We start from the raw sequence: 121896 nt of genomic DNA on the forward strand, positions 1-121896 counted from the left end.
GACATCCTCGAGAGTGAAGTCAAGTGGGCCTTAGGAAGCATTACTAACAACAAAGCTAGCGGAGATGACAGTATTCCAGCTGAGCTATTTAAAATCCTAAAGGTTGATGCTGTTAAAGTGCTGCACTCAATATGCCAACAAATTTGGAACACTCAACAATGGCCGCAAGACTGGAAAAGGTCAGTTTACATTCCAATTCCAAAGAAGGGCAACGCCAAAGAGTGTTCAAACTACCGCACAATTGCGCTCATTTCACATGCCAGCAAGGTGATGCTCAAAATCCTACAAGCTAGGCTTCAGCAGTATGCGAACCGAGAACTACCGGAAGTACAAGCTGGGTTTCGAAGAGGCAGAGGAACAAGAGATCAAATCGCCAACATTCGCTGGATCATGGAGAAAGCAAGAGAATTCCAGAAAAATGTCTATTTCTGCTTCATTGACTATGCTAAAGCCTTTGATTGTGTGGATCACAACAAACTGTGGCAAATTCTTAAAGTGATGGGAGTACCAGACCACTTTACCTGTCTCCTGAGAAACTTGTATGAGGGTCAAGAAGCAACAGTAAGAACCAGACATGGAGCAACCGATTGGTTCAAAATTGGGAAAGGAGTACGACAAGGCTGTAATATTGTCACCCTGTTTATTTAACTTATATGCAGAGTACATCATGAGAAATGCCGGGTTGGATGAATCACAGGTCGGAATTAAGATTGCCAGGAGAATTATCAACAACCTCCGATATGCAGATGATATCACCCTAATGGCAGAAAGCGAAGAGGATCTAAAGAGCCTCTTGTTGAGGGTGAAAGAGGAGAGTGCAAAAGCTGGTCTGAAACTCCACATTAAAAAAACGAAGATCATGGCATCTGGCCCCATCACTTCCTGGCATATAGAAGGGGAAGAAATGGAAGCAGTGACAGATTTATTTTCTTGGGCTCCAAGATCACCGCAGACGGTGACTGTAGCCATGAAATTAAAAGACGCTTGCTCCTTGGGAGGAAAGCTATGGCAAACCTAGACAGCATAGTAAGAAGCAGAGACATCACCTTGCCGACAAAGGTCCGTCTAATCAAAGCTATGGTTTTCCCAGTAGTAATGTATGGCTGTGAGAGCTGGACTATGAGGAAGGCTGAGCGCTGAAGAATTGATGCTTTCGAACTGTGGTGCTGGAGAAGACTCTTACGAGTCCCCTGGACTGCAAGGAGGTCAAATCAGTCCATCCTAAAGGAAATCAATCCTGAGTGCTCATTGGAAGGACAGATACTGAAGCTGAAGCTCAAATATTTTGGCCACCTAATGCGAAGAGAAAACTCTCTGGAAAAGACCCTGATGCTGGGAAAGATTGAAGGCAAAAGGAGAAGGGGACGGCAGAGGTTGAGATGGCTAGATAGCATCACGGATGCAATGAATATGAACTTGAGCACGCTCCAGGAGAGAGCGCAGGACAGGAAGGCCTGGCGTGCTATGGTCCATGGGGTCACGAAGAGTCGGACACGACTGAACGACTGAACAACTACTACTACTACTACTACGTGTGTGTGTGTGTGTGTGTATTTAATTGTGATTTGTATGTTTCATGTTTTTGTAATATTGTAAGCCACCTTGTGAGGGCAGTACAACCTGAAAGGCGGGTTAAAAAAACTTCTTAAAAATAATACATAAATATTCTGACTCAGTGTGAAGAAACTGTATTCACCTGAGATAAAGGTTTAATATGTTCAAGTGCATTGTTTTGAAATAACAAGTGTGTGAACAGGTTAATTCTGAAAGGAAAAATGTGTCTGGTGTGATCCAGAGGAGAGATCCAGTGTTTACCTGGTGTTCTGGTGGTTTGTCAGTTAACTGTTATTGTTGCCAGTAAAAGGAGATGTGAGGCCAGGTTCTGGTTTTTATAAGGTAAGATGGAATCCAAATTGGTACAATCTGATTGGTAATTATTTGAACATTCTAAATGTGTTTATTGGTCCTGGGTTTGAGAGAAGATGGAATAATGGAAAGTTGGCCACAACTAAGCTGATTGGCTGGAGAGTTTGTCTGGAACAAATATAAGGAGCTGTGGAGAGGAATGTGAAAGAATTTGTAAAAAGAGTATCGCTGAGGTGTCTTTGTGAGAGGCTGAGAACCTGAGGAAGACTTCAGCCAGGAAGAATATCAGCAACAGGACTGGGAAGCTGGGCAGACAGCACGTAAGACAGAAGCTGGAGAAGGTCTGTGAGTTAGGAGAGGAAGACTCTAGAAGTAGCCTTTGGGGAAAGAGCTGAGAGACATAAGAATCAGCTGCTGGTGGTGGTCTGAAGACAGGTCTGAAGTCCCAGTGAACAGCATCAAAGGTTCCAGTGGGTAGCAAAGTCCTACCAGAGAGAAGACTGCTATCAAGCTCTCATTGCCAGGCCTGTGAGTTAACAGGGGTGCAGCTTGATAATGGAATTGGCCTATGGTTGCTTAGCGAAAGGAATTTAAGCTTTCATAGCCAGTTTCTGGTGGTAACAGTAGCATCATTAACACTTCTAAAAGAAACAGTTAACTATAATTTATAAAGTTACCTTGTTTACGATTTCTTAATAGAATTTCACCATGCCACAGTTTTAAACTACATGAACCTCTGATTTGTTTTGTCCCGTGCCTATGCTCACCTATCTTGGGCATAAAAATATTTTATTAAATAAGAGGGTGGAAGTTTCATGGTGGCAGTGGAATTGGTTAAAGGACAGAAAGACATTTTGGGGTTTAGCAGTGGGATAATCCCTAGATTATCCCAGTGGGATAAACTCTAGAGTGGGGTTTGTTAGCTGACATTTTTGGTGGCAGCAGTGGACTGTGCTACCATTTCATGGGCTGAATCTACACATAGCATGTATACCGTTATCATACCATTATCATAACTATTGGTACACGTGACACCAACAGGCACCAAGAGTTATGAAAACAGCATGATAACAGTATAACTGCTATGTGTAGCCGTGGCCTTTCCTCCCCATGCCCCTTCTCTACTTCCTTTTTATTTATCTCTTTCAAGTCTGCAGACTCGTTCTCCGACATCTGAGTGCATATCTCCTCTAACGTATGTATTTTTAAGAAAGCCCTAAGCAGATTTTTCAACCACAGCAAGGTTGTCCCCCCCCCCATTTTGCTTTCCTCCATCAGACACATCGTCTTATATGAAAATACTAGAGCACTGATGCTGGATCAGGCCTTATGACAATAAAGTGCTAGAAAGAAATTCCAGGGAGAGTGGATGCCAGCTGGAAAGACCCATATTTCTCCGGATGTCTCTAGTTAAAATAACAAGAGTTATTTCCCTGGTCTTTAATGAGGTGAAAATTACTGAGGTCTAGCAACAACTATCCCAGAATATCTCTGTTCATGCTTCAGCTGCTAGTACTAAGTATATACTGCACCAACAAAATCCATCCATAAATGAGAGTCACTTTATCTGTGATAGTTTGTACTTGTGAACTGATATATCAAGAAAAAATACACTCAAATCGCATATGAAGAGTACTACATGTATAAGGGAGCAATCCTATGGCCGCTAGACAGTGGCTAGGCAGCCATAGGATATACGTGTTTCCGGGAACCGATCTCGAAGCCCGCACTCTGAGGTTGGTTCCCGGAAAACTGACCTTCCCCCACGTCTGCGCTGCCTTGGAGGCAGTGCAGAGAAGCCCCATCCTCCGCGCTCGGAAGAGAAGTACGGAGTGGCTGAAAAGGAGCGGGGCTGGGGGCGTTCCGGGGCAGGGAGAGCGGATCTGCCTGTATGACACATCCTATGTGTCATACAGCAGCCTCCTCTCCCGCTCGCCCCCCCCCCCCCGCGGCTAGACAGCCGAAAACGGCTGTCTATCAGAAAAAGCAGGGCAGGAGAGGTGCGGGGGGAACGATCCCTCCTGCCTTGCTTTGGATAGGCAGTCGCCTCCAAGTCTGGAGGTGGCTGTCTATCTAGATAGGATTGGGCCCTAAATCACACTTTTTGTTAGCAAAATAGTCACTGGGACTCAATACTTTCCAGCTTGCTTATATGCTGCAAGCAAAAGCCATAGTTTATGCACGAGCGCTTGTCACATATGATGCCATGTGCGTACATTGTATGAACTGTACTGTAAAACGTGACCCCAAGCACTTGGTTTGTAAAGTGCTTTACATTCTTACCTCACTGATTCTTAAAAGAATATAGGCAAAAGTTATTATATGCTTATGGCAGCGAAAACTCTAATGGCTCAATACTGAAAGAAAGCTGAGGTACCATAATCTCAACAATGGAAATTAAAATGCTGGTCATTAGTCAAATATTTCAAGCTCAAATATTTATTATAAATCAGAGAAGGCTGCTTGAAGTTTTTTGAGGATATGACAGTAACTGATTTTTTTTTCAATTGTAGAAGAAAATTAATGAATTAAAAGTTAGTAGCTTGGTCTATTTTATGATAGAATTTTAAGTTATGGATATATTATATCATAAAGAAAAAAGGAATTTGAATATACTATGGATTTTATTGTTGTGTGGTGTTTTTAGGAAGAGGAAATAAAGTAAAAGAATAATATTCACGATATGCACAAATACAGGAAGCATGAGTTAGTACACTTCCTGCATTTGCACATATAATTAACTCCCAAATGGGGAGATACATGTTCTCCTGAGGTGAATACAATACACACACCTGCTCATGAGGGAGGTGGTGAATTTGCACTTTGGACATTACTAGTATGTATGAATACAGGAAACACATACTCATACACATCTTGCATTTAAAAATATTCACATCCAAAACCATACTGAGTAAGAGTGACTTGCCCAAGATCAGCCACTGAGTCTATGGATGAGCTGGGAATTGAAACCCACGTCCTCCCTCTAAGCCCAACAGCACCCACTCAACGAGAGTTCATTTCCCCCCAAATTTCAAAATGTTCTTTATTGTCATTGTTAAATGTAACTCATATGTGCACAGTTCCAGTCTCAGACCAACTTATTAATATAAATTATACTCTGTATCTGGGAAAAAATGTTATCTGTTACTGTGCCAACATGCTCAGTAAATACCACTGGTTCCCAGTGAACTTCTTCTGACCTCCTGGTCTGAGGCTGTCAGTGTGTGATGTACATAATTCTCTCAACACTGATCCATTACTTCTGCTCAGCATTAGGGGTCAGACCTGTGGTGTAAAGTCAAAGATAATTAGCAGCCCTATCAATAACCAGCTGCAGGATGGCAGCCCAAGTGACAGCCTAGGAAATCTGAGGGAATAAAAAGAATTTAAAAGTGGAAAAAAGAATATGCGTTTATAGACTTCATAGTCTGAGCAGCTGCTGTGGACTATTGCAATAATCAGGAGACCTTGGTGATTAGCATGAATTCAGATGACAAATGCACACTGCTATTCAGAGACTCATTAATTTGCAATGGGCACAGCATTCGTGACATATTAGTGAAATATTTAAATGCCTTTGTGCAACATGAGCTTGGGTACAGGGCTTGCATTGCTAGAGTAAAAATGTGCTGCTGCTGCTGCTGTTATTATTATTATTGCAGTTTATTAAATTATGAAGCATGATAACCATCTCTACGCATCTTTTCCAGCAGATGAAGTCCAGCATGCTTCAGCACCAGAACACATGATTTGTACTGATAGTTTCCTGTCAGACAAATGTCAGGCCTCAAGAGAGAATACCAAACCTGCTGTTTCTTCTGCTACATGCAAGCTGACAGCGCCCCCTTCTGGGTTAATTGTGTTGCCACTTAGAAGCAGAAGAAAACCAGGCATGTTTTACTGGCCAAATTTAGCTGAATGCGGTCTTAGGTGCAGGTTTTGGTGCACAGCGGTTACAGAGTCGGCAAAAGAAAATGAAAAGAATGAAGCATGATTATAGATGGCTCGAGACGAGAGCTTCCTTTGGAATGCCATATTCATCCAGATCGGAGGAGAAGCTCATATAGCTCATATGCAGGATATAAAAAGCCTTAATTATGAGTACTTTGTTTAAGCAATTGCTTTGTTTACATATATATATATATATATATATATATATATGAACAAGAAGTTTAAATTGGAATAGCTTGGCCAAAGTGCTATGTTCTAAAATTGTGACTGAGCTTACAACTGTAAGACAGAGTTTAAATACAGAGTAGTATACACTATTCTAGCAAAACAGAACTGGAGCCTGCGACAGTGTCTCACTTGTCCAAATGGTGGGCTAACTTGGTCATTTTATGCTGCAAAATTCAATAATGTAGTAGTAGTAGTAGGTTTGGATCCAGATTTACACTAGATCAACTGCACTGGTGGAAGCGGACTTCCCCTCCCCCTCCTTCTCATGGCAGCTCCTCCGGTGGCCTGAAAATGCACCATAGAGAATTAAGAGTCCCTGCAGAATGGGGTGAACTGTGGCATGGTGGGAGGGGGGATCCCCCAAAATCAGGTGGAGGGATTTTTTTGTGTCTCAACAAAGGCAAATTCTGGATCCAACCTGTGGTCCATTTCATTTTGCTGATCGTGATGTGGACTGATCTTAGTTCATTTCTTTTGTACAGTTCTTTGTTATTACTGCAATTCATGTTTTTAACTATGTATATTTCTTAACTATCAGAAAACTGCCTTGAGAGTCCATTTTTAGACTATAAGGTGAGGAACAATAAATAAATGAAAATTAAAATAACCTGGTGGGCTGCTATCAAAGAGAAATGCAGGCCCACAATAGCCCTAGTTCAGGTAATAGCCCTACTCTCCACACCAGTAGGAGCATATGGAGAAAGGGTCGGGCTGAGTATGCTTCCCCCCACCCACATACTGTCACGTCCCCTGCCCCCATGTTTTCCACACATTGGGAGAAGGACTGAAAAAGGGAATCCTCTAAACAGATGTATGTTGCCTCTGCAAGCTGGAACTCTGAGTGCACAGTGTTGCAGCTCATGGGGACAGCTGTCATGTATTTGGCAGGCTTCCCCCTTCAGATTTTCCCCCAATACATGTGTGAGGGTGGGACCTGAAGGAGGTGCAGGGTTAGCATGCATGGCCCCACTTCCTTCCCATGTGATCTTACTTGCGTGAAGAGAAACATGCCTGAATAGGGCTCACACCCCATGTTACACCAGTGGTTTAAGATGCACCGTTGCTGCACCCCTGCTCCAGGCTGATAATTACCATCGGTGTAGGACATACACCCTTGGATCCAGGATCTGCCTTCCATGCAAGGAAGGGACCTTCCATGCGAGGAAGGGACCTTCCATGCGAGGAAGGGCTCTGCTTGTGGAAATTCCCACCATCTGATTTTTGGGGATCCCCCCTCACCCCCCACACCATAGCTCACCCCAAGAAGCAAGGTCTCCTGACTCTCTGTGAATCATGTTAAAGAGGCTGAGGGCAGGGGGCTGCCATGGAAATGAGGGGGCAGGGACATCCACTTCTGTCAGCTGATCCAGCGGAAATCTGGATCCAATCCCTTATACATTTTCAAATGTTATGTAAGTGATTGTACATGAATTATACAATCTGTGGAAGTTTGTAGGACATAAGAGTGCATTGTAGCTACCTGCACATCCCAAAAGTGCCCATGGGCTACAGTGTGGTGCGAGGTTCTCTTTTCTCTACAGTTGAGAAGCCACCTCTTTGAATGGGAATCAATTCTTTTCTAAACCACCCCAAGAAAGGATTGCATTTTGGGTGTGGGGGAATATTTGATGGCCTGCATTAGACAAAAAAAGCAACCTCTATTGATTTATGAGTTGACTGCATCCATTATCTCCTAAGAAAATTATAAATCATACCAAACGCTTCACAGCCAAGGGTAACCAATTCAGAGCCTGCACAGTCAATCCACATAAGCAAAATGTGCACCAAAATACTGACAGAAAAGGTAGCAATGTTTACAAGTCTATGATGTGAATTATGTTAATATTTTCCTAATGCAGGATATGTTTGTATTTCAAATGGGAAATTATTAGTTCCACTCACCACCAAGGGCAATTAATTCAGGGTTATAGATTTAGTATATTATTGGTATGAATAATTCAGTGCTAAGATGTTTAAGCATGATTTGTAAAATAAAGCTACCGTCTTCTGTTTCCATTTTTAAAAGGTGTGGGAAAGTTGATGCTTTGTTGCTCCCCCTGCAGTTGCTCCCTCTCCAGGAGGAAATAAATATTAGTTCCTCAGAGTTGGACAATGAATGGAAGGGAATGGCCCAAGCTTATGCCCTTTCTTTCCATTCATTGTCCACCAGCTCTGAGAAGATAGCACATGGAAGTCTGGAATACCCAGGAGTCATGTTTCTCCAAAGGGCCTTCCCAAGGAGGTACAAGCAGCTGCTATAGGAAACAACCTACAATCCTCCAGATGGACTATAGGCTCAGAACCAATGGTCCTGTTTGCACAATCACAGCTGGAGAAATAAACCATGGTGGCTTATTCCCCACCATCACGCTGCATGTACCAGTCACATCTGGGAGCATAACTACCCTTGGCAGTGCAGCTTGTTGTGTCATGTGAACCCAGCCACGGTGGTTTGTTGCTGTGGTTCACAAGCCACCCCAGAACCCTTCAGCAGCCCATGGGTTCTGAATGGCTTGTTAACCACAGCAATAGGCCCCTTCCAACCCTATGATTCTACTTCTACTTCTTCTGAAGCCACCCTGACCAGGTTCGCACAACACGACAAGCCATGCTGCTGAGGGTAATTATCCGAATCGTCCTGGCATGTGACTGGCACATGCAAGATGGTTAACAAGCTACTGTGGCTTATCAACCATCCTGCGATCGTGTGAACTGGGTCAGTCTATCCTGTTACCCCTTACTGCTGTCTCAGTGTGGTACATAAGGGAACTATGGTACCCGTGTAGACTTCCTACAACACCTCATGAGACTTTCTACTGCCTGCATCTTCTGAGCCTTTTTTTAAAAAAAAATTTATTGGATAGCTGGGTGCACTGGAAAGCGCTAGCCGAGGCTCAAGCAACCCACCATCTTCATTTCCTGCTATGGCACAGAAACACGGATCCAAGGCACAGATTGTTATGGAGCCCCGGGATTACATGGGATTCCCCCACTCCCAAGCAACTAGCAAATCACAGATCACTGCTCTGTTCACAGATGTATCCTGTGATCTGATGGTGGCTTTGCTGGCATCCCATGTAAAGATAATGAAAAATCATGAGGATCTGTGCCTTGAACCATATTTTTCTGCTATGGCAGCTCTGGCAAGCACCAGATCTGTGTAAGCTTTACTTTGATATTGGTTGGGCAGCACTCCATGTAAAAGTCATGCAAATTCAAGAGGATCCATTCTAATTCTAGTGGATGTGACTTTAAATCAACTCCCATGGAAAATAAAAGTGTGTGTGTGTATGTGCAGGGGGGGCTGATTTCTTTTTATCTGTGCGGGAAGCAACCCTGGACCAGCAGAGGGAGAGGAATGGCTCAGAGGTGGTGCCCACAGTACTTTCTCAAAATTCCAAATGAGTGGATGGCACCCAAAATGTTGGGGACCTCACTGTAATACAAGAGGATTTGAGGGATTTATCCTTCCCAACTTCATTAATTAACCAGAATTAAAAATACAAAGATAGGCTAGTTTGTTTAAAACACCTAAATATGATAAATAACCATCAAATTAGACTAGATACAGAAAGTTCAGAAAGCAAGCTAGAATACCATCTGGAGGAGTTCACTGTTGAGTTGATTGCCCTAAAGTAAGGCAATAAGGCAATGAACATTCTGTCCATAGCTAGAGAAGACTGAATGTTACACCTCTGTGGCTGGCTGTACTCTAGGGAGGCTTGCTTGGGAGCCAGTGAATCACAGAATTGAACATGCAATACTTCTCCCACCAAAGAAGGGTTTACATTGACTCATCACCAGCTTCACTGAGTAATTCAAAACTAAGGGCATCTCTACACCAGCCTAAAATCCTGCATTTAAAATGGGGCCTTCTGCTTCCATTTTAAATGCAGGATCACGATGGACTCCCATTATATGCACCTCCTTCCCCCCCCTTCCCCCTCCTTCTCCCTGTATCTGAGTCTTCCATTATCTTCCATTTATCTCACTCCTCTTCTTGCTGCTTTTCCTCTTTTCATGGAGGGAATTCAAGCAGAACACAATGGGGTAATTTGATAACTCATTACCTGCGATCTATTTAAAAACGGAAAAAAGGGCATTTAGTGCAGGAGATGCCTTGGAGGTTCACGGCATCATGTAAAAAGCCTGCAAATTTCCGTGAAGGAGCAATCTCCATCGCAGGGTAAAAGCTCCATGTAAAGAAAGCCTAAGAACACCTATAATGCAGACAGAGAGCCATGTGTAGTCTTACCCCCACCCAGGAGAGTGTGCATGGATTGCTTCCCAATACGAGTTCTATTCTATGGAAGTTCAATCCCACCTAGAAATGGGTGAAGCCCATCTAAGGGATTCTGCAAAATAAATGACTCAGCTGGTGTTTGCAGGCAGATTATTCCACAGGATTCTGAAGGTGTGTGTGTGTTGGGGGAGGGGGATGATTACAGAGTCTGGCAAAAAACATGAAACTTACCAGAATTCTTCAGGTCACCCATAATGCCAAAACTGTAGTAAGCATGACCAGAGCTTTCAGTGATATCACTGGTGAGCACCATGGCCTGGGGAAGATCCTAATGTAGCCAGATGTGACAGGAGACCTGATCTAGTAAGAATCCACTGTGAATATTGGAGAGAACTCCCCACCCAATTACAATTCTGTGGCAGGTTTTGACCTGCCAGACATCTGAAGCGTATCAGGGGTAATGGTGGGACAACCTTCCCTGAAAGACAGGTTGCCTACCATTATCAACGTTCTTTTCTAAATGCCCAGTTATTGGGGTGGGGTGGGGGTTGACTTATTCTTAGGACATACACCCTTTGAGAGAGAGAGAGAGAGAGAGAGAGAGAGAGAGAGAGAATCAGTCTCAATGAAAAGAGCCTTCTCATGAACTGTGTGCTCCCTAGCACTTCCCATAATTCCCTGCAACACTCAATGGTTCCTTCGTAGACACATCAATGTTGAAGGAGCTTCCTGGAGACAGGAACTTAAAAAAAAAATTGTTCTATTTATTTAGGATATATATCCTAAATAATTTAGGATATATGACGTCTTTGGCCTTTTTTCTTTTGCTTTTACCTGTTGGAATGATATGGCAGAAGACAGATGCAAATCTTCCACCAGTTTCTCCACTGGGAAAATTGTAAATGGGAAAGTCAATACTCCGTACTTGCAGTCAGCTGCATAGTATATATGTGTTCCCTGGGAGGTTAGTTTGATGGGAGGATATGATTTACAGGACAACAAAAATTATTGTCAGTGCTGTGACATTGTTTTTTAAGATACCTCCTAAATATATCATCTGGAAAATATATCTTTAATTTTTGCAACTCTACTAACCATCAGGGGCTTGATTTATTATTTGCCCTGGAGTTGTAGCACTCTAAACAAGATTTTAGGTGTTACATTGGGTGGCAACATTTAGCAGACGTTCCCTTGTTAGCCCTGAATCCCGTTTTTCTTTATTTGAGCTGCATGTAAGTGACTGTTAAGTGTGCCAACCAGAGCATACAATGTCACAGGGTCACTGGCTTAAGAAAGGATAGATCTTGTACAATGCAAGTGTGGGAAGGGAACAACTTGACCATCAGCCAATGGGAAATTGCGTGGAAGGCATTTTTATTGCCCGGTGTTTACAACTTGTACTTTCTCAGGTGTTGAAAAATCCATCATTTCGCCCTTGAGGCAGCTGGTTTTTACAGAGGATATGCTCAAAACCAGCAAATGCCATTGTACAGTAACTAAATTACCAGCTTTCCCAAGAAAAATATGGGCTGAAATTTAGACAAGTGAAGTCGACGTCAGAGCATTTTGGCAGAAAGAGTGATTTTGCTTGGTTGACTTTATGTTTTTCTAGCTGGAAGAAAGAGGGGGCTTTAACCAATTTTTTAAAACTTTTACTTTAGCTGATTAAAAAGACAATATTACTGTTATCTCAGTAAAGGTGATCTATTTCAGTTAAATGTATATTAAAAGCATTTTCTCTTAACCAAATAGCATACCACCCATGTATTATTTGTTGTTGTAAACAAGAGATGTATATAGACTGTGTACAACTAAAAGCAGACTAAATACCCTTTTAAAAAGAGACAGAAATGATTATAGGTTCCATCATGTCCCTGCGTGCATAGGGAGCCTAGGGAGTATGGGCGTCTCTACACATGCTATTTACTGAACGCTCGTGACCGGCCACTCACGGAAGTTTGTGGGTCAATTAGAAGATGTTGTCAGCATCCAGGGCCCCTCCCATCCTAACTCAGGCATAAGGCGTTGCAATTTAAACCTCCTTTAAATTGGGTTTGAATAAACCACGTGGTTTTGTTCGAATAATTTTTAAATAAATTTTTATTAAAATTTATGAAAACTTTATAAAATTATTTTTTTAACAAAAGTGTATAAAGATACCTCTATTTTCAGCCACTAGATGGCACTGTTTTTCATTCAACGATATGCGGGCTGCTGAGAAAGGACATTTGGTCATTTTCGCCATCTAAAGAGCCAATCATATCATTGCGCCACGGAAAGGGAAGAAAAAAGCTCCGTGACGCTTCCCATTTTTTCTTTAATGTAGAAGACGAGTCCTATGAGTGCAAAGCAGTAATTCAGCCCTATGGTATTTACAACCTATGCAAAAGGAAAGATCTCATGCTGGATGTGTGTGTCTGTGTGCGTGCATGTGTGCTGCAGTCGTTATGAGAGGCCAAAGTATGATGAACCTATTTCCCACACTCCCGTTCCCAGAGACCTTCATAGGGGACTGGCTGGCATCACCAGGTATCCTTGGCAGGAACACATCTGATATGGCTGTGAAGCATCTCGGGGGGAGGGTCCATGCATATGATACAGACATCGGACACTGTGTATATATGGCTTGTAATATAATTGCAAATGCAGGGAGTTCCCACACCTTGTTCTCTGCATGCCATTGGCAATGGCAGGAATGGATCCCAACTTTGTAACTATGAATTGTAACCAGTTAGCTCCTCTGGCCACTGGAATGGTTTCAGTCAGAGGAATGGGCAGGGGGCAGTTCCCCTTCCCCTTGCAGCCTCACATACATTCTCAAAATCTACTCTGGAGGGCTGGGGACCCTCCAGAGCAGATTTGGGGGTGCACAGGGGCTGCAGGGAGGAGGATGAGAGGAGAATGCCCCATTTTGTGAGCGGATGTCTGTTCGCGCAATGTTGGATTTCACCCAGTGACCTGATGAGTGGCTCCATTCAACGCTACAGCTCACACATAGGCTGCCTGTGAAGAGTGTTCAAAAACTGCTGCTGGGGCAAAATGCTGATGGGAACTTCTTACTTGGAGAATGTTACTCCATTGCTAGCTCAACTGCATTGACTCCCAAAGTGCTTCCACACCCAATTCAAAGCGCTGGTTATCAGCTTTAAAGCTCCAAATGCTTTCAGGCTGGGATATTTAAAGGATCACCTGCTCTCTCATAATCCCATCTACCTATTGAAGGATGCTCTGCTCTCTGCCCCACCACCACCTGACGTGTAGTTGGTGAGCAGACAAAACAGGGCCTTCTTGGTCGTAGTGCCCAGACCCATAGTGCTCAGGGAGTTCAAGTCCCTCCCTCTGGAGATGCACCTAACTTCTTTCTTCTTAACCTTGCGATGGTTATTAATGACCATCTTGTTTAGATAGGCCTTTAATTTATTTAATTTTAATTATACTTTTATTCCTACCTACAACATTTAAAATCATACACTGGTATTCATACAATTCAGTGTCCCAAGATAATTATAAAAATACTATCTACATATTAAGAATGGGTATATCTGTCAATTTCAGTTTCTCTGTTTCACATTTTTTCAGTCTTAACTTTGGTTCATCTCATACTTGGGGATTTTTTAAAGTTAGCTGGAAAATGCGTATGCATTTTTGTGCACATTTCTCTTATTATATGCATTTTTGTATGCAATACTGCCTAATATACACATATTTGTAAGCAAATATCCATTTTTGTGTGTGCCTTTCCCTAATATACACATATTTGTATCCACTGTTTGGCGAAATCCATTGCAAAATTCAGAGAAGTGTGAAGTTCGAAGGATAACTGAGTTACAGTCTGTGTATTAGTTCGAATGTCCAAACAAATTTCTTCCTCATCCCCACTATACAATTATAATACACCTCTTTTTACGTTTGCCTCAACTGCTGATAGGCCTTTAATTTAGACAGATTTGTTCCCCTGCATTGTTGGTTTTATCTGGCTCTCCTGCTGATTTTTACTGTCTTTGTGTTTTGCTGTGATATTGCTGCTCCATTTATTGTTTGTTGTTTTATCTCAAGATTGTATGCTACTTTGGGGGACCAGTGGGTGGAAAAGCAACATATAAATGTTAATATACATACTCAACTGATAGAGAGAGAGAGAGAGAGAGAGAGAATCAGTGGTGATCAATATCAGAGGCAGTGAGCCTATGTGCACCAGTTGCTGGGGAACATGGGTGGAAGGGTGCTGTTGCACTCATGTTCTGCTTGTGGGGTTCCCATGGACAGCTGGTTGGCCACTGTGTGAACAGAATGCTGGACTAGATGGACCCTTGGTCTGATCCAGCATGGTTCTTCTTATGTTCCTATGATTCCTAAACTAGCATTTCAGATGTGATCCTAGTTGGGCTACAAGCCTACAGCTGGCCTACCACACTCCTGAAGGCAATTATGTGGGGTACACTTATTGTACGAACCAACACTTGGATAAGCGTATTTTGGATACCACATTCCATGGGCTTGCAGCAACAATTTTTTGGTTGTAAGTTAGTAAACATAAACAAATAACTTACAGTCTTCTCATTTTCTCCCCGTACCATTACATTTAAACAGATAAAGATCCTTCTTCAAATTGTTAGCAAAATCATTCAGAGAGATTAATCTTCACAAATTATGCAGCACACACTAAATTATGTCTTTATAAGCCAGGCTAAATGTGAAAAAATACTACAACCTGGTACCAACAGAGAGTAGAGTCCCAATTCACTTACAAGAATATGCTGAACTGACACAAAAGCCCACCCTTTAATAACTCTTCAACTACCTTGATTGTGATAATAACAGGGTGGTTAAAAGATGTCACGTGGTAATTACTTGTTCGTGAGTGTTCACCTATGGACAATTTACAAACAAGGGTTTCTGATATTAGATATTATTTATTAGTTCTGCCCATACTCTTGACCTACCTGCCTAATGCATATTTACTGTCTGGCAATTCATATTTATCTTTCTTTATAATCACACAAATCATTCCTTTTTTCTCTGGATAGAGCCATCAACAGAAATATCACAGTATTTCAATATAAGTGATATGTTTTGGATATTTAATGACAGTAATAGTTTCTCTAAACTAAATAACAGACAAGTCATGTATTGTTTGCCTTGATTAATTCCTGTCTAATAACGCCATTAATTATCTTCAGCTTGTTCTTTTAGCAGTCTATTACTGTTTATAGATTCCTCTATGTTTTATAGCAGAAAGGGAAAGGAAAGGGAAAAGACGAATACAGCTTCATTATATATAAGCAAGCAAACAGGTGAGAAATGTGCTGAACATAATTTACAAGAAAACTTCTATTCAAAACTATTCATCACAAAATCAGAAATAGGTACTTAGCCAGGAGGGAGCACATCTCATGCCCATCCCAAATAGCAAATTCCCATGTGCATTGCTAATCAGGGTACATTCTGTAGTACCGGTATAGTTTTTCATGCTACATTTTATACTCAGCTACAGGGCGTCTCTACTAGGGATGTCAGAGAAATCCGCCACAGACCGGAAAGGATCCCTTACCTCCGCCTCCCTGAAGGGAAGGAAAGGGGCAGGAACCAGTGAGGAGCTGTCGCTACACCCCAAGCACGTGTAATGCTTTTTTGCGGAAAGGTGGCAATGCCTCTGAGCAACATCACCACCCCCATGAGAAGGAAAAAAACGAAAAATAACATGACAGGGACAGCCATCTAACGAGAACGAGCCAGTCCTACAGTGATACTGGATGGGGAAAGAAGTGGCTTTGATGTGGAATTCTCTGCCTGTGTGATGCAGCCCACAGATACTGAAGCATACTATCATGGCCCTATCCTTGAGCAGTGACTAAGAATAACTTGGAAGAAGAGGCACCAGAGAGCTCAGGTGGGTGGGAAGTGGCTGTGATCCTGCAGCTTGGGGTGAAGGGGAGGTAGTCAACCAGAAGCCAGGACCCCATGCATATAGGCTGCTGGAACTCCCTGGGCTAAAGCCCAGACAGAAACCTAGGTGGCAACCAACCCATCAGTGATGGCTCCAGGGGTGGCGATGGAGGCAAGTGTTTCCCTGGCAAATAGCTTTCCCCCTGTTCCCCCATTGCTGGACCCCTGAGGTTATTTGAGGGAAAGGTACTTGGAGAGCTTTTCTATATTATCATCTATAGCAGGGATAGGCAACGTGGCATCCGAGGGCACCAGTGCGCCTTCAGCCATCTTTCTTGGCACCCACCAAGCTGCCCTACTCATCCTACTTTTTATTTTTTTAAAACAACCAAATTTCTTACTGGCAACTGGGATCACTTGTATTAAAAAAAAAAATCATCACAAAATCAGAAAATTTGGCAAAGCAAGGGCCTCTAGCTGCTCCCATCTTCTTTTTTCATGAATGCCGTTGGGTCACATGTAGGGCTGAGTAACATTCTTAGGAAATGAAGATGGCAGTTAGCTGCAGGGTGATGCTTTCATCCGCAGTGTGCCCATTCCGTGGTCATACCCAGGACAGTTTTTTAAACTGCCAAATGTGTCCATAGGCAGAAAAAGGATGCCTACCTCTGATCTAGAGAGAGAATAGTGCCAGAAGGGCTCACTTCCCTCTGTCGGTGAGGGGACTGGGGTGGGAGAGAGAATGCTGGAGCTGGAAGGTAGTTGATGATACACTCCCTCCCAAGTCACTGACATTCAGCTTTCTTCCATAGTTCCAATGGGGCATACTCCCAAGTAAGCATGAATAGGATTGCAGCCTTATTTGCCTTATATTCATTAGCCTATGAATGTTTACTTAGAAGTAAATCCCACTGCGTTCAATGGAGCTTCTTCCTGTTAAGGAAGAGTGTATAGGGATTGCAGCCACTACACCATAATACAAAGGCATAATGCATAAATCCTAGAAATTAAGTGGTTTAATAGCAACACTAAAGTCCTTGGTAAACCCCATACAGTCCTGCATCACTCCCTTTCATAACAGAGGTCTTACACAACAAATCATTTACAGCAAGCGGGGGGGGGGGGGGGCAACTTTACTTGAAGTTCCTGGTGTTGTACACCAGGGTGCCCAAACTGTGGCCTAGGAGCTATATTTAGCTCTTTGAAAGTTCATCTGCAGCTCTTGAGCCAACAAAGTGTCCATGACTTTTTTCTGGGCTCCCAGCATCCTCTGGGAGCCCAAAAGACAGAACAAATCTCAAGCTGTAGGGAAATGAAGTTACTCCGAAGAATAAAACTTTCTTTTTCTGCATCCTGAGACTTGTTCTCTCTTTTCCCTCGGGTTGTTTTGAACGTCCTCCAGTTTTGTCTGACTCTCAGCATCCTCTCCAAGAAGCCAATGGACTGGGCAATCCCTGTCTTCTTCAGGAACTTGGGCTGCAGGTGCAAAGGGGAAGCATCTGGCATGCAGGAGAGAGGAGTAATTGAAGAGGCATGAGCAGCATGCAGGAGAGAGAAGAGTGAGGAGACTGCTGAAGAAGCATGGAGTGGGACGGGGAGAGAAACAGCTGCCTAAGAGGTGTGGACAGCATGGAAAGAAGGAAAGAGTTGCTTGCTGTTGAAGAGGCATGAAGATCATGGAGAGAACAGAGAGCACACTCAGCCCAAAACTCAGGACAGAGAGGAAAGAGAAGAGGCTACTAAGGCCTGGAGAAGGGAGACATTAGTCAGTATTGCCCCCTTTGGGGTATCCATGGCAACTGTCGAGGAGTTATGCCCAGGCTATGAGGCCTTCCCCCATTACTCCTCCACCCATGTTCTTCAGGACTTACCTCAGAAGAGGGGATCAATCTGCCCCTTCCAAGGCCTTTTCACTTTTCTCCGGGCATTACAGGAAGGGGGATTAAGGGGATGGAGGATCGTTCTCCTCTACCCATGCCCTGCAGGCCTTATTACAATTTTCCTTATTTGAGTTTCAATTTACTTGGTTAATACTTATTAAAATAAATTATATCAACTAAATTAACTTCATCAACGCCAATAGCACTTCGTTCAGGGTCTATGTGTTTAGGATAGGGGTATTAATGTGTATTAACTGCTCGTCCAGAAATCTAACATGTGGACACAGGTCATTCCCCCCATCCCTTGCAAAAAATGTCCTTTCTGCTTTCTCAGGAAACTCCCTGAGCCTCTGTGCCATCAACGCCCCCCCCCCCGCAATGTTTTGAACCCTATAACTGCCGTGGAGTTCCAGCAGCAGTGTCTCTGCCTTTCTGCCTGGTCATCTCTCACGCTTGTGGGTCTCAGTTCTAAGAATAACTGGGGTTTGGCTGGCTTCTCGTTATGTTCCTTGTGATCTTCTCCTATCACCATTCTTTACTCAGGCATCTATTCCACGTTTCCAGGACCAGAGCCCCTTGTCCATCCCCCCCCCCGCCCCACTTTCTTGTTGAACCACTTGTTGCCTTATTTGCCTAAGAGAGATCCATTTGCTTTGCATACAGCATAGGAATGGTTTTATAAAGAAATCTAGAGAACAATGGCTTCACAACGTACACCAGTGCACAAAGTCTCAGTGCTCAGTGCCACTCCCTAAGTGGCATACTGACCAGTTACAGATGACACACCACAGCTTGTCATGGGTTATTTAAATAACCCACAGTAGGCTGTCATGTTGTGCAAAGAGCCCCACTGTCTGGTTACTGGCAATCCCAAATCTGGAAAAAAAAAAGCAATAGTACTGACACACCTAGCAAGGCTTTTGAATTTAGCAGAGATTTCCCCTCATTGACGCTCAGTCCTAAAAATAATTGCCTCTAATGAAAATGAACATGGTACTTGATCTTCATAAAGAAATGTTTAAGACGAATGAAAGCTGGAATAATGTGATTTTTAAAAACTTAATCCATGCTATTTCTTTGGTGCCTCATGAGACATAACCCACTCAGTGCCATTTCACAAATTATCATGTAAGCCTACCTCAAATTTCACATCTTGTCAGCTTCCCTTAAGTTGTGGGGATCAAATCTGTTGATTAATAGGTAATTTAAGTTTACTTAGATGTCATGTAACATTGCTATCCACGTGAAAAGACATTCAATGTCCCAGTATGCTCCCAGGACTATGATGCTTAGAAGAGTGGGGTCGGGGGAGTGGAATCATCTCCCATGGGAAACCTCGGCTTGACAAATGCTTGAGGATTAGCCATGGTCAGCCATCGTTTTGTGATGCAAAATGACACTATCTTTGGCTTTTTCAAACACTACTACAGAGAGACACTTTTAAAATAAACAAGTACTGGCATTGTCAAGCATTTACTTATTTATTAAAAAACAGATCAAGTATTAGCATTGTCAAGTATTTTGCTTATTTATTAAAAACACACACCAAGTACCAGCATTGTCAAATATTTTACTTATTTATCTTTTTTAAAAAAAACAACCACTGACATCCACCTTTGAATCATTTGCACATTCAAGGAGGCTAACAGAATATAAACAACATTAAACTATCATAATTATGAAAATATAGTCTTAATAAACAACCAAGCCCTTAAAAAAAAAGTCCAACAGAGAGGTATTTTTTTTAAAAGTACAATCGAGGCATATTCAATTTACTATATCACAAACACTGTCTAAAATAACCATACTGGCAGAATAAGACCTTATAAATAAATAGTGCCTTGCTGTATCAGAAACACAGGCATAACATCATTGAATACATTAATTTCATTCATGGTAAGCCTTTCCCTTCCATCCAAGCTCATGCATTTCTCATAGACAAAATAATTCTAAGTTTTCTCACTGAATAAATGCTTCAGCCAATTGCCCATTCTTAGCAATTATGGCTATATCCTAAATGAAACTTCATACAATGCATGCAAATTAACTGTTTATTAATAGCATTTTGGTGCTTTATTGCAATTTTTTGTAATGGGAATTATTTACTCAAAAATAACAGTGTAATTCAGTGACTGCATTTGAAATAGTACTAAAAATCCATTTTCCATCCTTCTCCCTCAAACATCCTAGTGTACAAAACATATGGCAAAAATTGCCTCTAGGTACTGAAAGTTGTTGCCTTTATCACACTGTGCATCTAAATTCCCAAGAATGATTGATTTAACAAGATTTCTACATTTAAAGCTTTTTCATTGTTACAGTAAGAGGAAATCACAAGCAAGATTAATGCCCTCTGCATGGTGCCACCGCATAAAATGTCTTTCAAATGTCTTCACTCCAGGAACACTTGGCTACCCAGGCCAGTACTTAGTAAAGCTTTTCTCAGCATAAAGGATCTATTAGTCATGGATGAGGACGCTGGCATGGTGGAACACAAATACCTGGAATATGCATATGTTAGAACTTTAAAATAGTTAAAAATAACCATTCACTTTAGCTGATCAGCACAAGTAGATTCTGTATCTGAAAAACATATAAAGTTCTCAGCATCCTTACTTTACTAACATGCTGCAAAGTAATATGATGTGCCATCATAGTGAACTTTCTTACACTTTATGGCCATCCGCACTCATTCACGCACAATGTCTTTCGTATTAGGAATTTTTCCCCTCAAATATAATCCACTAATACAAGGATTGTCATTTATATGAATGTGGCAGGCACTGCATCAATTAAATAGTCCGATGTTGACTAACCAGAGGTGCTAGGCTCTCTGTAGGGTGTCCACAACCAGTTTGTGGTAGTAGCTCCTTCAACTGAGGATGAGATGGCTAGATAGCATCACCGATGCAATGAATATGGACTTGAGCACGCTCCGGGAGAGAGCGCAGGACAGGAAGGCCTGGCATGCTATGGTCCATGGGGTCACGAAGAGTCAGACATGACTGAACGACGGAACAACAACAACAACAACTCCTTCAACTTCACGTTTGGCCCATATTAGAATTGCCTGTAGTAAACCACTGTCCATGATGCTACAACTCACCTACACCAAACTGGTATGTAATTAATTATCACTTCCCACATGCTAGTTATCAAGCTCAAAATCGCTGACCATCCACAGCCATACTAATTCCAGTGCTTCTTGGAAGGAACAACCCATAGGAGGAGGAGCACACTAAGAATAAGCCACCACTCCCCCACCCCCCAGCATCTGCTACTTGAGACAGTCATCTAATGGCAGGGCAGGACCTGTTGACTACAAGAAAAGAATCAGCTTGCTAAACAGTCTGTTAAAAGTTCATAGAGGAGCCAATTCATTCTGGTGACTTGGTGACGAAGAATTCCCTCTGCATATGCTCAGAAACATTTATTTCTTCAGTCTAATTGAATGACTGCCATCTCTCATGTGCAATTTAAGACCTGTTTTGGGAGCCCTCCTCTGGGTACTTTCAGATGTGAGACAGGAGGCTACTGGAGAAGGCCTTTTCAGTGGTGGCTTTTTCATTTGCCCAGACTCAGGGGTGGGCAGCTTGTGGCCCTCCAGATGTTTTGGCCTACATTTCCCATCAGCCCTAGCCAGCATAGCCAATGGTGAGGAATGAGGCATTTTGTAGGCCAAAGCATCTGGAGGTCTACATGTTACCCAACCCTGTATGAGTAATTGTTGGCTGCTGCATTTATTGTTCTTTTACTACTCAGTCTTGCTGTTTTATGTAGATATATTTTATAGAAAACTGGTATGCAAATACCACTAGTAAGCGAAGGGTTAAACTTTCCCTCCTTGCACACAGTCCTCCTGATAATATCAACATACACCCTGCACTTAGTATTAAATAAATAAACGAGTAGGTGCAGAAAAAATACCAAGCCATTCTATCAAATTTGAAATAAGAAATATCTGTGTTCTAGAGCCCAAAACTGATTTGTGAAAGAGCAACTAGGACTTCATAGGGAAAACACTGGCTCAAGGTCTAACAACATGTTATGCTAAATGCAGTGTGCAGTGCTGCCTGCATTTTTCTTAACTGAATACTAATTAGTGCATGGGGAAGGGAGGTTTAACCCTTCCCTCCCTAGTCACAATCCTTACATAAGTCACCCTCTCTGCACATCCATATGTGGCAATTCATCTGTGGCGAGGAACTCACAGGATCCTTTCTTCAAAGGATAATTGCTGCATGGGAAATGATTTTTTATGACCTGGTTTGCATGATCAAAACAACTCATGGTGGCTTCTTTTAATCCCTGGTGTGTGCCAGCACATGCTGGGTGCCATTTGCCTAATTACCCGCCCGGGCACAGCTTGTCATGTCATTCAAAGCTAGGTGGCAATGGCATGGCTTATTTGAGGAGGAAACAACCCTCAAATAACCTGTGGACTGCTGGGTTGTTTCACTCTCAAACAAGCCATGCTGCCTGAGTTCGGATGATGCTACAAGCTGCACCCAGGCAGGTAATTAGGGAAATGGTGTCCAACATGCACCAGGGATTAAGACAACCCATCATGGCTTATTTAAGCCACAGTGGCTTGTTTGATCAAGTAAACTCACCCATTGTGATTGTAGCTGGGGAGGGAATGGTTAAACTTTGGGCCGGTTCACATGATCGCCCCAGTGGGTTATGGTGCATGCCAGCCAACCTTTTGAATATTCAAGCCACAGCAGGCAGTCACTGTGGCTTATTGTGTTGTGTGAACCCTGTGACAGTAGTTTATGCGAGGGTTAAACAACCCTCGCTTAACCCTAAAACAGCCCATGGGTTATGCGAGGGTTGTTTAACCTTCACATAAGCTGCCCTTGCTGGGTTCACATGACACGATAAGTCACAGAGACTGCTTGCAGGAGCTTGAATATTCAAAATGGCCACCAGGATGCACCACAACCCACCATTGCTTAAATAAGCCACAGTAGACTACAGTGATCATGTGATCTCAGTCTTCATCTCCCTGAATGCTGTGGTCCCAATGAAGATCATCCCCCTGTACTTTATATTAATTTTTAAAAAAACCCAAAACAGACAACACTGCATGCTACGCATTAAACATAAGATGCAGTTAAACAATGCAGAATGAAACTACTGGCCAATCTTTTAAAACTCCTTGTGAAGATTTTGGAACAGTAAATGTCAGCAGTATGAAACATGGGTCAGAGATAAAAATATACAGGATTTTTCTCCTTCTAAGTTCAGAAACGTTGGTTTTGGGCAGAAACAAATAACCTTTTTTCCCCTCCAAAGACTTTTTTTTAATTCACCCCTCCCTCTCCAGAATATATACTTCATACTAGCTCACACTTCAAAGACTTTTGCTTTAGTACCTTTCCCAATGTGTAGCATTATAATGACGTAACTTGCAATCCAGTAAATTATACATTAAGCGTCAGAAGCAAATGCTCTTAAAATACATTCAAAGGATACTAAATGTATCTTATGCATTCTTTGCTAACTGTATGCTATCAAGTAATTGATACACATCCCACAAAGTATCTAAAAATACCAAAGCATCTAAGAGATGACTGCAATTTCTTTTACTCCTTGTAGTTGATGACCACAAAAACCAATTTAAAGGTCCAACTATGGTACCATTCAGGAAGTTAGGATGTGAGACCACGTTCTATAATGCCAGTTTGCTTTGCTCTCTATTGGTTGCCAACAGCACATGGTGCCAAGAACTAGAATAAGCTCAAGAACAAAAAAAGCAGAATACCAACAATGAGTGTGTCAGTGTACTTTTCTAATGTAATCAAGCAGAAAAACAGAAATTGGCAAGTGACCGAAGTGTGAAGAAATGGAACATTAAATTCTGTTGTTGTTGTAATTGTTACAGCTATAGAGTTTAAAGCACAGTGGCCAATAAAATATTCTTTGTTGAACATCACATAACATATTAAAAATATATCATGCTCTTACTTTTTTAGTCATTGATCACTTCTTTTGAGTGCTTTGTTTAAAGTCTCTAATGTTACTTTAGTTGCAGAGGGTGGCTGCATCCTGCTGTGTTTTTCTGGTAAGATTGGAAGATCTTGCTCATGTGAAAAGAGCCCATAACAAGAGTCTTCGGGAGTGGTGGTGGGGAATACTACATAGCTATGCATATTGTACATGGCTTTTGATGTTGGCTATCAATAATCTGCATTAGTAGCATAGTTTTACAATGCACATTTTATTATACATTAATATTTTCACTTGCATTTCAATACATTTGGTCTGTTTGTATTATTTTTTGTGAGCTCCTGCTTCTTGTCTTGGTCCAATTTCCAATATGTCATGACTGAAGAACAAATGAAAGTGACATCTGGAGCAGCCCCTACATAATTTTCTTCTCAAGTACTCCTAAATGATGGTGTGTGTGTGTGTGTGTGTTTAAAAACAAAACAAAACATAGAGACAACTAGTGAGGAGAAGACTTGATTTAACTTATCACCTAAGGAAACTGATCCCATAGGCCATTCTGTCTCAGTTCAGCTCCCATTCTTTTATCTCCCAAGCACTCCTTTAGTTTATTCAGAAGGTCCAGGTTAGGAATCCACAGCTGTTGCCTATTAGACAACTGCCATTGGGATTAAACAGGCATGGGCAGCAGTCACAAGAGACAGCACTATGCTTGAGGAGCTGGCTTCACAGTTGACCCCACCCTGACTCCACTCATCATGCCAAGTGTGTCATCACCTCCCTAAGTGGAACTCAGGAAGAAGCCCAACCATTTGGGAATCATGTGGTGGTTTCATTACATTTGTGTCTCAAGAACTAGTTTCGTAGCAAAGGGTAGGATGAAACTCATTTGTTTTACAGAAAAGATAAGACAAGCACAGTGAGAAAAACAAAACATTTTAAAGACATCTGTTCACAACAGACACCTGAACCATATCTGCTCCAGCTCTTGAGGAGCAAGTATCCTGCTGCTCCTTGCAGCCAGGGTAGGTATAGTTGGGCACCTGCTGAGGGCCCACACCCCAAGAGGGGCCCACTGACAAGAGCTCCCTGGAGTTGCTTCTCCCCTTCACCATTGCAACCTGCTTGTTCACATGCCTCTTTCTCTGGCCCAGACAACAGTGGTGGTGAGGAGGAGGAACAGTAGATGCCATTGCCTGCTTGCTCACTGGCTCTCTGCCTGTCAAGCAAGCAAGTGGAAGCAATGATGAGAAAGAGGATGAGGAGCAATATTTATTTTATTTCATTTATTTAAAATTATTTTTAGGCCACTGTTAAGGGTAAAACCCTCTCAAGAACAGCTGGTGACAATGGTGATGAGAAGGTAGGACTCTCTGAGGGAGGGGGCCCATTGAGGTTGTCTTGGCCAAGGGCCTTCCAAAACCCGGAGCTGGCATTGCTTACAGCTCTAGTGATAAGTGGCTCAGTTAAACCCACACAGCTAAGATAAGACAAAGATTCTTCCCCTGGCCAAGGTAAGTCTGATCAAGCCATCTTTGCATCCATTCATTACAAACAAGCTAGAATCTTGGACCACATAGTGATACTACTGAGGAATTTCTCATGAAAAGTAGTGTTATTATTTGGCTCATGTCCAGACATAGAATTCAGAAGAGAACCTAGGTAATTGTATCCTGCTTCATTACTATGGTTGCTAGCTTTTTAGCATTGCTTCTAATAATAGCTGCTACAGAAGCAAAGATACACAATCCATTTCTTGTTTGCACCAGATGAGTTGCTGGGAACTTGGGTTTGTATGAGTGCTACATGGGTGATTTTGGTGGGTGAAATAAGCAAAAGCATTACTCACTGCCATCTGTGAGAAACGGTTACCAGATTTCGTCTAGTGTGAGCATATGTCCACAGTAAGCATGTACAGTATAAGTGGAGATGCATTATAATCTCAAAAGAGCTCACAAAAAAATGGCAAATAATGTAACTGTGAACCTCTTCAGCACACCCCATACATATATGCATATGTACGTACACACATATGTTTGAGATCAAAAATTAAACTTTAGTGTAACAAAACTCCGAAGAAATATAACAAGGTGGACTGTTTTATGCTATTTAAAATTCAGTATATTTTAAAGTAATATGGTGTAATCGGAACAATAAAAGCACCTACAAGCAGTTCATTCCACAGCATGAGGTACCCTCTGTGCAAAATTACAGTTAACGGCCTGTAGAGTTAGTCTGGGAGTTCTTGATTGGCTGAATGTCCTTAAGTATGTTACAGTCATAAGAGTATCTTTAAGTACATATATACATATGTAACCTAAATCATGTCCAAAGCAGACTTTGACACAATACATCTTAACAGCATTATACTATACTATTGTATATAGAAAAAATCTCTAACATCAGGAAAATATTCTATTTGCTGATTAGATGAATTTGATAAATACATAATGAAATAATTTAAAGAACATATGAGATGTTGTTACAAAAAAACAAGAGCAGCTAAATCCCTTTGTTTAAAAACCACAAAGAAGATATTCAGACACTCAATGTTAGACTTAAACAGAGGAATATCAGAAAATTCCAAGTGAAGGTGGTGAAATGTTATTAGTTTAAAAAAATACCTACACTGTAGTATGTGCTACACATAAATAAAAAGTAAAAAATGGGTGGGGGGGCCCTGCCCACAGGATCACAATCAAAATAAAAACATGAAAGAAAAGAAGCAGTCTCAGAGTGAAAAGGCACATGCAAAAGGGGAGGCACATTGATGAGAATTAGGTCCAATAATCAAAGCCACTTTGTTTATTGGCTTAAAAAAAGGACAGGTCACCACAAGGTGCCATTTTCTCCTCAACAGTCACAAGGTAAAATGGTTTGGTGAAAGTGCCCTCATCTGATATATACCCACATCCAAAAATCATTTTCAAGTATTTTTCAGGATATTGCAATTTGCAAACTTACCACATGGGGTGCTTTCACAACCTCGCAAGTATTAAGGAGGAAAATGAGGGCTCTTGTATCTCAAAACGATCATGTGAACCAACCCAGTATCTACCTGGCCTTCTAATTTCAATTCAAATGTCAAGAAATATGTATGTTTAAATTCAAGCTCTTAATCTTTTATCCATTAAGTAAGTTCTATTTCTGGTGACAGAGTTGGTTCTTTCCTGTCTGTCTATCAACCTACAAGAGAAGAACAAATACCTCGATTATGCACATTGCAACTGTGGTGCCATGTGCTGTGTTTATAAACACTCCGGTACCCACAGTGGTGAGACTAATGCAACCACTGCATTTCAACTTCATGCGCTGATTCAGTGACAGAATAAAGTACACTACAGTTTAGCTTAGTCTGCAGCACTTCAAGGTCAGGATTTATTGTAATGTAAATCACAAAGCAATTTTATCTTGACAGAGATTATATACTGTTAAAATATTTCTCGATGAATTTAGCGATGCATTTGCTTTTTCTTTGCGACTGCTGTGCGAGTTGGATTTTAGCCCAGAAAAGAATAAGAGATAGCAGCCTGCTTGGTTTACCAGCAACAACTTAAATCTCTCTCTCTCTCTCCAGATCTTTTCAGAGCTCAGAAACAGTAAAATACAAGAAAAAAAATACACAGTCTCTGAACCTAACCCTTGCACCAACTGTGAGTATGCACACATGCAATCCCACATACATGCATGTGTGCACTTCGACACACACCATGGACTGGATCCTACATTGTCTTTCTGCATGGAAAAGGTGTCGCCTGCTCAGAGAGGGCTGTTTTATACCTTATGTTAAGTGTTGCGAAAGAAACATGAAACTAAATCCAGCAATGTTCTTCTGCTTGTTCAAAAGCTTGTGCAACCTTTTGTGCAAGCGGAAGCATGAGAACTGCTGTAGGAACTGCTAAACACAACACTGCCTGAACTGTTGTGCAAAATTTTGTGCAAGACTTTGCAGAACAGCACTAGGTGTCATTTCTCTTTTGCTCGCCATCCTTTGGATGGAACCCTGTGTATTTTACAGAGTTGGGGTGCTTGCAGATGAACTGCTCCTAGCACTACCAGTCAAAAGGTCGTGTGCAGCTATTCTGTTCTATTCTATTCTAGTCTCTCCTTCTGACATTTTTTGTGGTAAGAACAAAGTTGGAGGAAGGGATGGGAAGGTTACAAATGAGAGACAACGGGCTTCGCCAATGAGGCTAAAACCGTGCATACTTACCAGGGCTTCTGCTTCTGGATTCTTTGCAGGATTAAGATCAGCTCCTTTACACAGGCTGACGCGTGCTGTTTTTATTTCTCGGCAAGTTCTATATGTTTCATTTTACAGCCACTAGATGCTGTTATAGCACAATTAGGGAAGTTCACAACAAGCAAAGTGCTTCATCATGCTTCCTAAAGAAAAACTGGACTTTCCCCGCATTTTACAAAGGTGGGATAAAAGTCATAAACAGCAGGAGGGGTCCTGGAGATTGACAACATTGTGTAAAAAACCCACAAGCCTCCATCAATAACCAATCTTGATCGCACAATATAAGCCCCATGTGGAGAAGCCCAACATCATCTGGATGTCCTGTAAAATTCCATGTTTGAGGCAGGGTGATTGCCTGATAAAATCCTCATATGGAAGTAGCCTTAGTGAGAATTATTTGGACAAAGGCATAGTGCGGTACAAGCTCTCTTAGTAAATATAAGCTGCACACCATTAATATCTGTGTCTTAAGAAGGTATTTGATGATGTAACATCAGAAAAAGATCAAGCTTGTGTGTGTATTTTAAATGTACACTTTTTGTCTGCAGTATTACAGAGACAACCAAGATTACTTAAATCTTTAGAAGTCCAAAATTTAATTAAAGATTACTACGGATGAAAAACTCTACACCTTTTAAGCTGTCAGTGCACTGACAGAGTTAAAAGACCATGCTATAAAATGTCAATCGGTGTTATTTCTCCTTCAAAAACTACTTTATAACAACAATAGGTCCCCCTAGTGGAGAAAAATTAAAGTACATGCTGTCCTACTTATACATTTATCGTTGCCCATCCACTATATAGCAACCTTGATTGTTACATTCAAAGTTCTCTCCCACTCGTAAAAATGAATGCTTGAAGAGATTTAATTAAGCTTTGCATGCTGCCTTAATAATATAATGCATGACATGCTACTTCTTCAGTACTGAATTGCCTCATTAAGCAATTACGTCAGAAGACCGACTAGTCCTGATACAAGTACAGAAATAAAATCTACCTACTAAGTATTGCATAACATTAACAGGATATTCAATCCCACAAAATAGTTTTGCCATTGATATGTATCAAGTTCCCCACATAATATAACATTTGTGCAAAATAAATGCAAAGTGATGACTATATATTATTACAAAAGCACTTTTGAGGACATAATAGAAAAATTAATGCGTGTACTGATGCTAAAAATGAGCTCTAGCATGGGAGCCTTGTACCTGGAAAGTTAAGAAGCCAGTTTTTTCTTGCTTTGTCTCATAAGCCTCATTGCATACTAATAGCCAGTGGGCACATTTGAAATTTGGAAAAAGTGCGATCGGTAGCATCACAAAATGGCTGCCACGGGGTGTGGCTATTAGCAAAATGGCTGCTGTAGTAAGTAGGTATAGCCAGTTACAAAACATCCATTTCACAGAAAGGCAACGTGATGGTGTGGCAAAAAGACAAGTAACATGCCCTAGAAGCTGAATATAAGGCAGAGGTGGGAGCTGAGCCCCCACACACAAACCCATTCCTTTGAATCCACAGTTCTCTAGCTCTCTGATTCAGGGTCATGCCCCCCCCACTCTCTCCTTCTCACCCCACACCCCCAGCACACAATATCCACTCACCCCAGTCACTCATTGTTCTTTCAGGATCACGGAGCTCACACACACACACACCATCCAAAACACATACACAGGCACAGACCCCTTCCCTGCTTTCTCCCCCACACACACACACACAATTGGGTCATCCTACAGGCCTCCCTAACCCCTCCCATGGCTCCCCACAGCTTTCCACAGACTCCCGGCTTCCCACTATATCGGGTCATCTCCAGCCCTTGCCCAGTTTTCTGCTGCCACCTTTTTGCCTTCCCCAATACCAGGCAGCAGCAATAGGGTCCATCCCTTCCCTCCTTTTGGGGGGGTGGGGGAAGTGGCAGGAGCATTTCAGAGTGAAGCACTGGCCGCCAGGCACTTGCCTTCTTTACTTTCTAAGAATGTCTGTGGGTCTGTATGGGGCCCAGAGGCATTATGGGAAATAAAGAGAGCATTATGGGAAATAAATGAAGAGAAAGTGGAGGCTAGCACTTTACCTTGAGGCACTCCTAGCCAGCCAAAAATTCTTATAATTAAATTTAAAAAGTTGTAATTAAATAAAAATATCACAGATATCAGAAAGGCACTTTGCTGAGTCAGGGGGAGGTACTGGGGGTGCAGTTGTACCCACAGGTATCACATTGCCTACCCCCAAATCAGGGTAATTTTTGGTTTTAAAGTACATCCTCGATACTGGGCATTTTTAACATGTATTCATTTATGTTATTTTCCATATGCAAATGACAGTGACAGTAATTTTTCTATGACAGGAGTAGCAAACCTAGCTTCAGATAACAAAGGAGGTTGTGTTTTTGCATGCCAATTGCTTTCTGTGAACTATGGAACATCTCTTCAGGCTTCTTTAAGTTATGCGAGAATGAAATGTTGGTCAAAAGGATGTGTTCAGGAGCATGGCTTCCCGCAGACCCAGGAATAGCAATGATCACAACAGAGCAAATGGAGTGACTGTGGCCACAACTTTATTTAAAGCAGGGGTGGCCGGCCTATGACCATATGCTTAATTTCATACATCTCATGGACTAATTTCAAAAGCTCTCTGCAAGTGATCAGTTCAGAACCTGGGTGACAGCAATCTGTCCATTTGCCAGCAGAAAGGAAAAAGGATGACCCCACCCCCCACTTCTGGCTCTGCCCCCCTCTAGCTTCAGCCCTACCAACATCTGGCCCCCACAGATTACCCCCAAGAGAATGCAGCCCTTGACAGAAATAAAATGGTTTCCCAGCCCTAATTTAAAGCATCTGCTATACAAACTGAAGTTGCAAATTTGGGGAGCAAAGCATAAAAGCAGACACAGGGCATCTCTACACCAGCCTAAAATCCTGCATTTAAAATGGGGCTTTCTGCTTCAGTTTTTATGTAGGAACACAACAACTCCCTTTTTCACATGCTTCCTTTCCCCCCTCCCCTTCCTTCTCCCCGTAACTGAGTCTCCCATTATCATTCATTGATCTCACTCCTCTTCTTGCCGCTTTTCCTCTTGTCACAGAGGAAGCTGAAGGAAGAAGAAAACTTCCGTGAAGGAGCAATCTCAATCACAGGATAAAAGCTCTGTGTGAAGGAAGCCACAGCGGCCAGAAAAAAAACAAAGGCCAATCGAAGTAAAAATGGTGGTGATGGGGATATCCTGTTTGAATCCAGAAAGGCAATCCATCTCAACCTAGGTTGAAAGATCAAGAGTGGGTGCCAAACTTTCTGAAAACTGCTCCAGACTTAGGGAAAGGACTGATGAGCAATAGTTCTGAGGATTCAAGCTAGAGTGGAACCCGCCTTCCCAGTCCTTCTTCCTTCCTTGAAAGGCTGTAAGCAAACATGTCTCTGCACATGCACTGAACATGAGCGTGCACATTTTGAGACTGGATATGCTACGATCTGTTTAGCACATAGGATTGCGCCCTATGTGTTGTGCCCTCATTGGAAGGAACCATCTGATCTTGGAGGCTCCTCAGGATCCAATGCCCTGCTGGGCTGCTGCTGGCAAGGCAGGAGGAGTGACAGGTGATTTTCACCTCTCCATCTTCCTTTGCTCCCCCAACCCCTAGATGGGCCTCTGAGCCTGTGTAGAGGAGGCATGCTGGGCAGGGCAGGGCAGGGCAGGGCAGGGCAGGGCTAGAGAGGCCATAGGATTCTTCATAATCTGGCTTACCCTCCCCTCCCTCCGCAACAGCCCCTTTCAGGCCTCCAAGGCCACTTTTGCGATCTTGCAGTGTGCAGTTCTTTCCATGGCAGCTGCGAGGAGGCGAGGGAGGGGCAAGGGATTGGATTTTAGAGTCCCTTTCTGAGGTCATAATACTGTCTACGGCCTCAGAGGGGGGACTCTGAAGAATCCTATGGCTCCTGGGATGCTCTCCAGGGACCATAGGATTGCTCTCCTCACGTTGCAGTTTTCTCTCAGGAGGAAATCTCTATCAGGGTTTTCTAGATTTTAGCAGAAAGTAGCACTTTCTCACTTTGCCTGTTCATGAAATACAGAAATCTGCTTTAAAATGTGTGTGTGTTGTTAAGAAACAGTAGTAGAATATCCTAGACAATGTGTGCCACTATATTTAAAGTGGATTAATAACCATATTTTAATACTTTTTAGGGTAAGAAAGTTGCTTTTTCTTCTCTGATTTTCTGTTATAAATAGCATGGTGTGCAATTGCAGGATTATGTAACACACAAATATTTAAGCCATAGTCATGGCATGCTTGGAACAGACTACGTGTATGGCATTAAAAAGCAATTTGATATATAAATTTATATTTGATAGATACTTTTAATAGTCCACAACTAATATATAATGTATGTAACCTGTTCTTGCTCAGATTAACCACTGGACAGAAAAGCAAGCAATTCTATCCTCTATATGGATTTTTGAGGCTTCTCCTGACCTCCTGTTCATCTTTGATATTGTAGCAAAACTACCCAATTGGATTTGTACAGATTTTCCCTTGATATAATGTGGGGATGAAGGAAGACGTTGAAACACTGACCTCTCTTTTTTCTCAGAGAGACCGTTTTCCTTAAGCAATGATGAAAACCTGAATGTCCCTGCAGACTTACTTCAGTGGCAATTAACTCCCAACGACTGTTACAGAAATGGTGTCTGCAAAGTTTTGCTGACGACAGCTACTGTCTAATAAAACTCTTGACCTAATGAAAAAGTACAATGAAAGAACTAGCTCTGGCTTCTGAACTGGCCAGTTCTAGTATGAGATAAATTGTGTTCACTTCTACATTGGTTGCTTCCTTATTTATTCATTAAAAAAAATTCAGCATCCCACGCAGTTAATGAAAGCTGTAAGTCTTTCTCTCTATTTCCAACATTCAGAGGCGAATGTGGATCCCTAGGTAACCAAAACAGTATCATCCATGCAAAAGGGGGAGATATCAGCAAGCTTGAAAGACTCCCAAGATTTGCAGAAGTACCAAACATATTTAGAAAAAGACTCCCTAAGGAGGAAGAAACCTCTAAAACAGCCCAATGAAGGCTGAGCATGTTCACTGGCAGTGGCCACTGAATACTGACTGTTGGGAAAAAAATGGAAAACCTGGTAGGAGGGAGATTGGAATGGATGACATGGATGACTGAACAGGGGCACTCCACACTGCAACATTTTGTTGTATGCCCCCCTTGTATTTTGTAAGGAAGACAAGGACTGGGTTTGCATGTAACAACAACCTAGAGTATGGGTTGTTGCCTTACCCAGAGTTTACCCATGATTTGTCTGCCAGATGATAGCACAAAACACAGGTTGTTCCTTCAAACACAGGTTGCTTCCCGCCTTCTTTGCCTGCTCCCTCCTTGTCTCCCAAATGCCTTTGCGGTGCTGTAGTACTGGTTCGTAGAGTGGCTGTTTTACCACTCTTGCCTTCCACCTCTGCAGCCTGGCAAAACAACCCATGAACTCCCCATGGTTCTGTGTTCACATGTAATGACAACCCATAGCTAAATCAACACAGAGATGACAACCCAACAAAACCATGGGTTCTCTTCCTGAGTTGTCCATGGTTAACAACCCATAGTTAATCCATAGTTCTGGTTTTGCATGTAATGACAACCCTTGGGTTCCTTGCAAGAGGAAAAAAGGCGGGATATAAATGCAATAAATAAATAAATAAATAAACCCCAGCTACAACAACCCATACTTTGGGTTGTTATGTGCAAACCAGGTCAATAACTAAACTTTGGTGTATCCTTTGAACATCAGCAATGCATAATGAAGTTAAAAACATATACTAGAGCTGTGCACAAGTGGCCTCTCAAAACTCTCCCCCCTATTTGTGGGCAGAGAAATGGGGAGAGGGGCAATTTCATTGAATTTCTCATTTGACACAGGTACAGTTCACCATCAGCAGAGGTTGTAGCACAGCTTCCTTTTTTTTCCCCCAAGTGTTTTTGGTTTCTTGCACTGCCACTGCAACCGTGTTGGCAGCCTGGCCCTCATTGTGGAAGGTGGCCACCACCACACACGCATACATACACAAAAAGGTGAAAAAAATGTGGAGAGAATTCTGCAAAGTGGCCTTTTATTTCAGGGGAGGGGAGGCAGTAAGAAAAGCAGCAGAACTTTTCTGAGAAAAAATGCCTTCTGAGAAATTTTGGCACAGCTCTAGTCAGCACCTTCCACAGGCTCTTCTGTGTTATATTTCTGAGAGATTATTGTGGATACATTCTGTTTCTAATGCAGATGCTTATAATACTGCTGCATCCCTGAAAGCCCTGTAGCAGGTGAGAGGGGCCAGTATTGTATCCAGCTCCAGGGAAGAGGTGGAGCTAGTGCCAAAATGTTCCTCAGTTTCTTGGAAGTGTTCTTCCCCCATTTTCCTGCCTCCTTCTCAAGGTGTTTTATAACTTGTTTTGAATTTCTTTTGGTGGTGTTTTTGAGCTTACCACAAGGTGCCAAGGGTGTTATTTTCCTTTCCATTACACATCTCCCCACTGCTCTACAACCTCCCAGGCTGCCTGTGCTTCCTGATCTGAAAAGGTCCTATGGACGGAATTACCTCATGATGTTTTCCCGGGGGGGGGGGGGGGGCTTTCATTGAACTGTAGGTAACAGAGGAAGCTACCAGCTGCCAGAGAGATGACTGTACAATGAAAGACAGGACACTCACACACGTACACACTCCTCGGCCACCTCCTAAGTAAGGTAACCATATGGACACAAAACACAACCCATGAAAACTCCAAATATTTTTTCTGGTTTGAATTTCTTTTCAAAAGCAATTTATTTTCTATCACATTGAATGACAATGGTTCTATAAAATATGGAAGAAATTTTCAGCACAGCACTAAAATAGTCAAATCTAGTCTCTTTTTAAACAGGGATTTTGCAGGAGTCTGACTGCAGAGACAAAAACAAGTCCAGGCAATAAAATAAATGCTCACAACTGTTAGTGTCCTTTAAGGGTTTGCTTTAAAGTGCATGTAAAAATGTACTGAAGTCCTCACACCTCCTTGCTACACACTTCAAACAGTAGATTTAAAGCACAAACCGACCATGGCAATAGTGCCAAATAGTTTCCACCACAGCAGACCAAATGTTATTAACCAAGAAGTTCAGTTTTCATCCATCTCATTTTCTACCTGCTGGACCTATTCCAACTACAAAAATAAGCTCCACAAAAAGCGGTGGAACTTGCAAATACAAAACCCCCAGATTTCTTTAGCATGTACTAAAGACTAAAATCCAGGTATGCCGCGCACCGGCTGCTGTGTTCAAAGATCTCCTCTCCACTGCTCTGCCAGGTCTGATCACGTGTGTGTGTGTGTGTGTGTGTGTGTAAATTAGGAGAAGGCATGTAGGTTCCCTACCCAAACACATACTTACTCACACAATTCAACAGATGATCTATGCTTAATCTTGGCTATTTAAGTCAGTGCAGTCTCCCAAAAAGATCTTGCAAGTTTGCAAAAGATGTTCATGCTTGGTCTTTGCCTAGCATGACCAAAATTTAGATTGCATATTCACCATGGTATGTAAATGAGTAATAGTGATGGGAAAGTGGACACAGTCAAGTACACCCTTCTATGTGCGGAATGCATATGATTATGATCCCAATTTAAAAAACAAAAACAAATTATAACTAACTGATGGCATATTTGAGAGGATACTATCACTTGTAAAAGATTGCACAGGAATATGAAGACAAGGCTGCCTTGTATGTAGCATAAAATCTATATTGCATGTTCAGTACATTTCTAAGGTATTAGACAACGGCTGTGGAGCTTCAGGTCAAAAGCTGAACATCAAAGATTCGTCAGGTTTTTCTGAAGATGTTCTGAGACTTTGCAAAAATGTTACATCTACACCAAACAACACTAGTGCTACCATTTATTTTAATTGTTCCATTAGAGTGAATTTACCTTATGTTTCATTTATATACATCTTCTCTGTATAGATAAACGCCACACTACCCAGAGACTGATTTGCACATTCCACAGAAGTAGGGAGACAGGAAAAAAGATTGGCACCCTTCTCCTCCACTGCCCCCACTCCAAGAGGTTAAGAGCATGTTAGATGCAAAGGCACTCTGACATCTTTTTCTTGCTTTAGAAAGGTAGTTTTGGGATGGTATGATTGGTAAAACAATGAGAAAGAGGGTGCTCAACTCTTTTCCTGCTTGCAGTTTTCCCTCTGGGCATGTTTAGGACGCACATTTGTATCCCCCTTAGAGGGAGCTATTTGGAGCAGGGAAATGAGCAGGATAATGGTTAAGCACACCATCTCAAAACTGTTGTTCTACAGGAGAAAAAAATGGTGCCTGGAGCTTAAAATACATATTTTTAAATAGCGCGTAGTTAGCCTCACTTCATAGGGTTGGATCCAACGCCGCTCTTGTGTGGGTGGCCCAGGCCTGCCAACAACAGTGCACGATTGTAGTGCTTCTGGGGACAAGCAGCAAAATGAAACAGCTGTTTCTGGAAGGAGCAGGTTGCACCCCTTCCAGAAATGAGCATTTCTACTTATTTCGGTATTTGCCCCCGGAAGTACTACAATGCAGCTGGCAAGGGTTGCGTGTGCACCTCCACTGGCAAGGCCATCCGCACGTGCCGCCACTAGCGGACCTGGACCGCCCATGCAAGGTTGTCATTGGATCCAACCTAATGTGCCCATTCTCCTCAGTATGAATGTGTATCCCCTTTTGCAGAGACCTAAAATGGGGTAAAGAGAAAGTGTTAGTCATTTGCTTCTTCCCTATTTGTATCGAACATGCAAAGCATTTTCTTCAGTACCAAGGCTGCTGTTAGCAAGGACATCTCTTATCCCTGCACGATGTTGTCAACTTCAATATAAATACAACAGCACCAAAGTAAGTATTGGTCCCACAAAGCAGAAGTATCTGAGCATCAAAAAGCTATAGGGCTGTTAACTATCTTCCAATAGCTGTAAAATGCATGAGAGGTTGCTCAAAGGTGCCCAGAACAATGACGAACCAGCAAACTGGAAGTTGAAAGAAAGAAAGAAAGAAAGAAAGAAAGAAAGAAAGAAAGAAAGAAAGAAATTTCCAACACAATGCATGCAAGCAGCACACAGAAAAAGGTATGAGTGCTTGAGAACAGATACTCAGATTATAGCAATCAGGAATACATTTCAGATAAAAGAATGTAACACACTCACCACTTGGTACAGAGTTATTACGTTTTCCTAATGAAATTCCATTACATTTCATCATAAAAAGGAAGTAATAGTAGGCAGTCAAATTACCATGACATCTCTTCTTCTACGGCTGTAAAGGACTTAGCAATTCCCATGAGGAGAAATATTTGTTGTATATATCAACAATGCTTACAATTGACTATGTAGCTATTATCATTGATGCACTCGGGTAAGAACTTTGAAATAAGGGCAAGTACTTATGAAACGTTCCTCTTTTAGTAAGTAGTGTTTTAGTGTCCCCCGTCCCCCCCCGGTCATCATTTTGGAGTCACTTTTAAATAGGTTGTTAAATTTCTTTGCAAAACAGGAAAGTTGTACAGATGTAATTAAAATATGAACTCTTTGTATAGTTTTATTAAAACTGAAGTTTTAAAAAGGAGCTATATAGGCACTGCAATAAAGATCCCAACAAATAGCTTACCCTAGGAACTTAAGCATTAAAACAGGAAGAGAGGGGAAAGTTCCCTCTCAGAAGAGTCACCAACTATCATGAGGGTTTAGAATGACAGTTGCTGGAGGAAGCTATATCACCCATATTGACCAGGCAAGTCTGTTTCACTAGCAACAATCAGCAGAGGGACTGGGATGATTCATTGCCCCCTCTTCTTGCAAAAACATCTGTCTGAGACGTCCTAAAAGCAAATGTGCTAGACACAGGTTTTTAGATTATTGTATTGTGTGTTATATTACATCTCCTGCTTTTACATTCAAAGTTCTTCCCTGGTTCCAAACTTCTTCATTAAGAGCTTACTCCTATGTACCTTTCTCTGGATAAATCCCACTGAGTTCTACTAGTCTTACGCCCAGGTTAAGTATGCACAGAATAACAACCTTAGTGGCATTGTAATAATACAATGTAGACACAAGCACATGCAAAATGACACTTCTGTCCTACAAAGCTAACTTTAACTAATAACTTTACTGAAGAAACTACGGAAATCAAATTTCTATAGATACGTTCTGCACACTATATATATCCCGTGTAGAATATATTACCAATACCCATGACATTTAAAAATATATATAATAAAATATATAGTCTTTGTTAGAACTAAATTTAAAGCACGTATCAGTTTTCCAGAAAAGAAACAAATACCTGGCAATTCCACGTGAGATAGGAGTAGGACCAGGTTCAAATACAAACACAGCCATGAAGCTCACTGAGTGACATCACACCAGTCACTAACTCTCAGCCCAACCAACCTCACAGGGTTGTTGTGAGGATAAAATGGGGGGGGGGGGGACAGAATATATGCTACCTTGAGCTCGTTGAAGGAAAAGTGGAATGTAAATGTAATGTAATAAATAATACTTTATAATTATCACACAACAGAAGCAAAATCTAAAATGCCAAATGCTATTTTTTGAAAAAGTAAGTAGTTTTACAATTAAATCCACAGTTCCATTTGGATTAAACACTCCAACAAGGTTTATAGAATATAAAAAGAAGACTTTATTAAAATGGATGTCTGTTAAACTCTTATATAAAAACTAAGGCCACAGCTAATGCTAAAATAATGTCAACTTCAAAAGGTTTTATACTATGATTTAATTTAAAACTCTTATACAAAGCTATTTTACAAATGAGTACTCAAACATAACAGTGCTTATTCTAAAATTTAATGATATAAAATATCAACTTCTTAGTACATATACTTTGTGTTTCTTTTGGTCCTTTGAGGAAAATTATTTTTTGCATGGCTCCTGCTACAGAAATTAATTGAAACAGAAAGGTGGCAGTTTCAATGCTGAAAGCCAATAATCCTTCCTTTTTGTGCCAAGTTCACTTCTTGTCTTGTAATGTTAAACATCTCCAGTCATGATAGAAATAAACTCTTCCTGGTTAACTGTAAAAAAGAAAAAAAAAAGTTATGTAGTATATATCTTCTTTAAAAGCTTTTATTAATCAAATTGCCTCCTTTGTGGCAGTTTCAGGGAGCCTTCATATTGAAACTCTCTCTCACAAACAGTTGTAAATTGGCAAATTCATTTGGAAAGCCTTGAGTACTGAACATTTTGAAGAACTGAGTAAAGTAGGTGCAAGCAATTATCATAGGATATTAAAATCCCTACTAAAACAACCCAATCTGTAATTGCTTAAAGGTAAAAATAAGAACTGATATAATCATTTCATTCATGCCTTATTACAAACACATATGACCACCACCATGACTAGATTCTCTGGGCCTTGTCTTCTACACTTGAAATGATACTTTGTTTACTAGTATTTATGATAATATATCATTCTTAATTTCTGAAGTACATTCCATGCTTACGTTTCAGTGACATATGGCAGGTTCAACAGCATTGCAGACAATAATTCATCGCTATAAAATGATAGAAGAGACCAATGCATTCACATCTTCCTGCTAATATATGCCAAAGAATTTCACATTTCAATAGGAAGGAATCAGATTTCATTTCCAGTTCCATGGGGAGTTTGTAGGATTCAGTTCTCTGGAGGACAAACTGGTCATTTGTCTGAGCAGGTCTCACCATGAAATCATCAAGGAAAGCTAATTCAGTGCACTACCTTTTTACCTCCAAGATTTAAGATTAGGACATAAACAACATTTTTAGGACTTACTTTCTCCATCACCATCTTTATCAAATTCTTCAATCATTGCTCGAAGTTCTTCATCACTCATGTTTTCCCCAAGTTCTCTAGCTACACGGCGCAGGTTTCTTAAGCTTATTTTACCTGAATCATCATCATCAAACAATTTAAATGCCTTGAGTATCTCTTCATGTGGATCTCTGTCAAGTATCCAATCTGTCACTAAAATGGAAAAATATGAGATAAAGACATTTTTGTTGTTCAAATTTTATTCTGCGTGGAAATGCCTCTTATTTTGTCCCAACCCTCAGCTTTCTGGCCAAGATAATCTAAAAGGTTCACCTTCACCATCTAACTAAACAGTGTGCGTATACAGCCTCAGGCGCATGGACTTTTACTTCACAAAAAGTGACTATATGTAACATCACATCACCATCTACAGACACAGTAGGGGAATAGCCAGTTTTTCAGAAAACTCATTCCATCTTCTGTTCATTCTATAGCAACAGAAAATATTGTACAAATCTTCTACATAGTGCTGCAAAAGTTTTAAGTACCAAAAGTGTCATTAAGGTACAATTACTTTTCCATATTCTAATTTTTAAAATTTTGAGGAAACAGAATACAAAACTTCTAAAAAGTATATACTGTAAAACAAAATTAGCAAGGCACGAAAAACTACAGTTTGCTAGTAAAGTTTGAATCTAATCCCCTTTGTTCAGTTTCAGTTTTACTGGTAGATGGGGTGAGGGAGAATAGCAGAATGTGTGCCATGCGTTCTAGAGGGTGGAAGTGAAAATCTGACAGTTCTGCTTGTTTTCAAAAGACAATACAAATGTGGCTTTAAACACACTAAGAAAGGCTTAGCTTTTGATAAGTTTGCACATATGTCTATCAAGAAAATAGACAAGCTAAACATCTAGTTACCAGTTCTTGCCAACTTTCTTGTCAATAACATGTTTAAAATCCAATACCCACCAACTTCATTAAAATCTTCAAAGGTGATTTTCCCAGTTCCTTCTCGATCATAATCTTTAAGAATCTTTAGCACATCTGCTTTTTTCACATCAAAACCTAAGGCTCTCATTGCCACCTTTTGGGAAACAACAGAAATACAACGTTTCAGATTCAATGCATAAAAAGAGCAATGTTCATTTTTATACAAATTATGTTCAAGTAAAGATTTCTTAGATTAGTGGGGAAAAATGCAACATGCAAACGTTGGGGCAGCATATCATAAAAAGATGTGATATAATCTAAGAAAAAAAATCAAGCATCACCAATTAAATTGTGATAACACAGTGTTAACTCATACGGGGCAGTATCCAATGGGGTGCTTACACTCCTACAGATTCACTTCTGCAAGCATTTAGTCCCACTGATTCTGTTGCACAAGCAGAACCTACCCCTTGCACAATAGCAATTTAGTGCTTCCGGGGGCAACGTGAAATGAGCGGAAACGCCAATTTCTGGAGCAGAGCAGGTCAGGGGAGCTCACATAAAGGAGTTCCACTAATCTGCCCCGATCCAGAAATGATTGTTTCTACTTGTATCAAGGCTTCCAGAAAGCGCTAAATCTCTGTTGCATAAGCAGTGGTTCCCAACTGAGCAACAGAATTGGCGGGACCCACCGCTTGCGGGACTCGTCAGGGTCGTAAGCGCCCCATTGGATACTGTCCCATGTTCCTACGACAAAAGCCATTTATACATGACCAAAAAAATGAGTATCAAAGCTACAGAATAGGAACCCTGATGCTCTACACCAGAGATAGCCACTGACTTCCGCCTCAGGAGGCAGATTCTCTCCAGTTGTTGCTCAGGAGCTGGAATTTCCCTAGCAAGGAACGCAGTAATCACCCAGTTTCCGAAGCTTGGCAACGTGGAGGCATCTATTGCCCACCTCAAAATGAGGAATCTGCCATTGGTAAGGCCATCATTTATTCAAAGCATTTTTACCCCAAATGTCAGCTGAAAAGGCTCCCAGAGCAGCTTACAGAGCAAAATAAATAAGTAAAAATGAAACAGTCTCTGCCCTCATACTTACAATCTAAAAGACATAACACAAAAGCAAAGGGTGATGAGGAGGAAAAAAGCAAACTCAGGCATTAGTTCTTCAAATTACAGGGCTGTTATAATGAGCAGCTGGGATAGAAACCATTCAGGAAGAAGAGCCAAAGACAGCTGGTCTCTCAGAAGAGCCGATGGAACAACCATGCTCCCCTTCTCTCTCTCTGCTCTGCAGCCTGATGGAATGGAGAAGTGTGGCTGGTAACTGAGACATCACCAAGCATCACTGCAAAGGCCTCTGCAACAATCTCCCATTTCAGTGAGAGGGGGGTACCAAGCAGCTGAGCAAAATACTTTACACACCACTTCTGGTCCACTTATTATTCTGGACCAGGGGTGAGGAACCTCTGACCCTCAAGATTTTGGCCTACAACTCCCATCAATCCCAGAATAGCAAATGCTGGGAATTATAGGGCAAAACATCTGGAGAGCCACAAGCTGCTCATCCCTGTTCTGGACCTTAAGTCAGGGAATGGGCTAACTCATCCAGAAGTAGCACCTAAAGTGTCATTTCAGGAACTGGGAGAACTGACACAGGAGCAACTGGGATTATTTCACATTTTTTAGCTGGAGGGTTGCCAGTGTAGGGAGCCAAGTATGACTCTCTTGTGCTCCCTGAGTGGAAGAGGCAGTGGGATGGCAACCAGATGGAACACATTTCCCATCTATGTGGCTTTTTGGCATGAACTTAACAAAACATCAGCTGGAGACTTGGCAGTATGACATCTTAAGAATTAGAATGCTTATTCTAATAAAGCTGCAGTCCCATGCACTTACATGTGAGTAAGCTAGAATGAAATCAGATGGCCTTACTTCAGAATTTAGGATAGCATTTCAGGAGAACCACTGACAGCAAGATACTTAGAAAGTTAATAAACTGAACAGAATGTCACACAGCAGCTTTCAGAAGTTTCTGACAACTTGCTATGGTCTTAGTATAGCATGCCACAAATGCTAGGTATTTTCCTTCCATACCTCTCCTCTCCTCTGATATGCATGTCTATCTATATAAATATGAGCACCAAGGGCTATATATATGTTCAGTATTTACTTTTTAAGTGCCTCTTCCTTAAGGAGAGCTTCGGCTATTGAGTGGTATAGAAATGAAATGAATGAATAAAAGTAGCTTCATACATTGTAGGAAGTAACGGCAAACATTAAAATCTCAAATTCAAGAACTCCTGTACTGTAGTACCTGAAGTGTGAGCTATAACCCAGTTCAAACATCACTTCACTACATACGAGCCACTTTTACCCAACCTCAGCCTCCTCCACAATAGCGGATAATACTGATCTATTTCACAGGGATTTTATAAAATTATGGAGATACTACATATCTCATACTGCATATAGCCAAGAGATTACCTCCAAGGGAACAAAGCCATAAAAAGAAAAATGTTGCCCATTCCTGCCTCATGAGGTAGAAGTGAGCATTTGCTGAGCTTTTAATGATTACTGATTTTCTCTGTAGAATGTGCTGAGGCCCTTAACCTCTTATTGCAAGTGCTCTTACATACTCCTTGGCTGTACTTATGCATGTTATAAATCAACAGCTTCATTTACATTCTTGTCACTTTTAAAACATCACAGAGCTATTGTCTAATACAAGAGCTATGACTAATGAAACATAGCCTAGTAATTGTGATAGTTTTAAAAAAAACATATTGCAAAGCAAACTATCAAACTTTTAAGAAAAAATTAATTGCCTTTAGTTCATGATAATCTATAGCTTTGTCTTTATCTGTATCAAACAACTCAAAAGCATCTTTAATTTCTTGCTTCTGTTCTTCAGTTAATTCTCTTCTTTTTTTTCTCTTGGTTTTTTCAAGAGAAAACTCAGCTCTAGAACATAAAGAAGAAAAAGACAAATGCACAAACCGTTATGAAAGCACCAGGGATTTTTTAATCATTAATTTGCAAACCATTTTTAGTTATAGAACATGTCTTAGTGGACAGGTATTATAATTTTGCTGATGAAGACAACTGAACAAGTAGTCTCAGCTAAGATTTGATTTCATGTAATACGCTCTGATACTGGAATTCTCTCCCGCTCTTTCTGTTCACTGTGTGTATGTTTCCCCCTTTTTCTTGTGTGTAATATCTCGCTTCCCACCCACGGCCAATATGTATCAGTAATGCTGATTGAGCTATTGTTGTAAGATGAAAAATTTGAAGAGGAATGATCTGCACATACAGACACTGTGAATACACCGATTCTTTTTGTAGTTGGGGGGGGGGGGTGTCTTAGCACAAAATTATGATTCTTGTTTAATGTATTTTGGATTTTTTTAATACCAAAATCCAACAAAAACAGGAAAAATATTATATTAAATAGATTTCTGCATTCCTAAGAGCTACTGTAGTTCCTGCACTCGTTTAATGAAGAAAATAATTCAGATAGGTCTAATGACACTGTTTGCACCTAAGTAAACATAGGAAAGCTGCCTTATACTTAAATAGACTCTTGTTCCATATAGCTTAATACTGCCTATGCTGACTTGCAGCAGCTCTCCAGGATTACAGGCAGGGGCCTTTCTAAGCCCTACCTGGCGATGACACCAGCTGAACCTAGGACCTTCTCTGCGTGTAAAACACATGTTCTACCACTGATCTATGGCCCTGGGTATTATAGTGGCATCCTACCGTTGACAACTCCCTCACCCATAACCATTTTCCAATGTTTGTGGGGGATGACCTGCAGACCATCAACAATATAGTTAAAAGGGTAAAAAGTAAATCACCCTGTGCGCGCGTGCGAGATGAGACACACATAAATTGCCTCCCCGTGTTCGCTCTACCACATACCTCAGTATGTCCCGTTCACTCAACCTTTGAAGGGGAAATGCCGAATTGACGTTCACCTATTTATTTGGTTTTAGGCTGCGTTATTTGAATTTGTTAGCTTATTTACCATGTTTTACTACTGGTACTTTATATTGTTTTAAATTACGTCTCCAAAACGCCTTGAGGGCCTAAGTGACACGAAGGCGGGATACCAATAATGCCCCCCGCTTTTAAAACCAAAAACTACCCCGACTTTCCCAAAAGTTCAAGACGGTTAACAACAAAAACAACCTTTTGGCTAAATAAATTACTAGAAATCCAGGGGCAAGTCTGAAAAAGAGGCTCAGAAAACCACCAGAGGCCCGGCGTGCCATCAGAAGGCAACAGGTGAAGTACGTGTACCGGGGGGGAAAACGCGCGCGAACATAGCGCGCGCCGAAGTAGATATCGCGACAAAGGACTCGCGAGGGGAAACGTTGCGTTACCATAGCAACAAGAAGCGAGCTCCTCGCTTCCCTCTCCGCCGGCCGCCCGCTCCTTCCCCCGTCCATACCAACCTCGACACTAAATTCATTCTCCTGTCCCCACCCCTTAAACCGGACACCAGGCAGGGTTGGCGGGGCAGCGTCTCTCTACTACTTTGACTACCGGCTCCCGGAATCAGAGATATAACAGCCTTCCCTCGAAAGCGGGACATAAAACCCGTCCCTCTGCCAACAACGCTGCTTCCCTCTTCAGATTTCAGCTATAATTGGCCGCTGAGAAGCATCCGTCCCACCTCTCCCTGTACAGCGTGTCGAGATAGGCTGAGCCGCTGGTCAATCAAACTGTTGACGGCTCTCCCAATCTCCCAGTGAAAATTGGTGCGCGCGCGCCAACGTTACCCAGAAGGCAGTACAGTACGAACGTCACAGTGAAGCGAGGGGCGGGGGAGCAGAGAACGCCGCCGCGCTGGTTGTTGACGTGCACGGCCCTCCCCCTCCCCTAATCTCGTTGGTTGAAGAGCTCGAATGTATCTGTCCCTAATATGGATCGAAATGACGTGCACTGTCCACAGCATTTGGGGTGGTTCTCTTTTCCGCCCCGCCCCCTTCAAGCGATAAGGGGACCCCGCGGTTCAGAAGGCAAAGATGTAGATCTATGGTATAATCCGTCAAAGGCCACTGTACACAATCAGCAAAATCTAGTGACCTTTTTTTAAAAAACTCTACCAGATAATGCTGATGATGGGGTTTATTTCATGTTTCAATGGCACCAGATAGATAACTCTCTGCACGTAGAAAACTAGAGCATCAAGGAGAACTGTTCAGAATGCTGTTTTTCTATGTGCAGGGAGTTTTTTTAAGGCGGAGGGGGTAGTCCCTTCAAACTCACAACTCAGCATGCCGTGATACTATCCAGGTAAAGCTTTACACTTTAGCTGTTTGTATAAACTGGCTCTTAGTTAATTGCGTGTCAGTGTTTTTGTAGAGCAGCTTTAATGGTATTATTTCCCCCCGGTCCTTTATGGAAAGAAGAGTGCTGCTTCTGACCCATACCCATGACTAACCTCTAACCTCTAGCAGTTTATCTTCAAATCAAATAGGTTCTGGCCACCTTTAGTTCAAAAAGTGCCTGCCACCGATGTTTTGGTGAATGTACTACTAACTAGAATTGCCAGATGTACAAGCTGGGTTTAGAAAAGGCAGAGGAACTAGAGACCAAATTGCCAGTAGCTGCTGAATAATGGAGAAAGCCAGGGAGTTTCAGAAAAACATCTATTTCTCTTTTACTGACTATTCTAAAGTCTTGGACTGTGTGGATCATCACAAATTGTGGCAAGTTCTTGGTGGTATGGGGATACCAAGTCATCTTGTCTGCCTCCTGAGGAATCTGTATAACGACCAAGTAGCAACAGTAAGAACAGACCATGGAACAACGGACTGGTTTAAGATTGGGAAAGGAGTACGGCAGGGTTGTATACTCTCACCCTACCTATTCAACCTGTACGCAGAACACATCATGCGATGTGCTGCGCTTGATGAAGCCAAGGCTGGAGTTAAAGAAACATTAACAATCTCAGATATGCAGATGATACCACTTTGATGGCTGAAAGCGAGGAGGAGCTGAGGAACCTCATGATGAAGGTGAAGGAAGAAAGTGCAAAAGCTGGGTTGCAGTTAAACCTCAAAAAAATCAAGATTATGGCAACCAGCTTGATTGATCACTGGCAAATAGAGGGAGAAAACATGGAGGCAGTGACAGACTTTGTCTTTCTAGGTGCAAAGATTACTGCAGATGCTGACTGCAGCCAGGAAATCAGAAGACGTTTTCTTCTTGGGAGGAAAGCAATGACAACTCTTGATAAAATAGCGAAGAGCAGAGACATCACACTGACAACAAAGGTCCGCATAGTTCAAGCAATGGTATTCCCCGTAGTAACCTATGGCTGCGAGAGCTGGACCATAAGGAAGGCTGAGCGAAGGAAGATAGATGCTTTTGAACTGTGGTGCTGGAGGAAAATTCTGAGAGTGCCTTGGACTGCAAGAAGATCAAACCAGTCCATAGTCCAGGAAATAAAGCCAAACTGCTCACTTGAGGGAAGGATCTTAAAGGCAAAACTGAAGTACTTTGGCCACATAATGAGAAGACAGGATACCCTGGAGAAGATGCTGATGCTAGGGAAAGCGGAAGGCAAAAGGAAGAGGGGCCGACCAAGGACAAGGTGGATGGATGTTATTCTGGAGGTGATGGACTCGACCTTGGGGGAGCTGGGGGTGGCGACGGCCGACAGGAAGCTCTGGCGTGGGCTGGTCCATGAAGTCACGAAGAGTTGGAAGCGACTGACCGAATAAACAACAAACTACTAACTGTAGCATGTAATGCAAACTAAGACCAAGATATGACAAGGGTTAAATAACATTGCTATCAAAAGATTAGATGGCTAATTTAGGGTGTTCCTAGATTAAGCAAAAAACCAGCAAAACCCCATATCCTTTCAGGAACTTCCTGCTTTGTTTCTTTGTGGGATTAGGAAGGGCTACTTTACATGGCAGGCATGAGGTTTGAACTGAGGGAGTGTCTCCCTCCCTCCCTGGCATGTGCACATGGGGGGGGGGGGTTCTTGTTTCCATACCTTAACTTCTGCTGTACTGTTTTCTCGCAGCTCCCAGGAAACCTCTGACTTACTTCTGAGTAGACATAAAATCTAAGATTGTGCTGTAAGTCTGCAACCCTTGGCACACTTACTTGGGAGAAAGCCCCACTGAACTTAATAGGGTGCTCTGAAACAACAGAGGACATTACTTCTGAGCGGGGTGGAGGATCAGATGTGTCTCCCTTCGTTGCAGGGAGACATTTACCCTCTTCTCCCTCCAGTTAAGAAATGCAGAGGCAAGAAATGCAGAGGCAAGAGATGCAATCGGCAGGCAATTCTTGCCCTCACTCCTGTCAAATATCATCCTGACCATGCCCCCAACAACTAAAAAGAAATGCCCACAGCAGGCAGACACAGCAGTTTCTTCCACTATTGGAGAATTTCACAGGGAGGTCATGGCACTCCTGTTCCGTGGGCTAGAAAAAATACCAGATTTTTTGTGTTTGGGGAAAATACGAGATAGGCTGGAGGAAATGGCGGGAGACACCCTGGAGGGTAACGGCGTCATCTAAAGAGCCTGCAAACTTTAGAGAGAAAGTCATCTCAATAGCAGGATAAAAGCTCCATGTGATGAACCCCTTAATCTGGAATGGTTAAATGACCCGAATGAGGGCTTGGGGGAGACCTACAAGACCCCAAACCCTGCTCCAAATTACAAGGCTGAAGGAGCAGGACTGCAGCTTGAGATCGATAGGCATATGGTCAAGGAACACCGAATTACTTTGAATTGAGTTCAAATCTCCAGGTCCAGATGAACTGCATCCTAGAGTAATAAAGGAACTGGCAGAAGAACTCCCAGAACCGCTATCTAATATCTTTGAGAAATCATGGAGGACGGGGGAAGTACCAGATGACTGGAGGAGGGCTAATGTTGTCCCTATCTTCAAAAAGGGTAAAAAGGAGGAAGCTGGGAACTAGAGACCAGTCAGTCTGACATCAATCCCAGGGAAAATTCTGGAGCAGCTGATAAAGCAACCCATCTGTAAGCACCTTGAAAACCATGGCGTGATTACTCGAAGCCAACATGGATTTGTCAAGAACAAATCCTGCCAGACGAATCTGATCTCATTTTTTGATCAAGTAACCTCCCTTGTGGACCGTGGGAATGCTGTAGACATCATATACCTCGACTTCAGCAAGCTTTCGATAGGGATGTACGAAAGTCACTTACCTTTCCGAGGATTATGTTGATGGTGGGGGGGAGGCGATCCGTTCCTCCCCCCTGGAATCCTCCACGGCTGGCTGTGCTCCGCGGCAGCTCCGCAGAGCAGCTGGCCAGGCCCAGCCAGGCCAGAGCTGTCCACAGCCAGATTTCCGGCCACAGAGGGCTCTGGGGGGAAAAAAAAACGCGTATGCAAATGGCGGCGGCTACAGCTGCCGCCATTTGCATTCCTTATTTTTGGCCGTCTTAGTCTATGTAAATATTTACGTAGACTATGACGGCAAAAATAAAGGGTAACGCAAATTCCTGCATTGAGCAGGGGGTTGGACTCGATGGCCTTGTAGACCCCTTCTAACCCTACTATTCTATGATTCTATGACCCCCTAAGGGAGTCCAGATTCATATTTAAGAAGACCTCATACTTATATTTCAGACCCCTGATCCATGGGCATGAAGACTTTGAAGTTTTGAATATATGCTAACTGATGTTGTGGCATTATAACACCTCTAACTATAATACTTCTAGCAGGACAGGCTTTGAAGAGGCAAAAAAATGCAGCTGCCTGTACAAGCAGCTTCATCAAAGCAAGCTCAAGGTCACAAAGGCAGACAAGGCAATGCGAGTGTATAAGCAAAATGAGAAGAACTAAACATGCTCAGAGGCCTGCTGGAGGAGGAAAATTACTGTTCCACATCTTGTGGTGCACACCTGCAGATAAGAAAATGTCCTTGTTGTTGTTGTTGTTGTTGTTGTTGTTGTTCAGTCATTCAGTCGTGTCCGACTCTTCGTGACCCCATGGACCATAGCACGCCAGGCCTTCCTGTCCTGCGCTCTCTCCCGGAGTGTGCTCAAGTTCATATTCATTGCATCGGTGATGCTATCTAGCCATCTAATCCTCTGCCGTCCCCTTCTCCTTTTGCCTTCAGTCTTTCCCAGCATCAGGGTCTTTTCCAGAGAGTTTTCTCTTCGCATTAGGTGGCCAAAATATTGGAGCTTCAGCTTCAGTATCTGTCCTTCCAATGAGCAGTCAGGGTTGATTTCCTTTAGGATGGACTGATTTGACCTCCTTACAGACCAGGGGACTCATAAGAGTCTTCTCCAGCACCACAGTTCGAAAGCATCAATTCTTTGGCGCTCAGCCTTCCTTATAGTCCAGCTCTCACAGCCATACATTACTACTGGGAAAACCATAGCTTTCATTAGACGGACCTTTGTCGGCAAGGTGATGTCTCTGCTTCTTACTATGCTGTCTAGGTTTGCCATAGCTTTCCTCCCAAGGAGCAAGCGTCTTTTAATTTCATGGCTACAGTCACCGTCTGCGGTGATCTTGGAGCCCAAGAAAGTAAAATCTGTCACTGCTTCCATTTCTTCCCCTTCTATATGCCAGGAAGTGATGGGGCCAGATGCCATGACCTTCGTTTTTTTAATGTTGAGTTTCAAACCAGCTTTCGCACTCTCCTCTTTCACCCTCAACAAGAGGCTCTTGAGATCCTCTTCGCTTTCTGCCATTAGGGTGGTATCGTCTGCATATCAGAGGTTGTTGATAATTCTCCCGGCAATCTTAATTCCGACCTGTGATTCATCCAACCTGGCGTTTCTCATGATGTACTCTGCATATAAGTTAAATAAGCAGGGTGACAATATGCAGCCTTGTCGTACTCCTTTCCCAATTTTGAACCAATCGGTTGTTCCATGTCCGGTTCTTACTGTTGCTTCTTGACCCTCGTACAGGTTTCTCAGGAGACAGGTAAGGTGGTCTCATACTCCCATCTCTTTAAGAATTTGCCACAGTTTGTTGTGCTCCACACAATCAAAGGCTTTAGCGTAGTCAATGAAGCAGAAATAGACGTTTTTCTGGAATTCTCTTGCTTTCTCCATGATCCAGCAAAAGTTGGTGATTTGATCTCTAGTTCCTCTGCCTCTTCAAAACCCAGCTTGTATTTCCGGTAGTTCTCGGTTCGCATACTGCTGAAGCCTAGCTTGTAGGATTTTGAGCATCACCTTGCTGGCATGTGAAATGAGCGCAATTGTGCGGTAGTTTGAACACTCTTTGGCGTTGCCCTTCTTTGGAATTGGAATGTAAACTGACCTTTTCCAGGCTTGTGGCCACTGTTGAGTGTTCCAGATTTGTTGGCATATTGAGTGCAGCACTTTAACAGCATCATCTTTTAGGATTTTAAATAGCTCAGCTGGAATGCTGTCATCTCCGCTAGCTTTGTTGTTACTAATGCTTCCTAAGGCCCACTTGACTTCACTCTCTAGGATGTCCGGCTCAAGTTCAGTGAGCGAACTATCATGGCTATTTCCCATTCTGTTGTTTTCCTCGATTTCCTTACATTGTTCATTTAAGAAGGCCTTCTTGTCTCTCCTTGCTATTCTCTGGAACTCTGCATTCAGTTGGATATATCTTCCCCTTTCTCCCTTGCTTTTCACTTCCCTTCTTTCTTCAGCTACTTGTAAAGCCTCATCAGACAGCCACTTGGCTTTCTTGCATTTCTTTTTCTTTGGGATGGATTGAGTTGCTGCCTCCTGAACAATGTTACGGACCTCCGTCCATAGTTCCTCAGGCACTCTATCAGGTCTAATCCCTTAAATCTATTCCTCACCTCCACTGTATATTCATCAGGGATATGATTTAGGTCATACCTGAATGGTTTAGTGGTTTTCCCTCCGTTCTTCAATTTAAGCTGAAATTTTGCAACAAGAAGCTCATGATCTGAGCCACAGTCAGCTCCAGGTCTTGTTTTGACTGACTGTATAGAGCTTCTCCATCTTTGGCTGCAAAGGACATAATCAATCTGATTTCGATATTGACCACCTGGTGATGTCCATGTGTAGAGTCGCCTCTTGTGCTGTTGGAAAAGAGTGTTTGCTATGATCAGCGTGTTCTCTTGGCAAAACTCTATTAGCTTTTGTCCTGCTTCATTTTGTACACCCAGGCCATGCCTGCCTGTTATCCCAGTGATTTCTTGACTTCCTACTTTAGCATTCCAATCCCCTATGATGAAGAGGACATCTTTTTTTGGTGTTAGTTCTAGAAGGTGTTGTAGGTCTTCATAGAACCGATCAACCTCAGCTTCTTCGGCCTCAGTGGTTGGGGCATAGACTTGAATTACTGTGATGTTGAATGGTTTGCCTTGGATTCGTACTGAGATCATTCTATCGTTTTTAAGATTGTACCCCAGTACTGCTTTTCCCACCCTTTTGTTGACTATGAGTGCTACTCCATTTCTTCTAAGGGATTCTTGCCCACAGTAGTAGATATGATGGTCACCTGAATTAAATTCGCCTATGCCTGTCCATTTTAGTTCGCTGATTCCCAAGATGTCGATGTTCAATCTTGCCATCTCATGTTTGACCACCTCCAGCTTATCTTGATTCATTGATCTGACATTCCAGGTTCCTAAACAACATTGTTCTTTACAGCATCGGATTTTCTTTTCACCACCAGACACATCCACAGCTGAGTGTCCTTTCGGCTTTGGCCCAGCCGCTTCGCTCTTTCTGGCGCTACTTGGAAATACCCTCTGCTCTTCCCCAGTAGTATATTGGACACCTTCCGACCTGAGGGTCTCATCTTCCGGCGTCATCTCTTTTAGCCTTGTGATACGTTCCATGGGGTTTTCTTGGCAAGAATACTGGAGTGGGTTGCCATTTCCTTCTCCAGTGGACCACATTTTGTCAGAACTCTCTGCCATGACCTGTCCGTCTTGGTTGGCCCTGCATGGCATAGCTTATGGCTTCACTGAGTTATGCAAGCCCCTTCGCCACAACAAGGCAGTGATCCATGAAGGGGAAGAAAATGTCCTTACCCGATGCTAGTTGGGCAAGGGAGGCTGTAGCCCTGAGCACATGAGACAATTGGGAGGAGGTGTTTGGGCAGATATGACCAAATATGACCAAGGATGAATGTGAGTTCAAAGAAGATGTACCAGGGAGAAATACATCAATCAAGATAACATGCCCAGATGGCAGACTTTTAGCCATGTTTTAGTAAACTTCATATTAACCCGTTAGTGGTAATGCCAGATATGTTCCCAAAATATGTGGGCATAAAACATGAGATGGTTGGGGATAGAGACACACCTGACTGGTGAATGGATAGTCTAATCACTCATTCACCCCGTTTCTGACTGGAAGGTGGTGGTTTCATCACTCATTGGGGCCCCCACCTTTGACTAGAACAAGTATAAAAGCACAGGTGGTGAAGGCTGCAGCTCACTTCGTTCCTTCGCCTCTGATCTTCTCTAGAACACCGGACCCAAGGGCTTGGGTAACTATGGACCTCTTTAGACACTTAAGACTTTGGAACTTAGAATATTTTCTGAAGTTAGGGCTTAGAGTATTTTCTGAAAACTGAATTTAGAATTATTTCTGAGGTTGGGTCTTAGAATTATTTCTGAGCTTAAGACTTGGAGTTATTTCTGAAGATGGGACTTAGAATTACTTCCAAGTCTTGGGTTTTTCCTTTCACTCTAACTTCTACCTTTATTCTTCACATGCCTAGAAGAACTCAATAATGCTTTAGCACAGTTTTTTATAATTCAAGTAATGTGCAGGAAGAGAATGAAGGAGAGTTAACAATTATGGTTTAGTTTAGGTTTGTTTTAGTTTAGCTTTAAACTTCAACAGGAGTTTAAACAGGAGTAAGTAGGAAAGAGGAGTCATAACAATATTAGAAGCTCTAGCTGTTATCACCAGATAATTTGTAGTACCAGTTTTGGCAATTGCAATTCTTTTAATTAATCTCCTATTTCTATTGCATTCTCTTTCCCTATAATCACAGAGTGAGTTTCTAATGCTTGCTCATATAACCATTATTTTGCCATTAATTTTGTAATTTTCCTAAAATAAATACATTTTGATTTATAATTTTGTCTATAGTGATGTTTGTCTGTTTAGATTAGCTTGGTTACCCACTGGGGTGCTTCGGACCCATTTAGTGCCGATTCTGAGATTAAACAGGACCAAATTTACACCTCTGTGCTTTACTTGCAATTTTTTTTATCATATTAATACTCCCTTGTAAATATGTTTAGGACTGCAGCCTGTATTATGTTCTTGTCCTGCCAGAGCATAGCTGTAAAAAACAACAACTTCAGCCTTACCTGTGAGGCAATACTTTAAGACAGAAGAACTACAAACATTCAACCTAGTCGTATTTGTATACATGGAACTAAACCAGTAGATGGCGACCCTTTAAAAAAGAAAGGAAGATCTTGTTCAGTATATATTGAAAGAACCAGGAAATGTTAATATCTGAATAAAATTTTGATATATTTAGGGTGCAATCCTACTCAGATAGGCGGCCGCCTCCAATCGTTCCCGCCACGCTTCTCCTGCCCTGCATTTTCGGCTAGACAGCCAATTGCGGCTGTCTAGCCACAGGAGGGCTGAGTGGGGGAGGAGGCTTTTGAACGGCACATTGGATGTGTCGTACAGACGTTACCACCCTACTGCCCCGGAATGCCCCTTTTCGGCCGTCTGCGCTCCCCTTGTGAGTGTGGAGGACAGGGCTGTTCTGTGCTGCCTCCAAAAGGGGAAGGCAGGTTTACACTATCACCATCCCCCCCTCCTGTCTCCCAAAAGGCAACAAATATGTGCTTTTTCTACCTTCGTTGGGTCAAATAGAAAATGAAAATTATCACTAGAGAGTTGTTGTGTCATAAATCTTTTATTATCAATATCTATGATAAAATACCCAATTTTCCTTGAAAACAGTGGCAAATACCATCAGTAAAGTTTCATCAGTAGACAGTACACTGCATTACATTTTACAAATGCCTTTAAACCTGATTTCACAGTACAATCCATGATCTAGTTAAGTAAAAAACAGCTGAAATGACAACATACACTTTGCTTGACTCCAAGAACTTGGCTGAGCTAGGTTATGGGCTGGGTTTTAAGCCATTAAAAGCAGCCAAAAATTGAATCCATAGGGGCTTCTAGATCTTTTACAAATAAATGAATAGTAAATGCCTCACACTCCATAATGTTTAAAATGAAAATATATAAGACACGTCAAATAACAATTAAGGTCAAGATCTTTAATAACTTCTTTCAGAAATGCTTATGGTTTTATAATAAAAATAATTAAGATTAAGATTAGATTATATAACATTCACACTCTGGGGTTGTACTTCACTAACCAACACTAATTCAAAGTTGACTTACTTCTACGTTAAAACTTGCACTAAGGCTGCAATCTTCAATGCACTTACCAGGAATGAAGTCTCACTGAGCTGAGTGGGACTTGCTTCTGAGCAAACATGCTTAGGAATGAGGCTGTGAATCTCCTTCCCATCCAACTACATTTCCCAAGATCTACACATAGTTATTGATTTTAGATCATCTGCCTTTGTGTGCACTAATTTAGAATGCTGTGGAACACAAATGCTGAATCTAAAAATCAGTGGGCTGCATCTAGTAGCTGCTCATTTGAGAAGCCGAAAGAACTGTTCTGACAGCAGAAACTCCGTTCTTCAGGATCACCTGGTCTCTGGCAATCACAGTATTCCATAGCTGAATTCTTCTCACAATGAGCAATCTACCAAATGCACTGTGTCACTAATCTAAGGCTTTTGGGAAAGAACTTTCATGACACTGGGGGCAGTGGGGGGGGGGGTAGAATGAGAGAGAGAGATATGAAGTTCAAAGTAGACTCTGCATCACCGCTGGGTAAAATCATATTTAGTGCCTCAGCAGTATTCCAGAACAAAATCACTTTGTAATGGTTCAACCCAAAAGGTCCACAACTCTGCAGAACAAACAAGGCACTAGCAGTTTTCAAAGTCCAGTCCCAAACTGGATGGAGATCTTGGTTAAGCAGGAAACAGATTACCTTAACTGTGCTTAATACTGCTGTGGACCCAATACTTAACTGTGGTGAACAAAGGAGGAATGAATTTATTTGAGAAGGGAAGGGATAGGGAAAGAATTGTCTGATCTGGCAACTCCCTCCTACTCTCTTGACCACAATTAAGGGCTCAATCCTATATAAGTTTAGACAGAAAAAAAGTCCAACAACTCCCAGCATCCCTCAGCCAGCATAGTTGCCTGAGGGATGATGGGAGTTGTAGGACTTTTTTCTGTCTAAATATGCATAAGATTGCACTCTATTACATTTGCTAATGTTTATACTAATATTCTGCAAGTTATTTGTTTTCAGGCTTACACTGTTCGGTGCCTGTTTTCTTAGTATTCAGTGGTACTAAATCAGTGGTTTTCATTATTATAAATAATACTTCCAAAGCTAACTGCCACAATGAAACAGTCTGCAGCATTAGATCTTTCTCCATTAGTTTGGTGCAAGCAACCTGTACTCAAGATTAGAGCTAAAAGGAATTGCTAACCGCATCTCTCAATGGCCATTCTCTGGCAGGTCTGATCTTCCTGCTTACTGTTCTGCTCCAGTCTACAGCAGGAAATAGGCACTCTTAACATTTAAGGAACTGAATACATCCATCTATCCACCCTCGAGACTACAGGGCTAAAGTGCTGAATACAGTGGGGGTCAAACTCCATATGTGCAATGATCTTTGATATAGGGGGAATATTGTGCAATCAAGATTCAAAAGGATGAAAAATAAATTTGTGTGATCGTGACAATCCTGAAACCATTCACTGTTTTCACAAGGGCTGCTGTTAGCATCCTTCCTATTGAGTTCCGAATGATCAAGATAGTTTCAGAAACACAGCTATAAGACACAAAACCCCGTTTCACACAAGAAAGTGGCAATGTTCCATTGGGTTACACAGGATTTTTATACTGAAAAAGAACAAACGATTGACAAGGGTTTATGTTAAGTTCCTTGAAAATAAACATTGTACAAAATGGAGAAACAAAGGAAAAGCAAAAGAGAAAGAATGTCATCTGGAGGTTGCAAAACTTTTACCTGAAGTCCCGCCCACACCTGTAATGTGAGAAGGATCCCAGCCAGGACACAAGAGGTATAGCTTTTGCCAGCCACCTCCCACAAAATGTTAATTTACACTCTCCTCAGACCATTGTACTCACACAACAGTCAACCAAATAATTTGCAACTCACTAGTGCAGAGGTATTTCTGTAGTTGCTCTACTGAAGAAACCAAGGGCGTTTGATCATGGGTGTAAGCATTAAATATAAAATTGTCAGACTCAACTTTTAACAGTTACACACTCACATTTACACCATTAGTCACATTTAAAGAGCAAGCAATATACTTCAAATATTCACTGACATTTCATTTGTTTTGGAAACAATAGCAAAGTGCAACACAATTCAAGAAGGGCAATATATGATATAGTGCTTTATATTAACATTTGGTAATAACTGCAGTTTACATTCACCCCATACAATAAAAATTAAATGACTTGAGTACTTTAACTTAGTGCATCTAATGAGACAGTGGAATGTTCTAACTCTCCCCTCCCCAAAAGTACAGCTCATAATAAATTTTGGTCATTCAAAATACACCTTCAACATAAATCCCTAACTCAAGTCTGACACAAGTGCAAAACTTTTCATGTTAGCATATCATGTTTCAAAATGCTTGAAAATACAAAATAACATATTTAGAACATCTGTCGAATAGCACTTAACTTATATGCAAACCTGACTTGAGAAAATAGAAGGAACAATGAGTAGCTTTGGCACAGCTACTAGCTTATATAGGACTTTTAAAAAAATAGGAATGAAGTAGATAAAAATAAGAATCTTTATGGCTTATCAGCCAGTTTTTCCTTTAAAGAAACTTACTACACCACTGGGTTTTATGATAGCACCTTCTTAGATGTGGTATACTATGAAGTTGTTCTAGAATTGGTTGCACGAAGTGCTAGACTTGCAATCGATCTCATAGCACAGGTAGAAACTTTGTGACAAACTCCAGCATTAGAAATGTAGTTGGAAGCCAAATGATACAGCCGTTCAGCTCCAAACGTATTAAAATGCCCCGGAAGGACTTTCTCCACAAGACCCCTATTTACTAATTCTATCAGTCGCTGGCAGGTTGCAACGTAGTCATTTATCCGGCTGTAGGGAAGCCAATCAATCATTGAGCCGTCATATACAACATCCCCACTGAACAGTATCTTCCGTTCTCTGTCATGCAAACAAATGCTTCCTCTTGAATGGCCAGGCATGTGCATGACAGTGAGCTGTCTGTCACCAAGGCTGATCACATCCCCTACAAACAAAAAACAAAAGAATGGGGGGGGGGGGGGGAATTGAATTTTTGAAGCATGATCTCCATAAGAAACTAACACCATATTACAAAGGTGTGACAAACCTAACCATTAGAAGCGTAACTGGAAGCCATCCACTTTCCAAACAACTTTTACACTCTAATACACAACCCAGATTGGAAGGTCAAAACTTCTGTGAGTGTAAATATTTAAACTGGTTCAGAGTTGAGTGGGGGGAGGGCAAAGTAACTGCATGGAGGAGCTATTAATTCAGGGGTGCTAAACCTCTTTCAGCCCAACTGGCTGATAAGCATTCCATTTTGGAGAAGCTCTTGGGGGCCCAGGCATGGGCAGAGTCAAGGGCAAATGGGGTGGGGCCAAAAAAACCTCAGAATGGCAGCAAACTGTAGTTTAAATCTCTTACTTCCAGTAACTAAGCCTTTCAGCATGGGGAAAAACTGCACAAAGGCTGGGAAAATACCAAACTATCAGTGGTTAGGGAAAGAGGGTGGGGCTATCTCAGGAACTCCAGGAGGGCTGGATTTGTCCCCTCGGTCTGAGGTTCTGCACCCCTCCATTAATTTGTCAGATGTCCTCCAACCATGTTTGCCAGATAAACAACCAGCTCTGAGCTACTGGAAGAGCAACAGCACAATCCTACACATGTCTTCCTTGAAGTAAGTCCCCCTGGGTTCAATGAGGCTTATTCCTAAGTGTGCTTAGGATTACACCCCACTCTCTCTTCCCTCAAGTAACCCTGTAGCCCAGTTCTCACAAGTCTTTTTGATATAAAATTATTTTACCACATCAGCTGTGCAAGGCAAGATATTAATTTGAGTAACTTTCGATAGCAAGCTGATATTGCTCACCAAACTTCAGTTGTTAGTGTTTTATTTTCCAAAGGAAATAACCTCATGGCAATTTTAACATGTCAAAAATTGATGTGAAATATCTGATCCTCTCCGATTTAAGAGCCAGAACAGTAGTACAGCTCCCCTCCCCATTCTATGTGAAAGGCTCCCACAGGAAAACACATGCTTGCCCAGCTGGAGGATTAGGGTCTATCTTGTCCTCAGAAATGTGGGATCTTGTTTCTTCATCCTTTCACAATAATGTACCCAGACTACAAGCTACCATGTTAGTTCCGATCTGACTAAATCAGGAACAGTTTTTTGCAATAAGTGTCCCAGCAGAAGATGTTGGAGGAGTCAGCATTTGGAAACTATGTCAAATATGGGTAACAAGAGACAAAGCTTTAAAAGCAATTGATAGGTTTTCTAGTAAGATTTATGTATTTTATTGCTGTGAGCTGCCTTGGGAGAGCTTCTGCTCTGAAAGGCAGCTAAGAATTTTTTAAAATAAATAAATAGTAACAAATTGACAAGCCAAATGGCATTGCCATAAAGAATTGATATGTTAAATGGCAGGCCTGTTAAGCAAAACCACTAATAATTTGGGAACTTGAAGGTGGCCAATAGTAACACTATGTTTTTTTAACAAAGGATTTAAGACATACAGGCCAGTGATTGTGTTCCTTCTGAAGTGAAGTGGCAGAAACTGTTATTAAGGTGACAACTCTTAACCATATATAGAAGAACAAGTGTCGCATATATAGAAGCAGCAGCCCGGAGAGCAAGGGCCACTGCCTCCCAGAAAATCATCGTATCAAGGAGAAAACATGACTCTATCCACCGACCAGAGAAGAAACAGCTGCAGGAAGACCCCCCGCCAAAAAATCCCACTCTGTTCCAGCTGCCTATTAACACTGGGACGGCAGAGCCAAAGGAAGGCACACTTTGGCCTCTGCCATCAGACAGGAGATGAACGGGGAACTGCACTCCTTGCTTCCCAGGTAGAATATAATGGCCTAACTGACCCAATCCATCAGCCAGTTAAGGTGCAGCTGCTCCAATGCTTTCTTTCCTCTTCCCTTCCAATCCATTTTGCCTTTTGTATCATGCCTATTGGATTATGAGAGTCATATATTTTGCTGTACGGCACATAGAAAATTATAGGCACTTTATATGTTGTTAATAGTAGTAATAGGAATAATAGTAATAACAATAATAACAACGGATAATAGTAGTAATAGGAATAGTAAAATATAATTAAAAAACATCGTCATCGCAAGGAAATTTAAAGTGATGCCCATTTGGATAACAAAAAAATCTAACCTTCGCTTATATGGTAATGGGGCTCAAATTACATGCAATCTCCCACAAAAGTGACCTTGGGATCATGGAAGAAAGGTCACTGAAAATGGCAGCTCAGTACTTCAGCAGTACAAAAGGCAAATTCAGTGACAGGGATGAGAATGAAAAATAATACACCAAGTAGCATAACCTCATTATAGGATTAAATACTGCATGTAAATGCGGCTGCTCTGTCTCAGAAAGGATACTGGGAGGGCTAGAGATGGTACAGAAAGGATATCTAAAGTGACTGCAGTGGGTGAGGTAGGAGGTGGACATTTTTTTAATAAAGCAAAAAAGAAGAAAAAGATGGGGACAGATAGAGGTTTACAAAATAATGACTGGGTACAGACATCACGATAACCCATAATGGGTTAAATAAGCCATGATAGGTTATTTAACCCATAATGGGTTATCGTGTTGTCTGTCGGGGGGATTTTTAACCCACGATGGCTTATTTGGCCATAATAACCCATGCGGATAACCCACAGTCTGCAGGAGGGTTTTCTTAATCATTGTGGATTATCATGTCATCTGGAGGTCACTGTGGGTTATTTCAGTTGCCTACAGAGTTGTGCAGCAAGAGCGGTCAAAACCGCTGCCACTCTACTCCTTGCCAGCTTTAGTGCTTTAAAGTGACCAAACTTGCAGTGTCAAGGGGGAGGGGGAATGCACAATTTCCCTATTGGAAAATGTTAAAGCAAGCCAGCCAGCAGTGGCAATGGGCAGAAATGCACATTTCCACTTTTGCGCAAAAGCAATATAGTGATATACTGGTACGGGGAACAAGTAAAAGCAAGTTCGCCAGCAGTGACAATGGGGGAAATGCACATTTTCGCTTTTGTGCAGAAGCGCTATAGCACTTGACCGGTATTAGGAGCCAATTAAAGTGACCAAGCCTACAGGGTCAAAGGGGGGGGGGGTGCGCCATTTCCATATTGGGAACAAATTAAAGCAACTAAGGCACCAGTGTATATTTTTCTGCACCATCTCGCTCCTTTCACAGTTAGTCGCAGGGTTTTGATGGTGCATCAGGCGCCTCCTTGTTAGAGGATTGTATTGCCCCTGTCGTAGGCCTCTTAATTTAGAGGTGCCAAGATAGTGATACATCAGATCCAGGTTTACTTACAAGGAGTACTTTATTGAGTACCATCAGCACACAGGCATACCCAATGGTTGGATCAGACAGCTTCTCTGAACCCAGAGCCATGGGGTAAAATGGGTTTTATACCATACATGTTAGCAGTGAGGCAGCATGACAACAGCAAGCGTTATTTAGCATTCATCTACAACTTTCTCAGCATAGGCTAACAGTGCTTGGTCAGAAGGGAAACAGTCAGAGCTTTCCCAGCACAGACACCTGCAGCTTTAAGGCAAACAAGCTTCACTTCCCAGGCACATCCTGATAAGACACTCCAGCTTAAGAAACGGCAGCCAACTGAACCAAAGTCAGAGAGCATTATTGATCATCTAAGCCACTCTAAAACTACTAATACCTTGGTTCAAGCCTGGGGCCTTACATTGATGCAGGGTGAGAGCTTTGGTCCTGATCCTGCAAACCCCCAAGGTGTTATAGCCACCACCCCTTTCTGGTGCACTTGGGATTTTTGCTCCTCTCAGTTACCATGCAGGTTGATGGTGCATTGGGTGCCTCCTGACTAGAGGAGGCTGTATGTGAAGTTTTGTCCCAATCCTGCAAACCTCCAACAGCCACCACCCCCCTTTTTGGTGCTCTTGGGATTTTCACTCCTCTGGAGTAAGTGTGCAGGGTTGGATCAGATGCCTCCTGATTAGGAGAGGCTGTGTGTGTTTTGTCCTGATCTTGCAAATCCCCAAGGTTTTATAGCCACCACCCCATTTTTGGTACACTTGATATTTTTGCTCCTTGTTGAAATAGTCGCATGGGGTTTTGATGTTGGATCGGGTGCCTGCCAGCTGTAAACTTCCAGCACTTTAGAGGTGAAATGGCACCAATGCTCGGGCAGGACTGCGGCAGGGCGAGTCAAATTACACAGAGTAGCTTAATAAACTACTCACAGTATCTTATTAGCCCATTCATGTGGCAGGGGATCATGGACTATTTTAAAAATAAGCTACTGTGAGTAGCTTATTAACCCATTATGGGTTATCGTGATGTCCGAACGTGTCCAATGACAAGTATGAAAGGAGTGAATAGAGACATTCATTTTCTCAAAAAATGCTAGTACTTGGGATCATTCAATGTAATTTATTGGCAGTAAGTTCAGGATAAGGACATAGTCGTATGTCAGACAACATGCATTACTGTTAAAAGAATTCATTGCTACAGGTAGTTGCCATAGCCATTGGCATAGATGTTTTCAGGAAGGGAGTCTGAGGAACTGAGGCAAATAACAGTGACAAAAGATGAAGTTCTCAACCTTATTAATAAATTGAAAGCAAATAAATCACCAGGCTCAACTGGTATCCATCCTAGAGTTCTCAAAGAACTCAAATATGAAATTGCTCAAAACATTAAAAAAAGAATATATATATATATATGAAATTGCTGATCTTCTAACCAAAATATGCAACATGTCCCTAAGATCAGCCTCTATACCAGAAGACTGGAGAATGGCCAATGTAACACCAACTTTAAGAAGGGATCCAGGGGGGATCCGGGAAATTACAGTCCGGTTAGCTTAACGTCTGTTCCAGGTAAATTGGTTGAAGACATTAGTAAAGATTACATTAGTAAGCATATAGAAGGACAAGCCTTGCTGAAAAAGAATCAACACGGCTTCTGCAAAGTTAAGTCCTGTCTCACTAACCATTTAGAGTTGAGAGTGTCAATAAACGTATAGTCAGTGTGAGCCAGTAGACATTGTCAAAAGCCTTTTGGAAGTCCAAGTAAACAAAGTCCCTCACCAAAGACTCCTGAGCAAACTTAGCAATCATGGAATAAGACGACAGGTCCTCTTATGGATCAGTACATGGTTAAAGGACAGAAAGCAGAGAGTAGGAATAAATGGAAAATTCCCCAATGGAGGGAAGTAAATAGTGGGGTCCCACAGGGATCTGTATGAGGACCAATGCTTTTCAACCTGTTCATGAATTATCTGGAATTAGGAGTGAAGTGGCCAAGTTTGTGGATGACACCAAATTATTTAGGGTGGGTAAAACAAAAAGGGATTGTGAAGCGCTCCGAAAGGATCTCTCCAAACTGGGAGAATGGACATCTAAATGGCAAATGCAATTCATTGTAAGCAAGTGTAAAGTGATGCACGTTGGGGTAAAAAATCCCAACTTCAAGTATAGCCTGATGGGGTCTGAGCTAGCAGTGACCGACCAGGAAAGAGATCTTGGGGCTGTGGTGGACAGTTGTCAACCCAGTGTGTGGCCGCTGTAAAAAAAGGCAAACTCTGTTAGGCATAATTAGAAAAGGTACTGAGAATAAAACTGCCAATATCATACTGCCACTATACAAATCTATGGTGTGCCACACTTGGAATACTGTGTACAGTTCTGGTCACCACACCTAAAAAAAGATACTGTAGAGCTGGGAAAAGGTGCAGAAAAGAGCAACTAAAATGATCAAGGAGCTGGGGCATCTCCCCTATGAGAGAAGGTTACAACAGCTGGGATTGTTTAGCTTGGAAAAAAGGAGGGTAAGGGGAGACATGATAGAGGTCTACAAAATTATGTATGATGTGAAGAATGTGGATAGGGAGACATTGTTCTCCCTCTCTCAAAATACTAGAACCCTATGGGGTCATCCTATGAAGCTGATTGGTGGGAGATTCAGGCCAGAACTTCTTCACACAGCACATAGTTAAACTATGGAATTCGCTATCACAGGATGTAGTGATGGTCACCAATTTGGATGGCTTTAAAAGGGGGTTGGACAAATAACTGGAGAAAAAGGCTATCAATGGCTGCTAGTCTTGATGGCTATGTGCTACCTCCAGTACCAGAGGCAGTAAGCCTATGCACACCAGTTGCTGGGGAACATGGGTGGGAGGGTGCTGTTGCACTCATGCCCTGCTTGTGGGTTCCTGGTCCAAAGCTGGTTGGCCACTATGTGAACAGAACGCTGGACTAGATGGAGCCTTGGTCTGATCCAGCATGGCTCTTCTTATGTTCTTAGTGTTCACTTGCACGTATTTTTATGGATGTGCACTAGAGTCCAAATGGATCCATTCCCGACTTAAATATCTTCTAGAGATGAGCCTTAAAAGAACAGGAACACTAGAAATCTTCACTAACAAAATTGTAACAAGGCCAAAGCAAAAAAACGGAAGTAATTTTCCAGGAACAGGGAGCAGAAAAGAGGGAGTGCCCCTGGAAAAGTGGAGCAAGTTAGAGCATGGGTCCCCAACCTTTTTGGACCAGTGGGCTTATTTGGGAATTTTAGAAACCACAAAATGCCTAATCAGTGGATGGCCATTTTGGCATCAACCTGTTGCATGGATCTACCCGTCGCTATCAATCTTACGTTGCGTCTTACTCAGCAAAAACATTTGTTTCGTGTCTATTGGACACTACAATGTCTCTTTAATAAGGGATTGTCTATTTCAGCTAACTGCTGGCAGTGCAATACAGCCAATGCTTCTTTTAAATGTATACTTTGGCAATGTCCAGCAGTTGCTTCTTTTGGGGGAGGAGGTTATTACACATATTATTATTATTCTTTGGGGGAGGAGGTTATTATTGTACTGGAACAGCCTTGAATATTTGCTGATGTACACTCTTTTAAATTATTCACCGGCTTCATAGAAATTTATTTATTTATTTATTTATTTATTTCATTTCTATACCGCCCAATAGCCGAAGCTCTCTGGGCGGTTCACAAAAACTAAAACCAAACAACACACCAAATTAACAAATGGTCAGTGTAAATGGACTCTCCATGCCCTTTTGAAAGCTAAAAGGCTGGTATTACAACATTAAAAGGACAAACACTTGCCTCAACTTTAATGTCAGTTAACTAACCCAAAATATTAAGCCAGAATCTGTTCTGACTTTGGCTTAATATCCTGGTTAGTTACCTAACATTAAACCAGAGTTCCCCATTTCAAATTCAAGAAGGAACTCTAGCTTAAAACAAACCAGAATCACAAGCTGAAGCCAGTGCACATTAGAAAGAGCAAGGAGAGAGTACCCAGTCCTAATGCTCATTCCCAGCTTTGTGAGCCATAGTTTATGAACCTAGGAATGTACGTCTGAAACAGGCAACTGTTCATTTAACTCTTGTAAGCTGTTCTCTGGGTAGTTATTTTTAAAAAGCTAACAAGAAACAATAGTAATTACTCAGAAGTAACCCCATTAATTTCAATGACACTTCAAAGTAAGCCTAAGTAAATTAATTTATGCTCCCAGGAAATAAAATGGTGACATGAAACTAATTTGGAAGAAGATTTTCAAGAGCCTTACATTAACAGAAATTGTGTGCTCCATCTGGAAATGTGAATACATGGGATTATGATCTCATATCTCATGCTGAAATCTTAGTCAAATGCTGTTGTTGGACCCTTGCTGTGTTCTTCTGGTAAGCAATGAGGCAAAGTGGCACCTGATGCCATTCCTGGAAAGCTTATCATCTCTGGGAATGCCACCTCCCCACAGATGAACAGAATACTAAGATTCCAATTTCAGCAAGCTTGATTAGAAAAAATATTACTATTTTTTCTTTTATTCTCTCTTTTTTTTTAAAGGATCTTGAAAAAAATCAAGATTTAATTAACAAAATTATAACCAATAGCTTGTTCTAATATACCCTCAAACTTCATCCCCCTTGCATTTAATATTGAATTAGCAAGAATGGCCAACAGATCCATCAATATGACACTGTATATACCTATATCCCCCTCACAGACACTGTTGTTCAATCCTTATGCAGGCCGGCATTCAACTGCGCACATGAGGGAAATAGGAAACACACTTACCAGGGAGTAAGCTCTACTGGACATAGAAGGGCATACATCTGAGTAAACATACATAGTATTGCACTGTTAAGACTGTTAACACGGAATATTATTTTTGGATGGTATTTAAAGAATTTGTTTTACATGTATTATCTTTACTGATTTTTTATCCAAAATAATCTAAATAACAAATTGTAGAATGGACTCACACATGCCAACCTAGAGTAAATGTCCCATAAAACTAAGGTTGGGCTGTTTGCTCTCAAACAAGAGTGAACATTGGTTATTGATTGATTAGAAATGTAATAAATAAAAATAAAATAAACAGTGCCACACAAACCCCACAATGATGTCTCCAGTGTACATGACTATTATTCCATATATCTGGTGGCTAGGCTTGTATTTGTTACTGATGGATTGAACAAACTTATTTTGTACACTAACAATACCTCTTGGCAAAATTGAGTTGTCAAGTCATTTGAGGGGAAACTGTTTTACTATTTATTCAGTGCACAAAATTTCTTAACTATATGTTGTATTTCACACATACATGCCAGCCTAAGACTTCACTTCCTACAATCCATTCTTCAGGAGCCACCGGAAACATCTCCACCCTTGCTCTCTCATTCACAGACACTCACACTGCATATCCATGTTGGCATGCCCTTTAAGAGAGAGATACATTCAACTTGGAAGCAGTATACATTGGTTTTGCAAGATTCCCTCCTCCAAACCCTGGATACGGGTGTTAAAACTCTAAAAGAAAATATGCCATACCCCATGTTACACACACAACATACACAGAGTTGGACTGCAAGATCCTTGACAAAAGATGCATTTGTCTCTTACATTTTCTTTTTCTCTTGAAGATACACACACACACACACACACACACACACGGCATACAGAGCTCTGCTCCTGTGCTCACTTCTATTATCTTGCTTTTAAAAAATTGTATACCACTGCAAGAACAGTGTAAGATGCCCACTTTCTACTCCCTTCTCCACTTCCACTTTCTTGCTCCTCCCCATTTACATATTTCCTAAAAAGTCTCAAAGCCCTATAAAAATATTATTCGCTTTCACAGTTTGCAGAAATCTCAGTTCTCAAATGTTGGAGAACTGCCCCACCCCTTTATGTTCAGGAGTTGCTGAAGCCATCCAAGGAACATCACTGACTCTGTTCTCTCCCTATCGCACAGGATCATCAGAGCATTCAAAATCCCCTTCCCTTTACAGATTCTCTTGTAAACTGGAGCAATAAAGCCCTGCAGCTGGCCCACTATAGCGAGTAACAGGTTATGAATTTTGTAGTCTAGTAGTGCCCTAAGAAACACTGGAGCCCAAACACAAAGCTACCACCAGCACCGAATACTTACGAAGCAGCTATATTAATATTAATAATATTTATAATGCATTCTATTAGATTATACTAAATACTGGTATTTGTGAAGTATACTAACAAGAAACAAAAAATATGAAACCTTGGCATTTTGTTAAGTGAATAATATGTATATTATATATTATATAAACATTCGTCTACCACACAAATTGCTTTCCTTGCAATAATAGGAAACCTTTTACTGAGTTGGGGGCTCTAGCAGCCCACCCTTTCCATGTCATAATACACAACGGGAACACCCTAAGAGATGGTCTCCAGATGTGCTCGACATGCCTGCTGGCTGGGGATGATGGGAGTTGTTGTCTGTCCAACACATCTGTAGGGCGCCAGGTTAAGCAAGACTACTTAGGGTAAAGTCTGATCAGTGCATTTGCGCAGTACGGACACAGAAAGCGTTCCTGGTACTCAAAACGGCCTGCAAGCCCCAGTTCTCGAAGACCCATCAGGCCTTTGAGAAAGTCACTCTGCGCATGGCCAGAAGCACTCTTTAGTACTACTTCAACCGGTGTCGTGCACTGTCATTGAAAGGTGGCTCCAGTACAGAGCCCGGGGGATGCCTGGGCGGCCTCAGCGCCTCTCCCGGCACTTACCCTCCTGCAAGATGTGGGTCGGCTGGACGGGCCGCACTCGGAACTGCCTGGCGCTCCAGCCGGGGCTGGGCTGCCGCACCACCTCCCTGTCCGAGAGCCAGGTGACGGCCTCGTAGTTGTCGCCGCGGCGCAGGGCTGCGGCCTCGGCGCTGTGCACGGCCACCTCCTCGAACTGGTGCAGCCCGCCCGAGTGGTCGAAGTGCACATGGGTGGCCACGGCGAGCAACGGCCGCGGCCCGCCGCCCGCCGGCTCCTTCCCCTCCTCGCTGCCACGCTGCCCCTCGGCGTCGCCCGGGGCCGGCCCGGGGCCCAGAAGCCCAGCCAAGTGGAGGTAGTCGGGGAGGCTGCGCAGCCCCAGCCCCGTGTCGATCACCACGTCCCGCTGCGAGCCGCGCACCAGCCAGATGTTGGCCCGGTTTTCAGACTCGTAGAAGCGCTCCTGGATCCAGTAGATGCCTCCGCCCAGGGACTTGTGCGCGAACCACTCCAGCGCCGACATCGCCGCCGCCGGCCACAAACCGCAAGCCGCGCAGGATCCTACGTCCGGCAACTGGACGCGGGTGCAGCCTGTCCCTCTGCGCACAGAGAGCGCGGACGCGCAGCTACGGCAGACCGACGGAGGGCGGGGAAGAGCCGGAGCCGAGGAGGGGGACGGAGCCGCTGAAGCAGGACGCGCTCGGCCTAGCGAGGGATCTCCGCCCCGTCCCTGCCCACTGCGGTAGCGCGTCACAGGGAACGAAAGGAGCGGGCTTGGCTTAAGTTGGAAATGCGGCTGCACGTGGAGAGTTCGGGCTTGAGCTGATAGGGGTGAGGCTGCAGCTACGGCACGGAGGAAGCTGCAAAGGGCTCGTGGTCGTGCGTGTTTCGTTTTTCAAGACGCGATTTTTCTGTTTGATATGCGGCTGAATCTATTATTTCCCCATGCGTGTTTGGGAAGCACGGAAAGGGGGTCGTGTGCAAGTATAGATGTTTCTTCGGGGGGCGAGTTCGGTTAAGGCTGCAATCTTGGCCTGCACGCTTCTTATGAACGGAGTCCTATCTGCTTCCCAGCTGTCCCTCGCTTGGTTTGGCGCCCTATGAAGCAGCACTGTCGCTATTTTGCCAGTTTGGCTTTCTAGAAGTTTTAAAGGGGCGAGGAGCAGCCGCATTTTGACTCGTAAATGTACCCGCATGCACACAAATGCCTGTGCACGATTTCCTTACGCCCATAACCGCCTGCGCTATGCAGATAGTAAATGTTGCTGAATGAGTTGCAGCTGTTGTTAATCTGATGGGTTGTCAGATAAAACGTTAAGTGTTTCCTCTAGAAAACGGTTACGGCCAGTTTAATGTACAGCAAGCAGAAAAGAGGCCTCCGTGATGTGTAAAGAAGGTGGGAGGGAATCCTTGCTATGAGAAGATTATACTCAAGAATCTCTCTCTCTCTGTTTTCATCTGTGGCATATTGGAGAATATGAAGCCCTGTAGAATAAATGGGATTTATGCTGAGTAACAGTGCAGTCCAGTACATGTATACTCAGAAGGAAATCCCATTGAGTTCAATGGGGTAAGTGGGTATAGGATTGCAGCCTTGGTGTGCATAGATCTCTCAATCTGATGTTATGCATTTCCCCCCCAAACCCAATTCTATGTGGTTCAATGGGGCTTAGGGTGCTTCTACTTTAAGTGATTAGTGTGGAGTTTCACCTATTCACTACTTAAGAGAGAATCATCCATCCACATGACACTATCATCCATTCACTATCCTCTTTCTGTGGTCTAAAAAGTCTGACTTTTTTTTTTTTTTTAGAAGAACAGAAGAGTAGCTCAATTTCTGCAGGTGTAGATTGCCTTAGTGCTGCTCTTCCATCTTTTAAAAGGGGTGTGGTTTCAACTTCTGGAGTGACATATCAAGCAGGTGAACCCTATTGTCCACTAATACGTTTTCAGTCACCCCTGTTCATTTTATTTTTTGTATCAGTTTTTTAGTTAGCACTAAAATACTTTTCTGGCTATGTAACCTTTAAAATACAAAGATGTTTATGCAATAAAACTAAAATAAAGTAGCACAGTGGTAATTAAGAAAAACCTTAAAAATTGGTCTCTCCTAATTTCTGTATAAGGATGTCGGAGAAATTTGCAACAGAATCAAATGAGTTCAGATTTCTCAGATCAGGGGAGTTGTAGTGGTAGAAGAGACAAAGGAGAAAGAGGCTAAGAGGTAAGTGGGCTGCAGGAAGCCCAGGGGGCTTCCCTTTATCCTTCTGAGTGGCTGTGAGCTCACCAGGTGCTTCTGAGAGCTCCAACTGAATGGGGGGGGGGGTGGCCTGAGTACTCCCAGCAGCTGAGCAGGCGGGAAGCTTCAGTCTGTTTCCCGCCTCCCAGCTGAGCAGAGCAGAGCAAGCTGCTCCAGCTGGTCCAGGGACTACAGGAGCGAGCGACCAGAGAGCGAGCGACCAGAGCGAGCAAACAGGTGGAGCAAACAGGAGTTGGCCAGGGGAGTTTGGCAGGAGAGGTCAAGGGGGAGGCCCCTAACATTTTTTCATTTTTTTATTTCATTTCATTTTTAACTAACTTTTTTCATTTATTTGTCTTGTAACACACACTTCCACACCAGTGGGACTCTGCTTTTAACCTCTACTGAGTAGAGGAGCAGGCACAGGCTAGTCTAGAACAATCACAAAGCTAGACACAAAAAGGGAAAAGAGGCAATGGAAGGACAGGACTCTCCAGTGGTGGTGACCTGCAAGGTGTGTGCAATGTTTATTTCTTGCCTGAGAACAACATGGCCTACAGGTGAAACAAGTGCAAGTTGATCACGCTGCTGGAAGAAAAAGTAAGTGGACTGGAGCAGCGACTGTCAACCCTCCGGGGAATAAGAGAACAGCAAGCGTTCTTGGACAGAATGGGGGAACTGCAGCAGCAAAGGGAAGACCAGAAGCTTAAAGGGCAACAGCAAGATGAGGCAGAAGTGCGAAATGCTGAGGTGAAGAAAAATGGAGGAGAGGATACTCTGTGGAAAAGGGTGACAGGAGAAGAAGAACTAGATGCCACTCTGCACCAGTGGAAGCAGTGGAGCTGTGGAACCAATTCCAGGTACTTGAGGATGAGACTGGAGGACAGCCTGCAGAGGAAGAATCACAGGGGAACCTACATGAGAGTGAGCAAGAGGCTGAAGGTCATTCAAAGAGAGGCGATGAAACCCAGGCCTACAACAAGAAGAAAAGAGTGGTAGTAGTGGGAGACTCCTTGCTGCGTGGGATTGAGACCCAAGTGTGTCGCGAAGACCCATGGACTCGCCAGGTATGTTGTCTCCCAGGAGGATGGATTAGAGACGTGACTGAAAGGTTGCCTGCGCTCATTAAGCCCACTGACAGGTATCCCTTTCTTCTCATCCATGTGGGAACAAATGATACCGCCAAGCGGAGCTATGAAGAGATCATGTCAGACTTTGAAGCTTTGGGAAGGAAACTCAAGAACTTTGGGGCCCAGATAGTTTTCTCATCCATCCTTCCAGTAGTTAGAAGAGGGATAGAAAGGGAACGAAAAATACTCCGGGTGAATGACTGGCTACGAAGGTGGTGCCAACGAGAGAGATTTGGATTCTGGGACCGTGGGCTATACTTCCTGGAAGATGGGCTGTTGGCAAGGGACGGGTTGCACCTCACAAAGGATGGGAAGAACATGTTTGGCCACAGCATGAAGAACTTCATCAGGAGGGCTTTAAACTGAATCCTACGGGGAAGGGAGATGTAATGTTGGGGGTAACAATGGACGTAGGTGCATGCACTGCAATGGAGAGAACAGCTTTGATAGTGCCCAGTAATACTCTTCAGACACATGTAGGAAGAAAGCCAGACCATGAAGCACATGGTCTTCGATGTCTATATACTAATGCCCAGAGTATGAGAAACAAACAGAACGAACTTCAACTCTTGATACAGGAGGGAAATTATGACTTGATAGGTGTAACTGAGACTTGGTGGGATGACTCACATGACTGTAATACAGCAACTGAAGGATATAACTTGTTCAAAAAGAACAGGAGGAAGAGAAAGGGGGGTGGGGTTGCACTGTATGTGAAAAATACATATCTCTGCACAGAAATACAGGAGATGAGCTTGGTAGCCCCATCGAGAGCATCTGGATCAAAATAAATGGAGCAAAGAATACAAGGAACCTGGTGGTCGGAGTCTACTACCAGCCACCCAATCAAGGAGAAGACGAGGATGAAACTTTTGAAAAGCAAATAGCCAATGTTTTAAGGAAGCATGATGTAGTAGTAATGGGGGACTTCAATTTCCCCGATATTTGTTGGGAGACAAATTCTGCAAAACATGGCCCCTCCAAGAAATTCCTGACTTGTGTGGTGGATAACTTCCTCCTACAGGAAGTAGAGGAAGGAACTAGAGGATCGGCTATTCTTGACTTGATCCTAACCAACAGAGATGACTTAGTGGATAAAGTAGCAGTTACAGGAACTCTGCGGGAAAGCGACCATGTTATACTTGAGTTCTCAGTTCTAAGGGAAGCAAAAACCGAATGTAGCCAAACGCGTACCCTGGATTTTAGGAAAGCTGATTTTAATAAACTCAGAACAATGATCAGTAAGGTCCCATGGCAAGGGACGCTAACAAGAAAAGGAGTCCAAGATGGGTGGGAGCTATTAAAAAAGGAAATTCTCATGGCACAATTACAAACAACTCCAACAAGAAGGAAAGGTGGAAGACTTAGACAACAGAAGAAGCCAATGTGGCTTCACAAAAAGCTTAGGGATGATCTGAAAACAAAAAAGGACACATATAGGAAGTGGAAAGAAGGCCAAGTAACAAAGGAAGAGTACAGGCAGGTAGCACAGAATTGCAGGGATGGTGTCAGGAAGGCTAAAGCTGAGAATGAGCTGAGGTTAGCGAGGGATGCTAAAAACAACAAAAAGGCTTTCTTCAGCTACGTACATAGTAAAAGGCAGAGGAAATAAATGGTTGTTCAGCTATTAAATAAGGATGGCAAAACAATAACAGATGACAAAGAAAAGGCAGAGGTGCTCAATTCCTACTTTGGCTCAGTCTTCTCCCAAAAGAGGGTCTATGACCCCCCTGGCAAAGGCAAAGTACAGGCTGAAGGGGCAGGATTGCAGCTTGAGATCGATAGGCATACGGTCAAAGAACACCTAATTACTTTGAGTGAGTTCAAATCTCCAGAGCCAGATGAACTGCATCCTAGAGTAATTAAGGAACTGCCAGAAGAAATCTCAGAACCACTGTCTATTCTCTCTGAGAAATCAAGGAGGACGGGGGAAGTGCCAGATGACTGGAGGAGGGCTAATGTTGTCCCTGTCTTCAAAAAGGGCAAAAAGGAGGAAGCTGGGAACTACAGACCAGTCAGTCTGACATCAATCCCTGGGAAAATTCTGGAGCAGATGATAAAGCAATCCATCTGTAAGCACCTTGAAAACAATGCAGTGATTACTCGAAGCCAACATGGATTTGTCAAAAACAAGTCCTGCCAGATGAATCTGATCTCATTTTTTGATCAAGTAATCTCCCTTGTGGACTGTGGGAATGCTGTAGACATCATATACCTCGACTTCAGCAAAGCTTTCAACAAAGTGCCCCATGATATCCTGATGAGCAAACTAGCTCAAAGTGGGTAGATGAAACAACGATCCGGTGGATCCACAGTTGGCTACAAAATCGGACTCAAAGAGTGCTTATCAATGGGACCTTCTCAAACTGGGGAGAGGTAATGAGTGGGGAACTGCAGGGCTCAGTCCTGGGCCCAGTGCTCTTCAACATTTGTATTAATGACTTGGAGGAGGATGTGCAGGGAATGCTGATCAAATTTGCAGATGACACAAAATTGGGCGGGATAGCTAATACTTTGGAAGACAGAAACAAAATTCAAAGTGATCTGGATAGACTGGAGCGCTGGGCAGAAAACAACAGAATGACATTTAATAGGGATAAATGCCAAGTTCTGCACCTAGGAAAAAGAAACCAAATGCACAGTTACAAGATGGGGGATACGTGGCTCAACAACACAACAAGCAAGAAGGATCTTGGAATTGTTGTCGATCACAAGCTGAATATGAGCCAACAATGTGATGTGGCTGCAAAAAAGGCAAATGCTATTTTGGGCTGCATTAATAGAAGCATAGCTTCCAAGTCCCGGGAAGTACTAGTTCCCCTACTCAGCACTGGTTAGGCCTCATCTGGAGTATTGTGTCCAGTTCTGGGCACCACACTTTAAGAAGGATGCAGACAAACTGGAGAGGGTTCAGAGGAGGGCAACAAAGATGATCAGGGGACTGGAAACAAAGCCCTATGAAGAGAGACTGAAAGAACTGGGCATGTTTAGCCTTGAGAAGAGAAGACTGAGGGGAGATATAGCGCGCTTCAAGTACTTGAAAGGTTGTCACAGAGAAGAAGGCCAGGATCTCTTCTTGATCATCCCAGAGTGCAGGACACGGAATAATGGGCTCAAGTGACAGGAAGCCAGATTCCGGCTGAACATCAGGAAAAACTTCCTGACTGTTAGAGCAATACGACAATGGAACCAATTACCTAGGGAGGTGGTAGGCTCTCCCACACTGGAGGCGTTCAAGACGAGGCTGGACAGCCATCTGTCAGGGATGCTCTGACTTGGATTCCTGCATTACGCAGGGGGTTGTACTCGATGGCCTTGTAGGCCCCTTCCAACCCTACTATTATATGATTCTATGAATCCAACGTGCTGATTTCACAGTGGACTGTCTTTTTCTGAGTCATGAGGATTCGGTGGACTTGTGGACCAGTTTTTCACTTTGGGGGAGGATTTGTGCTAAGCTGCATTAGCACAATCCGCATTAATTTGCATTAGCGCAAACAGAACAAAATTCTGGTTTAAAAAATCAAATTCCATCAATGCGTGGATAACGGAATGAAAGACGTCTGATAATCCATGAAATACAGACAGGACAGATTTAACCAAATCCATATATCCCTATTTGTATTGGGGGGAGAAAGGTTGCACCCTGAAAACAGATGGTGAGGAGCAGCTGTCCCACCTCCTGGCAGGGTTCTTGTTCTCTTAAGGGACTTTGGTGGGAGGTGTGCTTCCCCCCCACACACACACAATTTTTGTGGCAACAGCCTTACCCCCTTATGCTAATCAATGGGTACATCTCTGTTTCCATTAACCTGTATTGGAGTGTGACAAACCAAACCTCCCCTGCTCATCTTTCTAGAAATAGCTTTGAACAAAGGACATGGCCAGCCTAGACACCACATTTAATCTCTATACATACCAGGCTGACTCAGACTCTCCCACTTCACTTCCCTGTCCCACATAACACAGGCTATGTAAAAGCAGCACTATAGAGACCACCTGGAGGATGCATGACTAGGTCCTCCCAGGCTATGGTTTGGTTAGTTTGAATTTCCTTCCCTGGGAAATGCCCAGCCCCATAGAAATACTTTGGCCCTTTGAGATTTTCCTTGGACCGCTTTCTGAAAGCAAAGGCAGCATTAGCTTAGTTATCCCAGGAAGTCCCAGGTGTGGGTCCCATTCCTCTCCACACATGTAAGCTGCTTTGGTGAGTTACTCTTAGGAGCTTGATAAGTGAGGTTTAGTGAGTTAGGTTTTATTTTTTAAAAGCAGCAGATTATTTCTCAACTTCTGCCTGCTTGGCTCTTAAATGTATTGGCTTGAAAATGAGTTGATTTGATTCTCTTGCCTAACCTGGAGTTGGCCGTACTCATGAGCCAGACTGCTTGGTAAATACACTAACCTGATTGTTAAGGTGTTTAAAGAACGCTCTGAAAAAAGGATCTGTTCTCCATGTATAAAAAAGCCATAAGCCTGTCTTCTCCTGTGGGAAGGATAAAGCCTATTAAAAAGGCATGGGATTGGTGGTGGTACTACCTTTGAGGAATATAGGCAAACAGGTGATTTGCAGCCTGTCCTACCTCACAGGGTGGAGGTGCAGACATGAGTTTGTCACAAGACAGAAAAGTCCACCCCGAAAAGGGCTGTTAAACAGCAAAATTCCTGCCCCAGCAAGGACACTCTTGGGCCTTGAACCAACAAGAGGCAATTGCCTACCCTCCCAGGAGGGACCCTGTTCTCCTAAGGTGGTTGCCCCCATCAGCTCTTTTCAGGGGTGGAGCCCCCTTATTCCATGCAAATCAACAGAAACTGGAAACATTGGTTCACATTTGGGGGGATGCAGCCATTCTCCCATGCAGACCAGTGGAGATAATTAAACTCTTCCTTTTTCCTTTTAATCCTCTTTTAAATCATATTTTATTGTGCTAAATGTACATCCCTAGGCTCTGCAGCTGCAATAGGTGATAGTAGAAATTCTAATTCTAAAAGGATTAGTAAACAAAAAAGAGAGGAAGGCAAGAAAGTAATACCTGGACCTACGCTGAGACATTTAAGATGTGGGGTGGGGGTGCTAATTGACTAAGGATGTAGTCCTAGGCATATTTAGACAGTAAAAAAATCCTACAAATGGCTAGGGTATGTTGGAAGTTGTAGGACTTTTTTCTGTCTAAATGGGCATAGGATTGCACCCTAACTCAGTTTTCCTGACCAATGTTGCCCAATATTTGCAAGCAGGGGAGTAAGGGAGTAAGTGCTAAGTCCTGAAACATTGCCAAATGAAACAATATGATTAACCATGCACAGAGCTGTAACTGTATACTATAATCAATGTAGTTTAGGACGCAGTGACAATCTTAATTAATTAATCATATTTGATTGGTAAAGGTCAGCAAACTTAAATTTATTTTCCAGTTGTAAACATATTCACTGGTCAGAAATTCAGTACCAGTTGCCTTCAAGTCAGTCTGCTTCATTTCCTTGATCTTCAATATGTAGCATGGAAGAATACTCTTTTGATGAAATCACTGAGATTTACCTCCCTGTCCTGCCCCAAGAACATGTATAAGAACGGGATGTTGGGAAGTTTGCCGCTCTGAGAGAACATGGTGTCCTCGTGTGGTGTGTAATGGTTTGCATTAAAAACAAACGGGTGCCACATAGTGATAGAATCAATGGGTTTGTAAGAATAACAGTGAAAGAAACCAGCATGCAAATTCTTGGTTCTTAACTGTTCCTATTTGGGGCTTTTTGTTCATAAAGCAAGCTTGATAATTAGTAGTAAGTGTGCATGTATGTTTCTCAGAGCAACTTGTTATAGTATCTTACCTGCTTTTAAAAACAACCTTCCAGGCTAAGTTTATATTTTCCATATATTGTGTGTAGTACCACAAGAAATATTAAATGAAAGCTGTTCTTTTCAGTAATTCAAAATGGCCGGCTCAGGCCGAGGAAGAGGTCGTGCTTCCATGACCTTCAACATTGAAGCTATTGGCTTTGTTAGAGGTGAAGCACTACCTGAAGCAGTATTCCAGCCTCCTCCACTGTATCCTGTAAGTATATAGCAAATGGCCACAGTTCCAAACCATGCAGTGCCATTTGGGTCAAGCGTTGCGTGTGCTTGCCATATGCAAAGAATGAGAAATATGAAGAGCATGGTAAATCCTGTCAGTGCTAAACTCATTTTGGAAAACAATAGGCCAGGACCACAGCCAGCTGATTTGTGGAGGTGGTAGGGGAGCTTAAGGATACTCGGTGGAGCTAGTGCAAGTCAGCGCAAAGCTGACCCAAACCTAGATGGAGGTAGTCGGGTATGTTTCGAGTTGTTTGATGTCATGGAACAACTTTTAATGCAATGAAAACAGTATCAAGGTCTTGTCGGATGCCTTTGCATTAATTACTCAGAATTCTGAAACCCAGGGGCAAAATAATTTCTTGATGCGAATTGAGTAGAAAAGTGGCTGCACGTTTTTCCTTGTATCTTGCTATAAGTAAAAGGACTAGAGGTTTACCCACCATCATGCCTTGATGATAAAAGCTGGACGTTCCAGGAAAGAATCTGAACTACCTTGCATAGAGGGGGAGACTTTAGAATAGCCTTCCCCAGCCAGGCATCCTCTAGAACTGTTGGACTACCACTCCCATCACCCTCAGGCTGGAGATGATGGGTGTTGTAGTCCAAAGCCTAGGGAGAGGGCCTCGTTGGAGAAGGCTGTCTTAGAACGTGAAAGTTTCATTCTTTTCCAGGAATCTTGATCCTAGAAAGGCAGGAATAATTCTCTCTCCCACTTCTCTTTCTAAATACAGTATGCAGGGAATTCCTACACAACGGGTCGGTTTGCACAACACGACAGCCCGCTGTGGGTTATTTAACCCACGGTGAGGCTGCAGTGCATGCAGAGTGCATGCAGCCACTATTTTGCATATCCAACTCCCACTTGGGGGTTGTTGTGTCATGTGAACCTGGCGAGTATGTGCAGGTTAATCAACCCAAACATAACCCTAGAACAGACCATGGGTTATGCAAGGATCGTTTAACCTTTGCACAACCCATGCCTGCCAGATTCACAAGACATAACTTTGCAAAGTGGTGCCTTGGGTGCTGCAGGTCATCATGGGTTAAATGACCCACAATGAGCCACACCATGTCATGTGAAACAGGTCACTGTAATACTGATTCTCCTTCTCTCCATCTGCTTAGTGTAATGAGGGTAGAGATTCTTGGTATACCAGGTTAATATGAAACAGAGGTGACGTTCCTATTATACAAGTTGGCTGAGAGAGCAAGGCCCCTTGCCTGCTGCCTGGTGTGTGTGAAGATACATGTAGTACATAGAAACACATCAGTCTGTGCAATCTCTGCTTCTATGAAAGGAGTCTTCTGGCCTTTTTCCAATTTCCTGTGCAGGGCACATAGAATAGAGATTGTGTCTTTTTCAGGTTGATCTCCCCACCCCAGCCCACTCCCTCAAAGAAGGCAAGGAGTATCTCTCCCACCCACCCACATCAGACATGATCGCTAGCATTTATAATTTGATGTATTTATTCAAAGCATTTTTATCCGGCTCTTCATCAAAAGGCTTCCAGAGGGGCTTACAAGAATCAACAGACAGTCCCTGCCCTCAGGCTTACAATTTAAAAAGCCCCGAGATGCAGGGCTGGTTTGCATGTTCGATGTCAGGGTGAAAACTGAGCCCATAGAGTCCCAGAGCAGTTCTGATTCTGAGGAAGAACAGCAATCCATGGGAGAGGAGCTCGCTCATCTCTCACAAGCACAGCAGCTGGCAGAGATTCCTCCTGCCAGCATTCCTGGGAGAGATAGTGACCCTGGCAGTGAGAGAGCGCTGGAGGGGGGCTTGCTGAATGCTCAGTGCGGACGCAGGGAGCGAATACAGATGGAGGGCGCCGAAAGGAGGCGCTCCGCTCATTTGGCGCTCAAACCATGGTCCCAAGGACCCAAGGGAAAGAGGGAGGATCTCTCCATAGCCCATAAGTTCAGAGTCTTCCCGCGGTTCTCCTTCAAACGGGGACCAACTGCCTTACCTGGAGCTTAGGCTACTCTGCTATCTATCGCCAGTGCAGTTCCTTGCTTAGTCGCTAGTGATTAGTATCTGAAAGAGTCATAAAGGAATAAAGCCTTGGAAAGAATCCTCGTCAACTGTGTCCTGAGTTGGCTATTGGAGGGGACTGCAAGAGGCAGCTAGGGTGCTCCTGACAGTCAAGTAGCTCACCATGGCTTATTTAAGTTACCGTGGCTGCAGTGCGGGTGGGCAGCCTTTTTGGATATTCAAGCTGCAACTGCAGCTTGTGATGCCCGAACCTGGAGATGTTGGGTTGTTGGTATGGTTAACAAACCACCCAGAATCGATGGGCTGTTTTAGGGTTGCAATTGAGTTGTTAACCACACCAACAACCAGTCCTCGCCACGTTCATATAGTATGACCAGCTGCGATTGTGGCTTGAATATTCAAAAGTCACCCAGCATGTGCTACATCCCATCGCACTTAAATAAGCCACAGTAGCCTGCGGTGATCATGTGAACCGGGTCACAAGGAAAGGGATTGTGAAGAGAAGGGAAAAAAGCATGGTAATGATGGTTGATTCAGTTTGACAGTGACTCCCAATCAGCGCAGTAATGCAGATGTGAGCATCAAGGAAAAGTGTGCAGCCACGTTATGGCAATGAACATTGGTGGCATTCTATACATGCTACAGTTTGGACAGAAAGAGAGGGCTAGAAGCATGAGTCCATCTAGCCCTATAGCAGAATAATTATATCTACAGGGCTACAGTTTCTGTTGGGCTAGAAACATGAGTCCATCTAGCCCTGTAGAATAATTTCTGTCACTGGTGAAGGCTTTTGAGGATCCAAGTCAGAAACCTTTCACAACCCTTCTTCAAACTGTAAACATGCTGGGGCTTGAACCTGGAACATGTACTCTACCACTGAGGTATGGACATTGCCTACTTTAACCCTTCCTGCAATTTTCTTAAACGACTGGCTCTTCTTCTTTTTTAATAAAACGTAACAAAGATGGATATGCATACTACATATTATCCATTGATGGGGTTTTTTTTAATCAGTTTCCTGTTACCAGGATGGAACAAATCCCTGCAGTATAGCCAAATTAGTCTATAATATGGTAGTGCTTTGGCACCTTCAGGAGTAAAAGATTTATTATGGCATGAAGTTTCACAGGATGTTTCTACTTTATCATATGCATGGGAGGTCAGTGTTGGGCACAAAATTAAAGCTTCTGCCACAGTAAACCACTAACAGAGCAATTCTACTGTTCGGTGCGGAGAACTCCAACATCAGTGCCTTAGAAGAATCCAGAGTTCTACCAGCATGAGCTGGGCAGGGTGGAAGCAAGCAGCATTTCTGCTGTTTTGTTTAATTTTCTTGCCCAGCGCGGGCCATTAAAAAAAGAGTATACCCTTCCATTGTTTTTAATGCGAGGGAATTGATCCATACCAGGTAAAGGACTGATGAAGATCAGCAGCTGGTTTGGTGGGGCAGCAGGAGAGGAGGACTGCTGTGGATTTGCAAGATCCTGTGGACCCATATAATCTCCCAGCATGCCCCCTGACCCACCTCCCAGCATGCCTCCTTTTCTCATTTCTGACATTGGAATAGGGATGTCAGAGAATTCCGCGACGGATCTCGGTGAGGCCGAATGCCAGTGCATTCAGCCCCCCGAAATCCATCGCGGAACGAAGCCCCTGCCCCCCACCCCACGAAAGGCATGTGGGACAAAGTCCCTGCCGCCCCCACCCCACGAAAGGCGCACGAAACGGAGCAGTTACCTGCTCCCGTCCGCGCTGCTTTGCGAATGGCGACCGTCCTGGCCGGCATTTGCTTCCTCCTCTTCGTAGCCGTGATAGGCTACGTTTTTACGTAGCCTAGGAGGCCGTGATAGTCTACGTAAGTATTTACATAGCCTATCACAGCGGGGGGGGGGGGAACCCAGCATACGCAAATGGTGGCAGCTACTGCCATTTGCGTATGCTGGGTTTTTTCCCCCTGCCATGATAGGCTACGTAAATATCTACGTAGCCTATCACGGCTCAATACAGGGACGCAAATGGCAGCTGCTATGACAGCTGCCATTTGCGTCCCTGCAGGGCTGCCCAGTGGCTGGATGTCCGGCTGCAAGCGGCCAGAGATGGCTGGCGGCTCTGTGGCTTGGCCGCAGAGCGGAGCCGGCCAGGCAGGATTCCGGGGAGAGTGACAGAGCACCTCCCCCCCGTCAAGAATTCCGGGGGGAGGGACGGAGCGCCTCCCCGCCACTGCGGATGCCCCTGCATGGAGCCAGGTAAGGGATTCATACATCCCTACATTGGAACCAGCTGCAGAGGTAATCTGTGGCAGCTGGGAGGGGTTATCTGAGGGTGAACCATTCATTTCACCCTCAGAGGAGGAGAAAAAAATCCTGTGGCAACTGGGATACTCTCCCGGAAACCACAGGATTGTAGCCTTACAGTACAATCCTATGCATGGTAACTTGGAAGTCCCACTGTGTTCAGTAGGGCTTGCTCTCAGGTAAGCATATATAGGTTTGCAGTCTGAGTATACATGGTGTTGGAGCACTTGTGTGTGTGTGTTTCCTGAACTGTTTCACTCAGATCACTGAACCAGCTTGCAGTTGGGCTTCTAGTATCAAGAGGGCCTAAGGTTCTTTGCTGCTGTTCTTGGACAATGATTAAAGATGTTATAGCACTTTCTGTGCTTTAGCCTCTGGTGTTCCTGTCATTGTTAGAGAAGCATCTTTTGCAGATTCACAAACACACACACAGAAGATTATAAAGAGGGGAATTTCTAAAAGTTGGGGCCTGCAGTGTAAAACTATATTTTGCAATTAAAGGAGTGAGGTTGTTCTAGCAAACTATGGGTCTAATCCCATTCATATTTATTTAGTAGTAAATCACTGGGCCTATTCACACGCACATGGGAGGAGGGTGGTTAGGGGAACTACAGAGTGGGGGGGGGGTTAGCAAAACCACTACGCATGGGCTGGTCCGATGACCAGGAACCATGCGGCGCGCATGGCTCCCCTACCCACCTACCCTCACCCCGTATTTAGTTGGCAAACTTACTGGAGTGGTTTGCTCGCATCCTGATGTCCTCCAGGGTGCGATCAGGCTCCCAGCAGCTCCTCTGTCATCCCAAATGGCTGTGTAATCACAGAGAAAGTCTGTGGCGGCCACAGTAGCAGATGCTCTAGCCGGCAGACTCTGTGGTCGCAGCCTGGAAGTCCTCCAGAGCCCATTTTAACCACCAGGGCGCCTGACAGATGACACAGTAAGCCTCCCTGGGGTCCCTTAACCCTTTTCCACAGGGTGGTGACCCGGGGTGGCTTAGTAATGACTCAGCACGTGGTTTTCTCCCCCCATACGACACACTAAGCCACCGTGGTTACTGGAAATTCCCCAACTACCATGACTTGGTGTTACATGTGAACAAGGACTGAGTCTTTCTTCCAAATAAATGTGCATTTGATTGGGCTGCTGTAACACTGCAGTTCTAATCATACTTCCCTATATGCGAGTGCTATTTCAAGCAATAGATTTTACTTTCCAAATAAATATGGTTACGATCAAGTTGGTGATCCCTTTGTGATGGGAGCAGGATTGCTTCTTTTCCCCATCTCATTGCCTTGACCTGAGTTCCGTTGTTTATTGGGCATGGGTATGTACACCCTGTCAAAAAGCTGATGGCTGAAACCCAACACCATTCTTTGTGTATGAGCCCTACTGTATTTTGACAGGACGCCTGGTAGGAGTAGAAAGACTAGGCCTTCTACCTACTATAAAGCTCAGAAGGAAATCTCTCGTTCTTTGAGTGAAGGAACTCTGCAAGTCAACTAACTTCCACAGAGCAGCAGTCAAGAGATATAATCTGCATAGGACAGAGATAATTTGGCTTTCTGCTACTGCCTTACCTTGCAGAGCTTATACAGTCCTCTTTAAATGCCTATGAGATGTACCCAATGCCAGCCATCTGCAGGCAGAATGGAAACCACTGGTAGAATAGATATACCCTCCCTCTTGCAGCTGCCTGCACAACCCCAGCTCTGCTCTAGAGGATAGAAGGGCCCTCTGGAGCAGATTTGGTAGGCGTGTGGGAAGCTGCTGTGGGGAGGAGAGCAAGCAAGGGGAAGTCCGCTCGTAGGATGTTAGATTTAACCCTACGTGGTTAATCTTAACTCTGGCCCACACCATTTTGAGCATAGTTTGGGTATTTATAAAGACATCTTCTCCTGAACTGGTTATAAAATTAGTTTCTCTAGGAGCCGAGTTACTTATAGTATGGAGGTGCTGTAAATTCTGTGTGGAAATGGCTATCCCTTTTGCAGAACTAGTTTCTAGAATGGGTGCTGGGTAGGGGCGAACCAATAGTCAAATTGGTTCAATTCTACAGTGTTTTATTGACAGCTACAGCTTTATTTTCCATTTTCTATTTAAGGCTTTATTTTTCTGCACAATCCCTGCTCTCCCTTTTTTTAAATAAACCTTTAGGTTATACTAGTATACCCTTGGTGGCTATCTTTCCACCTCTGGTGAGAGAGGGTCTTCTATTCCCACCCTCAGAACTGGCAAAAGAGTTGGCTGGGGGACAGTAGTAATAGAAATTCCCTGTGGATGGCCATCCCACTTGCTTTATAGCAATCTTCTCCAATATGGGTCAGATGGGAGTTGTAGTCCAAAATATCTGGAGGCCACCAGAGTGAGAAAGGTTGCTCTATAGGTGGGCTTGCTCTGCTTCCTATGTGAAAGGGAGGGCAGGATGAAACTTTGCTTTTCTCTTTTCCTGCATATCTTTATTTGTTAAATGGATTTAACCCACTATATTGGCAATATGTGTGCTTTTCATAGAAAACAGATTTCAAACCAATCCCACTGAAAACAGGAGAGGGCGAAGATTATGTTTTGGCTTTAAAACAAGAACTGAGAGGAGCCATGAGAAAGACACCTTATTTTATGTCCAAAAATGAGGAAGATCAAGGTTAGTTTCATTCTGTGAAGTACTGCTTATGGAAATTTTTGCCATAATATAATTATTTAACTATAATACCGTGTAACTGGGGCACAATCCATAGTTCCTTAAAAAGAGCAGTACTAGGCTCTTGGGTGAGCCTAAAAGTTATACTCTCTGCCGTTTAAATCCAGAATTTGGGCAAGGTGATTATAAGCACTTAGGAATATGAAAGAGTGATACTCGAGTCCATTTTTGCTTCCTGTATTCTAAACCTTTCATTACAGCTTCAGAAAAGTGTATTTAATACAACTGGAAAATATATTTTTAAAATTGGAAGCACAGTTTTTTTCCTCATTTATTTATAAAAGTTGATATGGCTGCTGGATGACTATCCTTGGTTAAGCTGATTGCTTACTAATAGTCAGGGATGATCAGTTGGTGTTCCCTGTATGGGAGCTAACTGGACTGGACAAATTATCCAGTCCAATGACTGGATAATTATCTTGAAGGAGCAATTTACTTGCATGATAAGGTCTAAACCAATCTTCTGCAAAGTGAGGGCATGAGAGTAAAGAAGTCAGTTTGAATGGAGTAGCGACCCTGAAGTCAAAATGCTTGGGGTGTATTTGCTTTCTTCGAGAATCTAGTGCAGGATTGGCAGTTGTGCTGCCTGCTATAGGAGTCTATTTGCTCTGCTTGGACTATTAGTTTTATTTACAAAGATACCACTAGACTCCAGGGTATGCTCTAATCCAAAGCAAACGAAACCCTGTAGCACTACTTGTGGTCTTCTCACTGCGTGAGGAAGCGAGGAATGCATAACAAATGCATATTTTCTCAACCACTTGCTGGAACTAAGAGCAGACATCCTTTTTGCAACTGCAAGATACCGCAGTTAGTATTTCCTTCCAGTGTTTGAGTCTCTCCCTTTCCAAGTCGGTCAGAGCTCCGGGATGGGATTGTGCTTCCTAGGCAATGGTGATCCTTCTTGGATTCCCCCGTGCCTGTCAGCTGCAGTACACGTTCCACTGGGAACTCCAGTACATCCTTACTCTCACACTTGGGTGCTATCCCTATGCATATATTGCCAGAGAGGAAGGGGGTGGGGGAGGTTTCCTCAACACACAATGTGGGGAATTGCCCGCTTGTAGAGAGAAAATTGAGTGCTTGATATAAGAAAGGTTGCAGGAAAATGTACCATTTTGCATCCCACTTTATACTTTTTAACTTCTCTCCTAATTCTGTTTGTTATATAGTTCTAATCTTACAGAAAAGAAAAGAAACACCCATGTGATTACTCCCATAATATCAATGTTTTGTTCAGGAGCCTTGAATCAAGCATTTGCCATCAATAAGTGGAAAGTTGTCTTTCTGAAAAGAATCCCTATTGCATCTTGCAAAATAAATAAATATTTTGTTTCTGTATTGGTTTTGCCTGGATCTGTGTCCAGTTAATCCAACAATTCTAGGTTTTTGTCTCCAGGTTTTGTACCTGTTGAAAGATACAGCAAAAGATACTTGCAGATAAATGACCAGGACCAAGAATGGACTCCAGGTAAGAGAATGTAAATTCCAGTTGAATTTTTTTTCTCCTAGAATTTTGGATTCTTTTCCATTTTTTAGATTTAGAACTCGGGGGTGGGTTACGTAGTTCTCCTTTTGAGCCATTTGGCACCATTTAAAATGTCTTTGAGTAGGTTTACATTTGCCTGACTTTATTTAGGTTTATAGCTCACCCAGTCCCCAAGTGATAATATTATAAAATTAAATGTATTTATTTATTGCATTTATATCCCACAAGGAACCCAAGGAGGTGTACATAATCGTCCTCTTCTCTATTTTATCCTTACAACAACAACCGTGAGGTAGGTTGGGGTGAGAGTCTGTGACTGGCCTAAAGTCACCCAGTAAGCTTTCATGGCAGAGTGGGGACTAGAACCTGGATCTCCTGGCTCCCACTCTTACACTGTGGTGGTGGACAGCTCAATGAAGATGTCAAGCCAGTGTGCGGCCGCTGTAAAAAAGGCAAACTCCATGTTAGGCATAATTAGAAAGGGGCTTGAGAATAAAACTGTGAACATCATACTACCACTATACAAATCTGTGGGTGACCACATTTGGCATACTGTGTACAGTTCTGGTCACCACACCTAAAAAAAAGATATTGTAGAGCTGGAAAAGGTGCAGAAAAGGGCAACTCGAATGATCAAGGGGCTGGAGCATCTCCCTTATGAGAGAAGGTTACAACAGCTGGGATTGTTTGTTGTTGTTCAGTCGTTCAGTCGTGTCCGACTCTTCGTGACCCCATGGACCATAGCACGCCAGGCCTTCCTGTCCTGCGCTGTCTCCCGGAGCGTGCTCAAGTTCATATTCATTGCATCCGAGATGCTATCTAGCCATCTCATCCTCTGCCGTCCCCTTCTCCTTTTGCCTTCAGTCTTTCCCAGCATCAGGGTCTTTTCCAGGGAGTTTTCTCTTCGCATTAGGTGGCCAAAATATTGGAGCTTCAGCTTCATTATCTGTCCTTCCAATGAGCACTCAGGGTTGATTTCCTTTAGGATGGACTGATTTGACCTCCTTGCAGTCCAGGGGACTCGTAAGAGTCTTCTCCAGCACCACAGTTCGAAAGCATCAATTCTTCGGCGCTCAGCCTTCCTTATAGTCCAGCTCTCACAGCCATACATTACTACTGGGAAAACCATAGCTTTGATTAGACAGACCTTTGTCGGCAAGGTGATGTCTCTGCTTCTTACTATGCTGTCTAGGTTTGCCATAGCTTTCCTCCCAAGGAGCAAGCGTCTTTTAATTTCATGGCTACAGTCACCGTCTGCGGTGATCTTGGAGCCCAAGAAAGTAAAATCTGTCACTGCTTCCATTTCTTCCCCTTCTATATGCCAGGAAGTGATAGGGCCAGATGACATGATCTTAGTTTTTTTAATGTTGAGTTTCAAACCAGCTATTGCACTCTCCTCTTTCACCCTCAACAAGAGGCTCTTGAGATCCTCTTCGCTTTCTGCCATTAGGGTGGTATCGTCTGCATATCGGAGGTTGTTGATAATTCTCCCGGCAATCTTAATTCCGACCTGTGATTCATCCAACCCGGCATTTCTCATGATGTACTCTGCATATAAGTTAAATAAGCAGGGTGACAATATGCAGCCTTGTCGTACTCCTTTCCCAATTTTGAACCACTCGGTTGTTCCATGTCTGGTTCTTACTGTTGCTTCTTGACCCTCGTACAGGTTTCTCAGGAGACGGGTAAGGTGGTCTGGTATTCCCATCACTTTCAGAATTTGCCACAGTTTGTTGTGATCCACACAATCAAAGGCTTTAGCGTAGTCAATGAAGCAGAAATAGACGTTTTTCTGGAATTCTCTTGCTTTCTCCATGATGCAGCGAATGTTGGCGATTTGATCTCTAGTTCCTCTGCCTCTTCTAAACCCAGCTTGTACTTCCGGTAGTTCTCGGTTCGCATACTGCTGAAGCCTAGCTTGTAGGATTTTGAGCATCACCTTGCTGGCATGTGAAATGAGCGCAATTGTGCGGTAGTTTGAACACTCTTTGGCGTTGCCCTTCTTTGGAATTGGAATGTAAACTGACCTTTTCCAGTCTTGTGGCCACTGTTGAGTGTTCCAGATTTGTTGGCATATTGAATGCAGCACTTTAACAGCATCATCTTTTAGGATTTTAAATAGCTCAGCTGGAATACTGTCATCTCCGCTAGCTTTGTTGTTAGTAATGCTTCCTAAGGCCCACTTGACTTCACTCTCTAGGATGTCCGGCTCAAGTTCAGTGACCGCACTATCATGGCTATCAGGGACATTCAGATCTTTCCTGTATAGTTCTTCTGTGTATTCTTGCCACCTCTTCTTAATCTCATCTGCTTCTGTTAGGTCCCTGCCTTCTTTGTCCTTTATCATGCCCGTCTTTGCACAAAACGTTCCCTTGAGATCTCCAATTTTCTTGAAGAGATCTCTAGTCTTCCCCATTCTGTTGTTTTCCTCGATTTCTTTGCATTGTTCATTGAAGAAGGCCTTCTTGTCTCTCCTTGCTATTCTCTGGAACTCTGCATTCAGTTGGGTATATCTTCCCCTTTCTCCCTTGCTTTTCGCTTCCCTTCTTTTGTGAGCTACTTGTAAAGCCTCATCAGACAGCCACTTGGCTTTCTTGCATTTCTTTTTCTTTGGGACGGATTTCGTTGCTGCCTCCTGAACAATGTTACGGACCTCCGTCCATAGTTCCTCAGGCACTCTGTCTATCAGGTCTAATCCCTGAAATCTATTCCTCACCTCCACTGTATATTCAGAAGGGATATGACTGAGGTCATACCTGAACGGTTTAGTGGTTTTCCCGACGTTCTTCAATTTAAGCCGAAATTTTGCAAGAAGCAGCTCATGATCTGAGCCACAGTCAGCTCCAGGTCTTGTTTTTACTGACTGTATAGAGCATCTTTGGCTGCAAAGGACATAATCAATCTGATTTCGATATTGACCATCTGGTGATGTCCATGTGTAGAGTCGCCTCTTCTGCTGTTGGAAAAGAGTGTTTGCTATGATCAGCATGTTCTCTTGGCAAAACTCTATTAGCTTTTGTCCTGCTTCATTTTGTACACCAAGGCCATGCCTGCCTGTTATCCCGGTGATTTCTTGACTTCCTACTTTAGCATTCCAATCCCCTATGATGAAGAGGACATCTTTTTTTGGTGTTAGTTCTAGAAGGTGTTGTAGGTCTTCATAGAACCGATCAACCTCAGCTTCTTCGGCCTCAGTGGTTGGGGCATAGACTTGAATTACTGTGATGTTGAATGGTTTGCCTTGGATTCGTACTGAGATCATTCTATCATTTTTCAGATTGTACCCCAGTACTGCTTTTCCCACCCTTTTGTTGACTATGAGTGCTACTCCATTTCTTCTAAGGGATTCTTGCCCACAATAGTAGATATGATGGTCACCTGAATTAAATTCGCCCATGCCTGTCCATTTTAGTTCACTGATTCCCAAGATGTCGATGTTCAATCTTGCCATCTCATGTTTGACCACCTCCAGCTTACCTTGATTCATTGATCTGACATTCCAGGTTCCTAAACAATATTGTTCTTTACAGCATCGGATTTTCTTTTCACCGCCAGACACATCCACAGCTGAGTGTCCTTTCGGGTTTGGCCCAGCCGCTTCACTCTTTCTGGCGCTACTTGGAAATACCCTCTGCTCTTCCCCAGTAGCATATTGGACACCTTCCGACCTGAGGGGCTCATCTTCCGGCGTCATATCTTTTAGCCTTGTGATACGTTCCATGGGGTTTTCTTGGCAAGAATACTGGAGTGGGTTGCCATTTCCTTCTCCAGTGGACCACATTTTGTCAGAACCCTCTGCCATGACCTGTCCGTCTTGGGTGGCCCTGCACGGCATAGCTTATGGCTTCACTGAGTTACGCAAGCCCCTTCGCCACAACAAGGCAGTGATCCATGAAGGGGTGGGATTGTTTAGCTTGGGAAAAAAGGAGGGTAAGGGGAGACATGATAAATGTCTACAAAAAAATGTATGGTGTGGGTAACGTGGATGGGGAGACATTGTTCTCCCTCTCTCAAAATACTAAAACTTGGGGTCATCCTATGAAGCTGATTGGTGGGAGATTCAGGCCAGATAAAAGGAAGTACTTCTTCACACAGCACATAGTTAAACTATGGAATTCACTACCACAGGAAGTAGAGATGGCCACCAGTTTGGATGGCTTTAAAAGAGGGTTGGACAAATTCCTGGAGGAAAAGGCTATCAATGGCTACTAGTCCTGATGGCTATGTGCTACCTCCAGTACCAGAGGCAGTGAGCTTATGTACACCAGTTGCTGGGAACATGGGTGGGAGGGTGCTGTTGCACTCATGCCCTGTTTGTGGGTTCCTTGTTGACAGCTGGTTGGCCGCTCTGTGAGCAGAATGCTGGACTAGATGGACCCTTGGTCTGATCCAGCATGGCTGGACTACCCCTGGTTAAGGTCAAGCTTGTACTGTCCAGTGCCCTGCCGGGTTGCTGCCAGCAGGCAGGAAGAGCAACGGAGGCTGTTTTCAGCTCTCTGTCATCCTTTTAGTTGTTTTTCCTCTGGATGGACCTTTGAGGCCTTCTAGCACAGGCACACTGGCAGGGGTGAGGCCAGAGCTGGCGAGGCTATACAATTTCTCATATCATGGCCTTTCCTCTCCCCTCCCACCACAACACCTCCTTTTCCTTTCCTCTGAGGCCACATTTGTGACCCGAAGAAGCAGCTAGTGTGGATCTTTCCATGGCAGCTCCAAGGGGGTGGGGGCAGGGGGGGGTGGAACTCAGAGTCCCCCTCCTGAGATCATAGCAGTGTCTACGGCCTCAGGAGGCAGACTCCGAACAATCTCCCAACAATGCTCTCCCAGGGATCATAGGATTGCTCTCTGGGGGGCTGTGATTATGATGTGACATTTGTGAATCGCCACTCAAATTCATTTGGTGTGGTATAGATCAAAATCAGCACCTTTTATTGTGCCGAAAGAGGCTATAAGTTCCTAAACCTCAACAAGCAGCCTGCCGGCCAAGCCTTTGCCACTCTCCCTTCTGTTGCTGTTGCCTCACAAGAGGCTGCTCAGAATGTTGTTGATGTTCAAGTGATGATACTATGTATGTGTATCCACATTCAGTAATTTAGGAAACATGACGACCAGAACTGGTGCACCAGCAGCCATTATGGGCAGCAGATGCACTGATGATCACCTGCATGGCTGGTCAGCGGGTGGGCCTCACAAGTGAATTGAGTGACGCTGTTAGAGGATCCATTGAGTTCAGCAGGACTGTTCTTATGTGCTTAGATTGTTTGAAGAATCAGGGTTTGTGCATGCACTGAACCAAATGCCTTTGGACATCATTTCAGTTCCTTTATATTAAAGGTATTTCTATCAAAAAGTAATAATTAGCACTTTAATGTATTTTTGTAAAGATTGGAGAAGATTACCAAGGGAGCTGAAACCAAAGGAAAAGTTTAAAAAAGGTAACATGTATATTAAATAGTATTCAGTATCTGTATATTCAGATTCAGAATATTTTGTTGGCGGTTTGACCACCTCTTACATTGTCTGAGTAATATTAATTCATGGGTTCTTTTTTCCTTTTTGGTACTTAAATTTTCCAGGGAGAGGGATGATAAAATGTTGAGTGGTGGAAAAGCAATTCATATTTTTTTTTAACCTAAAGTGTTTTTAAGATTCCTTTTAAATTCTAGCATTTTTAAACTTTGGTGACAGTTTTATAAGTGATCTGTAATTTTGAAATAACTTATTTGATGGTAATGACCTTTTTTTTAAAAATACTTTTTATTTTATTTTTATCTTTATAAATGAAATAAACAACACCAACAACCTAACTGGTAACTACGGTTTCCCAACAATACAATATTCTTAGGAGGACACAGCAATAACGAAAAGGTGAAGAAAAGAAAATATTTTTCTTTTTTTCTCTCCCTTCCTTTTTTTTTAAAGGATAAAATTTAAACTCCAATACACACAGGCTTCAAATCCCATTCTACTAGAAATTATACCTATAACACTGGCAATATTACAATTCAACACAGCATAAATAATCAACCTTACATTTCAATATCATATCATCAGTCTTATAGCAAGGAAGCAGGCCTACAATTCATTTCCAGTAACCATATATTGCCCTTTTACCAGCCAAAAATCTTACTAACCAGTCTTATAGTGGTGGTGGTGATGATGACGATGATGATAATAATAAAAAAAAATAAAAAAGGAGATTAAAAAGAATAAATAATAACAAATCACTAATAAATTTTATAATGTTATATAATAATAAAGCTTAGAAGCAACCTCACAACACTCAGTAATATATTTTATACTAGATACATACATGAGTGTGCACATTTCTATACACCCTCAAACAATATATTTAAGTACAGTATATCACATCCATTTTAAAGAGAAAGGATTAAAAAAGAAAGAAAAAAAGAAAGATGAAAGAAAACAAACAGATATATGTATAAGCAATTATCTCTGACCCAGCCTGAAAGTTAACAAAACATGTTTGTAGATTCCAGTTCATGGGGCTGGAGCAGAAATCTCACACGTTTTTGCGTTTAGCCACGCCTCCACCATTTCATGATTTAGGAACTACTTCATTTGACCTTCAGAAACAATGCAAAATGTAGCAGGATAGTTTAAGTTATATTGTAAGTTCATTTGTTTTGCCAGATTTTTCTCCTTGATGAATTGCCTTCTTTTATCAGCCACTTCTTTGATGTAATGCGGAAATAACATAACTTTATTTTGTTGCAAAAATAGATTTCCGCCTCCTCTTGCCAGACGCAGGATATAATTTTTGGTGGAGATTCTTGCAAATTGGACTATAATCGTATAACCAGTCCCTTTGGCATTTGGCACATGGAATGCCTGCTCAATATCAAGTAAATTATCAGATGGCACAGGGAGTATCTCATGCAAAAGCTTATCTACAAAAGTAGACAAATTTACATCACTAGGAAGACCTTTATTCCCAATGATACGTACATTTGTTCTGCATGTAAAGGCCTCCAGTTGGGAAATTCTGACAGAATTTTTTTTAAAAAAAACTTGTGACGCACTTTCGTTCACTGCCACCCTATCTTGCAGCTCATTAACCTTTGCCTCCATTTTTTGCCAAGAAGTGTTAATTAAATCCACAGCCCCTTGCAGGGCAGTGATGGAATTTTGAATTGTATCCAATCTCTTAGCCTGCTCAGCAAATTGCGAAGACAAAGTTTTTATCAGAGTAAGTAATTCCCCATCTTGGGTCCTCGGAGCCCTTGCCAAAGGAGGTACGGGGGGAGTGGGTAGAGATCCAGTTGCTTTTTTTTCTCCTTGGTGTAGTCATGTTTCTTTTCAAACAGATCTATCTTGCAGTTCCTCAAATATCCTCAAATATTGTTAATATTTCTTAAACCATCCCTCAAATATTGTTGGTATTTCTTAATTCATATATTACAATGGAGCACGTCAACCCTGCTTTCTCCTATTAGGAGTTTCAAAACAGCTTTTTGTGATGATTAAGCTCTGGGAGGCTGGTCTTGGAATCCAGCCCCCCTGCTGCTTCGCCGAGAGGACTTTTCTTCCAAGACGTCATCCAGATGCTGCCTTGACTTCCCTTTTAATTCCAGGGGAGAGATGAAAAGGTTTTTCAATCTTTTAAAAAGCTATTTGAGGTAGCATCCCGCGGAGACTCTGCGGAATGCTGCCAGAGCAACATTAGATCCTCCCGGAAGTGCCTCGATGGTAACAACCTTGAGGAAGAATCAGTTAACTAAGAAGAGCTGTAAGCTTTCATAGCTTTTTTTTTTCATTCTTAAGGATGGTTTTACTCAAGGAATCTGCTAGAACAAAAGTAGATACAGGCTTTCTCACAGGTTTTCCGCATAATGATTTTGTTATTACTATACTAAACTCTTCCTGCATCACTGGTTTCCACATAAGGAACTATGTCACTAATATGATGAGTAAAGAACATATTATGTCTGTTTGAATTCTGGAGAGTACAGGGGTAAGAGGTTTTTACTTTAGCAGGTGGAAAACCAAAAAAGGCAAAAACTGCAGCAACTGAAACTAATGTGGACATATTGAAAAAGATAGAGGTAAGGTCTCTTCTATACAATGCATTTCCCCCTACTTGGCTTTCATTATGCAGTATTCGTCTTTGTTGGGAATAACACCTGCATTGTCAACAGAGATGTAAAAAAATAGATTTAGGGTGCAATCCTGTGCATGTTTAGACAGAAAAACAGGCCAACAGCTCCCAGCATTCCTCAGCTAGCATAGCTGGCTGGGGAATGCTGTGAGTTGGAGGACTTTGTTCTGTCTAAACATGCATAGGATTGCACCCCTAGGCTGTTTTGCAGGGCAGGGGGATGATGACAGAAGGACTTGAGGGTCTCATGTAGTGATTTAGGGCGCTAGGAGCTCTTGTTTGGCTTGACTGGTAGTTTCTTTGCAGGTGATTTTATGTTATGGTGTGACAGGATGGCAATACACAGAACAAATGGCATGAAGAAATACTGTGCATAAGATTAAAAAGAAAGAAAATTTGGTCACAAGACAGTATAGTTAAACCAGGGATGCAGAATGTGTGGCCCTCCAAAATTTGGTGGACTGCAACTCCCTTTGGGGGTAAGATAATCTGTTGAAGATAGAAATGCTAAGCCTCACTTTTTCTTATCTCAATAGTAAGATTTCTTTTTTCTTCCCATTGTGTACGTGCTGTTTTTCTAATCCATGACTAAGAGACATTAAGGAGTGATACCACAAATCATTCCCATTTGGAAAACGACTAGCATTTTATTTCATATGGTGAGATCAAACTAAATGTCAGAACTGTCTAACAATTGTGCCAGGCAGCCTGCCAGAAATATCTTAACTGCTTAAGTTCTTTGCTTAGTTTGTTTGTAAAGCAAAACCATAAGTCTCAGCTGGAAGTTCAAATGATGTGGCAATGCGCTGTTGATCTTTAATAGGAGTTGGAAAAGAAAGGAGATGAAGGAAAGTCAGATGAGGAGGAAAAGGGAAAAGAGAAGGGCAAGGACAAAGAGGAAGATGAGGAAGAAGGAGATGAGCCAGAGGAATATGATGAAGAGGAGCATGAAGAGGTATTATCTTTCTTATCAAACAGAATATTTTTGAGACCTATGCAGTGGCAAGTTTTAATAACCTCTCCTGACATCGCACATGGTTAGGGCAAGTACAGCAAACGTGGTATGCTCTGTGGGTGTTTCTGCAAATGATGCTTCAATTTTCTACCACATCAATCGGTTTTAAAACGTCTCTTTTCGCTTTTATATTTCATTGACAATATTCAGAAGTGATACACTAGAGGTTAAAAGTGCTTCCTTGTGTCACTTCTCAAAATGTTCCATTGGCTGTAGTCCTAAGCATACCTGCTTGGAAATAACTTGTATTGAAATCAGTACAGTTGACTATCAAGCAAAATATGTTCAGGAATGGGGAAGGTGGGGTGATGTTTGGCCAAAGAATGCTAGAATTGTGTTGAGGATAATGTTGAAGAATCTTTCTTAGAGCCGTTAGGATCTTCAAAATGTGGCTGGAGATGGGTAGTTTTAATGGAGCGCAGAATTATTTAGTCAGTAGAAATTAGTAGCACAATCGTTTGTGTTTATACTTCGCTTGCATCCCTTCTTTATGGAGAAAATATCCTTAACTTTAAACCCTCATACTACTGATGGATGATGTTACTTCTTATGTACTCTCAAACTGTTTTAGTTAACAGACCTACCATTTTTAAAATGTTGCCTTTCAAATGCAAAGTCATATGTTTGGTTCAGGTTAAAAAATATAGTTTTGTGATATGTTGAGATGCCATAGAGCTAGAGGAACAAAATCAGCATCTTGCTTTTTCTCCATTAATTTTATCTGTCAGGAAAGAAGCAAACTAGTAATTCCTTAACTATGGACACAGACTTTTAAAGTATTTGGGGATATATCCAATTAGGCCCACCTGCCAAAGGAATGGCTTCTGTTAACAGAATGGGAAGCAAGGGCAACTCCCTCCCATGTGACCTCAAAATGCGGGGGGGGGGGGCGGTGCTGTAGTGGGGAAGAGAGATGGGGAAAGTCCCATTACATGAGTGGAAGATTGTTTTTAATCACTATTTAAATGTAAGGTAACAGTTACAAAAATGTCCCCTATCTTTTGCTTTGCAACTCATAAGAGGGCGGGATATGTTTCTCTTATGGAAATGATATAATCAATTGGCTTTCAAGAGTAGTCTTCCGCTACCACCACTGATTTTTCAAGTAAATGTGCTATATATTTATTTCCCGTGGGTATAATGTTGATCAATGTGAATTGGCCAGTTACTTCCTCGGGCTTGGATTGTAGTTTATCTAACTTCAACTGTGTGTCTCTGTTTGTCCATGTGTCTATGTCAATAGTGTTTTACAGTACCTTGAACTAATACCGTTTCCTTTAGGAGAATGACTACATTGCTTCATATTTTGAAGATGGAGATGACTATGGAGCTGGCAGTGATGATAACATGGATGAAGCAACTTACTGAAATTATGGTTGTTTCAACGTTTGGAACATATAATCTAGAGAGGGCCTGAGTGCACCCTTCTGTTACCTCAAGTTATGAAAGAATATAGTCTTAAAAGATTAACAAAGATGTTTAAAACTCATCTTGCTGCTACATGAGTGTGTGATAACCCCAAATTCAAAGTGGCCTGAGAGTTCAGTCCCTATTGATGGAATAGGAGATTGTGTTGGCAGCCTACTGAAGTGCTCAGATGTTCCCCCTGTACCATGCTTTGTTTGCTTCCCTGAACTGATTTACAGGGCTGTTATGTGCCTCTTGACATAACACTGGGCCAACGAAATGACTTTGCATTGCTTAAGGAATTATGATGTGGGGAGGGGAAGAGAAATGTATGCGCTAAAGTATAAAATCTGGCCTTAAAGTAATAAAGCATTTACTGAAACAGGATCTGATGTAGTACCATGACAGAGCTGGGGAACTACCAGCCTCCAGAACCAGCTTGAGGCCTCCCCTCCTTGCTCCCCCCCCCCCGAGTCAATGGGAGGCTTTTTTAGGGATGTACGAAAGTCACTTACCTGGTCTCGCAGCTTGCTTCGCGGTGGGGGGGAGGCGCTTCGCTTCTCCCCCCGAAGTTTGGGTGAGGGGGGGGAGCCGTCCCGCCTCGCCCGGCCGAAATTCAGGCCGGGGAGAAGCGCCCCGTCTCCCCGGCCGTGAACTACAAAAGTAAAAAAAAAAAGACCCCGTGATAGGCTACGTAACGATTTATGCAGCCTATCACGGCTAGATTTGCAGTCAGCCATGATAGGCTACGTTAATCGTTACGTAGCCTATCACGGCTGACTTTGAAAAAAAAAAAGCGCGTACGCAAATGGCGGCCCCCATGGGGCCCGCCATTTGCGTTCCTTATTTGGTCCCGGTAGTTAACGTAAAGATTTACGTAGACTACGGCGAAAATAAGGGCAACGCAAATAGCGTTGCCCTTATTTTTGCCGTAGTCTACGTAAATCGTTACGTAGACTACCGGGACCAAATAAGGAATGCAAATGGCGGTGCCCCATGGGGGCCGCCATTTGCGTACGCGCTTTTTTTTTTTCCAAAGTCACCCATGATAGGCTACGTAACGATTAACGTAGCCTATCACGGCTGACTTTGGAGATCTAGCCATGATAGGCTACGTTAATTGTTACGTAGCCTATCATGGGGTTGTTGTTTTTTACTTCAGCTGTAATGGCGGCGGCGGCAGCCGGTCAAAAGACCGGCTGCCGCCCCCGCCGAAAGCCTGCCAACCGCCGCCAGGACCCGCCGCCGGGAGGGACATTCGGCTATGGTAAGTCCCATCCCGGGCGGGGGGGCGGAGAATTTCACCGCCGATTTCGGGGGGCCGAATGCGTTGGCGCTCGGCCCCCCGAAGATTCGGGGAGAAATTCTCTGCCATCTCTAGGCTTTTTGCAAGACAAACTGCAGCAGGGGACTGGGAATTGTTTGAGGGGGAAAGCAAGGAAGGGAAGGAAGGGGGAAAGCCTCCCATTTGAGTCATGTAACAGACTATTCCAAGCTAGCAGCTTTTTTTCTGAGACGTGTTGTTTGTTAAAAAAACACACCTGTATTTTAGTTATTTTGACTGCCCTTAGATCTTACCCAACCAACAGAGCTTTGGTCAAACACCACTGGTTAAAACAGTACCTAGTAAAGCAAGCAGGATATTCACTGAACTTCCAGTTTAGTTACAGGACATTAGGTCAGAACTCAATTTACCAGAACTGATTTCATTCCTGTCCAATAAAAGCCATTTCAACAATGAGTAAGTCTTACAATGCTTCCAGGAAACACCACTTGGCAGTCTCCAAGGAAATGGAGGCATTGTAGTGCAACAGCTTTGATGTAGTTAAGTAGGTGTAGCCTCCTTTTTGCATTTAATGGTCTTCACTCTTCCTTGGTGACTCTTGAGATCTCAATGAAACAGGTAGCCTGTAAGTCCCAAAGGATTTTAACTCAAAACTAACACCTTAACTTCTGCTCAAAAGTTTGTAGGGTGCCACTAGAGATGTTGTTTAAAAAATAAAGTCGATTGTATTGTAACAAGTGCCCCAGTTCTTCAAGTGGTGATAGGGAAATCACTTGATCCAGATGGGTTTCCAGTTGAATGGTATAAAACATTTTCCAGCCTGTTTCAAAACTTCATCATCTTTATAATCATATCTTTGAATCAAGCTCCCTTTCTTCTTTGTTAAATGATGCTTATATTACTGTGATTTCTAAGCCTGGCAAGAATCATACTTATTGTACTAACTTTCAGCCTATCTTGTGAATTAACATAGATATTAAAATATTAACTGTTGTTTTGACTAATAGACTGCAAGAAATTACAACATTGGTTCGAGCAGATCCCTTTATTAAACATAGAGATGAGACTGATAATCTTAGATGTTGATCTGATAGCTTTAAACACTGACAGAATGGACCAGGCTACCATTGTTTCCTTGCACACTGAAAAGGCTGTCAATAAAATGCATTGGAAATGTATTTTTGGTATGTTGAATAAATTTGGTTTTCCTGTAGAATTTTTGAAACAGGTCAGAACTTTATACTCAACCCCACGAGTTAGATTTCTGACTAATGGGGTGGGGGTGGGGGCTTTCTTTTCACTTAAGAGAGGTTCCAGACAGGGATTCCCACTTTTTCCTTTGATATTTGATTCATGTGTGGAACCTCTGGCCGCTGCCATTAGACAGAATAGTAGGATTCACAGCTTTGTGCATGATAGTTTAGAATTAAAAATTATTCTTTAAGCTGATGATCTTTTATTGTTTATCTTGGAACTCCAGTTGTCTGTTATGTCTTTGATGCAGTTGATTGCAAAACTACTTTTGGTAGTTGTCTGGCTATTCAATTAATGTGTCAAAATCTGAACTGATGCTGATTGGAGATACTATATCTCATAGTGTATCAGCTGATGGGCAACTTTGATGGTGCCCAGATATTACCTAGTTGGGAATACTTATTTGCAGAGACATATCTCAAATGTTCAAGCTTAATCTGAATGAACTGATTAATGAGATATCTCAGGGTTTAAATAGATTGTTGTTGTTGTTCAGTCGTTCAGTCGTGTCCGACTCTTCGTGACCCCATGGACCATAGCACGCCAGGCCTTCCTGTCCTCCGCTCTCTCCCGGAGCGTGCTCAAGTTCATATTCATTGCATCCGTGATGCTATCTAGCCATCTCATCCTCTGCCGTCCCCTTCTCCTTTTGCCTTCAGTCTTTCCCAGCATCAGGGTCTTTTCCAGGGAGTTTTCTCTTCGCATTAGGTGGCCAAAATATTGGAGCTTCAGCTTCATTATCTGTCCTTCCAATGAGCACTCAGGGTTGATTTCCTTTAGGATTGACTGATTTGACCTCCTTGCAATCCAGGGGACTCGTAAGAGTCTTCTCCAGCACCACAGTTCGAAAGCATCAATTCTTCGGCGCTCAGGCTTCCTTATAGTCCAGCTGTCACAGCCATACATTACTACTGGGAAAACCATAGCTTTGATTAGACGGACCTTTGTCGGCAAGGTGATGTCTCTGCTTCTTACTATGCTGTCTAGGTTGGCCATAGCTTTCCTCCCAAGGAGCAAGCGTCGTTTAATTTCATGGCTACAGTCACCATCTGCGGTGATCTTGGAGCCCAAGAAAGTAAAATCTGTCACTGCTTCCATTTCTTCCCCTTCTATATGCCAGGAAGTGATGGGGCCAGATGCCATGATCTTAGTTGTTTTAATGTTGAGTTTCAAACCAGCTTTTGCACTCTCCTCTTTCACCCTCAACAAGAGGCTCTTGAGATCCTCTTCGCTTTCTGCCATTAGGGTGGTATCGTCTGCATATCGGAGGTTGTTGATAATTCTCCCAGCAATCTTAATTCCGACCTCTGATTCATCCAACCTGGCGTTTCTCATGATGTACTCTGCATATAAGTTAAATAAGCAGGGTGACAATATGCAGCCTTGTCGTACTCCTTTCCCTATTTTGAACCAATCAGTTGTTCCATGTCTGGTTCTTACTGTTGCTTCTTGACCCTCGTACAGGTTTCTCAGGAGACAGGTAAGGTGGTCTGGTACTCCCATCACTTTAAGAATTTGCCACAGTTTGTTGTGATCCACACAATCAAAGTCTTTAGCGTAGTCAATGAAGCAGAAATAGATGTTTTTCTGGAATTCTCTTGCTTTCTCCATGATGCAGCGAATGTTGGCGATTTGATCTCTAGTTCCTCTGCCTCTTCTAAACCCAGCTTGTACTTCCGGTAGTTGTCGGTACGCATACTGCGGAAGCCTAGCTTGTAGGATTTTGAGCATCACCTTGCTGGCATGTGAAATGAGCACAATTGTGCGGTAGTTTGAACACTCTTTGGCATTGCCCTTCTTTGGAATTGGAATGTAAACTGACCTTTTCCAGTCTTGTGGCCACTGTTGAGTGTTCCAGATTTGTTGGCATATTGAATGCAGCACTTTAACAGCATCATCTTTTAGGATTTTAAATAGCTTGGCTGGAATACTGTCATCTCCGCTAGCTTTGTTGTTACTAATGCTTCCTAAGGCCCACTTGACTTCACTCTCGAGGATGTCCGGCTCAAGTTCAGTGACCGCACTATCATGGCTATCAGGGACATTCAGATCTTTCCTGTATAGTTCTTCTGTGTATTCTTGCCACCTCTTCTTAATCTCATCTGCTTCTGTTAGGTCCCTGCCTTCTTTGTCCTTTATCATGCCCGTCTTTGCACAAAACATTCCCTTGAGACCTCCGATTTTCTTGAAGAGATCGCTAGTCTTTCCCATTCTGTTGTTTTCCTCGATTTCTTTGCATTGTTCATTTAAGAAGGCCTTCTTGTCTCTCCTTGCTATTCTCTGGAACTCTGCATTCAGTTGGGTATATCTTCCCCTTTCTCCCTTGCTTTTCACTTCCCTTCTTTCCTCAGCTACTTGTAAAGCCTCATCATACAGCCACTTGGCTTTCTTGCATTTCTTTTTCTTTGGGATGGATTGAGTTGCTGCCTCCTGAACAATGTTACGGACCTCCGTCCATAGTTCTTCAGGCACTCTGTCTATCAGGTCTAATCCCTGAAATCTATTCCTCACTTCCACTGTATATTCATCAGGGATATGATTTAGGTCATACCTGAACGGTTTAGTGGTTTTCCCGACGTTCTTCAATTTAAGCCGAAATTTTGCAAGAAGCAGCTCATGATCTGAGCCACAGTCAGCTCCAGGTCTTGTTTTTACTGACTGTATGGAGCTTCTCCATCTTTGGCTGCAAAGGACATAATCAATCTGATTTCGATATTGACCACCTGGTGACGTCCATGTGTAGAGTCGCCTCTTGTGCCGTTGGAAAAGAGTGTTTGCTATGATCAGCATGTTCTCTTGGCAAAACTCTATTAGCTTTTGTCCTGCTTCATTTTGTACACCAAGGCCATGCCTGCCTGTTATCCCGGTGATTTCTTGACTTCCTACTTTAGCATTCCAATCCCCTATGATGAAGAGGACATCTTTTTTTGGTGTTAGTTCTAGAAGGTGTTGTAGGTCTTCATAGAACCGATCAACCTCAGCTTCTTCGGCCTCAGTGGTTGGGGCATAGACTTGAATTACTGTGATGTTGAATGGTTTGCCTTGGATTCGTACTGAGATCATTCTATCATTTTTCAGATTGTACCCCAGTACTGCTTTTCCCACCCTTTTGTTGACTATGAGTGCTACTCCATTTCTTCTAAGGGATTCTTGCCCACAATAGTAGATATGATGGTCACCTGAATTAAATTCGCCCATGCCTGTCCATTTTAGCTCGCTGATTCCCAAGATGTCGATGTTTAATCTTGCCATCTCATGTTTGACCACCTCCAGCTTACCTTGATTCATTGATCTGACATTCCAGGTTCCTAAACAATATTGTTCTTTACAGCATCGGATTTTCTTTTCACCATCAGACACATCCACAGCTGAGTGTCCTTTCGGGTTTGGCCCAGCCGCTTCACTCTTTCTGGCGCTACTTGGAAATACCCTCTGCTCTTCCCCAGTAGCATATTGGACACCTTCCGACCTGAGGGGCTCATCTTCCGGCGTCATCTCTTTTAGCCTTGTGATACGTTCCATGGGGTTTTCTTGGCAAGAATACTGGAGTGGGTTGCCATTTCCTTCTCCAGTGGACCACATTTTGTCAGAACTCTCTGCCATGACCTGTCCGTCTTGGGTGGCCCTGCATGGCATAGCTTATGGCTTCACTGAGTTACGCAAGCCCCTTCGCCACAACAAGGCAGTGATCCATGAAGTGGAGGGTTTAAATAGATGGGGATCTTTAAAGCTGAGTTTGTGGGGCAAGATGAATACTATACCTCGAATCATTTATGTCATATGTGGGATTCCATTCTCTATACCTGGAAAATATTTTCAAAAAATCAATGCTTCATTTCATAAATTTTGTGGGAGTTCCTCTCTGCCATGCTTACATTTGAAAAAGATGCAACTTCCAATTAAAGAAGTTGGGTTTTATTTTCCAGAACTACCTTTATATCACCAGGCCTATTTGTTGACCTGTACTAAATTTTGGTCCTTTCCATTTAGATTAGATTTTTCACCTTGGTCAGTTTTGGAATCTTCTTCTCTGAACCCCCTCTCTCTATGGATGGCATTAGGTTCTAGGCATGTTATGGGGTTCCTCCTACAGTTACGGCTGTTAGAAAGGTGTGGCGTATAATGTTACATCGAGTATATTTTGATCCATTTTCTTATGTGAAATTGACACTATGGGGAAACCCAGATTTAAAAATTGGTAAGAAAATGTTTTTGTGGTGGAAATGGACGGATGTGATTTTTACTTTGGATCAACTGGTGGGTGCTGATGATGAGTATTTCTCATTCTCTATTTTGCAGGGTAAATATGATTATCCAGCTATGGCTGAACAGCAATATTTGCAACTCCAGCATTTGTTAGTATCTATGTTTGGTCCTGCTCCTTTTACAGCTTCGACGTCTCCCTCGCTATTAGAAGCACTTATTGAGACCGATCGAGCAATTGACCTACGATCCATGTCTATAAATATGTATTATTGGTGAATAACTATGATATACATACAGGGTATTGAGCAGGAATGGAATAGGAAACTGGATTGTCCAATTTTCCCTAATCAATAGATCACTGCCTTGGCATCTCTGTCTGATGCGTCTATGGATCTCAGGTTGCATCTTATTCCGCAAAAACCTTTGTTTCGTGTCTACTGGACACTGAAACATCTCTTTAATAAGGATTTGTCTAAGTCAGCTAATTCTTGGAGGTGTAGCACAGCTTATGCTTCTTTTAAGCATATGTTCTGGCAATACCCAGTAGTTGCCCTTATTGGGAGGAGGCAAATAAAGATAATTTCTGTATTGGAACACTCCCTAATATTTACTGATGTACATGTGCTTTTAAATTATCTATCTGCTTCCTGGAAATTAATGCATGGTCGGCGCAAATGGATTCTCCACACCCTTCGGATAGCTAAAAGACAGATATTACAACATTGGAAAGATAAACACTCACCTCCTATAATGCAATGGATTGAAGACCTTACAACACTTAGATCATTTGAACAGTCAGTGTATAGTCGCCACCTGCAAATGGATACTTATTCAGATACTTGGTCTGCTTTTGTTGAAGTTCATGTATATTACTTAGAAACCTATATTTTCATATATATATATTACACATAATCTATGTAGCTATATTTTTTCTTTTTTTTCTTTTGTCGAAATTTTATAATAAAAAAATAAGTTAAGAAACAAAAAGGAAAAAGAAACATTTGACACTGTCTGTTCATGGAATGTGCCCTTTCCCAAGACCTTTCTGATGTTTCAGTGTGGCCCTTGGGCTGAAAAAGGTTTCCTGCCTCTGAAAAGGAAGTGTACTGTGTCTGTTCCATGTAGCACTTTAGCGTTTAGTTTATGTTATGTAAACAGTTCCACATGGACAGAAGTTCGCAAAATTATTCAGGAGGTGGCAACAAAAAACATCCCAAAGAAAAAGAAAACCAAGAAGGCAAGGTGGCTGTCGGCTGAGACACTGGAAGCATCACAAGAAAGAAGGAAAGCAAAAGGCAACAGTGATAGGGGGAGATATGCCCAATTAAATGCAGAATTCCAGAGGTTAGCCAGAAGAGATCAGGAATTATTTTTAAACATGCAATGCATGGAAGCGGAAGAAGATAATAGAATAGGAAGGACAAGAGACCTCTTCCAGAAAATTAGAAACATCAGAGGTAAATTCCAGGCAAAAATGGGTATGATCAAAAACAAAGATGGCAAGGACCTAACAGAAGCAGAAGAGATCAAGAAAAGGCGGCAAGAATATACGGAAGATCTGTATAGGAAGGATAATAATATTGGGGATAGATTTGACGGTGTGGTCAGTGAGCTAGAGCCAGACATCCTGAAGAGTGAGGTTGAATGGGCCTTAAGAAGCATTGCTAATAACAATGCGGTATCCCAGTTGAACTGTTTAAAATCTTGCAAGATGATGCTGTCAAGGTGATGCATGCCATATGCCAGCAAATTTGGAAAACACAACAATGGCCAACAGATTGGAAAACATCAACTTATATCCCCATACCAAAAAAGGGAAGCACCAAAGAATGTTCAAACTATCGAACAGTGGCACTTATTTCACATGCCAGTAAGATAATGCTCAAGAACTTGCAAGGTAGACTCCAGCAATTCATGGAATGAGAATTGCCAGATGTACAAGCTGGGTTTAGAAAAGGCAGAGGAACTAGAGACCAAATTGCCAATATCTGCTAGATAATGGAGAAAGCCAGGGAGTTTCAGAAAAACATCTATTTCTCTTTTATTGACTATTCTAAAGTCTTGGACTGTGTGGATCATCACAAATTGTGGCAAGTTCTTGGTGGTATGGGGATACCAAGTCATCTTGTCTGCCTCCTGAGGAATCTGTATAACGACCAAGTAGCAACGGTAAGAACAGACCACAGAACAACGGACTGGTTTAAGATTGGGAAAGGAGTACGGCAGGGTTGTATACTCTCACCGTACCTATTCAACCTGTATGCAGAACACATCATGCGACGTGCTGGGCTTGATGAAGCCAAGGCTGGAGTTAAAATCGCTGGAAGAAACATTAACAATCTCAGATATGCAGATGATACCACTTGATGGCTGAAAGCGAGGAGGAGCTGAGGAACCTCATGACGAAGGTAAAAGAAGAAAGTGCAAAAGCGGGGTTGCAGTTAAAGCTCAAAAAAACCAAGATTATGGCAACCTGCTTGGTTGATAACTGGCAAATAGAGGGAGAAAACATGGAGGCAGTGACAGACTTTGTCTTTCTAGGCACAAAGATTACTGCAGACGCTGACTGCAGCCAGGAAATCAGAAGACGTTTACTTCTTGGGAGGACAGCAATGACAAATGTTGATAAAATAGTGAAGAGCAGAGACATCACACTGACAACAAAGATCCACATAGTTAAAGCAATGGTATTCCCCGTAGTAACCTATGGCTGCGAGAGCTGGACCATAAGGAAGGCTGAGCGAAGGAAGATAGATTCTTTTGAACTGTGGTGCTGGAGGAGAATTCTGAGAGTGCCTTGGACTGCAAGAAGATCAAACCAGTCCATACTCCAGGAAATAAAGCCAGACTGCTCACTTGAGGGAATGATCTTAAAGGCAAAACTGAAGTACTTTGGCCACATAATGAGAAGACAGGATACCCTGGAGAAGATGCTGATGCTAGGGAAAGGGGAAGGCAAAAGGAAGAGGGGCCGACCAAGGGCAAGATGGATGGATGATATTCTGGAGGTGATGGACTCGACCTTGGGGGAGCTGGGGATGGCGACGGCCGACAGGAAGCTCTGGCATGGGCTGGTCCATGAAGTCAAGAAGAGTCGGAAGCGACTGACTGAGTAAACAACACAAAAACAGTTCCACCAGCAGAAGTAAGACAATCTTGTACTGTAGATTTGGCTTTTATGTAGAAATAATTCCTGAAGACAGGCCATTAGGAAGGCTAACATGGGAAGGTACCCAGTAGCATGTGATGCACCATCATTACTTTTCCACTGAAAGCTACAAGCACAGTTGCAATTCACCAGCCATACTTCAGGGGGTGTAGTGCTCATTACACTGTGACCTATCCACTCAGGGATACAACATAGCCAACTGGGCATTGTTGTCTCCTGACTTTTCCCCATCCCCTCATAGCTGCCACACCTCCTGAAACTTTGAAATGGGTGCTTCTCAGTGCCATTTTGTCACCTTGTGGTGTTTGCATTTATGTTTTTGAAGCAGCGCAATTGCAAGAATTTACAAAGTTTTTAAAAAGAGCACTTTTAGCACAGGGCAAGAGGATTTGCTTACTTCAGAGTAAAAACAATGAGCTCTTCCCCACTGCCTTAATTTAACATTTTCCTATCCACATGGCAAGAGAGGTGGTCCTCATGGATAGGTAACTGGTTAAAGAATAGAAAGCAGCGAGTAGAAATAAATGGTGAATCCTTGCAATGGAGGAATATAAAGAGTGGGATCTTTATTTTGGCCAGTGATTTTTAACTTCATAAATGATCTGGAATTAGGAGGATTGTGAGTTCCAAAAGAATATCTCCAAACTTGGAGAATATGCATTAAAATGGCAAATGCAGTTAAATGTGAGCAAGTGTGAAGTGTTGCAAGTTGGGGCAAAACATTAGGGCTGATGGGACACCAAGCTGGTGGTGACCCAAGAAAGAGAGGTTGTGCTTATGGTGGATAGCTTGATGAAAATGTCAAGCCAATGTGCAGTGAAAAGGACAAATTCCTTGTTGGGCTCTTAAACAAATCTATGGTGCAGCCACATGGGGAATACTATGTTTAGTTCTGGTCACCACACTGAAAAAAGGGTATTGTAATTAGAAGAAGGCAACCAAAATGATCAAGAGGCTGGAGCACCTCCTCTGAGGAAAAGCAGCAATGTTTGGAACTGTTTAGCTTTTTAAAAATGGTGAGTAAAGGAAGACATGATAGAAATGTACAAAATTATGCATGTTGTAAAGAAAGTGGATAGGGAGAAAAACTTCTCATACTTGAACCCAGGGTCATCCCATGAAGCTGATTGGTGGGAGATTCAGGATAAAAGGAAGTCCTTCACACAGTTCATAGTTAAACTATGGAATATGCTACCACAAGCTGTAGTAACAGCCACCAACTTTGATGGCTTTAAAAGGGGCTTAGACAAATTCATGGAGAATATGGGATCACTGCCTTGTTGTGGCAAAGGGGCTTGCGTAACTCAGTGAAGCCATAAGCTATGTCGTGCAGGGCCATCCAAGACAGACAGATCATGGCAGAGAGTTCTGACAAAATGTGGTCCACTGGAGAAGGAAATGGCAACCCACTCCAGTATTCTTGCCAAGAAAACCCCATGGAATGTATCACAAGGCTAAAAGATATGATGCCGGAAGATGAGCCCCTCAGGTTGGACGTTGTCCAATATACTACTGGGGAAGAGCAGAGGGTATTTCCAAGTAGCACCAGAAAGAGTGAAACGGCTGGGCCAAAGCCGAAAGGACACTCAGCTGTGGATGTGTCTGGTGGTGAAAAGAAAGTCCGATGCTGTAAAGAACAATATTGTTTAGGAACCTGGAATGTCAGATCAATGAATCAAGGTAAGCTGGAGGTGGTCAAACATGAGATGGCAAGATTGAACATCAACATCTTGGGAATCAGCGAACTAAAATGGACAAGCATGGGTGAATTTAATTCAGGTGGCCATCATATCTACTACTGTGGGCAAGAATCCCTTAGAAGAAATGGAGTAGCACTCATAGTGAACAAAAGGGTGGGAAAAGCAGTACTGGGGTACAATCTCAAGAATGACAGAATGATCTCAGGACGAATCCAAGGCAAACCATTCAACATCACAGTAATTCAAATCTATGCCCCAACCAATGAGTCCAAAGAAGCTGAGGTTGATTGGTTCTATGAAGACCTACATCACCTTCTAGAAATAACACCAAAAAAAGATGTCCTTTTCATCATAGGGGATTGGAATGCTAAAGTAGGAAGTCAAGAAATACCCGGGATAACAGGCAAGCATGGCCTTGGTGTACAAAATGAAGCAGGACAATGGCTAATAGAGTTTTGCCAAGAGAACACGCTGATCATAGCAAACACTCTTTTCCAACAGCACAAGAGGTGACTCTACACATGGACGTCACCAGATGGTCAATATCGAAATCAGATTGATTATGTCCTTTGCAGCCAAAGATGCTCTATACAGTCAGTAAAAACAAGACCTGGAGCTGACTGTGGCTCAGATCATGAGCTGCTTCTTGCAAAATTTCGGCTGAAATTGAAGAACCTAGGGAAAACCACTAAATCATTCGGTATGACCTAAATCATATCCCTTATGAATATACAGTGGAGGTGAGGAATAGATTTCAGGGATTAGACCTGATAGACAGAGTGCCTGAGGAACTATGGACGGAGGTCCGTAACATTGTTCAGGAGGCAGCAACTCCATCCATCCCAAAGAAAAAGAAATGCAAGAAAGCAAAGTGGCTGTCTGAGGAGGCTTTACAAGTAGCTGAGGAAAGAAGGGAAGCGAAAAGCAAGGGAGAAAGGGGAAGATATATCCAACTGAATGCAGAGTTCCAGAGAATAGCAAGGAGAGACAAGAAGGCCTTCTTAAATGAACAATGCAAAGAAATCGAGGAAAACAAGAGAATGGGAAAGACTAGCGATCTCTTCAAGAAAATCGGAGGTCTCAAGGGAATGTTTTGTGCAAAGACGGGCATGATAAAGGACAAAGAAGGCAGGGACCTAACAGAAGCAGATGAGATTAAGAAGAGGTGGCAAGAATACACAGAAGAACTATACAGGAAAGATCTTGATGTTCCTGATAGCCATGATAGTGCGGTCACTGAACTTGAGCCGGACATCCTCGAGAGTGAAGTCAAGTGGGCCTTAGGAAGCATTACTAACAACAAAGCTAGCGGAGCTGACACTATTCCAGCTGAGCTATTTAAAATCCTAAAAGACGATGCTGTTAAAGTGCTGCACTCAATATGCCAACAAATTTGGAACACTCAGCAGTGGCCACAAGACTGGGAAAGGTCAGTTTACATTCCAATTCCAAAGAAGGGCAACGCCAAAGTGTGTTCAAACTACCGCACAATTACGCTCATTTCACATGCCAGCAAGGTGATGCTTAAAATCCTACAAGCTGGGCTTCAGCCGTATGCGATCCAAGAACTACCGGAAGTACAAGCTGGGTTCTGAAGAGGCAGAGGAACTAGAGATCAAATCGCCAACATTCGCTGGATCATGGAGAAAGCAAGAGAATTCCAGAAAAACATCTATTTCTGCTTCATTGACTATGCTAAAGCCTTTGATTGTGTGGATCACAACAACTGTAGCAAATTCTGAAAGAGATGGGAGTACCAGACCACCTTACCTGTCTCCTGAGAAACCTGTATGAGGGTCAAGAAGCAACAGTAAGAACCGGACATGGAACAACCGAGTGGTTCCAAATTGGGAAAGGAGTACAACAAGGCTTCATATTGTCGCCCTGCTTATTTAACTTATATGCAGAGTAGATCATGAGAAATGCCGGGTTGGATGAATCAGTGGTCGGAATTGTCTGGAGAATTATCAACAACCTCAGATATGCAGATGATACCACCCTAATGGCAGAAAGTGAAGAGGATCTCAAGAGCCTCTTGTTGAGGGTGAAAGAGGAGAGTGCAAAAGCTGGTTTGAAACTCAGCATTAAAAAAACTAAGATCATGACATCTGGCCCCATCACTTCCTGGCATATAGAAGGGGAAGAAATGGAAGCAATGACAGATTTTATTTTCTTGGGCTCCGAGATCACCGCAGACAGTGACTGTAGCCATGAAATTAAAAGACGCTTACTCCTTGGGAGGAAAGCTATGGCAAACCTAGACAGCATAGTAAGAAGCAGAGACATCACCTTGCCGACAAAGGTCCGTCTAATGAAAGCTATGGTTTTCCCTCTAGTAACGTATGGTTGTGAGAGCTGGACTATAAGGAAGGCTGAATGCCGAAGAATTGATGCTTTCGAACTGTGGTGCTGGAGAAGACTCTTACAAGTCCCCTGGACTGCAAGGAGGTCAAATCAGTCCATCCTAAAGGAAATCAACCCTGAGTGCTCATTGGAAGGACAGATACTGAAGCTGAAGCTCCAATATTTTGGCCACCTAATGCGAAGAGAAAACTCCCTGGAAAAGACCCTGATGCTGGGAAAGACTGAAGGCAAAAGGAGAAGGGGACGGCAGAGGATGAGATGGCTAGATAGCATCACTGATGCAATGAGTATGGACTTGAGCACGCTCCGGGAGAGAGCGCCGGACAGGAAGGCCTGGCGTGCTATGGTCCATGGGGTCACGAAGAGTCGGACACGACTGAATGACTGAACAACAACAGTGGCTATTAATCATGATGGCTACAGTGCCTTGCATATATTCACCCCCTTTGACTTTTTCACATTTTGTTGTATTACAACCTGAAATTAAAGTGGATTTAATTGGCATTTTTACCATTTGATTTACACAACATACTTAACACTCTGAAGGTGCAAAATATTTGTATTGTGGCACAAAAATTAAAAACAAACTGGCATTTGTTGATTATATAAGTATCCCCCCCCCCCGAGTCACTCCTTGAAAGAAGCACCTTTGGCACCAATTACAGCTGTGAGTCTTTTGGGGTAAGTCTTTGCCAGCTTTGCGCAGCTGGATCCTGCAGTTTTGCCCATTTTTTCTTGGCAAAATTGCTCAAGCTCTGTCAGGTTGGATGGAGACCATTGGTGAACAGCAGCTTTCACATCTTGTCACAGATTCTCAGTCAGATTGAAGTCTGGGCTTTGAGTGGGCCATTCCAAGATATTCGGGTTCTTGTTTTTAAACCAATCAAGTGTAACTTTGGCTGTGTGTTTAGGGTTATTCTCCTGCTGGAAGGTGAACCTCTGCTCCAGTCCCCTTGCAGACTGAAACAGGTTTTCCTCTAGAATTGCCGTGTATTTGGCTCCATCCATCTTGCCCTCAATCCTGACCAGTTTCTCTCAGCCAATGAAAAGTATTCCCACAACTTGATGCTTCCACCACCAGGCTTCACCGTGGGGATGGTGTTCTCAGGGCGATGAGCACTGTTGGATTTGTGCCACACATAGTGATTGCACTAAGGCCAAGAAGTTCAGTTTTGGGCTCATCAGACCAGAGAACCTTTTCCACATGTTTGCTGTGTCTCCCACATCACTTTTGGCAAAATCCAAACAGGTTTTGATATGGGTTGTTGTTTTTTTCAGCAATGGCTTTCTTCTTGCCACTCTTCCATAAAGTCCAGCTTTGTGGAGCGTCCAGGTGATAGTTGTCTCATGGATGGTTTCTCCCACCTCAGTTGTGGATCTCTCCACTCCAGTTCCTTATCATTGGCTTCTTTGTTGCTTTTCTGACTTATGCCCTCCTTACCCTGCGTTTTCATGGACAGCCTTCTCTAGGCAGAGTTGTGGTTGTGCCATATTCTTTCCATTTTGTAATAACGGACTTAACAGTGCTCTGGGGGATTTTCAGTTTGGGATATTTTTTTATAACCAAACCCTGACTGATGTTTCTCCAGAACTTTATCCAGAATTTGTTTTGCTAGCTCCTTGGTTTTCATGATGCTGTTTAAATATGCTCTCCAACAAACTCTGAGGCCGTCCAGCAACAGGTGTATTTAATCTGAGATCATGTGACACTTGAATTGCACACAGGTGGACTCCATTCAACTAATTATGTTACTTCTGAAGAATTTTGTGTGGCAAGAAAAAGACAAACAACAGGAAAACACAGATTACAGTTGTGTGATGGAGGAATTACCATTACCCATAAAAACCTTCTCTGGAAACGGCCTAATGGATCACAGCACCTAAGCAGATCTTAGGGCTTATTTTAAAACTAGAATACCCATCATGAAGGTGAGTGAGATGAAGGGGAGGGCTTGTCTATTACAAGGACCACTTGCACAAGTGTACAGTGTTTCCAGGCTTTGAGAATGAAGCTTGTTCCTGTTTTTGGTAACTCAATTGCTAGACTGTTTGGAACTATCTTTTTATGTAAGATAAGCTGAATTTCTGAACTGTACATTTGTAAATATGAATGCTTTTCTTTGACAGGAGTATATAGCTAAATACTGACAACTAATTGTACTTATAGCTTCTAATTAGGATCCAAAGAACCACCCAATTAGTTCTATACATCTGACTTTAGACTTGGGAAGGTGCTGCTCAAAAAACCTATTGCAGGGCAATCCACTCTTGAAGTGTAGAAGGGTTTCAAAAGTCATTTGATGTTTTGGGGGTCTTCTATTCACAACATGCATATCCAAACACTTTGGTGTATCTGAAGTAGCTGTTTGGATCACAACCTCTATAGAACACACACACACAAAAACATCACTAAGTAGTCACTCTACAGTTCATGCTGTTAATTCATCACTCTAATCAGAATTAAAAATATATATTTTATTTGTAGGGTTTTTTGAATTTTTAATTCCAGAAAAGATACTCTGGTCAAAAGCATTTTATAAATTCTGAAACTTATAAAATATTTCATTATGCAAAGAACGTTTGTGGCAGTGTTCCTTAGAATAACAAGTTAAATAAACTTTTTTTCTTATGATTCAATACACGAATTAAGAGCTGCCTACCTGATCAACCATACATTGTATTAGAAATCTGATATCTTGATCCTAAATCTTTTTTCCCATTTGTTTCAGTGGAATTTCTTAATACCCAAGGTTGCAATCCTAAGAACACTTACGTAAGCTGTAGTGCCATTAAAATAAATGGGGCTTACTTAGATATGCTTAAGATTGGACTGTTTGATGTATCAAGGTGTCATTAGCATCCACCAGAATGCACAGTTAAGAGACCTCATTTTTCTGTAACTTCGTTAGCTTTTGTACCCTTTCCAAACCACAGGTTCACCACATAATGAGAATGTTCAAGACCGCAACAGAATATTTTGGAAAAAGCAGTACATACAGCAGCAGCACACTTGAAGGGAAGTTAATGTAGATTACATGGTTAATGTCACCGCCAATTCCACTTGTACACATAAAATATTTCAGTGTCTTTAATAAAACATATGCTGATAGCAATAATTCAGAAAGACATCTATTTCATGAGTGTACTATTCATCCTTTCACAAAATACAATGGTTTACATTATTAAATTGTGGAAATAAGGCACAAGCTCTGGAGCTATAATGAATCTCAAGATTGTATTTTTGGTACATAATACTATGCTGACAATGTGATTATTTTGCTGCCTTGTACATTAGGTTTTCAAATGTCTCAGTTCAAGTAATTACCAGAAAGATTATGACTTAAAGCTCTGGGACACCAACCGTATGTCCCAGTAACTCAAGGACAACTCAAATGTAGGTAGTTCAGAAATTTTATTGTACACTGCCCTGCAAGTTTTATCTGAAGGGTGTCATAGACATTTTCTAAATAAATAGTCTACTAGGCCTATAACTTCCCTTATTCTAGAGTTCTTCCAATTGGCTGTGCTTGGCATTCCACTCCACCTATCTGCCAATTGTAAAACCAAAACTGTTTAAACATTGAGGAGTGGACGAATGCAACTTGTAGTTCTGCATTCCCTCCATTCACTTGAGTTTCTTTTCTTGCAGGCTAGCCACATGCATAAACTATCACTGGAAACCAGTCTTTTCCCCCTCTTTAGCACATGAAGGCGTGTGCTTCTAGATGACAGTAGGCCTGCTTTTTAAAATAAGGTTGATTAGCTGATAGAGGGAGCCTGGAGTGGATGGGAGGGTAACTATTTCTGAATTTTAGTTGAACTAAAAAGGGGGAAGGAAGAGCCAACAGCACCTGGGACAATTAGGGTGTAGTATTTCCCTAGCTGAAGGGGTCCATCCAGTTGTGCAGCTCCTGCTGTGGACGCCAACTTCATTCTCGTCAATTTTGCTGTCCTTACCCACTCTGATCCAGCTCTCGTCTCATATAAAGATGGTACTTATTTGACTAGTTGTGCCAGAATGTGATATAGGCATCCTAGTGAAAGCAATGTGTAAATGTACACTTGATGGTGGGTGTCTATCTCATTGTGCATTCAGTTTACCCTCAGCTATTCTCTTGTGAGCAGGATGATAGACTTCAATGGCTGCTACATCCTACTCCCCAACAATAGTCCCAAGCCAGCCACCATCAAAGGCAAAAGTGCCTTTCTCTCTCAAAAGGCAATGCATGCACCCCACTCTGGTTTGTACAGTATTACTTCCCCCCCACCCACCCACTAGAGAGCAGAGAGGATGTCAGGACGTGTTTCTCAGTTCCTTACAAGATTAAGAATGGTAAGGAGACATTTAGCACATGCATGCTAGCTATGTTCTCTGGTACAAAATCCCAGAGATGCTTTCTGGATGCATTATTCCAGTTTACAAAGACAGAGGTGCCACTCTGCATGCAAGATACAACAGAAGAGAACTATCGACTCTAGGGAAGATTGGGAAGCAGCCCTAGCATTATAAACTTTTTTTCCCCATGTATGTTTGGTTTAAAGGATTCACACTAGTTTTCATTGTTCAGCTATAAATAACTCTAAACAGTTGCTAAGGCTTTTACCCAAAGTGGGAAAAAGATTAAAGATTGACCTTTGCGTCTATTATTTCACTTATCTGCTGAACGTTTTACTTTATATGATGTACATTTACATATTATGTAAACACACTTGAGCCCTGATCCAGAAAGGGGCACATCAAAAAGCATGCGGAAAACAGAAGCTTGTGTAGTGGCACAGGGTGAGAGTACACTACTAAGAAAAGTAGGGAGTAGATCTATGTATGCAGAAATAGCACTCTCAGTTTAGAACAGATTTACCCATTTCACTTACCTTAAAAAATGAATGTAATGCGATGTAACTCTTAGCCAGTTTGGCTTCTCTGCAGCTCAGTAACGTCAGTGGTGGAATGACAAGAAGTTTAGATGCTAAGGCTGCACAGCCCCAGCTACAACCTATGCACCCCTCACCTTCAGGAGCAAGGCTCAAGCATAGCGATACCACCCTCCCACCCCACAAGCAGAGTTACAACTGGAATATTAAAGCCTAATAAGCAATGTTAGAATCAGTTCTACAGTTACAAATATCTACTTAAAAGACATGGCAATTTTAGTAGAAGGGAATACTAATGTCTTCAAAAGCCAGGATTTGAGTTCAGATGACAGATTAGCTAGAGTACCAACTACATGTTACACACAACAGTGTATGTACTAGAGCTCTGATGCACAAACACACTTTGGAACACCACATCAGTAAAGGTGAGGGGCAGCGGGGGGCGGGGGAGAAGAGCAATGAAGTTACAAATGGGGAAAGGTTTAAACACTTTTCCCTACTCTGCTCAAAGTTTTCCCCCTCCTAAAGCTGTTTCAAAAAAAGAACTGGGCTAGAACACTGTTACATATGTTTGCATGCAATGTGCAGTTAGTCCTATGAGTCACTGGTCTCTTTTCATGATATAGTACTCTACATATCACTGTCAAAGTAGACTCTAGATCAGCAATACAGAGAACCGCATTTGTTCAGCACACCTGATAAGCCAAACTATTTCTAATCTCAGCATTATACTTATGATGGGAGATAATGGTTTGTCTTTTTGTAATACAGAGAACCTGCATACTGACAATACAGCCAGACTAAAGATTCATTTTTTTCAGCAAACATGACTTTTTGAAGTTTACACTAACTTAAGGTACTTTAATTTAAACTGGATTCAGTCCCATTAACTTCAATGGGAGTATGGCACCTTAAATCCAAGTACTGTGGCTGATCCAGGCAATCTGTATTTAATTTATCAATATTTTGAACTTAACAGTTCTTCTACTGAAGGGTAACTTCTTCCATACACATAGCAAGGTAACTAAAGTGCCCTCTTATTAAATACCATCACAGCGATAGTTACTTTCTAACTCCATGGAGGACCTGTTCTTTTAGCTTTGCGGATTATGTTGAACGGATGCCCAGACCTTTAGCATGTAAAAGTAAAAACTTCAATGTTCATGACAGATGTTGATTTATTCTGTCTTCTAATGGTTTTGATTGAGATGGTGCTGTAACTGATGAATATTCCACTGTAGAATGGTGACTGACATCCACTTTAACTAAAACCTCATAGTATAAAAGATAAAAAACAGGTGTTATTATGCCCACTACTACCATTATTACTACTGCTGTCCACCATCCTATTCCCCAGTCTGCTCCATAATAAGGATCTTTCCGCTTGATGTGGTTACCATCTGGCTCGAAGTTTAATTGTTGGGTTGTTAAGGCAGAAACAACTTCATTAAGATTCTCTCTCTTTGTAGCATTACACTTCACTATTTGTTCTATGTCACGATCTACTTCTTTCAAGAAGTTACCAACAGTCTCAGTGGAGGAGAATGGCTCAGCAGGTAGCGATGTGTTTGAGAATTCTGCAGAGAATGAAGTAGGGGCAGTTCTTGAAACCTGCCTGCTTTTTGGAAAACTGTGTGTCTCAGTCAATAGGCTGAACTTCTTCACCGGAATTTTAATAGCTCTCAGTGCAAAGAAGTCCTGATCTGTGATAAGGTTGTTCACCCTTTTGATATCTGCTACCTGAAACAGAAGAGTTGCAGTAAAATGAATTAGTTTCGCATGCGCATGTTTATATGGATAATCTCAAAAGTTAACTCATGCATTCAGAAAAGAACAGGAAGAATTTGCTACTTGAGAATCAACCACTTCACTGGAAAAAAGAGGAGCCCAGCCAGCAGCAAGAGTTGACATTACCTAGGGCCAACTTCCCTCAGGCAAGGAGCTATTCTGGAGCTCTTCCTTCCTGAAAGGGAGGAAAAGGTGAGGGCAGACTCTTAAGAGAGCAATCCTATGTCCCCTAGACAGCATCTGGGGGACACAGGATATTTTGGTTTCCTGGCTGCAAGTTTAGAGACTGGGCTGGGATCCAGGAAACCGCACTCCCCGCCTCTTCCCTCGCAGCCAGCATGCGGAGAATCGTGCTGGCTGCTCTGAGACCACATGAAAGGAGGAGTTCCCAGGGGAGGGGAGGAGACTGGGGTGGCAGCCATTCGACAAATCCTATGGCCGGCCCAGCCTCCTTCCCCTCCCCAAAGCCTCTGCTAGATGGCTTAGATGCAGAGTGGGAGGTGACTTGCACCTCCTGCTCTGCATAGGATACTCATAAGCCTTCGACTTCAGAGGCTTACGAGTACCTAGGGCAGACCACATAGGATAGCGCCCTTAAGGGCTAAAACAGATGTGTTCCACATGCAACCAGTCACATTTAAATGCACTTGCTGCCTCTTTTTCCCAAATCACCCCCCAAAGGAAGAGTATTTTATATAGTTAGGACCATCAAAGTACTGTTGCACACATTTTTGTATATCATGCAATTTGGACCTAAGGGACAAGCATTTTTGAAAATAAATTACAAGTCATTTTGATGACATAGTAGTTGTATGCTACCTCACACATATTGGTTTATTTAGGTCTGCAACAACATGGTTCTTAAAGTTCCTAGGGAAGATTCACTTCATCTGAAAAGCATGCCTGCACAGGAGTGTCAAGTTAGCACTTACCTGCATATAACAGCAGAGACCTTTTAACCCCTTATTGCCAACTACGCTTTGGAACCTTCTGTGGCAGCATCATAAAATACTGCTAGCCATGAGGGTGGGTGGGAAGACACACTAAAACCTGGGCAAGGTTTTGGCAGTGACTTCACTGCATGTTCCAACATATATACTCCAAATATACTCTTGGCACAAGTATATTAAATCAATATGTACAACATATCCTGGGTTAAATGAAGAAACCCTTCGAGTTGTTTCTATGACACAAATCCTTTAGTTGGGGGGGGAGAGGGAGAGAGAGAGAGAGAGAGAGAGACAGAGTGTAAAGCAGCACAACAGCAAAGCAACAATTTTTAAATCTTTCTACATTTGTATGTCCATCCAAATGAATTTCACTGGACAGAGATGCATACAGACTTACCGAACAACAATACTGAAGAGCTATTGCATTTAATGTGTCTCCTTCCTGTATATCCTTGGTTATAAATACGATATCATCCATCCTCTCCCTTGACGTACTTCTTCGGACTTTCTCCCTTCCTCGGGGCCGCAATTCATAGACCTCCACTTCATCTTCCAACATATCACTGTCAGAACTAATACCATTCCCAAATGGATATACATGGCTATCCACTGTAGGCTGCACTACAGCTGGGAGCTGGAAATTGAAATTCTGGCTTTTTCCTGTCATCCTGTCACGAGAACTCTAACAATAGAAGGAGAAGAAAAACAGGTCAACTGGTCTGGAACAATACATTCCAGCTTTAGTACTAATTTAAATACAATGTCTGTGACCAATATGACATCAGTTTAAGCACCCATTCAGCTCCTTACGATACACATATTCCTCTAAACCAGGGGTGGACAGAATGTAGATTGGGATCTACTGGTAGATCTCTGGGTGATTTGCAGATCAGTAATGGTTTCTAACTCCCACTGGTTTAAAAATTGCAGTAACAAAAAGCTTTTTCTAAATTAGTCTATTAAAATCAAGAAAGCGTGTATGTGTGTGGCAGGAATACATTTGTGTGCAAGCTCCAGTTCCAATTGTGAAAATAAATTCCTAAGCTGAGCACATGCTCAGAGGCACCTCGTTCTGCAATTCTACATATGCCTTCCCAAGCCAGTATTTTGCACCTGGCTCCGACTGGCAGATCTTGGGATTCCAGTGAAAAACACAATAGATCATGCAAGCCTAAAGTCTGTCCACCCTTGCTCCAAATAACAGAAATAGACAGTTTAGAGAGGCAGCATCTATTCTGCACAATACTTTGGAGCTGGGGGGAAGTGGGAGAAAGATGACAAACACGGGAAATGTCATGTTTAGGTAAAATAACCAGTAATCAGAGACGGAAGCAAAGTATTTGGATTTTCTGGTTGACTCGGGAGTTGGAGGCTTCAGCAAGAACATAACAGGTTTCCAATTAAAGGACTGGACAGGAACCCCCCCCCCTTGGCTCCTAACCAGCCCCCATCAACATGAGAACTCCTACAACCATAAGCCACCAACCTGCATACCTACCTGAGATGGGCCATCCTCCGTACTTAGACTCGTAATCCTAAAGAGAGCCAGTAAGGAGTAGGTTTTGGATCTATGAGATCTGGGTTCAAATCCCATGGGCATTTGGGTGTCTTACCAATAAAGCAAAAGAGAAGTGGACATCCTAAGGTGGTCAACGTCCTGGCAGTGCTCCTCTGCCTGCAACAGTAAATTCCGCAGCAAAGCATTCCCCATCACTGCAACCTGGGGGATGTGGGGGCGGAGGCACATCTGCTGAACGCCTAGAAGTCACAGATCAAAATCCAGGAAGCAGAGCCAGAAAGAAATCTGGAGTGCCTAGAGCAGCTTTCGCCAACCTGGCACCCTCCAAGTGTGTTGGGCTGGCTGGGGATGCTGGGAGTTGTAGTCCAACACATTCGGACGGCACCGAGGCTGGAAAAGCTGACACAGAGCTACTCCACAGGTGGCGGCGGCGACTGTTGTTATGAGGGGCAGAAAACGAGGGGCTCCCGAGGAGCGACCTAGTAGCTGAGCAGCAGAGCAACAGCCTCGTACCTCCCTACTGAGCTCTGCTCCCTCCCTACCCCCATCATAACCGCAACAGGGTCACAGGAGGGCAGCGCCACAGGCTCCCCACAGCCCAAGCGCTCCCCTAACTCCGGGGCAGGCACAACAGCCCCGAGCCGCTGCCGCACTTTTTACACTCTACCTGTACGGAGAGGGGCTGAACGCCGCCCTAAAACCTGATTTGGCGGAGGGCAGGCCAGAAATGCTTTAAATAAATAAACTGGGAGCGCGTCGACCGCACTTCTCACGGGAAAGGGAGCGGCGGAGCGAGGCAGGGCGCGAACCAACCCGCCTCAGCCGCCTGAAGACGGGCGGACTACGGCCCCCGTCTCTCTCCCGCTCGCCCTTCCTCGGCGACGGGCCCTAACTCTAAGCAAGGCGTCGAAAATGCGGCGGAGCAGCCCCGGCGGGCGGTACCTGTCCCTCCCCAGGCCAGCGTCATGTTACTGGCCTCCGCCGAAGAGTTCCGCGGTGACAGGCCCGGCCCGGCCCGGCCCAGGGCGATGAAGCGGCGCCGGCGCCACGTCTGCAAATTAGCACCACCCCTTTCCAGAGCCCTTAAAGGGCCAACGGGAGGTTGGGCTGCTCTGCGCAAGCCCAGAACGGCTCGCTTGGCAATGAGGGTTGGGTGCCGTGGTCGCAGGGCCTGACTGAAGAGTGGGCTTTAAAATAGTGGTGGTGGTGGTGGTGATGATGATGATAGCGCATGCGTGCTGTGTTTCTTCTGTCATTCCGCCTGCCCTCCCCTTTCCTCCTCCCGAACTTTCAAGGCTGAAGCATCTCCAATGAACCCGATTTTTCAAAAGCCACGTAAAACCATCCTCTCTGAACCAGTGGACTTAATTTTTTTATTTGGGTGGGTGGGTCGCCTCGAAATACATCACGGATTCAAAACAAAATACATCACGGATTCAAACCCAAACCCAAGACACCTTCAACCGATTCTGTACTACGCTGAATTTCTGCAATGCGCTGGCAAAAGCAAAAGTCCATCAGGCAGGCTGAGCTGCGTGCGTGAATGGGGAGGAAACCTGACTACAGGGAAAGAAGGGACAGTGCAAAAGCCGGAACAGAACGGCCACTCTATTTTTTTTTAAAAAAGGGGGGGGGAGCCAAACACTATGGCATATATTAGAGACACCTGAGAACAATATTTTAGGATAGAAACCCTTGAAAAATTACATTATTATTAACCCCTTAATGCCCAGGACACATCCGGAACAGAACAGAGTGACCAGGAACAGTCACTTCCAAATTAGCCAAATGAACCAAATTCATCAGTCACGCATAACTACATGGGGCTGCTACACTAGGGGCACAATCCTATGGCTGCTAGTCAGCAGCTAGACAGCAATAGGATACGATGGTTTCCAGGAACCAGCCTTGGAGCCCACGCTCCGAGGT

General features: G+C 42.8%; 4 protein-coding genes across 17 annotated transcripts; 1 reads left to right on the forward strand and 3 right to left on the reverse strand.

Moving 5' to 3' along the window:
- Positions 1-38917: 38917 nt before the first annotated feature.
- On the reverse strand, positions 38918-45632 carry CETN3 (centrin 3). 4 transcript variants are annotated; one of them, XM_084833642.1, is made up of 6 exons: positions 45454-45632; positions 43819-43954; positions 41024-41138; positions 40076-40267; positions 39765-39815; positions 38918-39335 (listed from the first exon to the last, which is right to left on the reverse strand). In XM_084833642.1, the coding sequence occupies exons 1-5, from the start codon at positions 45591-45593 to the stop codon at positions 39787-39789; spliced, it is 612 nt and encodes a 203-aa protein (XP_084689768.1). In that variant the 5' UTR covers positions 45594-45632; the 3' UTR covers positions 38918-39335; positions 39765-39786. The 4 variants fall into 4 exon arrangements, with proteins under 4 accessions (XP_084689768.1, XP_084689770.1, XP_084689767.1 ...); XM_084833644.1 differs by lacking the exon at positions 39765-39815 and having other exon boundaries at positions 45454-45498; XM_084833641.1 differs by lacking the exon at positions 39765-39815 and having other exon boundaries at positions 45188-45462.
- Positions 45633-56942: 11310 nt separating this feature from the next.
- MBLAC2 (metallo-beta-lactamase domain containing 2) lies at positions 56943-70758 on the reverse strand. Its single transcript, XM_084833627.1, has 2 exons — positions 68427-70758; positions 56943-58363 (listed from the first exon to the last, which is right to left on the reverse strand). The coding sequence occupies exons 1-2, from the start codon at positions 68923-68925 to the stop codon at positions 57978-57980; spliced, it is 885 nt and encodes a 294-aa protein (XP_084689753.1). The 5' UTR covers positions 68926-70758; the 3' UTR covers positions 56943-57977.
- On the forward strand, positions 68910-113913 carry POLR3G (RNA polymerase III subunit G). Of its 9 annotated transcripts, none has more exons than XM_084833633.1 (9): positions 68960-69233; positions 77693-77821; positions 84644-84773; positions 86230-86301; positions 91704-91754; positions 94318-94385; positions 95262-95393; positions 112564-112767; positions 113773-113913. In XM_084833633.1, the coding sequence occupies exons 2-8, from the start codon at positions 77702-77704 to the stop codon at positions 112720-112722; spliced, it is 732 nt and encodes a 243-aa protein (XP_084689759.1). In that variant the 5' UTR covers positions 68960-69233; positions 77693-77701; the 3' UTR covers positions 112723-112767; positions 113773-113913. The 9 variants fall into 9 exon arrangements, with proteins under 9 accessions (XP_084689765.1, XP_084689759.1, XP_084689758.1 ...); XM_084833632.1 differs by having other exon boundaries at positions 69062-69233; positions 94315-94385; XM_084833636.1 differs by lacking the exon at positions 91704-91754 and adding an exon at positions 70216-70323 and having other exon boundaries at positions 69222-69281; positions 94315-94385.
- Positions 113294-121200, reverse strand: LYSMD3 (LysM domain containing 3). Of its 3 annotated transcripts, XM_084833629.1 has the most exons (4): positions 120910-121200; positions 120062-120206; positions 118846-119130; positions 113296-117450 (listed from the first exon to the last, which is right to left on the reverse strand). In XM_084833629.1, the coding sequence occupies exons 3-4, from the start codon at positions 119113-119115 to the stop codon at positions 116872-116874; spliced, it is 849 nt and encodes a 282-aa protein (XP_084689755.1). In that variant the 5' UTR covers positions 119116-119130; positions 120062-120206; positions 120910-121200; the 3' UTR covers positions 113296-116871. The 3 variants fall into 3 exon arrangements, with proteins under 3 accessions (XP_084689754.1, XP_084689755.1, XP_084689756.1); XM_084833628.1 differs by having other exon boundaries at positions 113294-117450; positions 120062-121196; XM_084833630.1 differs by lacking the exon at positions 120062-120206 and having other exon boundaries at positions 120910-121057.
- Positions 121201-121896: the final 696 nt, after the last annotated feature.

This window comes from Heloderma suspectum, chromosome 2 (genome assembly GCF_057233095.1).
Source record: "Heloderma suspectum isolate Gila_16-S chromosome 2, 16-S_ref, whole genome shotgun sequence".
In the NCBI taxonomy this organism is placed as follows: Eukaryota; Metazoa; Chordata; class Lepidosauria; order Squamata; family Helodermatidae; genus Heloderma; species Heloderma suspectum.

Bases quoted from the DNA above. Each gene is read 5' to 3' on its own strand.
- CETN3 (XM_084833641.1), bottom strand. From the start codon at position 45,447: ATGGACGGGGGAAGGAGCGGGCGGCCGGCGGAGAGGGAAGCGAGGAGC. The intron at 41,139-43,818 runs GCAATTAATTTT...GTTTCCCAAAAG, and splicing joins TAGATTATCATGAACTAAAG to GTGGCAATGAGAGCCTTAGG. The intron at 39,336-40,075 runs GTAAGTCCTAAA...TCTTTTTTACAG, and splicing joins TAAAGATGGTGATGGAGAAA to TTAACCAGGAAGAGTTTATT.
- MBLAC2 (XM_084833627.1), bottom strand. From the start codon at position 68,925: ATGTCGGCGCTGGAGTGGTTCGCGCACAAGTCCCTGGGCGGAGGCATC. The intron at 58,364-68,426 runs GTAAGTGCCGGG...TTTTGTTTGTAG, and splicing joins GACCCACATCTTGCAGGAGG to GGGATGTGATCAGCCTTGGT.
- POLR3G (XM_084833632.1), top strand. From the start codon at position 77,702: ATGGCCGGCTCAGGCCGAGGAAGAGGTCGTGCTTCCATGACCTTCAAC. The intron at 84,774-86,229 runs GTTAGTTTCATT...TTTTGTCTCCAG, and splicing joins CAAAAATGAGGAAGATCAAG to GTTTTGTACCTGTTGAAAGA. The intron at 94,386-95,261 runs GTAAGGTCTCTT...GATCTTTAATAG, and splicing joins ACATATTGAAAAAGATAGAG to GAGTTGGAAAAGAAAGGAGA.
- LYSMD3 (XM_084833628.1), bottom strand. From the start codon at position 119,115: ATGACAGGAAAAAGCCAGAATTTCAATTTCCAGCTCCCAGCTGTAGTG. The intron at 117,451-118,845 runs GTAAGTCTGTAT...CTTCTGTTTCAG, and splicing joins CTCTTCAGTATTGTTGTTCG to GTAGCAGATATCAAAAGGGT.